This window comes from Triturus cristatus, chromosome 1_2, assembly GCF_964204655.1.
Source record: "Triturus cristatus chromosome 1_2, aTriCri1.1, whole genome shotgun sequence".
NCBI lineage: Eukaryota > Metazoa > Chordata > Amphibia > Caudata > Salamandridae > Triturus > Triturus cristatus.
Genome location: NC_140580.1, coordinates 736,544,363 through 736,688,541, shown reverse-complemented (window position 1 = coordinate 736,688,541; position 144,179 = coordinate 736,544,363). Strand labels below are relative to the sequence as shown.

The window sequence follows — 144,179 nt, the reverse complement described above, 5'->3', positions numbered from 1 at the left end:
GCACCTGAAGCATTCAGCATGTGCGCAGTCAGTGATGATGCGTGGTCAGGACGGGCCGCACTGGTAGCAATGTCTTTTGGCTAATTATTTCTGCCTCAACAAGGCCACATGGCGTGACTTGTGGTGCACAGAGTTAGTGGTACCTGAAGCATTTAGCATGTGCGCAGCCTGCGATGATGCGTGGTCTGGGCAGGCTGCACTGGGAGAAATGTCTTTTGTATAATGAATTCTGCCTTAATAAGGCTATGTGGCGATGACTTGTGGTGCACTGAGTTAGTGGCACATGAAGCACTCAGCGTGTGCGCAGCCTGCGATGATGTGTGGTCCGGGCGGATTGCACTGAGAGAAATGTCTTTTGTCTAATTAATTCTGCCTCAGTAAGGCCACGAAGCGGTGACTTGTGGTGCACTGAGTTAGTGGCATCAGAAGCATTCAGTGTGTGCGCAGCCAGCGATGATACGTGGTCCGGGTGGGCTGCACTAGTAACAATGTCTTTTGCCTAATGAATTCTGCTTTGATAAGCCTACATGGAGATGACTTGTGGTGCACTGAGTTAGTGGCACCTGAAGCACTCAGGATGTGCGCAGTCTGCGATGATGCGTGGTCCGGACAGGCCGCACTGGTAGCAATGTCTCTTGCCTACTGGGCTGCATCATCTGGAATCGCGACTCGATCTGAATTGTGAGCCCTTCTGTCCGCAGACATAACTCTGTGGTGCTGTGCCGCTTGGTTCCAGGGGACCTGTGTCGAGGAGGGCGGTGGTCACGACGGCAGCCTTGTGGCAGGGTGAGGGCCGCCGGTGTGGCAGACACGTTGGCCTTCCCAGAAGTGAACCACACCCAGAGTCCCGGCCTATTTATTCACACTCCTACGCTGGAGTGGCTCACGTTGCACAATCCCATTACGCTTTTGCTTGCAGGGGGAACAACACAGCTACATGACCGAGATCTTTCCCACTGCCTGAGGTAACATAGTTGCGTCCACTGTCCACAACACTACAAACACCAGCAGTATATATACACATGGAGAGGTCTGTGCTCTGCATAGTGAGGTCTGTCTAGCACATTACCGCTACACTTGGCATTGTGTGCATTGTTATTGATGGGTGACTTGTGTCCTTCACACATACTTGGTTGCCACATCTCCCAACATTCAGCTATGTGTGGCTGAGGGGCCATGCCATTTTGGGAAGGTCTGCTGTCCCTGTTCTGCGCTGCCTCGGTGATAGTGGGGGGTGGTTCGGGGGGAGGTCCTTGGGGTGGTGGTGGTGGGTGTTGTGGCCTTCTTGGGTGTCGGAGATGTATGATCAGTAGCTCTATGATATTTGTTGGTCTTCAGATGTGGCTCTGGGCTGGGCTCCCTTTCATAATGTAGGTAGTCGTCCTGCTTAACACCAGTAAATGGCAGGTGTTAAATTCTTACTGCTAACGCGGCGTTTCGCCTGTTTTTGGATCGCATCGCAGATTTAGCTGCTCGTTGAAAATATCGGGAAGTGGTGTTTTCGAGTCATTTTTGCACGGGAATGCCTACTCTGCATATCATTAGCATTAGTTGTCGCTCTCATTTGTGGCGATTTCTTTAGTAGAAGCTATCGCTGGAAAACTGGCGATATCGGCAGTTTTCACCAGGTTGAGAATGGGATGATAATTTAAAATCACAGAAAAAAGCATAGGTTTAATGACCATTAAAATTAGAAATTTGCAATTTATAAACCTTTGAAATTCACTGAAAAAAACATAGGTTTCAGGCACGTTATAGTTAGAAATTAGCATTTAAAAAACCTTAGAAATTCACTGAAGAAACCATCGGTTTCAGGGACGTTATAGTTAGTTGGACATTTCTCTCATAGAAAACCATAGAAATTCCCTCGTTATAGTTAGTTCAGCTAACTATAACTCGCGCCCCCACAGTGCACTGCTGATGACATCACATATTACATCAACCATGACATGGTCAGTGACATCACTGATGACATTACTGATGACATCTCAAATGACATCACTGATGACATCACTGATTACATCATCCACGTGAAAATCTGATGCACCTCTTCACACTCTAATATAATCTTTGATACACTCACTGTAAAATACAGACTACCATTTTTGAAACCATTGACACACCAATACCAGTTACTACATACGTACTCACTGATTCCTAGGTCTACACACACATCCACTCATTCACCCATACAATCACAGATACATGCAGTCACTCATCAATACAACACTATCATAAGCACTCATACACCTATACATGCACTCACACACCACCACACCTAGTCAGTCATGCAAAGAATCAATCACACTTCCATTCACTGACCTATACAGTTATATACACACCACATCACTTATTTAAACAGAAACAAATGCATACTTACTCTCTTCTGCAATCACTTATACAAGTACACACTCATCCATACAGCCACTCTCATAATCACTGACTTCCACGCATAGTCACTTATATACTTCAACTCACACCTACTCTGCCTTTTACATATGTAGTTACTTGGACATGTACCATTGAGACATCCATTCACTCACCACACCCATACACACACTCACCCACCCATACAGCTGTTTTCACATGCACTCTTGAACCCATATACACAGTGAATCAACCACACAAACATCTATCCACAGAGTCACACACCTTCCACCCACCCACACACACACTCAGGCACCGATACAAATACTCAGGTAACCAATCGATAACCCATATAGACACTCATGTAGCTACTGAGCAACCCATGCAGCAGCTTGCACAACAACAGACAGACTAATACAGACATTCACACAGTTTAGTCACTAACCCATACATTCAGTAAGACACATGTAATCACTAACTTAAACAGTCAGTCACGCACCTACGAAATCCTCCATCCAGACACTTATACACCCACTCATTCTTCAATACACCTTGGCATATATATATTACATATTTACACTTTAAAGAAAAACACTGGCACTGGATAATGTCATCAGTGATGTCATTTGAGATGTCATCAGTGATTTCATCAGTGATGTCACTGACCATGTCATGAATGATGTAATATGTGAAGTCATCAGCAGTGCATTGCGGGTGCACAAGTTATAGTTAGCTGAACTAACTATAATGGGGGAATTTCTATGGTTTTGTACGACTGAAATGTCAAACTAACTATAACGTCCCTGAAACCTATGTTTTTTTTAGTGAATATATATATAAATATATATATATATTCACTGAAAAAACCATAGGTTTCAGGAACGGTATAGTTAGGAATTAGCATTTGAAAAACCTTAGAAATTCACTGAAAAAAACATAGGTTTTAGAGGCGTTATAGTTAGCTGGACTTTTCACTCGTACAAAACCATTGAAATTCCCCTGTTATAGTTAGTTCAGCTAACTATAACTCGTGCACCCGCAATGCACTGCTGATGACGTCACATATTACATCACTCATGACATGGTCAGTGACATCACTCATGACATCACTCATGACATCTCAAATGACATCACTGATGACATCACTGATGACATCATCCAGTGAATGTGTGTTTTTCTGAAAATTACATATGTTTTATATATGTACATCTCAAAGTCGATGGAAGAATAAATGGGTATATAAGTGTCTAAATGGATGATTTGTTTTTGAAAAATTGATTGTATAACTGACTGATTAAGTGTATCTTAGTGAATACATGGCTTAGTGAGTAATGTTTAAATATGTAAATATCTGTATCAGTCTCTCACTTTGTGTATAAGTGGCTGCATGGGTTGGTGAGTAGCTACATGAGTGTCTATATAGGTTATTAGTTGTTTTTTTAGTATCAGTATGGGTGTCTGAGTGTCTGTATGGTTCGGTGGGGGTATTACGTAGTGCATAGGTGAATGAATGAGTGACTCACTGTTTATATGTGTTGAAGACAGCATGTGTGCAGGACTGTATGGGTGGATGAGTGTGTGCATGGGTGTGTTAGTGAGTGAATGACTGTCTCAATAGTGTCTTTATGAGTAACTACATATGTTTTAAACTAGTATATGTGGCTATTGGTGTATATAAGTGAGTATATGTGAGAGTGAGAGATTGAAAGAGTTCCTGTATGAATAAGTATGTGTTTCTATAAGTGATTGTTTAAAAGACTAAGTATGTGTAAGTTTCTGTAGAAGTAAGTGTGGTGGTGTGTGTATAACTGTATATGCAAGTAAATGGATGTTTGATTCTTTATTAGCATGAGTGACTGTGTGTGAGTAACTCGATGGATGAGTGGCGTTGTGTAACAGGATGTATAAGTGTATGAGTACATATGATGAGTGAGTACATGTATGAGTGACTGTATAGGACTGTTGGTGAATGAGTGGATGTGTATGTGGATCTTAGAATTACTGAATAGGTTGTAACTGGTATTGGTATGTCCATTGTTTTGAAAATTTTAGTTTCTATTTTTTAATGTGTGTATCAAAGGTATATTAGGGGGAGAGGAGGTCTGGCACTCTATCACAAGGATGATGTCATCAGTGATGTCATCAGTGATGTCATTTGAGATGTCATCAGTGATGTCATGAGTGATGTCACTGACCATGTCATGAGTGATGTAATATGTGACGTCATCAGCAGTGCATTGCGGGCGCGCAAGTTATAGTTAGCTGAACTAACTATAACACGGGAATTTCAATGGTTTTGTACGAGTGAAAAGTCCAGCTAACTATAACGCCCCTGAAACCTATGGTTTTTTCAGTGAATTTCTAAGGTTTTTCAAATGCTAATTTCTAACTATAACGTGCCTGAAACCTATGGTTTTTTCAGTGAATTTCAAAGGTTTTTTAAATGCTAATTTCTAACTGTGCCTACAGAGATAGGACATGTGAAGAAAGACGAAAAAACACACAGAAAGAAAAAAAAGAAATGCAGAATGAAGCAACAGAAGTCCTCAAAGACGAAGAAAAGTGCAGGAAGAAGGATAACGTGCAGAAAGAACAAACAGAAGAGCAGAAAGAAGCCTTGTTGCAAAATCATCCTGTACCCTCAACTTTTTCAGACGGATACTGGTGGTAACTGAGTCTGACTAACCAGTCCTAGAGGCAGTGCTATGTTAAAAGACACTCAGAATACAGTGAAAACACCTACATACACTACGGAACACTATGCGTTGGGGTCCCCCTGTGATTAGCATGACCTCCTCTGTAAGCCCCTAGTATATAATAGGGCAGGGGATTAAAACTACCTCTTAAAACGCGCCACAGGGCTTGTTTACACACGTCACCTAAGGCCCCATCCCCTCCCTTCCCCACTGTGTAAACACGCCCTGTGGGCATTTTAAATTGGGAGATTAAGTCCCCTTGAATCCTGAGGATTCCTAGGGTCCAACTAGACCACTAGGTATCTCCAGTAAGCGCCACAGAGCTGCATTGCAGAGAGGTGTTAAAAGGGGCACGGCCTAGACCACCTCTCTGCAACGCAGCGCAGTGGCACTTACTGGAAGCACCTGGTGGGCTAGTTGGCCCCCAGGGTCCCTCAGGATTGAAGGGGAATTATTTCCCCAACTTAAAACGCACCACAGGGCTTGTTTGCACATGTTAACTCAGGCCCCGCCCCCTCCCTTCACCAGTGTGTAAACACGCCCTGTGGCCGTTTTTAGTTGGGAGATTAAGTTCATTTGAATCCTGAGGGTCCCTAGGGTCCAACTAGTCCATTAGGTACCTCCAGTAAGCGCCACAGAGCTGCGTTGCAGAGAGGTGTAAAAAGTGGCACGGCCTGGACCACCTCTCTGCAACACAGCGCAGTGGCGCTTACTGGAAGCACCTGGTGGGCTAGTTGGCCCCCAGGGTCCCTCAGGATTGAAAGGGAATTATTTCCCCAACTTAAAATGCGCCACAGGGCGTGTTTGCACACGTCACCTTAGGCCCCGTCACCTCCCTTCACCACTGAGTAAACGCGCCCTGTGTCCGTTCTAAGTTGAAAGATTAAGTCCCCTTGAATCCTAAGGGTCCCTAGGGTCAAACTAGCCCACTAGGTACCTCCAGTAAGCGCCACAGAGCTGCGTTGCATAGAGGTGTAAAAAGGGGCGTGGCCTCAGAACACCTGTCTTCAACGCAGCTCCCTGGCGCATACTGGAGATACCTGTTGGGCTAGTTGGACCTCAGGGACCCTCAGTATTGAAGGGGAATTAATTCCCCAACTTGCAACTGGCCAGGGGGTGCCTTTGCAGAGTGCTGCAAGGAGGGGGCGTGGCCTCCGGTGCGATGCCGGTCTTTTATTGATTTTATTTTTTTAAGAAGGAGGGCTGTGTGGCCCCCCTTCTTTTTCTAATTTATTGGCCCTGTGGACCCCTTCCCCCAGGGCCTGCATCCTAATTTTTTTTGTTGCAAAAAATTAATTTGGCCCTCCCAAAGCCTGCTTTTTAAAAAAAAAAAATCTTTAGGAGGGGGGCTGCGTTGCCCCACTCCTCAGGCCACTTATGGCCCCGGGGACCCCATACCTAAGGGCCGGCCTTTGTTTTTTATTATTTAAAAAAAATATATATTTATAGAAACACCTAGGACATGCTGGACAAACCGTATGTACCTATCACCATGACGATTTACGTGATATTCATTAAAAAGCGACTATGCATACAATGAATCCACGTGGAATGTATTTACACCGCTAGTGAAGCTCTGACGTGTCTGACGCCCTACCGTGCCTAATCCCAGCGTGCCCGCCGGTGGGTACTTTCCAAGTAGACACCCTTGTCGTTTATTTATACAAACATGGGTAGCTATTGACGGGCACATTTAATACACACGCACATCAAGCCATTCAAAGGGGATTCGGCAAAAATTCGACCAAACTCTGCAAGAAACCCCCCTCACGGTTAATAAAACACACATCCACCGCCGAATGTGTAATACTTTTTATTTTACTCTCTGGAAAGGAGACACACCTCACTTGAGAGTCACAGTGTGCTCCTGGCTGAGCCCAATGCTGTGTTACACCCACCAGTGCCTGCCTTGTGCCACACACCTCTGTGTTGTATTCCACCAGCTAGTGCGTATGTTATGACACTCTTTAGCCCATGTGCACTGTAACACCACCAGGTGAATATGTCATGCCACACTTGCCTTCGCACGGGTTATATTTCCCCATCTAACGTGCCTTCCTCGATGCCTATATTATAACGCACAGCGCTATGCCATACATATTACAATCTGGGATCCATATCTTTGTCACAGTGCATATGCAACGTTATACTCCCCAGCACATATTTTATATTACAACTTTAGAGACTAGTTAGGTTACACAACACTGCCCTGTGCATATTACACTCCAATGAGCATATCGCATAGCTAGTGCCTGTGCTATCTTGCGCTCTCCAATGATTCTGTCATTGCGCACAATGTATTGCATATTATATTTCACGCCCTGGTTCCTCTTATATCACACTTTTTGGTGCATAGTTTACACCATATACTATATCTAGTTTTCATTTTCAATCGTGCTCTCAGGACTATGTTCTATATAACACTGCGTTCACCTACCCTTTTCACGGGCATTACATTTTGCGATGGGGTGGAGGGTCAGGGGGTGTTTCTGCCAAGTGAACCCGGAGTCACAGTCACAAATGTCCTCTTCTTCCTGAATAAAAGTGAGATTATGCTGCATACTTGTTCATATTTTTTAAGTAGTTTGCACAGACACACATTTTAAAAACAATAAAGTTCCTAATATCCACCTTCTCTGAGCAGTTAGCTTGCTGCCCCATCCACCTCCTCCCTATCCTCTGTTGTCTGAATCCATGGACTAGCCTCCTCCCTCCTGCCATGCATGGTCTGATGTGCTGCCACTGCCCTCCATTTAGCATGATGTACCAGTCCACTCCTCCTGCCCTCCATTGCCCAATTTTATGGCCCATCATTGACCTCCTGCTTAGCCTCTGTGCTTAGCTTGCTGCCCCATTTCTCCTTCCCCCTGCCCTCCGATGTCTTTGTGCATGCCCCTGCTCCATCCTTTTTGCCCACCATGTTCCATGGACCTGCCACTCCTATCTACTCTGAGTGTTCTGTTGAACTGCCACTCCCCTCCCACCTGCCTAGCATTGTCAGATGACTGTAACCTGTCCCTGCCACCTCCACCCTGCCTGTCCACATGCCATGCCCCATCCCCTTCCTCCTGTCCTCCATGGTCCATTTTACTGCCACACCCTTCTGCCCTCCCTGGTCTGTTGTGCTGCAACAGCTCCTCCTGCCTGCCCCGCGCGGTCTGTTGTGAGGCCCCTTCGCCTGAACTCTCTTGTCTGTGCCCAGGTCCTGACCCTCCCTGCTATCCTCCAAGGTCCTTTGTGCATGCCCCTGCACCCTCCTTCTTGCCCATCATAGCCATTGTGCTGCCACAAACCCTCCCGCTTGCCATGCATGGTCGGTCTTCTGTGCTGCCATGGCCCCTCCCACCTTCCCTGTGTGGTCAGCTAGCTGCCCCTGACCCCCTCCCATCTTCCCTCCATGGTCTGTGTGTATGCCATCATGGTCTCATTGTTGCTCTCCATGGTGTCTATACAACAAGTGACCTGTTCCCGAGGTGAAAAAACAGTTTAAACATCTATACCCGTTGTCATATATTTTAAGACAATCTATCCAGCATGTGGTCACACCATCTATGCTACTTATGGGTATGATTTCACCAATTTAAAGAGAAAAAGAATGAAGAAATTCATACGAGGTACAATGGTCTCTGTAGTCCCCAAGTGTCTGTCTCTAAACACCCAAAAGTGGTGAAAAAAGTGTAGGAAAGGGGCGAGGGAGCCTCACGGTAGCAACACCAGGGAGGTTTAAGCAGGAAGGTACTCGCCTGCTACCTCAAGGTCTCATCATCAGCTGCCCTCGTTCCGAAAATAAGATATGTGTAAAGGAGGAAGAATGGGTAACAAACCAAAAAGTGTTTAGGTGTGTATAAAAGAAGAGATAGTGCCAAATTATGTGCACCGAGGAAACCCCACAACTATATACAGATATGAGCTAGAACACACTGGCTTACAATTTTATTCCATGCTGTGTGTCTACTCCTATTAAAATGCCGACATGTTTCATTGCCTTTGGGTACACTCACGGCAATTTCTTCAGGGCGTGGGGTTTTTTTCTAACCCTGCATTTCCGCCTGTCTTTTAGTAAAAACACTTCTGTAAGAGACAAGAGATAAAGAGACAAACAACAACACATAGCAACATTAATTGGCAACAGGCAAAATGGAAAATATGTACTGTTTCCCTTGTAGCGTGTTAGCCGTGTCATTTACCGGGATTCTACCCAACGTGGGTATACCTTTACCCTGGAGCTCTTGCATGCGATAAACTGCACTTCTTCTAGGCTCTTCTGGTTAGCTCCTACTGTGAGTCTGTAACACATAACCAAGAATCACACGCCTGTTTTATGGATTCTAACACTGCGTGATTCACTATGCGTATGTCCTTCCGCTTTTTTCCTCACGCTGCTGGTATCTATGGAATCCCTCAATCTCACAGCTGTCCCGTGATAGCATTGTGTAACCACGAATCAAACTGTAGCTATAATGAGACGCTACTTCTTCACTACTTTAACCCTCGTGGTTTCTTTAAAAAAGGTTGGGAAAAAACCCCCTAGGTATACTGCAAACCATCCCATCTTTCACTCTATAACCCCCGGTCTACTACTCATGTTTCTAGCTACTCAGATAAACCCATTCGTGCAGGGTTCCGAAGAACCCTTTCCTAACGGTCTCACATGTTGCAGGACCCACCTTAGTTGCTTGCGCGTCCGGCGTTAGCTCAGCACCGCATCAACCCGATATGATGTTGCCTGGAAATAAATACGCTCAGGCTCACCTCGTGTGCAGACCCAGAAGGGTACCTCCCTTCTCAGGAAGTGTCTCATGTGGTGTTCATGCCTGTGTCTTACATCGCCGCCATCTTGGAATGGTGTCCGTAACCAGATTTTCACAACCTCCGTTAATGGTTCAAGGGAAAATGGGTTTAAACAATTTCAGTGTCAATCCTAATAGATGACTTATTTTTGTTTGTATCGCCGGAGTTGACATACTGCCCTTGGCTACTTTGCAATTACATCTTGTCCTATATACAGCTATCAGTTGATAAATATACGGACATTGACGGTGCTAATTGTCTGATATGACGTAGCTCCCTATTGCAATGGTGTAATACCTCAGCTCTCTCCTCACTCCATATCAATATGGTACAGGTATAGGCTACACTTGACATTTCTTAATTCAAAACCCCACAACTTTATTGTAAACGAACAAACCCCTAAAGGGATGCTCACATCAATAAGGGTTCTCAGCAGACACTGTATTCTGTTTGTTCCTATGATTGTCGATTTCACATAATGCCCAGATGTGCCGGTAAAGGCCTGTCTCATACAAAAGTTGCTAGATGTACTAATACAGAGATCGCATTAAAAATTTATCAGCTATTAGTTCATTGCTGTTTGTACTACATGGTCAAAATTGGCCCCTGATCTCTGGGTCTGACACCGCAATTGTTTTTTTGTGGGGGAATGGGTAAATGATGAGCTATATATTCACCCTATTCCACTCAATAAGGTCATTTAATCCGGTTTTGTCCACCCCTTCCTGATAGATCCAGCGTGCTTCCCTAGTACTTAATCTGATCTCCATATTGAACTGGTCCCCCATCACCCTTTCAAGGACCACCCAACGTACATCTTTCGGCATATGTTTTTGTGACTGATAGTGTTGCACCAGTCTAGTGCTCAATTTCCCTGCACGTAATGTACTCAGATGTTCTTGTATCCTGATTTTGACCTTCCTGCTGGTAAGTCCGATATAATGGAGGTCACAGGGGCATGTCAGTCTATAGATGACATTGGATGTGTTAAAATTACTAAATTGGTTTAAAAACCAGGTTTTGTTGTTTGCAAGGGTTACACTTTTGGTGACAGATGTAAGCGCACACACAGAGCAACTACCACATGGGTAATGTCCCTGCGGGATGTTGGTTTCACGAGAATCCTGTTTTGGTCTAGTGTGGACCAGGCGGTCACGGATGTTGGATGACCGCTTGAATGCGAAGCGAGGTGGCGGCATTCGCATAGTCGCAGTGCTTAGCAGGTGCCAGTGCCTGCGAATAATCTGTCTAATTTTGGTGGAGAGTGGACCAAAAGTGGTCACTACTGGGATGCAGTCGCTACTTTTCTTGGGAGTTTTTTCTAACAAGGCAGCGTGAGGAGTGTTGTAAGCTCGCTTTCTTGCCTGTTTGATGACCTTAATTGGATATGCACGGTCCTTTAACTTGTTGGCTAACACCTGAGATTGTTCAGAGTAATGTTGTAAAGTAGAACAATTACGGCGATACCTCAGAAACTGCCCTACGGGTAAATTATCCCGAAGTGCTCAAGGAACTACAAGCAACGATCACCCAATTAGTGACGGAAGCCAAGGAAAAGAAGTGGGTTACATATAGAGAAGCCGAATTCTTGATCAATTTGAAACCGAGGGTTCCGGCGTTCTATATAGTTCCCAAGAAAAGTAGCGACTGCATCCCAGTAGTGACCACTTTTGGTCCACTCTCCACCAAAATTAGACAGATTATTCGCAGGCACTGGCACCTGCTAAGCACTGCGACTATGCGAATGCCGCCACCTCGCTTCGCATTCAAGCGGTCATCCAACATCCGTGACCGCCTGGTCCACACTAGACCAAAACAGGATTCTCGTGAAACCAACATCCCGCAGGGACATTACCCATGTGGTAGTTGCTCTGTGTGTGCGCTTACATCTGTCACCAAAAGTGTAACCCTTGCAAACAACAAAACCTGGTTTTTAAACCAATTTAGTAATTGTAACACATCCAATGTCATCTATAGACTGACATGCCCCTGTGACCTCCATTATATCGGACTTACCAGCAGGAAGGTCAAAATCAGGATACAAGAACATCTGAGTACATTACGTGCAGGGAAATTGAGCACTAGACTGGTGCAACACTATCAGTCACAAAAACATATGCCGAAAGATGTACGTTGGGTGGTCCTTGAAAGGGTGATGGGGGACCAGTTCAATATGGAGATCAGATTAAGTACTAGGGAAGCACGCTGGATCTATCAGGAAGGGGTGGACAAAACCGGATTAAATGACCTTATTGAGTGGAATAGGGTGAATATATAGCTCATCATTTACCCATTCCCCCACAAAAAAACAATTGCGGTGTCAGACCCAGAGATCAGGGGCCAATTTTGACCATGTAGTACAAACAGCAATGAACTAATAGCTGATAAATTTTTAATGCGATCTCTGTATTAGTACATCTAGCAACTTTTGTATGAGACAGGCCTTTACCGGCACATCTGGGCATTATGTGAAATCGACAATCATAGGAACAAACAGAATACAGTGTCTGCTGAGAACCCTTATTGATGTGAGCATCCCTTTAGGGGTTTGTTCGTTTACAATAAAGTTGTGGGGTTTTGAATTAAGAAATGTCAAGTGTAGCCTATACCTGTACCATATTGATATGGAGTGAGGAGAGAGCTGAGGTATTACACCATTGCAATAGGGAGCTACGTCATATCAGACAATTAGCACCGTCAATGTCCGTATATTTATCAACTGATAGCTGTATATAGGACAAGATGTAATTGCAAAGTAGCCAAGGGCAGTATGTCAACTCCGGCGATACAAACAAAAATAAGTCATCTATTAGGATTGACACTGAAATAGTTTAAACCCATTTTCCCTTGAACCATTAACGGGGGTTGTGAAAATCTGGTTACGGACACCATTCCAAGATGGCGGCGATGTAAGACACAGGCATGAACACCACATGAGACACTTCCTGAGAAGGGAGGTACCCTTCTGGGTCTGCACATGAGGTGAGCCTGAGCGTATTTATTTCCAGGCAACATCATATCGGGTTGATGCGGTGCTGAGCTAACGCCGGACGCGCAAGCAACTAAGGTGGGTCCTGCAACATGTGAGACCGTTAGGAAAGGGTTCTTCGGAACCCTGCACGAATGGGTTTATCTGAGTAGCTAGAAACATGAGTAGTAGACCGGGGGTTATAGAGTGAAAGATGGGATGGTTTGCAGTATACCTAGGGGGTTTTTTCCCAACCTTTTTTAAAGAAACCACGAGGGTTAAAGTAGTGAAGAAGTAGCGTCTCATTATAGCTACAGTTTGATTCGTGGTTACACAATGCTATCACGGGACAGCTGTGAGATTGAGGGATTCCATAGATACCAGCAGCGTGAGGAAAAAAGCGGAAGGACATACGCATAGTGAATCACGCAGTGTTAGAATCCATAAAACAGGCGTGTGATTCTTGGTTATGTGTTACAGACTCACAGTAGGAGCTAACCAGAAGAGCCTAGAAGAAGTGCAGTTTATCGCATGCAAGAGCTCCAGGGTAAAGGTATACCCACGTTGGGTAGAATCCCGGTAAATGACACGGCTAACACGCTACAAAGGAAACAGTACATATTTTCCATTTTGCCTGTTGCCAATTAATGTTGCTATGTGTTGTTGTTTGTCTCTTTATCTCTTGTCTCTTACAGAAGTGTTTTTACTAAAAGACAGGCGGAAATGCAGGGTTAGAAAAAAAACCCACGCCCTGAAGAAATTGCCGTGAGTGTACCCAAAGGCAATGAAACATGTCGGCATTTTAATAGGAGTAGACACACAGCATGGAATAAAATTGTAAGCCAGTGTGTTCTAGCTCATATCTGTATATAGTTGTGGGGTTTCCTCGGTGCACATAATTTGGCACTATCTCTTCTTTTATACACACCTAAACACTTTTTGGTTTGTTACCCATTCTTCCTCCTTTACACATATCTTATTTTCGGAACGAGGGCAGCTGATGATGAGACCTTGAGGTAGCAGGCGAGTACCTTCCTGCTTAAACCTCCCTGGTGTTGCTACCGTGAGGCTCCCTCGCCCCTTTCCTACACTTTTTTCACCACTTTTGGGTGTTTAGAGACAGACACTTGGGGACTACAGAGACCATTGTACCTCGTATGAATTTCTTCATTCTTTTTCTCTTTAAATTGGTGAAATCATACCCATAAGTAGCATAGATGGTGTGACCACATGCTGGATAGATTGTCTTAAAATATATGACAACGGGTATAGATGTTTAAACTGTTTTTTCACCTCAGGAACAGGTCACTTGTTGTATAGAAACGTATGAGTGGGGGATGACCTGTTCTCTGCCCCTAGAGCTCCATTTTGTGTTGTGCTCTCCATGGTGTGTCTTGTTTCTAGTGCCCATCATGCCTGACCTCCATGGTCATCTTGCTGCTCCTGCCCTGCCCCCTTGCCCCCAGCCCTCTGTTTCCATGTGCAGACCCCTATTCCCTCGCTCCTGGCTTGTCTGTTCCATTGCAATGCCCCTGATCCGTCTCTCCTGCCCTTTATGGTCTGTTATGCTGAAGCTTTCTCTCCTGTCTGTCCATTATGGTCAGCTAGCTATCATTGGCTCTTTCCCCTCTGTTCTCTGTTGTCCATGTGCACGGTCCTGTCCCCTCCCTATTGCTTTCTATGGATTGTTGTTCTGCACTTCCGTCCCGCATGCCCTGTGTGGTGTATTGTGCTGCTGCAAACCCTGATGCCTGCCCTGTAGGGTCAGTTTGGTGCACCTCTTCATGTCCCTGCTGTCCTCTGTTATCCGAGTCCATGTCCCTACCCCAATTCCTCCTGCCTACCATGATCCAATGTACCATACTTGCGAACATTTTGAATTTGGTAAGAGGGAGATTTTGAAAAAAGACTGGGATATTGATTTTACCCTTTGAGTTACATTGAAAAAGAGGAGATTGTAGACAGGAGACAGATCAAATAAAGCCCATTTGAGCTTAAAAACATTGGACGTTTTCTGGCTGAAATGGGTCTGTTGGCATGTATGGTTGTACTACCACTGCCTCTTCCTTCTGCCCACAATGGTCTATCATATTGCCACAGCCTCTCTTGCCAGTCCTGTATTGTTGGTTTGTTGCCCTGCCCCCCTTTCCACTGCCCTCCATAGTATGTTGTGCTGCCACTGCCCTTCCTGCCTGCCCAGTGTGGTCAAATTGTTGCCTCTGCACTCTCCTACCTGCCTTCAATTTTCAGAGTCCGTGCCCCTGGCCTCTACCTCTCAACAGTATCCCAATGAACAACTAGATTGCTGACATTCTATATTTATTACAAAAGTGTGGCACGCCTGACGTCATCTTGATGTAATCAAAACTGTAATACCTAGAGCATTTCCTTCAGAAATTACATATATGAGAGGGTCCTGTTTGCATCAAAATTATGGTTAGTGCTCTAAAAAACTAAAATGAGGACATATTTTCTGAGTTTTCAAATAGCGGTAAAGAACTTTTAAATTATTTGTAATCTTTATGTTTTTTTATCCAGCTGACCACTTGATTAAATGTTGCACCTAGGGGAGAGGATGTGGTGTTACTTCCAGAGCTGCAGACTTTGCAACTGGGGAACCAGGTTGGAGTTTCTGCTTCAGCTCAACATTCTATGATTCTGGTCAAATCACTTAATCTCCCCATGTCTACAACCAAAATGAATTTGATCTTGTTTGATGTAACCACTGCTAATGTAAAGCACTCCAATACCTGAGAAGTCTGCACTATATAAAACTGCAAATACACAAAAAATAAGTGTTTTGCACACTTCTGTCATTGGGCTACATGTCGGCTACATCTGGGTGATATTTGTGCTGCATGTGGGCTCTTTTGTCTCTGGTGGCCATCTTGGGAGATTTATTTGTTATGAAGTTTCCTAATTTCCTCATTTACTGCAGTCTCCTCAGTAGGAAATGCTTTCAGTGTTTTACTTTGATTCCATAAAGAAGGTATTCAGATATGTCTCACATTTGCCATACATTCTGAATGTTAACACTCTAGTTGCTCATTAGATCACTGCAGTAAAGCTACTGCTCACCACGGAAGTCTGCTGCTGGTATTAAAAGTGCATGTTTCAGTCTGCATATCAGAATTGTTTAATGAAATAGAAGAGATTTTGAGAAGTCACTCAAAATGTGCCCTAATTTTTCTTTCTTCAGCACTAATCATAATTGCTATGGCAAAATGAACTGCCTCATTGTGTTCCTTTTTAAATTAAATGTTTTAATGTGTTACCAGTTTATTCCAATCAAGATGGCTTCAGGTGTGCCATACTTTTGTCATAAGTAAGACAGTAAGCGCTCTAGTTGTTCTTAAGAACACTCTGGGACTTTCTGTCATTGGGCTATATTTGGGCTACATCTGGGTGACATTTGGGCTACATTTGGGCTCTTTTGTCTCTGGTGGCCATCTTGGGAGATTTATTTGTTATGAAGTTTCCTAATTTCCTCATTTACTGCTGTCTCCTCAGTAGGAAATACTTTCAGTTTTGTATTTTGGTTCCATCAAGAAGGCATTCAGATGTGTCACACATTTGCCATAAATTCTGAATGTTAGCATTCATTCATATTATCTTTATTTCGACATACATATGTCATAAAAGAATTAAATACAATCTAACGAAAATCACTAACAAATTTGCAATATAAATATACATTAAATAACAAAATTATCCACAATAGTAAAGTCATCGTCATTGCCTGTGAAAGATACTACTCCATCATTTGTTATCATATACAATGAAAATAATATCATTGGGAGATTAAACTTCTTCTAATGTTCCACATTGCAACTAAAAATTTACTGACAGCAAAAACAGTCAATGGAGATAAATCTGATTTTAGAATACGATATGCATCCAAATATTTCCTAAACCCCCATTTTTTGCATATGGGAACAATCCACTTTTTCCTGGGCCTCATATAAAAGGGACAGAAAAACATTACATGGATATCATTCTCCAACTTTTCTGAACAGGCAGGACAATTTAAGGTAGTTGGTGGGTGCCATCTACTCGTAAGAGCTCTGATTGGTAGGGAGTTGTATCTCCATTGGAGGAACAGTTTCCTGAGACCAATGGGGTTAATGTCATCTAACACTATCTCCAACTTGTAGTAATCTTTCATCAATAAGAATGAGCTTGTCATTGAGCCCGCTTTAGCACTTGATAGGTGAGCAGACAGATTACATTCATAATAGATGCTGGCCAGATTTTTACGAGATATATTCATACAAGCCTCTTCCAGATTGGACCATAATAAAGGACAACCCAATCTCTGAAACTCATTCTTTATGTAATTTATCCATGGGAGTTTCTGAATAATTGGATATTTTAAGAATTCCACAAATTCTTGCCTGTAGATGGTGAGTTCTGGGGTTACCCATAGACGCCTCCAGAAAGATAGAGGCTTTAAGCCTAGTTCCTCCTTTATCGATCTAATTCCCAAGTCAAGCCTGAGGGGAAGAAGGGGGGAGATAGTAGGAAGGGACAGTAAATTCCTAAGAAACTTATTTTCCGTTGCAACAATTGCAGGAGCACAATCGTGTCCCCACAGCTCGCCGCCATAGGTTACTGCCCCACGAGCCTGGATTTTATAAATCTCAAGTGGGGGACCGATGGGTTTTATCTGGAATTGATTCCAGAGTTTAATAATTCCCCCGGCCTTTTGAGATAACTTTAAATGAGATTTAATCTGGTGTTGGGTCCAGGCCAAATTTTCATTTAGGGTCAGTCCCAGATACTCAAACATCTGGACTCTTTCCAGGGTTACACCATCTATAGGTGGCTTTGGGCGAGAGGTCTTGGGAGGATTAAAGACCATAAACTTTGTTTTGGCTGCATTTATTTCCAGCCCCCGTTCATGACAGAATGAGAGAAAGCCATCCAAGACTCGCTGTATGCCCATAGGTGACTTAGCAAGTAGCAGGGTATCATCAGCAAACATAATCGCTGAGATCCCTGTACCAGCGAGTCTTGGTGCGTCTCTGTTGGTAACCTTATTCAAGTGGGAGATGACTCCATTTACATAGAGACAAAACAGGGTTGGCGCCAGGACACAACCCTGTCTAACACCTCTTTGAACGGGAAAACTAGATGATAAATTGGCATCTCTTCCACATCTGACCCTTGCAAAGTTATTGGTATGAAGTCGTATTATAATATCCAAGAGTTGTGGTGGGATGCCTAGGTCCCGTAGTACAATCCAGAGCTTCACACGTGGCACCAAGTCAAATGCCGCACGAAGATCTACAAAAACGGTGTATAGGGAACCACCCTCAACCTTAACCACCTTCCTAAAAAGCATCATTAATCTGAAGATTTGATCAGTAGTTGAGACACATTTTCTGAAACCCGCCTGATAGTGGCTGAGAATCTCAAATTCCTCCACCCAATCCAAGAGACGATCTAAAATCAACCTCGCAAACAGCTTCTGGCCAACATCTATTAAACTGATGGGCCTATAATTTGCCGGGAGCAGAGGCGACCCCTTCTTAAAGATAGGGACTACCTCCGCTCCAAGCCAAGTAAAGGGGACCGACATACCCTCAGCAATTGAGTTAAATATTGTTAAAAGATAGGGCGCCCATACCCTGGGCTGATGTTTATAGAGGTCACCAGGGACCCTATCCAGCCCTGGAGCTTTACCAGCAGGAAGCCTAGATACAACGGTCAAAACCTCACCCAGGGTAAAGGTAATCACTGGAGTATTGGCAGCATCACTCGTCAACAATCGTGCCGATAAAACCTCCCCACAGGAACGGTCCCCCCTATAGAGAATGCTAAAGTGGTCTTCCCATACTTCAGGAGCAATATTCGGGTTGATTGCTGGATCGGGTTCAACTGAGCCAGTAGTCATGATCTGCCAAAACCTCCTTGAGTCCCTATCAGCTAAGGCAGTTGTAAGAGCAGCCCAGTTCTCATTACCCCATTCAAGCTTAGCGTGGTGAATTCGATGTCGATATGCACGTCTCTTAAGTTGGATGACATCCTTTTTTGAGTTCTCTTTTAGTGCATCCAACAATTCACTCTTCACTAGTCTGCATGCCTGGTTGTACCAGGAATGCTTTCTTCGTACAATTCTTCTACTGGGAACTATGGGGTTTAAAATATCTATTAGGGTAAGAAATAGTGCCTTATTAAGTTCGCCCAGTTTTCCAAAGGAATCAGACTGGGGTTGTTCCTCCATAAGAGCAACCATATCTTCTAGAGCTAAACTAACCCTAGCATATATTTTTGCCAAGTCATCTCGGTTACCCTCCAATTTTTCCCATCTTACCCTCCGTCTATTGTTAGAGAGAGTAAGGCTGTTGGTTTTATTAGGTTGGAATAGGGCTTCACCCTTGCGCAAGGCTGGTAGTAGAAAGTCAGAGATTAGGGGATTGTGATCACTCTCTCCTCTAGGGAGCACCCTAAAATCCTGGACTCGACTCCACTCCTTACATTGGACGAAGATGTAGTCAAGGCGAGCTTCCCTACCAAATTTATTAAAAGTGGGCCTGGAGGGATTATCAGATTTTGTTTGTCCATTACATGCTCTAATCGAATGAGCCAGTGCTAGAGAGGTAACTTGGATGGCCAAAGGTGCCCAAGCTCGTACTGTGGGGCCTGAGACAGGTGGAATTTTCCATAAATCATCCTCCTCCTGGTTTATGGTGTCCAACAAGCCTTCGAGTGGTTCAAAGTGAGAGTTGAAGTCTCCACCCACTACTATCAGAGTATCGTCCGGAATATTGATCAATACCGTAGATAACTCTTCAATGGTCCTAGATTCAGCAGAAAGACTGACCGGTCTTGAATAAACATTAATCAAGGCCATTCGTAGGCCGGAACGCCAGTCCAAGAGTACACACTGGACGTCCTCAGACCCTGTATTTAGAACAGTAGGACTACAACCCAGATGGGTAGCGACCCAAATTGTTAAACCCCCAGATGGTCGGCCCCTTCCTCCCCACCTGGCTGGGACTGAGAATGAAGCAAACCCCAAACGATGATGCTCTTCCCTGGCCCATTTTCCTGGAAACAGCATATGTCTTGGAGATCAATAAATGAGCCCCAGTCGGGGCAATTAAACTTGTTAGAGAGACCAGCTATATTCCAGGAAAGGATTTTTAGTGAAGGTGGGCAACTGTGAATAGCAGGGGACTTTTCAGAAGAAACTTCAATAGTTGGGTTCGGGGTTGGTCTATAATCCCTCGTATCAAGAGGAGAGGCCACCAGGTGCAATTGTATACCATCAAGGTCAACTCTCCCACTCCCGTTCTCCAACTGAAGTCAATCAACCTCCTCAAGGCAACTAAACCTGTTATAACCAGAGAGGTCATACCAAGTAGGGGCATTGTACCTAATATACCTATGCCTTCTACTTTGGGAAGTGGGTCCCACCCTTGTCCATTCTTCAATATTCCCTGAGTGGGCACCTGTGTTTTGTAGTGGATAAAAGAACGATAGCGGGAGAGGTTGAATAACTGAAGCTCCTGTGTTCCCCACCCAATTAGAAATATATGACACAATCTGTGGATTTCTGAATTTCACCAGGACACAGTCACCCTTAATTTTCTTTGGGGTGTTTCCCAACCAGGTAATCCTTCTAACCATCAGGACATCAGCTCTCATGGTCGGAGGGAGTGGTCTATAAATGTTCAGCCAACTGGTCACTTTATTTTTAAACGAATCATGGGTTTCTAGATCCGGTTTAGCAATCTCAGGAACTCCGCTCAAGACTATTACATAGGGGGCTGCCTCAGGGGGGAGGTTCACAACATTTTTCCAAATTGGTCTACCCAAATCTTGGTTGGTAATGCCACAATTTTCATTAGAGACTTTCCCTGGTTCATTTAAATTTAATTTGGGTAAAGAAATAGAGGACCTTGCAGTAGATATTAATTGTTTATGTGGGAGTGGCGGCATGACAACAGTGGAGGCTGGTTCATTTAAGGAGGTTAGGGGTACATCTATTGGGATCATTTGGGTAGCTATCGTGGATTTTGGCAGCCCTGTAGAGTTGGTAGCAATAGGGAAAAGAGGTTCAGCCATGTTCGCTCGTGGGACGCTATGTATACCATTGTCCCTTAAACAGTTATCAGTAACCCCAAGAGCCATTACAACTTCTTTCAATCTAACCTCGATAGTATCTAATCTAGAGATTAGAGGGTCTAAAAGGAGTTTCAGGGCATTTATGAGAGCGTTAATTATACGGTCCTCAGCTACACCAATTCCTGTTCCTGATAAAAGAGAGGGAGGCTGCAATTGATAAAGGGTTTGCACAGGAGTTGGGGTAGGTGTTACAATTGAATTTTCAGTCAATCTTGTGTCCACTGAAGATGGAATTAGCATTGAAGCGTCAGAAGTACAATCTATTCTAGGCTTTTCCCCCCCTTAAACTTCCTTGCACATTTCCTTTTAGATACAGCTCCCTCCCGAGTCCCTCGTGCAGATACTAAATTAAGTTCACTCTCTACGATTGGAACAACTTCAGGCAAAGGGACAGTTGCACTCTCATGAATCGGTTGAAGTGATTCTCTTCGTGAAGTTGTACTAGTTCTAAGTTCCTGTAGAACTGATTCAATCGTTTGATCGATGCTGTCCATTAACGCAGTATGTGAATCATCCATACCACCCGGGGATCTAACAGTTGCAAGCAAACCCAGGGAGGATCTTCTAGTACTTTCAATGCCCTCAGAAAGACGTCTTTCTAGAATGTTAGCACTCTAGTTGCTCATTAGATCACTGTAGTAAAGCTACTGCTCACCAGGGAAGTCTGCTGCTGGTATTCAAAGTGAATGTTTCAGTCTGCATGTCAGAATTTTTTTATGAAATAGAAGAGGATTTGAGAAGTCAAAATCTGCCCTAATTTTTCTTTCTGCAGCACTAATCATAATTTCTATGGCAAAATGAACCCCCTCATTTTGTTCCTTTGTAAATTAAATGTTTTAAGTGTTACCACTCTATGCCAATCAAGATAGATTCAGGTGTGCCATACTTTTGTCATAAGTAAGACTGTTAGCGCTCTAGTTGTTCGTTAGAACACTCTGGGACATTCTGTCATTGGGCTCTACTTGGGCTACATCTGGGTGATATTTGGGCTACATTTGGGCTCTTTTGTCTCTGGTGGCCATTTTGGGAGACTTATTTGTTATGAAGTTTCCTCATTTCCTCATTTACTGCAGTCTCCTCAGTAGGAAATACTTTCAGTTTTTTACTTTGGTTCCATCAAGAAGGCATTCAGATGTGTCACCCATTTGCCATAAATTCTGAATGTTAGCACTCTAGTTGCTCATTAGATCACAGTGATAAAGCTACAGCTCACCAGGGAAGTCTGCTGTTGGTATTCAAAGTGCATGTTTCAGTCTGCATGTCGGAATATTTTTATGAAATAGAAGAGGATTTGAGAAGTCAAAATGTGCCCTAACGTTTCTTTCTGCAGCACTAATCATACTTTCTATGGTAAAATGAACCCCCTCATGTTGTTCCTTTGTAAATTAAATGTTTTGAGAGTTACCAATTTATTCCAATCAAGATGGCTTCAGGTGTGCAATGCGTTTGTCATAAGTAGGACTGTTAGCACTCTAGATGTTCTTTAGAACACTCTGGGAAGCTGCAGTAGAACACAAAGGAATCAACTGACAGTCTCTGCCCTTGTTGGATGTTCATGTTTTACTGAGAATGTCAGACTTCATTCTCACATGACTGAGAAAGATAATGTGAATTTACAGAAAATATGCTCTCAGTTTAGCTTATAGATCACCTTCCAAACCTCTGTGGGAAAAGCATGAGAAAATAGTTTTCTCTCAAACATGATTCATGATATCACAGCAGAAGGCTTTTTCACATGGTAAAATCACCTTCGAACACACCGCAATTCCTAAAATGAGTATGGTACCATCAACAACTTATTTATAATGTAACTAAAGTCTTAAAACCTTCTATTAACTGCAATGCTTTTTAATGAGGTGCTATCATGTATATTGGTCCCAAGATGGCTGCCAACACTTCTTGGATGAAGTACTGACAGCCAATCAGATCTCACTATGAGATGTGTGGTTAGGCTCCGCCCAGATATATCTATCTTTTTAACTCTAATTTTCTCAGGAACTACTGAACGGATTTACACCATTTAAGCAAAAGGCACGAGTCTGAACTGAGGACTACCTCTTTGTCAAATTTGGTGTAATTCCATTCAGCAGTTTGGGCTGTCGGTGCGTCAACAGGTCCTATGGGAAAATGCATGGGGAAAATGCGTTTTGGGACTCCCCTTTTTTCTTGGCCCCCGCTTGACGAATCACCGTGAAATTTTTAGGATAGGAGCGGACCGGAGCTGGCCAAAAGTTTGAAAAAATTTCACGAACATTCATCAATCGGCACCAACGTTATTCCAAATAGAATGTTGCGGATTTCCTATAGAAAATAGGTCCTAACTGTAAGTACCTACTGGCGACTGCCAGTAGGTAATCACACACTTACTCCTTAGTCTGTCCTTGAGAAGAAGTACACCGGCTCAGGCTGTATGTATTAAACTGGTTTTTATTCCTTGGAGACATGCAGGCAAGAGGCTTTAGCAAGCCTTGGTCACGGGAAAAGTCTCTCTGTATTTGAACATGCCCACATGGTTTTAAAGGCAGCCCGAATTTCCTCTTCAGAGGGCACATGGAGCAGCAGTAAAACAACTTTACAATTAAGGAAAAAAAAGCCTTTTTCACTTCAATGTTCCACACTAAAAACCCTTTTATTTTCAAATTGTTTCCCATTGCGAAAATGTCCTGTTTGCCCCACATGCAATTTCAGCTTGTACATCTCATTTAAACGTTGTTTAAACACAACAGCCAGCAATTTTAAAATCATTACTTTCTGCATTCCTTACTTGCCATCCCATGTTTCTCTTGAAGGAAATCACTTCTTTTATCAGAGGGTGTAAGCAGGTCAGGCTCCCATAAATCAATCTTCACCATCCTTTGCGTGGTTAGGTGCCCCAGACCTCCACAGGGCAGCCAGTGTCTCAGGGACAAAGCTTCCCGTAAAACAGCACACACTTACTCCTTAGTCTGTCCTTGACAAGAAGTATACCGGCTCCTGCTGTGTGTATTAAACTGGTTTTTATTCATTGAAGACATGCAGGCAAGAGGCTCACATCCCTACGCGTTTCAGCTTTAGCAAGCCTTGGTCATGGGAAAAGTCTCTCTGTATTTGAGAATGCCCACTTGGTTTTAAAGTCAGGCCGTATTTCCTCTTCAGAGCGCGCATGGAGAAACAGAAAAGCGACTTTTCAATTAAGGACATATAAGGGTATTTAGCATGGAACATTGATGTGAAAAACATTATTTTTCCTTAACTGAGAAGTTGTTTTACTGTTTACCCATGCGCACTTCGAAGAGGAAATGCGGCCTACCTTTAAAACCACGTGGGCATTTTCAAATACAGAGAGCAAACACTGATTTGCTTCATGGAAGCGAGAGCAGGAAACCTGAAACCATGAAGCAAAGCAGAATTGCTTTTGGGCAAAGGGAGCTGCATGTTAGCAGCTTCCTCTGCCCAAAAGTCATGCTGGTTCCTGCAGGAAACGGGGAGCTGGCTTGGACCGTGGGGGCATTGGGGCTCCGCCGCGGTCGCCAACAGTGAAGCCATACCCCGGGGAATGGCCTGGCCACAGGCGTTGGTGTCCCCGGGGCTAAAATTAGCCTGAGGAGGGGTGCCCCCTCCTTTAAATAATATTAAAAATAAAAAAATGGCCTGGCCCTGGGGGATGCGGTCCCCGGGGCCATTATCGGCATCAGGAGGGGGACCTTGCGCCCCCTCCCTTTTCAATGTAATATTTTTTTTTTTAAAGGACTCATGCCCCGGTGGATGGAGTCTCCGGGGCCCACAAGGCTCAAGGGAAGGGGGGCCAGACAGCTGCCCTTCCTACAATAAAAATGAAGAAAGAAACAGGCAACTCGCCGGAGGCCCCACCCACTCCCTACACTATCTGCAAACACACCTCCTGGTGAGTTCTGGGTTAGAGGATTAAGTCCCCTTGAATCCTAAGGGTGCTTATGGGGCCAACTAGCCCACCGGTACCTCCAGTAAGTCCCACACAGTGGGATTGCTGAGAGGTGGCCCGAAGCCATGCCCCTTTTTACACCACTCTGCAAACAGGCCTCTTGGCTGACTGCTGGTGGGACAGTGAGGTCCCCTTGTGTCCTGAGGACTACAGGAATAAAGTAGACTTCATCCCCCAAGCAGCAGTGCACCAGGAGGAGTGTTTGCAGAGTGGTGTAAAAAAGGGGCATGGCCTCTGACCGCTCTCAGCAATCCCACTGTGTCAGGCTTACTGGAAGTAACCGGAGGGCTAGTTGGCCCCCAGGGACCCTCAGGAGGCAAGGGGACTTCATCCCCCAACCATGAGTGCAATAGGAGGTGCATTTGCAGAGAGGTGGAGAATGGGGGTGTGGCCTGTGTCCACCTCCCAGCAATCCCACTGTGTGGGGCTTACTGGAGGTAACAGATAGACTAGTTGACCTCTAAGGGCCCCCAGCAGTGAAGGGGACTATAATCCCCATTCAAGAGTGCGCTGGGGAGTGTGTTTGCAGAGAAGTGGGCAAAGGGGGCATGGCCTACTATGAGAACTTACCAATCCTGCTGTGTGGGACTTACTGGAGGTAATAGGAGGGGTAGTTGGCCCCCAATTATGCCCTTGGGGTCCAACTACCCCTCCTGTTAACTCTAGTAAGTCACACACAGTGGGATTGCTAAGAAGTCTTAGGAGGCCACACCCCATTTTCTTCACCATTCTGCAAACGCGTCTCCTGGCAAACTACTGGTTGGGGGATGAAGTTGCCTTTACTCCAGAGGGACTTTGGGGGCAAAGAAGCCCTCCTGGTACCTCCTGTAAGTCCTACACAGCGGAATTCCTGAGTGCTGTTCGGAGGCCCACCCTTTTTCTCCACCTCTCTGCAAATAGGACTACTAGTTAAAGAAGCATTTGCAATGTAATAGGTCTTGCATTTGCAAAAGTTAGGGCTATTGGCTTTGTAAATGTAAAAGTTTATTACTAATGTTTTTTGGAGTGCAGTGGATGTACGTTGTGTGTAGTGGAATTATGTGGTAAGTTGAGCAGTGAACTTATGTGGATAGAAAGTATGTGGTATTTAGTGTACAGGAAGTATGTAGAGTGGGATTATGGGTTATGGAGAGTAATTATGTGGTATGGTAGTCTGTGTTGTGGGGTTGTAACCTCAGGTTTAGTCTTCCTCGTTTCCATAGAAGCTAAACTATAAACTCAATGAGACACAAAAAAAGAAGGAACCACTAAGGAATACTTCTGGACCTAGTTAGATGTATGAGCAGGGCCACTGGAATTATGCGACTGTTCTGCAGCTGCGATTTTTGCATAATTATACATTTTCTGCATTTACAACATAATCCATCATCTGCTGCATACTCTGCAGATTTGAAAAAAAAACTTGTTTCCAGCTCAAACGGCTCAAACGGAACCAAAATGCTGCGACAAGCGCAGTCGAAGGTCCTTTGCAAAGCTGGAATGGTCACCTGTTACTTATTGCTAAATGTGGGTGTTAAATTGGTACTAATGGTACGCAAACCACTCTTGCTTCTTTCTGCGCCTTTCTTGCCTCTTTCTGCATTTCTCTTGCTTCTTTCTGCATCTTTCTTCCTCTTTCTGCACTTCTCTTGCCTCTTCCAGCACATCTCTTCTGATTTCTGTACCTCCCTTTTCTCCGCACCTCCTTTGCTTTTTTTGCACCTCTCTTGTTTCTATCTTCAGCACCTTGTTGCTTTTTTCTGTACCCCTCTTGCCTCTTTATGCACCCCTCTTCCCTTTTTCTGCACCTCTTTTGCCTCTTTCTACACCTCTTTTGCCTCATTCTGCACCTCTATTGCTTCTTTCTGCACTTCTCTTGCTTCTTTCTGCACCTCTCTTGCCTGTTTCTGCAACTCTCTTGCATGTTTCTGCACTTCTCCTGCTTCCTTCTACATCTCTGTTGCATCTTTCTGCACTTCTCTTGCCTTTCTCTGCACCCCTCTTGCCTCTTTCTGCACCTCTGTTGCTTCTTTCTGCACTTCTCTTGCTTCTTTCTGTACCACTCTTGCTTCTTTTTGCACCCCTCTTGCCTCTTTCTGCACCCTTCTTCCCTCTTTCTGTACCTCTCTTGCCACTTTCTACACCCCTGTTCCCTTTTTCTGCACCTCTCTTGCCTTTTTCTACAACTGTCTTGCTTCTTTCTGCACCTCTCTTGCCTGTTTCTGCAACTCTCTTGCATGTTTCTGCACTTCTCCTGCTTCCTTCTACATCTCTGTTGCATCTTTCATGCACTTCTCTTGCCTTTCTCTGCACCCCTCTTGCCTCTTTCTGCACCTCTGTTGCTTCTTTCTGCACTTCTCTTGCTTCTTTCTGTACCACTCTTGCTTCTTTTTGCACCCCTCTTGCCTCTTTCTGCACCCTTCTTCCCTCTTTCTGTACCTCTCTTGCCACTTTCTACACCCCTGTTCCCTTTTTCTGTACCTCTCTTGCCTCTTTCTGCACCCCTCTTGCCTCTTTCTGCACCATTTTACCTCCTTTTACACCTCTGTTGGTTCTTTCTACACTGCACTTGCTTCTTTGTGCACCTCTTTTGCCTGTGTCTGTAACTCTCTTGCCTCTTTCTGCACTTCTCTTGCTTCTTTCTGCACCCTTTTTCCTCTTTCCACACCTTTCTTACCTCTTTCTGCACCCCTTTTCCCTTTTTCTGCATCTCTCTTGCCTGTTTCTACAACTGTCTTGCCTCTTTCTGCAGTTCGTTTGCCTCCCTTTGCACCTCTGTTGCTCCTTTCTGCACTTCTCTTGTGTCTTTCTGCACTGCTCTTGCTTCTTTCTGCACCTCTCTTGCAAATTTCTGCACCCCTCTTGCCTCTTTCTGCACCACTCTTGCCTCCTTTTGCACCTCTGTTGGTTCTTTCTGCACTGCTCTTGCTTCTTTGTGCACCTCTTTTGCCTGTTTCTGCAACTCTCTTGCCTCTTTCTGCACTTCTCTTGCCTCCTTCTGCAACTCTGTTGCTTATTTCTGCACTTCTCTTGCCTTTTTGTGCAATCCCTCTTGTCTGTTTCTGCACCTCTGCGGGTTCTTTCTGCACTACTCTTGCTTCTTTCTGGACCTCTCTTGCAAATTTCTGCACCCCTATTGCCTCTTTCTGCACCCCTCTTGCCTCCTTCTGCACCTCTGTTGGTTCTCTTGCTTCTTTCTGCACTTTTCTTGCTTTTTTCTGCACCCCTCTTGCCTCTTTCTGCACCCCTCTTCCTTCTTTCTGCACCTATCTTGCCTCTTTCTGCTCCTCTCTTACCTCTTTCAGTACTTCTCTTGCCTCTTTCTACATTTCTCTTGCCTCTTTCTGCAATTCTCTTGCCTCTTTCTGCACATCATTTCTTACTCTTTCTGCACCTCTCTTAGTTTTTTCTGTAATCCTCTTGCTTCTTTCTGTACTTCTCTCTCCTCTTTCTTTATTGAAATGGGAAGTGCAAGTTGTCAAGTTTAAAGGTCTGCTTGCTCTTGTGACTGAGGTATCTGTCTACTTGTACATGTATTCTCACATGTGTTATGCATCTGAAAATGGTAGCTTAAAAAGTGGGTAGTTTCTCCTATAGGTGGTCAAATCTTCTTAGTACTGATCTGTCATCCGGTTACCCTGGCAGACATGTCTTATGTATATAGGTGATATAGAGCCCCTAAAATATACTATTGAATACCCATGTGCCCTCTATTATGAGTAGAAAGAAATACATACACCCTTTTGTACAAAGATTTACAGAGTATGCTGTTTGAAACACAGGTATTCAAGTATTTTTATGTTTATTTTTATGTAACATGTCACTAGGTAAATGCACACACACACATACCTTCACAAACATGGTGAGACTTACAAAAGTGATATGCTTAGGATTGCTGTTTTACATTTGGTAGGCCTAACATTCTGAGCAGTTGATGAATAGTGAACCTTCAAGAGAAAAGTGAGTTTTAACACATCTTCGGAGAAGGATTAGTGATTAAGCTACTTTGTATGAGTCTGTTGTAAGGCACAGTTAAAATAGGCATCTTTTTGCACCTCTGTTGGTTCTTTCTGCACCTTTCTTCCTCTTTCTGGACTTCTGTTGCCTCTTTCTGCATTTCTCTTGCTTCTTTCTGTGCCTTTCTTCCTCTTTCTGCACATGTTCCACATATGTAGGCATAGTTTTAAATTGGCATTTAAAAAACCTTAAAAATTCACTGAAAAAAACAGAGGTTTCAGGGAAGTTATAGTGAGTATTAGCATTTAAAAAACCATAGAAAATCACTGAAAAAAACAGAGGTTTCAGGGACGATATAGTTAGGAATTAGCATTTAAAAAACCTTAGAGCGGAGGAGCCAAGATGGCGGACGGATAGGACGTCTGAGCTCCCGGCTCCGCAGCCCGTCTGCTGTTTACATGACATCCTGATCTTTAATCCTGCCTACGGCGCTAGTAAATGTAACCACGAATGCGCTGATACTTTCCGCATTCCTCCGATGTCCCCGCCGGCTTTTTTGGTCGAGGATTCATAGAGTTTGCCGACTTTGGACTTTGCCCACGCATTCTGGCCCGACCACCGCCACCGGACACCGCTCACACGTACGGTGAGACGACCTGGGGCTGGACCGGCGCCTGGGGAAATGTGACCGGGCGTGGAGTGGGCGGCCTGGCGGAGCCTTCTTCGCTACGGAGAGAATTCCGGTACGATGGGGTCCGGGCTGGCGAATCTTCCATTGTCCTCCTACCAGCGGCCAGAGCGGTATCCGCTTGAGATCGCCCACCACCCGCATCGCAACACAGCCGAGGGCTCTCCCATTGTGTGAGCCCTGTATAGCGAGCAGCAACTCCTCTTGCCTTAACTACTGTTCCCCCGTCCTATGGCGTCGCCCTCACCCCTCCGAGGTGGGCTAACGGCATAAATGGTACCGGTGCCGGTCTACCTCGCCGGAAAGGCGGAAGCCGCCATATCCCTGACGCAAGCTTCCCTGCCTACCGTCGAGCTGGAGGGTGTCCCGGTGGCGCCTTTACATACTGTCGGCATGCTGAAGCAGGGAGCAGACCTGACCTATGGTGATATCCTTCTAGCCCTGGGGGACTTGCGGGCGACATGGTGCCAACGCACTCGAGAACTGGAGCGGAAGATCGATGCCACTATGCCATCCAGGGAACTACTGCGGTTGTCTGACCCCCCCATGCCTCTTATTCCCTTCGAGGCGGATACAAATTGGCGACAGGGGGATACTGTGGAACGTCCTCTCCCTGGTTACAGTGTCGAGGGTTCTCTTAAGGACAAAGTTGCAGATACAAAGCTCCCTTCCACTTTACAAGCTGAGACTCTGCCTCTGCAAGTGTTGCCATGTCTGCCTCAACATCGCCGGAGTGTGTGCTGTTCTGTGGGGAAAACTGTGTTTGTCACTATCGATGTGGTGATGGTCTACGACTGGGAACTCTCGCTTCTCCTCCCTCTGCGTCTTCTTTGCCGGGAGCGGCCATCTTGCTCCTTTGTTCTGCCTGAGGTACACTCCCAGCGGCGGCCATGTTTGGTGAGGTCTCCGCGTTCAGGCCAGGGTTGATGTTGCCTCCCTTGATGATCCTGCCTGACCGCCTGGCATGACCCGGACTAGAACATTTGTTTATGTATCGGTTGATCCGCATGTTTGTAATTCGCTACTGTTTATTGCGGGGGTGGATCTGTGGGGCCACTTAGGATCGGGCCGGGGCTGGGCGATTCCCTTTAGTTTGCTGTACGTATTGGCGGGCGGGGACTAGGATGAGACTGCCAAGCGTCTGCTTTACTCGCACATTTGTAATGGAGTTTCCCCACCTGCCGCTTTGCTTGCCACTTCAGTTGTGCTGCTGATATTCAGGGTGGGGGATGCGTAAGGGGCTGTGGTGACCGGGAGTATATAAAATTTCCTCCTCCTGTCTTCTCTGGGAGTCGGAGACTGGGAGGTTATTTCCCACTCTCCAGACTCTCTTTCCTACTTGGGGTTCATTTGGGGCGACAGGCATGCCTAATGGGGGGGGGTGGGCCGTGGCCTTCCGCTGGTATGCAGGGTGGGGGGATGGGATGTGTTCTATGTCTTCTTCGTCTCTATGGCCCTCTTTCTCTTTCTTTCTCTCTTCCTCTTTGGTTTCTTTCTCTTTTACGTTTCTTTGTTTCTTCGGGGTTGGGGTTCAGTGTTAGCAGGGAGCTTATTGTGTTCCATCATTCTGTGGTATAGTGTTTGCTTTTAGTCCCTGGATGGTGGCCACCTGTTTCCTTATTAATGCCTTCCTATATGACGCCTCCTTCTGGGTGCTCCGTGAATGGTGCTGTCTCTCCTGGTCAGTGATTAGCTTCGAACCTTTTCGAAGTTCACTACATCGTACTCGACGAAACCATAAAATCAAAACCTTTTCTGATCCTGACATGATTGTTTTATGTTCCCCGATGTCATAGCGGCCGGCCCCGAGGGGTTGTAGGCAGACGCTGTGTATTGTGCAACTACCGAAATAAAGGTTTTTAAAAAAAAAAAAAAAAAAACCTTAGAAATTCAAGGGAGAAAACACAGGTTTCAAGGACATTATAGTTAGGCTGTCATTTTCCTCGTACAGTCCTGGCCAGTGCCCAGCATGACGCGTTTCGACCAAGACAACTCGGTTTTGTTCACATGACGCGCTACTTAGTAAAGTGCATTTAAATAGTGAAAGGGTAGGAAGTCACACCTGCAAACAATTGGGTTCATGTTATGTGACTCATAGAAATGGAAAACAGACTCTAAAATATTTGCCCCCTAAAAGTACATAGTGATGTAAATAAATATCTAAAAAAACATTATAAAAACAAATTATAGATACAATGGAATTTTATATAAATATGGTTAAAAAACATAGTATTGTAAAATCATTGGTCTCAAAATATATACATAGTGTAATATAAGACTTTCATGGTAATTCGATAATAAACTTAGACCAATGCCTTCTAAAAGGAGATGTGCAAATAACAAAATGTAAACTTGTACTCGTGTGCAATTTGGGTCAATGTTGTATATCTAAAGTCACACAAATCACATGAAGTGCTCAATTGTCAGGTATAAAAAGTGCAAAACGTGCTAGTGCAGAACGATTTAAAAAAACTATTTCTATACAACAAAAAATACACCCAGAGCCCCAGGGAAGCCCTCAGTTGTGCAAAAAGTCATAGAAGCAGCATAAGCTCTGGGCAAGTGCTCGACTCACGACAATGAAGGTGGCTTGTGCACAGCTTCCAAATTTAATGTTGGTTCTCGAGATATTCTCTTGTTAAACGTGCTCCTGGGGTATCGCTCTCAGATCTTGAACGTGAGTCATACTACGTACTGGTTCAATCCCAATGCAATGTGGTGAATCCCCCTGGGCACAGTTAGAAAAACCCTGTGTCGGGAGTAATACTTTATGTCTATCTACAATGAAAAATTAGACAATAAACAATTAAACAATAAACGGCAAAAATATTGCACATGTATTACATTTATGTTATAGGATGGTTTCCTCATTAGATGTTTCATTTTTCATTGCAGATATATCCCTGATGAAGGGCGCAGGCCCGAAATGCATTGGATTGTTTTATGAAATGGATTGATTCGAACATGGATACATTGCTAACTGTGCCCAAAGGGGATTCATCCCATTTCATTGGGATTAAACCAGTACGAAGCGCCCGACTCAACATAACTATCATCATGATTCTAAAACAATGATGACAATTAAACACTGGATACATGTATAATGGGTCAGAAAATAAGATGAGATCTAGAGATATTGTGGAAAATGTGCAAGTCATACACGGTGTGGAATAGAAAACTTCATATCTTATTACAGTGAAGGACATAGAGAGACATCATAACTGGGTCATCACAAAAAATTGTGGAGATCTTTCCCCATGTTCAGGCCGTTAGGCATCTCAGTGTTGTGTTGTAATATACATTTGGATTCTAATTGTCTTAACGGTCGTTCTCTATTGCCCCCTCGAATTGACTTAGGAACCACCCCAATTACGTAGTACTGCAAGTCACTTAGGATGTTGTTATGAACTAGTTTGAGATGTCTGGCTACTGGATAATTGGGATCAGAATTGCCTGCGGCTCTAAGATGTTGGAGTATGTGGTTGTGCACCTGGAGCTTGGTGCTCCCTACATACTTCAAGCCGCAAGTACAACTGAGCACATAGATAGCAAAATCTGTGCAACAGGTATAGTAACCTTGTATTTCTACAGGTATATTGCTGAAAGCAGTCATGTACTCTGTTGTGTTAGTCACACATTTGCAAGCCCGCCAAGAGCTACATTTAAAAAAGCCACACCTTGGTAACAACCAAGTGTTAGTGGAAGTAACTTCTGGGCTGCTCTTGACTAAAACATCCCTCATGGATGGTGCCGTTTAAAAGTCAATGAAGGTAGAGTGGGTAAAATCTGGGATAGCGCAAGATCAGTTAGAACAACAGGTCAGTTTTTATATATAATTCTTCATATTTTTGTTGTTGTCTGCAATAAGTAGTGATTACTCTTACTTCTTGCGGGGAGTCTTAGGTAATGTTAGGAGTTGTGACTTCCTCATCGGCCTGACTAGTAGTAGCACCGAGACAATGATCATGTGACAGAGTATTAGCTTTGGTGCAGGCTGAGATCAGATCCTTATTGTTATAGCCGCGGGCTAGGAATCTTAGTGTAGCTTCATTTTGACAGATTTCTAATTCTTTGTAAGTGGTACAAATACGGCGAATCTGCAGAACTTCTCCATACGGAATATTGCGGATAGGATGTCTTGGATGGGAACTCTTAGCATGGAGAACAGAGTTCCACGCCGTATGATTTCTGTGCAGTTTAGTCTGTAATTGTCCTTGCTCAATGTAGACTGATACATCTAAAAATTGGATTCTAATTGTCTTAACGGTCGTTCTCTATTGCCCCCTCGAATTGACTTAGGAACCACCCCAATTACGTAGTACTGCAAGTCACTTAGGATGTTGTTATGAACTAGTTTGAGATGTCTGGCTACTGGATAATTGGGATCAGAATTGCCTGCGGCTCTAAGATGTTGGAGTATGTGGTTGTGCACCTGGAGCTTGGTGCTCCCTACATATTTCAAGCCGCAAGTACAACTGAGCACATAGACAGCAAAATCTGTGCAACAGGTATAGTAACCTTGTATTTTCAAAGGTATATTGCTGAAAGCAGTCATGTACTCTGTTGTGTTGGTCCCAAATGTGCAAGCCCGACAAGAGCTACATTTGAAAAAACCATACCTTGGTGACAACCAAATGTTAGTGGAAGTAACTTCTGGGCTGTTCCTACCTAAAATATCCCTCATTGATGGTGCCCGTTTAAAAGTCAATGAAGGTAGAGGGGGTAAAATCTGGGATAGAGTAAGATCAGTTAGAACAATAGGCCAGTTTTTATATACAATTCTTCTGATCTGTTTTTGTTGTCTGCAATAAGTAGTGATTAGTCTTACTTCTTGCGGGGAGTCTTTGGTAATGCTAGGAGTTGTGACTTCCTCATCTGCCTGACTAGTAGTAGCACTGAGACAATGATCACGTGACAGAGTATTGGATTTGGTGCGGGCTGAGATCAGATCCTTGTTGTTATAGCCTGGTGCTAGAAATCTTAGTGTAGCTTCATTTTGACAGATTTCTAATTCTTTGTCAGTGCTACAAATACGGCGAACCTGCAGAAATTCCCCATACGGAACACTGCGGATAAGATGTCTTGGATGGGAACTCTTAGCATGCAGAACAGTATACCCCGCCCTATGTTTTCTGTGCAGTTTAATCTGTAATTGTCTATGCTCAATATAGACTGATACATCTAAAAATTCCACACTGGTAGTCCTAATGGATGCAGTAAAATGTAAGTTCAGAGTGTTGGTATTGATGGTATCTATAAATTCTATAGCTGATGTTCTAGAATCCTTGCAAATTAGGCACACATCACCTATAAATCTCCGCGAATACTGGACATGCTTCTCACAAATTGCCTTGTGCTGACCCCTGAGGACATGCTCCTCCCACCAGCCCACATGTAAACATACATAGCTGGGTGAGAAACATGCCCTCTTAGCCACTCCACGCAGTTGATGGTAAACCTGTTTATTAAACAGGAAAAAATTGTTTCTGAGGTAGATCTTGATCATGTCGATAATCATTTTGTTATGTTCGTGGAAATGTATGTCACACTGCCCCAAGAAGTGCGTAACTGCATTGATACCATCACTGTGGTGGATACTTGTATATAGAGAAGTTATCCATAACTATCAATAAATATTCATTGTCCCAATATATAGTTTTAAGTGTGTTAAAAAACATCACCAGTGTTTTTGATGAATAAAGGTAGACTCAGAACAAATTCCTGTAAAAAATAATCAACAAATTTAGAGACCGGTTCTAGGAGACTCCTTTATACTGAGATGATTGGTCTACCTGAAGTAGAGCTAATGTTCTTATGCACCTTAGGAATGAAATACAGTATTGGTGTTCATTTTTAAGAAACAAGAATTCATTCTTGCTAATTAGACCTCGTCTTTTCCACTGGAATAGTTCTTTGAAGACCATATCTTTCACCTTTTTGAGATCTATGAAAGATGCCGTCCTATAGCATTCTGTATCATTCAGGTGCAACATAGCTTCATCCATATATCAATTTCTTGGCCACAAGACAATATTTCCTCCTTTGTCCGTTTTATTTATGATGAGATTTTTTATTGTCCCTTTGTTTGTGCATGAGGTTGTGATATTGTAATTCAGAGTTTCTCAAGTGTCGATGTCTAGATTTGGTGGATCAATTTAATGTTTTAAGGTCTTCTGTGACCATGTCATTGAATACATCAATAGCGTCTTTAGGCATAGGCGGCACAAAAGTAGATGTTGGAAAAAACGGACTGCTGGTGGAGCTGCTCTTGGTGATACAAGTCTCTTGAAGAAATTCCTGTGTGGATCTGGAATCGATGTCGGTGTTGATGGTCAAAGAATGGAGACGTTTAAGTGTATCTTTATCCGATACTTGTAAATTAGAACCCCTTGCTCCTAAAAAAGACTCATCACTGTTGTTTTTCAAGGAGTTTTAAGTTGGAAGAATTTGATCAACTTCAATTTCCTAATGAATTTATAAATATCAACTCAAGATTGTGTATAACTAAAGTTGCTCTCGGGGCAAAATGTCAGTCCGAGAGAGAGTAGTTGGGTCTCAACCGTGGTCAAAATGGTATCAGAGAGATTTATAACAGTGTTGTCACTTTGATCTATTGGTTTCCTCACTTCTTCGCTCTTGTTGTCCTGCCTCTGGTGTTGCCTCTGAACCCTGTGCCTCTCCCTCCTCTGTTGGTTTCTCCTTCTCCCTGCTTGTTCTGAGGGTTGCGGGGCCGCAGGTTCCGGCGCATGTCCTGCCTCAAATAATTCAGCTCTTCAGCCGGAGTGTGTTTTGCCATTAAAGCAGTTGAGAGCGTGTCACTTGAGTCCCTGTTATCATCAGATTCACAACTACTTTGTATTGAACTGGCATCAGAACTCAGCGTTGCAGGGTCTACATAGTTGGCGGTTTGCGGATGGGTAATAGAAGTAGTGTCAACCAACGATTGTCTTTTGTAAGTGTCAAATCTCTTGGAAAAAGTAAAAACTCTCCCCGTCTCATAGTCTCTCTTGTCCCGTGCAAATTAAAAAACGTTGCTAGCTTTAATGGTGTCCTCATACTTCTGGAGGCGACCACTGATTTTTTCACGACCTTTGTTGACAACATCTTTTTGTTCAAATCCATCTAACAGCTCATTGGTTTTTTCAATTTCTTTCAAGATAGTTTCTCTATCGATTTCTGCATATTTCATTAATATCAGAACCATATTCATAGATGCCTGTAAATTGTTGGACGCCCATTTGGTGAGCATTGCTGAATGAGGATTTTCAAAGGTTGGGGCTATCATGACTCTCAAGCCTCTAGGAACACAGTTGACATCTCTATATTTTTCAAAGGACTTCTTCTCCCACCATTTTGTTAGTTTGTTTGTTTTGTAGTTTTTCTAAACTTTTTAATAGGGTCTTTATGCTGTGATTTTTATTTTTTTTACTGTTGCTGCTCTTACTGGGTTCGTATAAAACCTCAGGTAAATTAAAACAAAGGGCTTCTGCTGCAGCCTCGGGGTCTCGTAGCACATCTGCTGTGGACCTAGTTGCTATAATCAGTGTAAGTTTGATTTTGCACACAGGCGCTTTGCTGAACTATAGGTGCCAAAGCAATCCGTTCTGATCTCTCCACCCGTCGCCGTATGAGTCAAGATCCCAAGCCCGCTTACCGTAGAAGTCCCGATCAGCTCCCAGGGTGTCCTCCAACTCCTTAGGTGCCGCAGCTTCTCCTCCAGGTACGCTGTTTACTCATTGCTTGTGAGTCAAAGACGGGGGGCAGACACAGCCTGTACTCCTTCCGGGTCAGAGGTATTTGCTGTCTCGATGGCGGCTGCACGCCGGTCCGCCCACGTAGGAGAGAGGTTCCGTAAGCTGGAGGCATCCGTACTCCAGCAGGATTAGATACAAAGCAAATCCTGGTTTATCACCACCTTCCACCAGTGAAGAAAACAGGTACAGACCACTCACTGGAACATTTTGAATGCAGTGCTTTATTTAAATTTCATCTACACAGCAACTAGTCAGTCCTGGCCAGTGCCCAGCATGACGCGTTTCGAGCAAGACAATTCGGTTTTGTTCACATGACGCGCTACTTAGTAAAGTGCATTTAAATAGTGAAAGGGTAGGAAGTCACACCTGCAAACAATTGGGTTCATGTTATGTGACACATAGAAATGGACAACAGACTCTAAAATATTTGCCCCCTAAAAGTACATAGTGATGTAAATACATATCTAAAATACCATTTTAACAACAAATTATAGATACAATGGAATTTTATATAAATATGGTTAAAAAACATAGTATTGTAAATTCATTGGTCTCAAAATACATACATAGTGTAATATAAGACTTTCATGGTAATTCGATAATAAACCTAGACCAATGCCTTCTAAAAGGAGATGTGTAAATAACAAAATGTAAACTTGTACTCATGTACAAATTGGGTCGATGTTGTATGTCTAAAGTCACACAAAGCACATGAAGTGGTCCATTGTCAAGTATCGAAAGTGCAAAACGTGCAAGTGCAGAACGATTTAAAAAAACTATTTCTATACAACTAAAAATTCACCCGGCACCCCGGGGAAGCCTTCAGTTGTGCAAGAAGTCATAGAAGCAGCATAAGTTCTAGGCAACATAACTATCATCATGATTCTAAAACAATGATGACAATTAAACACTGGATACATGTATAATGGGTCAGAAAATAAGATGAGATCTAGAGATATTGTGGAATATGCGCAAGTCATACACGGTGTGGAATAGAAAACTTCATATGTTATTACAGTGAAAGACATAGAGAGACATCATAACAGGGTAATCACAAAAAATTGTGGAGATCTTCCCCCATGTTCAGGCCGTTAGGCATCTTAGTGTCGAGTTGTAATATAAGTTTGGATTCTAATTGTCTCAACTGTCGTTCTCTATTGCCCCCTCGAATTGACTTAGGAACTGCCTCAATTAAATAGTACTGCAAGTCACTTAGGATGTTGTTATGGACTAGTTTGAGATGTCTGGCTACTGGATAATTGGGATCAGAATGGACTGCGGCTCTAAGCTGTTAGAGTATGCGGTTGTGCACCTGGAGCTTGGTGCTCCCTACATACTTCAAGCCGCAAGTACAACTGAGCACATAGATAGCAAAATCTGTGCAACAGGTATAGTAACCTTGTATTTCTACAGGTATATTGCTGAAAGCAGTCATGTACTCTGTTGTGTTAGTCACACATTTGCAAGCCCGCCAAGAGCTACATTTAAAAAAGCCACACCTTGGTAACAACCAAGTGTTAGTGGAAGTAACTTCTGGGCTGCTCTTGACTAAAACATCCCTCATGGATGGTGCCGTTTAAAAGTCAATGAAGGTAGAGTGGGTAAAATCTGGGATAGCGCAAGATCAGTTAGAACAACAGGTCAGTTTTTATATATAATTCTTCATATTTTTGTTGTTGTCTGCAATAAGTAGTGATTACTCTTACTTCTTGCGGGGAGTCTTAGGTAATGTTAGGAGTTGTGACTTCCTCATCGGCCTGACTAGTAGTAGCACCGAGACAATGATCATGTGACAGAGTATTAGCTTTGGTGCAGGCTGAGATCAGATCCTTATTGTTATAGCCGCGGGCTAGGAATCTTAGTGTAGCTTCATTTTGACAGATTTCTAATTCTTTGTAAGTGGTACAAATACGGCGAATCTGCAGAACTTCTCCATACGGAATATTGCGGATAGGATGTCTTGGATGGGAACTCTTAGCATGGAGAACAGAGTTCCACGCCGTATGATTTCTGTGCAGTTTAGTCTGTAATTGTCCTTGCTCAATGTAGACTGATACATCTAAAAATTCCACACTGGTAGTGCTGATGGATGCAGTAAAATTTAAGTTTAGAGTGTTGGTATTGATTGTATCTATGAATTGTATGTTGTCCTAGAACCCTTCCAAATTAGGCACACATCATCTATAAATCTCCACCAATACATACCAAGGTGTATTGAAGAGTGAGTGGGTGTATGAGTGTCTGAATGGATGATTTAGTGGGTGCGTGACTGACTATAAGTGAGTGATTAAACATGTCTTAGTGAATGCATGGGTGAATGATTAATTTGTGTGAGTGTCTGTATCAGTCTGTCAGTTGGTGTGTAAGTGGCTGCATGGGTTGGTGAGTAGGTGCATGAGTGTCTATATGGGTTAATGATTGGTTGTCTGAGTACCTGTATGGGTACCTGAGTGTCTGTGTGGGTGGGAGTGGTTATGACTCCCTGCATGGACATGTGAGTGGGTGATTTACTGGGTGTATGGGCTCATGAGTGCATCTGTAAGAGGTGGTATGGCTTTATTGATGAGTGTATGGATGTCTCAGTGGTATATGGGTGAGTAACTACATATGTGAAAGACAGTATATGTGAGTGTTGGAGCATATAAGTGACTGTATGTATGAGTGAGTTAGTGTGAGAGTGGCTATATGGGTGAGTGTGTGCTTGTTTCAGTGAATATAGAAGAGTAAGTATGGTTTACCATCTGTATGAATAGATGAGGTGGTGTGTGTATAACTGTATAGGTGAGTAAATGGCAGTGTGATTTATTCTTTGGGTGACTGACTAGGTGTGTGAGAAAGTCTATGGGTTAGTGGTGGTGTGTGAGTGTCTGTATGGGTGCATATATCAGTAACTGTATTGATGAGTGACTGTGTGTATGGAGTGAATGTATGGGTGAGTGAGTGCATCTGTGTGTAGATGTATGAATTAGTGAGTGGGTATGTACTAACTGGTATTGGTGTGTCTATTGTTTCAAAAAAGGTAGTCTGTATTTTAAAGTGGGTGTATTAAAGGTGATATTAGGGTGTGAGGAGGTGCATTGGATATTGAGTGGATGATGTCATCACTGATGTCATCAGTGATGTCATTTTAGATGTCATCAGTGATGTCACTGACCATGTCATTAATGATGTAATATGTAATGTAATCAGCTATGCATTACGGGGGCGCGAGTTATAGTTAGCTCAGGTAACTATAATGGACGAATTTCTCTGGTTTTGTACAAGTGAAATGTCAGCCTAACTATAACGTCCCTGAAACCTGTGTTTTTTGTCGCCAGTAGATAGTTATAGTTAGGACCGTGTTTCCATAGGAAATCTGAAAATTCTATTTTGAATAACTTTGGCGCCGGTTGATGAATCCTTGCGAAATTTTCAAAAATAATGGGGCGCTCCGCTCAGCTCCTACCCTGAAAGTCTCGGGTGATTCGTCAAGCGGGGGCCGAGAAAAAGGGGGGTCCCAAAACACGTTTTCCCCATGCTTTTTCCCATAGGACCTTTAGTCGAAGGTACAGCCCGAACGGCTGAACAGAATTACTTGAAATTTGGCAGAGAGGTAGTCCTCAGGTCAGGCATGTGCCTTTTGCATGTATGGAGTCAATCTGTTCAGTATTTCCTGAGAAAATTGCAGTTAAAGCACATAAATAACGTGCGCGAGCGTAATTCTGATTGCTGGTTACATGTCAGTCAACGTTCTAATCGGTCGAAATCAGGAAGTGTCGGCCGCCATTTTGTTTGTTTTGGGTGCAAGAGTGAAAAAGAGAGGTGGTGAATGTGAAAAGGGGGCAGGGTAGAGAGTTCCTGACCCCCTAGCCTTTGTCAGGGGGTCCCTAATGGACCCCGAAGGGTGAAAACATTTTTTTTATTTTTTTTTAAATCGCGGGGTGCGCGCACGGTGAAAAACCTTTTAAAAAAAAGAAAAACATACATAACTTAGCATTTAAAAAAACGTACAAATTCACTTAAAAAACCATAGGTTTCACACACGTTATGGTTAGGAATTAGCATTTAAAAAACCTTGCAAATTCACTTAAAAAACCATAGGTTTCACACATGTTATAGTTAGGTGGACATTTCACTCGTAAAAAACCAATGAAATTCCCCCGTTATAGTTAGTTCAGATAACTATAACTCGCGCGACCACCACTCTATCACAAGGATGATGTCATCAGTGATGTCATGAGTGATGCCACTGACCATGTCATGAGTGATGTAATATGTGATGTCATCAGCAGTGGATTGCGGGCGCATGAGTTATAGTTATCTGAACTAACTATAACGGGGGAATTTCATTGGTTTTTTACGAGTGAAATGTCCACCTAACTATAACATGTGTGAAATCTATGGTTTTTTAAGTGATATATATATATATATATATATATATTACCTACTGGCGGTCGCCAGTAGGTAGTTATAGTTAGGACCACGTTTCCATAGGAAAACCTCAACATTCTATTTTGAATAACTTTGGCGCCGGTCGACGAATCCTCGCGAATTTCTCAAAATAGGTGGGGCGCTACGCTCCGCTCCTACCCTGAAAGTCTCGGGGGGATCCGTCAAGCGGGGGCTGAGATAAAAGGGGGGTCCCAAAACGCGTTTTTCCCATGCATTTTTCCATAGGACCTTTAGAACGAGCTACAGCCCGAACGGCTGAACAGAATTACTCAAAATTTGGCAGAGAGGTAGTCCCTAGGTCAAGGAAGTGCCTTTTGTAGGTTTGGTGTAAATCTGTTCAGTAGATTCTGAGAAAATAGCCTTTAAATCAATATATATATCTGAGCCCGCTTACGGTACGCTTACCGTACGCTTACGGTAAGCGTACGGTGGCGTGCGCGAGCGCGATTCTGATTGGCTCTTAGATCTTAGTAAACATTCGAATCGGCCGAAACCAGGAAGCGGCGTCCGCCATTTTGTGTATTTCACTCTGAAAAAAAAGAGTGAAAACAAGGAAAGGGGGCAATGAGGAGAGTTACAGACCCCCTAACATTTGTAAGGGGGTCAAAGAAGGACAGAAAAGTACAAAAAAAACATTTATTGATTTTAAAAAAAATCACGGGGTACGCGTACGGTAAGCTTACGGTAAGCGTACGGTAAAAAAAATAAAAAAAAAAAAATGAAAAGCAGATTTAAGAGTTTAGAAATTAGGGAGCTCTAAAAAGAGCTGTTGTGTTTATGAAGTCATTTTTTTAGTGGTACCTACAAGTAAGTACCGATGCAGAGTCTAAGGTTCAAGAGGAAGACTCTGTTCCCTTCATCATTGAAGTGCACACCATCTCCTCTATAAATGTCTTGCATGTCATAACGCAAGTTGTTGTGGTAAATGGCACCCATACCATAGTCACGGAGGAAAGCAGAAACAGATTTGTTGACGTGCTTTCTTGCTTTGTCAATCTGTGGACAGAAATGATTGGACCAGTTCCATTTTTGCCTTTGGCATATGTTGGAAAACACGAAGGCAGTTTTAGGGAAAAGTGTAAACAGTTGTGCAAAGGTGTCCTTCATAAGCATTTCCAGACCTACCCCAGTCAAAGTGCCTAGGTCATTGCCACCACAGTGCACTATTATGAGGTCAGGGTGTTGGATTTGAATGAAGGATTTCACCAATGGCATCAATTGGTGCCACTTTAACCCTCTCTGACCAATCCATTTAATGTCTACATTTGGCAAAGCAAGGTCTCTCACCATACCTGTTTTCTCTGCAAACTTTTCACTCCAGAAGACATAGCTGTGCCCTACAATCCACACTGTGAACATCTTCAAAGGAGAACTGGATGCACTCAGGAGGTGTCTTTCAGTAGAATGGCAATATGAAAAGAAAGACAGTTTGGAAATGGAGGCATACATATTTTTTTCAAAACAAAAAGAACTGATTGGCTGTTTCATACCATTCTAGAATAAAAACTAGGCTGTATGTGTAAATTAATAGAAGCATGTTTTGTATTGGTAAAAAAAAATGTGTAACCAAAGAACAGTACTATGGATTTGCTGTTAGGTTTGAAAAGTCAAGCACTCTTGCTCTGTGGAATTGAAACATTGTTGGCGAACTTCTGACCTAACTCAACACAGCAGTGTTCCATGAGCTGTTGCTATGGTAGCAGGCAGAAGTCAAGTTGGGGGAAGGGTACTAGGCAGAAGTCAAGTTGGGGGAAGGGTACTTTTGGAAAAGGGTTGGTTTTCAACCAATAGAAATGTGTGATTACATTTGAAAAAAAGGGGGAAGCACTGAGATTTGAAACTTACAAGTATATGTGTGGAAAAATAGAGGGAAAGTTTGCCATTATCTGGTTCTGCTGAGAGGAGAGAGGTGAACACAACAGAGATCCTGGCTCTGATAATCTGCTGTTTGAGTGTCACATTTCTTTCACAACTAACTAATTTTAAAGGTGAGTTTACAGTTTGAGAGGGGATGTATGTGGTAACTTAAGAAATGAATAATAGAAATGGAAATTGTTTTTGTTGTAGTTACACATGGTGGTTTCATAATGTGTCAGTCTGTAAAAGTGATTTTCACTTGCCCCGAAAAAAAAAAGAGCAGTAAGTGTGCTTTCAAATTGGCAAAGAAATTTCGTTTTGGGACTAATGTGAAAACATGACTCTGTGTGCAGAGAGGAATTATAGGCAGAGATTTATTGCGTATTGCTCTGGTGATTTCACAGTTGCATTAGATGGAAAGGGGGAGCGAATTTTTGGGGGAAGAAGCAGAGTCTTAGCACACACCCATGTGCTTGGCATGTATAGTCATGCACAGTATTTACAAGCGAGTGGGGTTTTCAGGTTTCAGTCTGTAATGCAAATACATTCAGCATCACTAAGGCTGGTTGCCCTTGCTGGAGTGTAGGCAGTCACCGAGAATACACATGGTGGTGGTCTGAAAAAACAGTTTGGACATGTGCATTTAAATAAATCAAAAAAAGTGGTTTCATAATGTGTCAGTCTGTAAAAGTGATTTTCATTTGTAAAAAGTGATTTTCACTTGCCCCGAAAAAAAAAAGAGCAGTAAGTGTGCTTTCAAATTGGCAAAGAAATTTAGTTTTGGGACTAATGTGAAAACATGACTCTGTGTGCAGAGAGGAATTATAGGCAGAGATTTATTGCGTATTGCTCTGGTGATTTCACAGTTGCATTAGATGGAAAGGGGGAGCGAATTTTTGGGGGAAGAAGTAGAGTCTTAGCACACACCCATGTGCTTGGCATGTATAGTCATGCACAGTATTTACAAGCGAGTGGGGTTTTCAGGTTTCAGTCTGTAATGCAAATACATTCAGCATCACTAAGGCTGGTTGCCCTTGCTGGAGTGTAGGCAGTCACCGAGAATACACATGGTGGTGGTCTGAAAAAACAGTTTGGACATGTGCATTTAAATAAATCAAAAAAAGTGGTTTCATAATGTGTCAGTCTGTAAAAGTGATTTTCACTTGCGCCGAAAAAAAAAAGAGCAGTAAGTGTGCTTTCAAATTGGCAAAGAAATTTCGTTTTGGGACTAATGTGAAAACATGACTCTGTGTGCAGAGAGGAATTATAGGCAGAGATTTATTGCGTCTTGCTCTGGTGATTTCACAGTTGCATTAGATGGAAAGGGGGAGCGAATTTTTGGGGGAAGAAGCAGAGTCTTAGCACACACCCATGTGCTTGCCATGTATAGTCATGCACAGTATTTACAAGCGAGTGGGGTTTTCAGGTTTCAGTCTGTAATGCAAATACATTCAGCATCACTAAGGCTGGTTGCCCTTGCTGTAGTGTAGCAGTCTGGACATGGGCTTTTTAAAAAATCTGAAAAGTGGTTTCATAATGTGACAGTTTGTAAAAGTGATTGCCCAAAAAAAAGAGCAGTTAGTGTGCATTCAAATTGGCATAGAAATTTCGTTTTGTGACTATTGTGAAAAGAAATGTAGTAATATATTTAAATACAATAAAGGAATTGTTACAGAGAATCGGTGAGATCTGTACAAATAAAACTTTAGAATTTTATTGGATTACCATTGGAAATTTAATCAAAAAAGAATTTTAAAATTACTATTTGGTCTAAAGGAAATGAAATCAGATGTATTTTGGAGTTATTTGAGATATAATATTGTGATTATACTTCTGAAACAAACATATCAGACGGTATTTTAAAGAAATAAGTATTGGTATTAGATGATATTTTTTTAGAATATTATGCATTTCTATAATGTTAAGTTTAAGTAAAAAAAGAATCAGGGCTTTTTTAATACAATCTTTGTGATTGTTATTTTTTTTTGCCCGCTTTAAAATGATGAATGCAATTGCTTTCACAATTTATAGTGAAATGCAATATATTCTGAAAACAGCAAAAATAAGGCAAAAATATTTTATGGAAAAAAATGTAAATATGTGTACTGTATTATAAAATGTTTTAAAAATATTAATACTTTTTTCTTTTTTTCCAGATAGATATAGAAATTTTTCGAAAACTACAAACATTTTTAAAACTATTTTTAAAAAAAACAAATGAATAAATATTTTTTCAGTGAGTATGGTAAGTCAATAATAATAATTGTAGTCTCTCAAGGACCTTGTAATGTGTTTATTGATTTTTAGTGTTTTTTAAAAAAAAAAAAAAAAAAAAGTACGCGCACCGTACGCGTACGGTAAAAAAAAATAAAAAAAAGTTTTTAAAAACATATGTAAAAAATAGATGAAAGATAAGGTTGGCTCTTAAAAGAACCGTTGTGTTCATGCAGGGACAGAGGAAAGGAAGCATGGGAAAATTATTCAAAGCGACAAATGTGCTGATCTATTTTGTTGTTCACTAGGGAAACACTGGTCTCCCTATAGCAAATTAGATCTTGACAAAATGTGCATCGAATATCAACCTTCCGAAATCGAGGGTTGATTTCCAGAGGGCCAGCAAAAGGAGATTCTCCCCCCACAGATGAAGGGCTCACCTGACCTGCAGAAGAAGGAGTCAGCCCTGCAGATGATGGTTCAGGCTGAGCTGCTGTGGATGTACTGGCTTGTCTTTCTGAAGAGTTACCTCCAAAAAGATGACCATGTGTCCTTCTGTGTACATCCTGGAGGTGTCTCTTCATGGTGTGATTCCCAAAGGAATACTTCCTGTTAGGATTACCTCTAGAAAGTACACGCTTACACAGCTTACAAGTCACTAAGGGTGCATTTACCTTTTGCTGGCCTTCAGGAAAAGTAAAATAATCCCATACATAAGAGGGCTTTTGTTTCCTCGATCTCTGCCTCAAGACAGTGCTGCTAGTGCTAGCCTCACTCTCAGAAGAGCTCTGCTGTTCTGCCATCGTATCCCAAAGACAAACCAGCTCCTTCTCCCAAGGGATCACAAGCAGAAATGAGGGGAATGGGTGTGGTGTAGGAGAGTTCTAGAACTGAAAGTAGTTTCAACCAATCAAAAGTTGTGTTTCATGATCACATGACCTACCGTACGCTTACGGTACGCTTACGGTACGCTTACGGCAAAAGTGCGCATGCGCGTAAAAAAGACACGCGCTTGCGCGCATGCGCATAACAGTCACTCCCGGCACTTCCGCGTAACGTGCGCGTGTAGCGTACACGCGTACGCGTCCCACGCGGAGTACGCGCGGCTACGCAAATTGCGTAACTATACGCAAGCAGCGTAGGAAAATTACGGACGTTGCGTAAACCGTACGCTTACCGTGAGCTTACGGTACGCGTACTAAAAAAATTTAAAAAAAAACTAGAAAAAAAGTACTGCAAATAAATTTTACATGTTTATTTTAAAAAATATATAAAAAAAACATATTAAAGAATTTTAAAAATTTAATCATAGTCTTTATAAAAGGTAAGAAAATTAAAATAAAAATATGTTAGAAAAAATAGAAGAAAAAAAAAAATTAGCATTTAAAAAACCTTGCAAATTCACTGAAAAAACCATGGGTTTCACACACGTTATAGTTAGGAATTAGCATTTAAAAAACCTTGCAAATTCACTGAAAAAACCATGGGTTTCACACACGTTATAGTTAGGAATTAGCATCTAAAAAACCTTAGAAATTCAGTGAAAAAACCATAGGTTTCACACACGTTATAGTTAGGAATTAGCATTTAAAAAACCTTAGAAATTCAGTGAAAAAACCATAGGTTTCACACATGTTATAGTTAGCTGGACATTTTACTCGTAAAAAACCAATGAAATTCCCCCGTTATAGTTAGTTCAGCTAACTATAACTCGCGCGCCCGCAATGAACTGCTGATGACGTCACATATTACATCACTCATGACATGGTCAGTGACATCACTCATGACATCACTGATGACATCTCAAATGACATCACTGATGACCTCACTGATGACATCATCCTTGTGATAGAGTGGCAGACCTCCTCTTCCCCTAATAAAACCTTTGATACACACATTCAAAAATAGAGACTAAAATTTACAAAACAATGGACATACCAATAACAGTTACAACAACCTCTTCAGTAATTCTAAGATCCACATACACATCCACTCATTCACCAACAGTCCAATACAGTCACTCATACATGTACTCACTTATCATATGTACTCATACACCTATACATCCTGTTACACAATGCCACTCATCCATAGAGCTACTCACACACATAGTCACTCATGCTAATAAAGAATCAAACATACATTTACTTGCATATACAGTTATACACACACCACCACACTTACTTCTACGGAAACTTACACATACTTAGTCTTTTAAACAATCACTTATAGAAATACATACTTATTCATACAGGAACTCTTTCAATCTCTCACTCTCACATATACTCACATATATAAACCAATAGTCACATATACTAGTTTTAAACATATGTAGTTACTCATAAAGACACTATTGAGACAGTCATTCACTCACGAACACACCCATACACACACTCATCCACCCATGCAGTCCTGCACACATGCTCTGTTCAACACATACAAACAGTGAGTCACTCATTCATGCACCTATGCACTACGTCATACCCCCCACCGAACCATGCAGACACTCAGACTGATACTCAAAAAACCAACTAATAACCTATATAGACACCCATGTAGCTACTCACCAACCCATGCAGCCACTTATACACAAAGTGAAAAAATGATACAGAAATTTATATATTTAAACATTACTCACTAAGCCATGTATTCACTATGATACACTTAATCAGTCAGTTACATAATCAATTTTTCAAAAAGAAATCATCCATTTAGACAGTAATATACCCATTTATTCTTCCATCAACCTTGAGATATACATATATAAAACATATTTAATTTTCAGAAAAACACACATTCACTGGATGATGTCATCAGTGAGGTCATCAGTGATGTCATTTGAGATGTCATCAGTGATGTCATGAGTGATGTCACTGACCATGTCATGAGTGATGTAATATGTGACGTCATCAGCAGTTCATTGCGGGCGCGCGAGTTATAGTTAGCTGAACTAACTATAACGGGGGAATTTCATTGGTTTTTTACGAGTAAAATGTCCAGCTAACTATAACATGTGTGAAACCTATGGTTTTTTCACTGAATTTCTAAGGTTTTTTAAATGCTAATTCCTAACTATAACGCGTGTGAAACCTATGGTTTTTTCACTGAATATATATATATATATGTATATATATATATATATATATATATATATATATATATATAGAAATATATATAAATATAGATATAGATATTTATATATATAATACACTTAGGGGCCGATTATAATTGTGGTGAACCCGCCACAGGCAGGCTGCCGGTGTCGGTTTCACCGCGATCTTGTGGCCATTTCCCGCCCGTCAGAGTGTGATGGTGGGCAGTGTGCTGTCGGGCCGAAAGCCCGACTGCCAGGGGTCCGACAGAAGCAATCATTTTGATTGCCTGTTGTTCCGCCCCGCATCCCTAGAATGGTGGCGGTGCCTAGCAGTCACTGCCCGCCTGATTGGAATGCAGGATCCCCACCAGCCTTTCAATGGCGTTTTAACCGCCATGGAAGGGTGGCGGGAATGTACTTTGGGGGCCCGTCGTGTGCCCTCCTTGACCAGAGGCAGTTTGTGTATGCACTTGAGGGCTACATTTCCCTGCACCATGTGGCAGGCACCGCATGGTGTCTGCCACATAGTGCAGGGAAATGTTCAAGGCGCATTTTGAACATTGCGTCAGGTGCTGCAGATAGCAGCATCCACCACAATGTTAAATATAACAGATGCGACCACCACAATAGTGGTCGCATCGTAATACCCCCTGTGGGACCGCCGCCCAGTAGGTGGCTGGTCCCACCGTCTGACATGACGGTGGATGGACTGAAGTCTGTCCGCCATTGTGATGACCCCCTTAATTCTTACCTGCAAAATACTTACATTTGCTTGTTAAATGTTTACTACACACATGCCTTTACCATTCATGTCTTTACATCAAAATTTGTTGTAGAAGAATGCCTGGTAAAGTCATATTTGTTGTAAAATGCTGAGTGGGAATTGCATGAGTGATAAAGACTCATGCGTGGTAATGGCTGCTTTGTAATGGTATGTCATGATTTTGACTGCGTTGAAATGGTTGTTTCCTCTGATGATGATATTATAATTAGTGACCAGGTGATGTAAATGAATAACACGCTAAAGTCCTTAACTCACTGCAGATGAATAGCCATGCAATAATTGTAATCTGGATAAATCTATTATTGCAACATGCAGTTGTGTCCTAGGGCAATAGTAGAGCATGATTCGGAGTTTTCAATGTTGAATTGAATTGTAGGTATCGTCTTAGTTATCGAAATTTGATTTACATATATTTATCCATTTTCTTACCTCCATGCCAAGTGAAAACTTTGCCAAGTATTAACTGCTACAATGTCCATAGGAAAGAATCATTGGTGTGCGGTATTAGTGCACACTTCTTGGTGCTGAGTCGCAGTATTTTCAATGTTGGGCCTTGGTAATCATCTGCAAATTCTGAAAACACACAATTGCCATGCCAGCGCATTTATAACGAGATATAATAAGTGGTTATGGAGAAGGTGGGTAGGAAGTGAGTGGCCTGGTGGATGTAATTGTGCGTGTGTGAGTGTGTCTATGTGTGTGTGTCTGTGTATTGATATTCTTGTAAATTTTTAATTCCATCCATCACTTAGGCCTCCAAATTACAAACAAAAGTCACATTTCTTAAACAGTAGCACCATCCTCCAACCCACTCCCAGAACATGGTGGAAGAACGATATACTTGACCTGCAGCTGACACTCCCCCTATCCCCTCCTTGCCCAATGATACCCCCCCCACTCTTCCAATTCCAGTTACCACCTGATCAGAGCAGGTGGTAAATGTGAACAAACAAGTAACTGAAATTGAAATTTGAATGGATGACTCAGTGGTATATGGGTGAGTAACTACATATGTGAAAGACAGTATATGTGAGTGTTGGAGCATGTAAGTGACTGTATGTATGAGTGAGTTAGTGTGAGAGTGGCTATATGGGTGAGTGTGTGCTTGTTTCAGTGAATATAGAAGAGAGTAAGAATGGTTTACCATCTGTATGAATAGATGAGGTGGTGTGTGTATAACTGTATAGGTGAGTAAATGGCAGTGTGATTTATTCTTTGGGTGACTGACTAGGTGTGTGAGAAAGTCTATGGGTTAGTGGTGGTGTGTGAGTGTCTGTATGGGTGCATATATCAGTAACTGTATTGATGAGTGACTGTGTGTATGGAGTGAATGGATGGGTGAGTGAGTGCCTCTGTGTGTAGATGTATGAGTATGTACTAACTGGTATTGGTGTGTCTATTGTTTCAAAAAAGGTCGTCTGTATTTTAAAGTGGGTGTAGTAAAGGTGATATTAGGGTGTGAGGAGGTGCATCGGATATTGAGTGGATGATGTCATCACTGATGTCATCAGTGATGTCATTTGAGATGTCATCAGTGATGTCACTGACCATGTCATTAATTATGTAATATGTGATGTAATCAGCTATGCATTACGGGGCACGAGTTATAGTTAGCTCAGGTAACTATAATGCCTCCAAATTACAAACAAAAGTCAAATTTCTTAAACAGTAGTTTTATATTCAAGAAATGTGATTAAGCCCAACATTTCTACTCTCCGTTGCATAAAAAAAGAATACATCAAGATAGCCATATGTCCATCTTTTATGCCTTGGGGACGTTTCTGGTTCAATATGAGTTGTGTTCCCCCTGGAGGATTCCGGTCTGGCTGATTCCAAGTGGACTTGAGTGCCTGCACCTGGGATTAAAGATCGTGAGAACATCGGGACCCATTTTACTGGGTGCAAATTTGCACTCAGTAAAACATCAAAGAGCACTGGTGCAGCTTGGCACCATCCAACTCACTCCATGAACATGGGGGAAGAACGATATACTTGACCTGCAGCTGACACTCCCCTTACCCCCTCCTTGCCCAATGATACACCCACCCCCACTCTTCCAATTCCAGTTACCACCTGATCAGAGCAGGTGGTAAATGTGAACAAACAAGTAACTGAAATTGGAGTTCACTATTTCCTCTACTTCTGGATCAACATGATCTTTCCCCATTCTGGGGACTTGAACTTGTAATTGCATGGTGGAGGTGTGCAATTACCAGAAAGAATCAGTGATTCCAGCCACAGGAATTTTAGTTCCCTTGCAGCATTCAAATCATAATTGATCCCTTACTCAGACAGCGCAAATGCTTCTCTGCCATGATAGGTTGTAGTGAAAGGAAAAGCTTGTCCCCCACTTTTATAAGAACACTTTTTACATGTGTGAGCTTGTACCCAACTGAAAGAGTACCTATGTTCTGATACATAGCCCCACCTCCAGTGCCTACGATATCTTTAAAAATATTTCACTAGACTCCAGCCAGGCTATACAAATTGTTTTTTGAGGAAGTGACACTTGTTGGAACTGCTGACTTGTTGGAACTGCTATTTGTCAGCATGCTCTCAGGAATATATGTCCTTTAGCTGCCACCTCTTGAAGCCGTATCAGACTCTACTCAACACACCAATCTTCCTAAACTTCCCCATGATTTCCTGGGCCCCAGGGTCTCTCTGACAACTTTAAATCTCAAGCCCAATGACATGGCCTGTTGGACCTTCTGTTAACAATTGTATTGAAAATCATCCTATCAGAATGGAAATCATTTTCCAATATATCGCACCATACATGGTGGGCTGCATGGATTACCCGCAACTCCCAGCATGAATCCCAAACCATTCTAAGATATCGAAGTAAGTCCAGCGGGGAACAACCTTTACAACGCGGTTAGTACAACGCGTGCCGTTACATCGCATTCGTTACAACGAACGCGATGTAACCACGCTATGCCATTACAACGCAAGTCTTTACATCGACTTGCGCTAGATGGCGTGCTAACATTACAAATAGTGTACTTTACTATCCCAACACCTTCCCTACTGTTAAGTGGACTGGAGTTGGAATAGTAAATTACACTTTTCTAATGTTAGCACGCCATCTACTGCAAGTCGATGTAAAGACTTGCGTTGTAATGGCATAGCGTGGTTACATCCGTTCGTTGTAATGAATGCGATGTAACGGCACACGTTGTAAACACTCGTGTTGTAACATCATACATCCAAGTCCAGCCAACGCTAGACAGATAAATGGACCACAATAACAACACCCTGCCCCCCTCCTCCCGGCTACACACTGGAACCACTAACTATGACATTACATTAACACTTACATTCTCGTAATTTCACTGGGCACATCACCCCTCCTCCCCTTCCCCCACTTGTTTAATTTGTTCTAATTGTGATACATGTTTATGATATACCTTCTCTAGAATGACCATAGATGGTGCCCTTACTTAGAAGTATAACCAGTTCCTAACTTACCCACCACAAGACAAATCTTGATGCACTGACAAGGTTTAAAAATTAACTTGCTAAAGGCAGCTAGAGCATAAGGAGCTGTAACTCGATACCTCAAATGGTCCCAGGAATGCTTCATGCATATCATATGGTTTCCTATCATTCTAATCAACCTAGGATTGTGTATCATTGTGTAGCATTTGTTATCTCTCATGATCTCTTTTGACTGTATGTCTCAAAATAACTAATAAAATGTATGGAATTAAAACTATTTCGATGGGTTTAGATGCATCATTTAACATTTCTTGAGGTAGTGTGCCATGTGCAAGGCTGGAGAAAATGTTAGCACTTTTTTCCTTATTCACCAGTCCCTGTCATTAATTCAGAGTCACATTCCACCACTTGAAAGTGAAGGGTTTGCGCCGGACATTGGTTCCACAGTGCACCTCTCCGCAATTCTGATGATAAGGGTAAAAATCATTAATGAAGTTGCATTGCAGTCCCAGGGGCTCCAGCAGATATCGTACTTCCTCTTCTAGGCAGCATTTCCCACCAATAATTGGGCCAAAGGGCTTTGGGATGCCTAGATGTTTTTCCAGCACCAGCATATTCACCTAAACAAATGGTGGGGTAAGAAAAGAAAAGAAAATGAAATAAAACAAAAGAGGATATTAGTGCATATACATTTGAAACAGAAAGACATTTGAACTAGAGTTGTGCACCATGCCCCAAGTTCTTCTGGGAGGGGTTTAGTGTTTGTCTCACAGCTCAACTTGAATTTGTTTTGTCTGCTGCGACACTGTCTTCTAAGTTCATGCATTATTTGAAAGCTGTGTCTATGACCTAATCTCAGTAAAATGATGATTGATTTAACTAGGAACAATTCAGTATCTTTGGTTGCTTTCTGTCTACTGGGGGGAGGCCTTTAACACATACATTAGAGTATGCAGACACAGATTTCATGTGTCACAACATTCGAAAACTTAAAACTTTAAATATTCTTGATCAGAAATAAAGCAATTGCCAATCACTCTGTTAGCTTACACAGTGCCAAGAGGATTTTAAAGAACAAAAATAAATATACAAAGTACCTGGATAGTTCTGGATATGACAGGAAACTTTTTTGTAAAGAGGAAAAGATTAGGGACGTAAAATGATATGATTACTAAAAAGGCATTAACTGATATCTGGGGAAGGATAATGCACTTGCTCGTGCTCTTCAATAATGCCAGCAGTGACGGTGAACACCTGACACTTGTAAGAGGTCTGAGAAGTGATCAATGTATAACTGAAGAGGAAGGTTCTTTAGCTCATCTATGTTCCTACAGGCACTCTTCTCCCTTGGCATCCAACCTTCTAGACCACTCTCCCCCTCTTCAGAATACCGAACCAAACCAATAAGGATGCAGCTAAAAAACTTTCTGTGATGGTGAGGCAACTCTTGATCTCTTACCATGTCTGGGAAGAAGGCACCGGCCATGCCGGAACTATCGAGTTTGAATAAGGCAGGGATATCGATGATGTCCTTCTCTGTCAGGCCCAGCTCCTTCTTCAGGAGATCCCTGCTCTGGTCAATGCAGCTCTGGCAGAAAGAAAAAGGGCACAAGGTCATGATTTGCATATCAAGCCATCAGGGTTGAAATAATGCATAGAGACAGTCTCATATATGGGAAAATATAACAGTAGTGTTATAGTCACCTGCACATGCTCATTGTCTTTCTTCAATTGTTGGTCAGAAAGGATTTCATTAATAGTTTGGCTCTTAACTGTCAATCCTATAGAAAAAGTAATAACATGTATTAAGGGCAGTAGTAGTGCATAGGCAGTTATCCTCTATGGAACGTGTACATTTTCAGTAGACAACAGATTATTTGGTAAAGATTGTGTGTTTTCTGGCGTATGAAAACAAAGAACAAATTACTCAAGTGATCAGGAAATCTGCCAAAATCAATGGTAATAATAGGTAACATCAATAATGGCAAAACTCTCTGTCATATTGTCTAATGTAGTGGAAAGATAAGGATGAGCAGTCAGACGACCCAATCTAGGGCTATGATTAAGTTCTGGGTATCTACGTTTCTACATGTGTCATACAGTGGAATAACATGTATTTTCCTACAGCTCTGTGTTATAACGCTAAATACCTGGTAAAACACACACAGGGTAGTACAGTTGCTTGAGCACAGCCATCTATCTAATGCTATTTTAGTCTGAGTGACATATTTCAGATTGATTGGAGGTTAGTTGGGATCTAAGGAGTCCAGACCATCTAAATGTTGTACACAGGACCAGGGTGTCATGTCAAACTTTAAAAAGCTGCCTTGGTAAATGCTGGAGAATGTTTGGATCACACTGGCCAATCAGAATGCTTAGAATTCCTTCGTAAGCAACCCCCATTTCAGTCACTTTTTTGTAAGCTAGGGAGCTGCAACGATCTTCTCATGTTTACACTCCATCTTTTCACTCCTGCTTTCACTAAATGTCAGCAGCACCAGGGGCAGGCATGGCCAGTTTGTGCTTGAGCTGTCATTCCATGCAACAGGTGCCATAAAAGGATAATTCATGCACATGAGATTTAAATACACCTATTATCAATTGATAATTGCCTCTGACTCATGATCATGTCTTCTGTAACAACCACTGAATCTAGATGGAGGCCTTAGAGCTGGAAAGTTCACTCACCAAATTAGAACTACACTTGACTCCCAGCAACAGGCTGCAGATTCTAGGGTCGAAATCATTCAGTAATTAACCCAGCTGGTGGCCAAACCTCGAAGGATGTCACTGAACCCAGGGGCTCTCAGTATGGACAAGTGGATCATAAAGAGTGTGTGGGACCCAGCAGGGGGCATATTAAGAACTTATTATTAATGGCAACTGAAATCATGGAGGGAATGACCCTGAAGGTCTTTATATAACTATTGATCCTTACAGGACTAAGTAAAAACTGGTGTGAAAAGGAATTAATCCCACATTTTAACGCATTTTATTTTGGAGTCTTAAAGGGACTTAAAGCAGTAAACAGAGCCCATGCTGGCATGGTGCATTTTTTACCTTGAATGCCGGGAAAGTTTTGGGGGAGGGTGGACGGGAGGGGTGGGGCGTTACTTATGTGTTTTATACTGTAAAGATTTTAAGTAATCGTATGGTTGATAATAAAGAAAGATAGTGATTTCATTAGATACTTTCTGACTATCTGAAACATTTAACAAAAAAGAGTGGCCTGTCAGACTGTCTACCTCTAAGTAAGTGTCCGAGGAAGAGTTATGTCAGGTTGTGAAAATCTGCTTAAGAGGTCCAGAGCCCATGACCAAATGGTGCTTTGGGATGGTGAATGCCACAGCTTTAGTGCCTTCTTATCTTGTCCATAATCTGAAATCCTTACTTTATAGAACTCTGAGCCCGGTCATCCCAAACAGGTTTATCTCATAACTGTGAATCTAAACTTTGTTCAATAGATGGGTTCAACAATTCCATTTTAGTATATAATATTTAATGGATTATTATCAAGAAATTTTAGGCTCTCCTCTACCCTACTCCCTCCTCCCTATCCACCATCGCCTTCTGTAAATGTGACTTATGGACCCCATACTTTAAATATTCAATGCAAAGCCAGGTAACACTCCTAGAATACGAGTAAAGCTATTTAAGATACAAAAAGGAAAGGACAATATTTTGGTGCAAATAAGGTTCCAGTGCTAGCATCATATTTTGTAAGAGCAGGTATTACAGTGCTTATAGTTACAAATTAACTTACTTAAACGTCTATGGATACTTAAGTATGTTTATCATCATGTACAACTAGGGCGGTGAGCAAAACATATTCATAATTTTATAAAAGAAAGAAAAAGAGAATGGGATTTGATGGTCATGGAAATTATAGGTTGGGAGGGGGAAAAGGAATGGTGTGGCACTGGTGAGAGTCATCAGAAGGAGAGGCGGAGAGACACAAGGTAGAGGCACAAAGGTTGGGAGAGGAAGTAAGTTTAAGAGACCATCTAAGGGCTGGTTTGGGCTTGCATGCCATCAGCGTGCGCTTACCTTCAAACATAACAGCTTCTCCATGGCCATCTTTCCTCTTCTGCCTAAAGAGCTGGTAGCAGGCAGTGGGACTTGCAAGGATCAGTCTGAACCCCTGGATGAAGATAGAATTTTAGAGGTTAGAACAAGAGGCGTACTTGAGCACTTGGATCCCAGAATGCAAGTGATTTACTTTAGTCAAGAACATCTGGGATTGGAATGGAAACCCTGAGCAAAACATTGGCAACATGATGCTAAATGAAGGATCTGTCCACACTAATTTTGAATAAAACCCCGTTCACATTAAACACCAACTATAGATGCACACCTGCGACCAAACACAGTCCTATACAATCAAAATATTTACCTAACAACTCCCTCCTACTTGTACATGCAAGACCACCTCACCCTCCTCTGTAAAGCAAACTAAGGATTACCAAATGGAACACTCAGTTTACCACTTACTGCATACAGGGCCATGGCACACACATCTCCACCTATTGTGAACTAAAGATCAGTACACACACCTCCACCCCAGCAAAATGATCCTAAAGATCAGAGTACACACGTTCACTTTCGAGGTGCATTGTGTGTTACTCTGGAATAGCTTCTTCCATCTTTTCTCATGGTGAGCCTCAATTGCTATTTTGAGAAGCTAAATTCTAGGTTTGAGTTTGATTGAGTTGAACAGCACACCTTCAACCACATCGTAACACCCTTCTAGCCACTCCACTTCCCCTTTTAATGCCATGGTGGATGACATCAATCAATCAATCAATGACATTTATAGAGCGCACTACATACCCGTAGGGTCTCAAGCCGCTGGGGGTGGGGGGGTGCCGCTACTGCTCGAACAGCCAGGTCTTCAGCTTCTTCCTGAAGGAGAGGTGGTCTTGGGTCAGGCGCAGGTCGGTCGGGAGGGAGTTCCAGGTCTTGGCGGCCAGGTAGGAGAAGGATCTTCCTCCTGTAGTCGCTCTTCGGATGCGGGGGACGGCGGAGAGGGCGTGGTTGGCTGATCGGAGGTGGCGTTTGGGAGCGTAGAAGTTGATTCGGCTGTTGAGGTAGCTCGGGCCTTGGTCGTGTAGGGCTTTGTGTGCGTGGGTGAGGAGGCGGAAGGTGATTCTTTTGTTGACGGGGAGCCAGTGAAGGTCTCTCAGATGTCCGGAGATGTGGCTGGTTCGTGGGATGTCGAGGATGAGTCTGGCTGAGGCGTTCTGGATCCGCTGGAGTCTCTTCTGGAGCTTGGCGGTGGTACCGGCGTAGAGGGCGTTGCCGTAGTCCAGTCGGCTAGTGACGAGGGCCTGGGTGACGGTCTTCCTGGTCTCGGTGGGGATCCACCAGAAGATCTTCCGTAGCATGCGTAGGATGTTGAAGCACGCCGAGGAGACGTTGTTTTTTTTTTTTTTTTTTTTTTTTAAAAACCTTTATTTTGGTAAATGCACAATACACAGCGTCTGCCTACAACCCCTCGGGGCCGGCCGCTATGACATTGTAGAACATAGAACAATAATGTCAGGATAAGAAAAGGTTTAATGTTATGATTTTGTCGAGTACAATGTAGTAAACTACGAAAAGAGTCGAAGCTGATCACTGACCAGGAGAGACATCTCCGTTCACGGAGCACCCAGAAGGAGGCGTTATATAGGAAGGCATTTGTAAGGAAACAGGTGGCCACCATCCAGGAACTGAGAGCAAACGCTATACCACAGAATGATAGAACACAATAAACTCCCTACTAACACTGAACCCCGACCCCGAAGAAACAAAGAAACATAAAAGAAAAAGAAACCGAAGAAGAAGAGAGAAAGAAAGAGAAAGAGGGCCATAGAGACAAAGAAAAGACATAGAACACATCCCATCCCCCCACCCTGCATACCAGCGGAAGGCCACGGCCCACCCCCCCCCAATAGGCATGCCTGTCGCCCCAAATGAACCCCAAGTGGGAAAGAGAGTCTGGAGAGTGGGAAAGAACATCCCAGTCTCCGACTCCCAGAGAAGACAGGAGGAGGAAATTTTACATACTCCCGGTCACCACCAGCCCCATAAGCATCCCCCACCCTGAATATCATCAGCACAACTGAAGTAGCAAGCAAAGCAGCAGGTGGGGAGACTCCATTCCAAATGTGCGAATAAATCAGATAATTAGCAGTCCCATCCTAGTCCCCGCCCGCCAATACGTACAGCAAACTAAAGGAAATCGTCCAGCCCTGGCCCGATCCAAAGTGGCCCCACAGATCCACCCCCGCAATCAACAATAGCAAATTACACACATGCGGCTCATCAGATACATAGACAAATATTCTAGTCCGGGTCATGCCAGGCGGTCAGGCAGGATCATCAAGGGAGGCAACATCAGCCCTGGCCAGAACGCTGAAACCCCACCAAGCATGGCCACCGCTGGGAGTGTACCTCAGGCAGAACAAAGGAGCAAGATGGCCGCTCCCGACATAGAAGACGCAGAGGAAGAGGAAGCGAGAGTTCCCAATCATAGACCATCACCACATCGATAGTGACCAACACAGTTTTCCCCACAGAACGGCACACACTCCGGCGATGTTGAGGAAGCCGTGGCAACCCTTGCAGAGGCAGAGTCTCAGCTTGTAAAGTGGAAGGGAGCTTTGTATCTGCAACTTTGACATTAAAAGAACACTCGACACTGTAGCCAGGGAGAGGACGTTCCACAGTATCCCCTTGTCGCCACATTGTATCCGCCTCGAAGGGAATGAGAGGCATTGGGGGGTCAGACAACCGCAGTAGTTCCCTGGATGGCATAGCGACATCGATCTTCCGCTCCAGTTCTCGAGTGTTTTGCCACCATGTCGCCCTCAAGTCTTCCAGGGCTAGAAGGATATCACCATAGGTCAGGTCTGCTCCCCGCTTCAGCATGTCGGCAGTATGCAAAGGCGCCACCGGGACACCCTCCAGCTCGACAGTAGGCAGGGCAGCCTGCGGCAGGGATATGGAGGCTTCCGTCTTTCCGGCGAGGTAGACCGGCACCGCCACCATTTTTGCAGTCAGCCCACATCGGAGGGGTGAGGGTGACTCCATAGGACTGAGGAATAGCATTTAAGGCAAGAAGAGTTACTGCTCGCTATACAGGGCTCCCACGATGTGAGAGCCCTCGGCTGTATAGCAATGCGGGTGGTGGGCGCTCTAAAACGGATACCGCTCTGACCGCTGGTAGCATGACAAAGGAAGGTTCGCCAGCCCGGACCCAATCATACAGGAATTCTCTCCGTCGTGAAGAAGGCTCCGCCAAGCCGCCCACTCCACAGCCGGTCACATTTCCCCAGGCGCCGGTCCGGCCCCAGGTCGTCTCACCGTACGTGATAAGCGGTGTCCGGTGGCGGTGGTCGGGCCAGAGTGCGTGGGCAAAGTCCAAAGTCGGCAAACTCTATGAATCCTCGACCAAAAAAGCCGGCGGGGACATCGGAGGAATGCGGAAAGTGTCAGCACATTCGTGGTTACATTTGCTCGCGCCGTAGGCAGGATTAAAGATCAGGATGTCATGTAAACAGCAGACGGGCTGCGGAGCCGGGAGCTCAGACGTCCTGTCCGTCCGCCATCTTGGCTCCTCCCCCCCGAGGAGACGTTGTTGACTTGCCTGGTCATGGAGAGGGAGGAGTCCAAGATGAAGCCCAGGTTGCGTGCATGGTCTGTCGGTTTGGGTGCGATGCCCAGGGCGGGAGGCCACCAGGAGTCGTCCTAGGCGGAGGGTTGTGGAAATGTGGATTTTCCTGATCAGTTATGTCCCCTATCTTGGACCCCAACGGTTCTATGTGCATGTCACAAGTACATGTATGTTCCCTCCAGTTCCAGTTTCCAAAACGCAAACATATGTGCGTCCACCGTCAACATGTTCTCTGTCAGATCCGCCATCAATGGGCTGGATATTCGCTTCCTAAGTATGAAAGGCCACCGACTTTATATGGCTCAGTTACTCCATTTTTACAGTTCAGGCGAGTAGGCCCGATTCTGTCCTCAAGCCTTTCCCTGCTCTCTGCCTCTGACAGCTTCAGCTTGAGCTCGCATCTGTATCCATGAACTTTGTCCTACTCCCTGTGCAGCTAACGGTGCCTGCCTCGGCCAGTTTTGCCTGCCTGCCAAGAAGCTGTATTTCACCTTCGAATTATCTACTTTGCTCTTCGGCCGATGCATTCCTGTCCAGTGATTTAGGTAAACATTTCCTCTAAGCTCACAAGCAAAGGACTCGGCCTTTCCGTCCTCCTGCAAGTAATTCATAGCCCTGTTGCCATGGAAAGTTTTCTGCCCCTCGCATCTCATATAGACACTTAGACGCTTGTACACGCACACACAGTCAGTATAGAATAGATTCTGTCCGAGAGTCTTTTCTTGTGGATAACATAGTTCTCTAAACATAGGATGTTAGATATGATTTGGGATTAGGTTGACTTGACCCCCCAGACTTCTCGTCTCCACATGTAGAGCTAAATGTCAAGTCCCCTTCACCCCCTAGTTGCACGTCAATCACACGTCATGCTGCTGCGCGCGCATCTATGTTAAGTATTATCTTATAGATCCACCTATGCATGATAATCAGAGCCAATCATGTTTCTTTCTGCTCCTTATTACGCCTAGTTTCGATTACGTACCACTATGTCATCTCTCTTATCAATTGTTACGCCTCTTGCATTCATTTCATTGTAATGTATGAACTATAAAAGTTACTTCTTGTCAATAAAGTATTGTACTTCACTTCCTGAACCCTCGTGGTGACGGAACCTGAAGGCCGCCACTCGAGTCGGCCATTTTGGAATAAAGCCCATTCAGAAAATCTCTTATACCACGGATTCTGCCTCTTGTTATTCTGAGCTATTTTACTTTATTTTAGATTCCGCATGAAATTCAGTCAAGGTAAAAAAGAATATTTACCACATAATGGCGCCCGAACAGGGACACTTTCTCATCTCACGCGCCGGCGGTGCGTTGCAGGCCCGGTCTCCTGCCACAGCTGGACGGACCATAAACGCGTACCAGCAGGATTTCCTGTAAGCTCCCTCCGGTCAAGCGGGGGCGACTGAGGCTGCGATCAACCCAGACGAGGCGGTGAGAAGTGCGAAGTATCCCGACCAGAGCCTAGCTGAGAGAGCAAGATCCGAGGTATACAGAGGCCCACCAGGTTTTCGAAATCCCGATGTCCAGAGGGTCCGCTGTCCGCAGTCATCGAGTCCCGTTCATTCTCTGAGGCCTTCCGTTTCAAGGAGCTACTCGGTGAGTACCATCGCCGGGGAGGCGTGTTGACAGCACATAGGTTGTGCCGGTCAAGACGGATTTGGGTACACAAATCCGGTCTGCACTGTTTAGCAGTGTATATGTACTGTTTAGCAGTATATCAAGTATTCCGAAGTATTCAGTTATTGTCAAGAATTCAGCGTGGTGATTAGTCATGCAGACTGTCATCATCGTCGGTCATTTTTTTTAAAAAAATGTTTAATGTTTAAATGTTTAAAGTGTTCAAATGTCTTGCATATTGTGGTATGAATGATTGTTCATTGTTCACCGTTCATTATTGTGTTTTCCGTATTAAGTGAATTCAAGAGTAAGTATCAGATCAGTTGTCGAGATGCCGCTCTTCTCGAAGTTAAGACAGATTACTACCAGAAAAGGGGTGCTCGAAGAAGCAGTTCCTATTCCTCCTAGGGACACCCCAGGGCATTTTATGTATCACAAGCATGGCTTAGATGCCATATTGTTTCTTGATCTATGGGTAGATTATACCAAGGGATTGCCGGAAAGTCAAAGGTGGCCCGCAGCGGGAACCTGGGATGCAGAGTGCATCATGAAAGTGGAGGAAGAGTTATGGAAAAGAAAAGTCAGACAGTCACAGAAAGACGCTGTTGAGTTATGGCGTAAAGAATCTCATAGACGTACAGAAAAAGCACGTAGACAGGAAGAGAGGAGTAAAGAGAGTTCAAAGGAAGTTCAAGAAAATATATTAATTGAGGAAGGTATCCGAGTAAAAGCAGAACAAGTAGATAGACAAAGAAACGCTCTTATGAGTGGTATGTATCCCCTCCTAGCCGAAGGACTACCTAAGGCTGTTCCAGAGATGCCAAAAGACTTGCCACCCCCATTATTTCCAATTAAGGTACATCCAAAAGGGCATCCCAGAACCGCAGAAGATGTTTTTCTTTCCTCATATCTAGATGACGCAGCTCCCGAGTATGCTAACCCCACACCACATAGACCGTCTGGCGGAGGGGTTCAACGTCAGGATCAGGTATCTGTCCCCGTGCAACAGCAAGTCCCGACGCGAGCTCCGGCAAGCACGTCTGTTTCCGCATCTGTCCCCGCAGTCGATTCTACAGTGGTATCGACACCTATAGTTGCTGTGTCACGTTCGACGAATCCATTCACACCCGACGCCCCTGAAGGGGCCACGGGAGGTGCAAGCAATACTTTTACGCCACCTAGAATAAATAAACTTATTTTTCAAGAATCAGCGCATTCACGTACACCCAAATTCGTAAGTGAACGTACGCTTAAGGAACTCCTTATAGATTGTAGATATGACCCGGTGGTCGGTAAAGAGGACGAAATGGTCCTGGCATCATTACGTATCAGACGAGCTGCAGAGTATTTAGCGAGGTTACCAGGAATGACTACGCATCTAGATAACATATATCATTTTGTCCAAACAGGGCGAGACCCAGAATGTATTAACAGAGCTATGGAATTCCAGAAAGTAGAGATACAGGGGGAACTGTTACGTTTCCTCATAAACTGCGTGATCAGAAATCAAGACCGTCCGGGGGTAGACCCGAATACAATGCTTATTCTTACAAGATGGAGCCAGAATATATCAGAAGGGAGACACGATAAGAAAAACTGTATAATAGCCATGTGCCGAAAAATCCGTAGAGAAATAGAACGCATTCACGAAGAAAGATTGGAAACAGACGAGTTCGAGCAAGATGAAGTCTCCGAATCAGGGAATTCCGCAAGACAGTCAGAAACCATAGCATACGTAGGCAGAGGAAGATCCTGTGATAATACTAGATGCTTTTCTGATCCCATACACTCTGTATGTCCAAATAATAGCAGAACGTATCAGACGCCTGTAATAAATTTAAAGTCTCCTGAACATCTGTTCCAAGCCGCAGATAAACTACTACGAGAACGAAGGGGTTACCACCTCCTCGATTCCATGGATGAGCAAGAATTGGCCAGATCAGCCGTTCACTGGATTGACAGTCCTGAAAAATACGGTGATGAGACTGTAGCACACACGTTTTTTAACCTTAGTGCAGATGAACAACGTTTAGCTGGAATCTATATGATTCAGCAACTCCTTATATTATATAAGAGCCAACATGCTGACCCTGGTCCTTTACCTGATATATTAACGGAACTACTCACGAACAGATGGAGAGGTTCTAGTAACAAGTTGATTAAAGAAATATTAGTGTCACGTAAACAGTATGTCCTTTTTGTAAATCCGGATTCTTTCCCGCTGCCCCGCAGAGACAGAACGCCGTATTATATGGATAGACAAAATCCCTTACGAGAAGTGCACCCAATAAAAGGCGAAGACAATGAGTTTCACCGTGTATTTGTATACACACCCATATCAAAAATTGAATTGTTAGAAATGAAGAAAATAGTACCAAGTCATGACAAAGACCCAGCGGGTTTCCACCGAGAAATTAAGGACATGTTGCTGATGGGAGAGTATACCTATCCTGATATTATGACGATATTAAAGGTGCTCTTACCTGCTGGTATTTATGAAAAACTGAAAGAAAAAGAGTGGGAAGTGGGAGACCAAAAGATAGATTGGACAGCATTAGAAACGGAAGAAAAGGCCCGAGCTGCAGGTTCAGGGCTCGGGGATAAAGTCAAAGCATTACCAGGTTTACTAGTACAAGTACTGCCACGTTTGTTAACTACGAAAAAGGAAGATTGGGGTGCAATCACGGCCTGTAAACAAAAGCATGATGAAGACACAAGTGACTATTATGCCCGATTTGAAAAATGTTTTGGAATAAATAGTGGTATAAAAACAAGTAGTGAGTCGTATCCACATTTATTTGTGACAAAATTAGTAGAAAATGCATTACCTCCAGTAAAGAATAGAATATTGAAATTCGAGAGTACCTGGCAAAGTAACACTCCGTCACAAATGCTACAAATGTTACAGTATCATCACAATAGAATTAGAGATGAACAAGAACACGAACAAAGACGTATGAAAGATACAAAAATGAAAATGCTAGTGTCTCAGACAGTACCGGCTGAAGGACATAAAAAGGGTATGACACAGTCCGATTCAGCAGGACCGGTAAAAGGGACATGCAATTATTGCAAAAAGCCAGGTCATTACGTACACGATTGTCCAGTTTTAAAACACAATATCGCCATAGGTAAAACCCAAGAAAGATCACGGCCACTCAGACAAGATCAGAATGAACAAGGAGCTATGCCACATTCCCAGGCCATGCCAGCCGCACAACAGCCAATACAGTTTGTGCCAGCTGCACCACCGTTGCCTGTTACTGCCACACAAACCACCACACGACAAATGTATCAGACTGCACAGTATGAATATCCTGAGTATCAGCGTTACGCATGAACCAGCCTAGAGAGGGAAGTTGACTTACCGCTTATCGAGATTCCTGTAGATCAAGAAGGACCTTATGTACATAGTGAATTATTAGGTCAAGATAGAAAATTCTTACTCGATACAGGGGCAAGTCGTACAACTATAAAACGTAGTGAAGTTCCAGGGGCACCCCTCTCAGGCTCTCAAAATGTTTCCCTTGGTTTTTCAGGAAAACCTATTGTTAACGAAGTATCACAGCCTCTTCCACTTACGATAGGACCTTTGACACGAACTACAGATTTATTGCTTACTAAATCATGCCCAGAAAATTTGTTAGGAATTAAAACTCTGAAAGCCCTAGGAGCCATAATATGTTGTTCTCCAGGAGGAATAAGGTTGTTTTTACGTGATTTTAAAGGTCACTATGTGTCTAGAGACATGGATCCCCGACTACAGACTTTACCAGCACATCTATGGGCACAAGGCCCTACTGATGTTGGTTGCATGAACATTACGCCATACCGAGTTACACTCAAGGCAGGAGTGGTATTACCACGAATGCGACAATACAAGTTACCGCAAGATGCTGTAGTGGCTTTGCTGAAAATCATTGATGAGTTAATTGCCCAAGGAGTAGTTGTAGAAACAGACTCCAATGTATGTAATTCACCGATAATTCCGATTCTTAAACGAACTGACCCTACTGCTCCGCCAGTATACCGATTGGTTATTGATTTGCGGGAACTAAACAAGTGCATTGTGCCACAATTTCCTGTGGTCCCCGATATATCATCATTATTGACAGCAATTGATTCCGAAGCAACATTCTTTACTGTAATTGATCTCAAGAATGCCTTTTTTAGCGTCCCAATAGATCCGGAAAGCCAATATTTGTTCGGATTCAGTTTAAATGGGCGCAGCTTTAAATTCTCACGCGCTCCCCAAGGATTCACAGAAAGCCCCAGCATCTACAGCCAAGCACTGAAACGAGAACTTGACAGTATCCACATGCCAGTCAATACTGCACTGCTTCAATATGTCGATGATCTGCTGATCACCGCGAGAAGCGAACCTGAATGTGAAAAGGCTTCTCTGACAGTTTTACATTTTCTAGCCGACAAGGGGCACAAAGTGTCTCCCTCTAAGCTGCAATTCTGTGCCCAGCGAGTTATTTATCTTGGTCACTCGCTGTCCAAGGAGGGAAGGCAGCTTACACCAGATCGCATCCAGTTAATTGCTAACATGTCAATACCCCAGACACAAAAGGAGGTGCGGGCTTTCATAGGCCTCACTTCATATTGTAGGCAGTGGATCCCTCAGTACGCATTTCTAGCAAAACCACTCATTCAGTTAACCACACAGGAGGCAGCCACATCGACTGTTCTCCCTTGGACTCAGGAACATACACAAGCTTTTGAAAGCTTAAAGGAAGCTTTATGTCAAGCACCTGTTTTAGCAACACCATGTTATAGCAAACATTTTACACTCTTTGTCACAGAACGCGAAGGTACTGCTTTGTCAGTACTCACACAGGAACAAGCAGGATCACGCAAGCCATGTGCTTATTTTTCCAGTACATTAGATCCCGTAGCTCAGGCTTTGCCCGCATGCCTGAAATCAGTGGCAGCAACAGCTTTAGCAATCAGACAAAGCGATGCCATAGTGTTAGGACATCCATTGACAGTACAAGTACCACATGCAGTAGAAGTTCTTGTGAACCGAACACAAACACAACACTTGACCATAGCAAGACTTACCGGTTATGAACTGACATTGTTTCAGCCACACATAGAGATCCGACGGTGTAATACATTGAATCCTGCTACACTATTACCTGTAATTGGAACAGACCCACTAGCTCATGATTGTGTTGAAATTATTGAAATAAAGACGAAACCTAGACAAGACTTGACAGACGTTCCATTGTTAGATCCAGACCTGACGTTGTATGTAGATGGATCGTGCATGAGAGCAAGTACAGGAGACTTAGTGGCCGCGTATGCAGTCACAACAGACACTGAAGTTATTGAGACAAATTGTATAGATACTTTGTCAGCCCAAGCAGCAGAACTTATTGCTCTAACACAAGCCTGTATTCAAGCCACAAATAAGAAAGTTAATGTATACACTGTCTCACGTTATGCATTCGGAGTTGTACACGACTTCGGCGTGCTGTGGCGAGAGAGAGGTTATTTAACCTCCCATGGTGCCCACATTCAGCACGGAACCCTCATTCATGCCTTGTTAGACGCAATACATCTACCAACTGCCATATCGATTATGAAATGTAAAGCACACACGAAGGTTACTGATATCATTTCTCAAGGCAATGATTTAGCTGACAGAACAGCTAAACAGACTGCTCAGAATCGCACATTAGACATGACAAAGCCAATAGTTCAGACACCAACACAGTGTATGACAATTAAGGATCCCGCACTTGACGTAATTGACATACAGACACATGCTACTGCAGAGGAATTGAAGAAATGGACTGAACTAGGAGGGATCCAGACAGATCAGGGATGGATGACGAAGGAGAAATCTGTATGGTTTCTTCCTGACTCTATGGTCCAGGCCATTATAGCTACAATTCACAGCCCAGCGCATTTAGGAGAGAAAGCTATGCTAGATAGCATTCAACACATTTGGTTCAACAAACATTTACGAGCAGCAGCTAAACAAAAAGTCCGTACCTGTATGATATGTTGTCAGTTCAACCCAGGAAAAAGTGTTCCCGTAGAACAGGGTGGATTCCAGACTCCTGATCATCCTTTTGAAGTGCTCCAAATGGATTATATCCAGATGGAACGATGTCGAGGATTCAAATATGTTCTGGTAGTTGTCTGCGCTCTCTCCCGATGGACTGAGGCGTACCCAGTATCAGATTACACGGCCCCGACTACTGCCAAACAGTTAGTTCGAGAATTCTTCCCGCGGTACGGTTTACCACGTGTTGTATATTCAGATAACGGCCAGCCTTTCTCATCCGAATTAATGAAACATGTCTCACTTTTGTTGGGATATCAGTGGAAATTCCACTGTGTCCGACACCCCGAGGCAGCAGGTCTCGTGGAACGACATAATCAAATTTTGAAAATCAGATTGTCTAAAATATGTAAGGAAAAAGGTGTTGACTGGATAGTAGCATTACCAGTTGCACTATTTTACATAAGAATGGTAGCACACTCTCGAACAGGGCTATCCCCGTATGAGGTGATCTTCGGAAGACCACCAAATATGTGGGGGACGCCTATACCACGTAAAATAACTGATGTTAATTGTAATATGCTGACAGATTACTTGGCTTCCTTGATGTCTGCACTACAATCTTGTCGTTCACAGGTAACTGCAGCTTTTCCTGACAACACTGAGGTGAAACCCCATGACGTTGCTCCGGGGGATCTGGTGTTTGTGAGAAATTTTGATCGGAAGACCCAGTTGGAGCCCAGGTGGAAAGCACCGAAGCTAGTCCTGCTGACCACAAGAACAGCCGTGAAAGTTGAGGGCCGCAAGGGCTGGATACACTCCAGCCATATTAAGAAATTTCATGGACTATCCTCGGATATAGACACTGTGCCCTGCACTCCCTCACAGACTGATTCAAAACTTCCTTTTGTTGAACAGAATGACTCTCAGTGCTATAAATTAAAGCTTAGGCCCAAGCAGTCGAGCAATTTGATTGTTTAAGTCCTCTCCAAGGTGAAGCGGTTGAATTGTCTCCGACATGTATCCCTTGGACCTGAGTAGAGAAAATACCCGAGAAATGTTGAAACGACAGGCGTATTGTAAATCACTGCGTAGCTACTGTATAAGGACATTATTCATTTTGTTTTTATTGAGTGTTTTAATAATTATTACGAGTGTGATTTTGCACATATATCATCCTATTTCTAGACATGTTTATAATGTTGCTGCTGAACATTCTTTTAGCGACCTACCGCCACATGAATTATCTTATAGACTTGCGCTGCGCAATAACACTTTCATTAGTATGTTACATCATTCCCATCAGACTAGTAATGCCACCAATTGTTGGGTGTGTGGCCGACTCCCTCCCTATCAGAATAACAAAGGAGTTCTGCCTTTCTTTCCACATCCGTTCACACACAATGGCTCCTGTGGAGCATGGTTTAGTTTACTAAATTCCATAGACCCAGACACAGCAGTTTATCAACAACATTGGATATGGGGAAATCTGAATCTAGTTTTATTCAAAGTCTGTCATCCTAATAAGGAGGGTCGCCCCAGTAGAACAGGAACTGATCTAGAAAATGAAGTGTATAAATTAGGTAATTTTACACCTAATCTTATGATTCTGAATGTCAAATCCGAAGTTGAACTAATTCTGCCCACTATGTCAGTATTTTCAGTTAAGGGTGAATTATGTGTAAGAAAAGTTGGTTCCATACATATGGGCCATAGCCAATGCGTTACTACAGTAGAATATAGTGATCAAGGTAAATCTTCATTTAGAGCTTCTCGCCATTCTTACTTTATATGTGGTCAGACGGCATATATGCGTCTGCCTCTAGATTGGGATGGTACCTGTTACATAGCATTCCTTCTGCCACCTGTTTTCCTAGCTCCACCTGATTATTATCGGAATGTTCATTTAGTACACAATAGAGAGCGAAGAGATCTCCCAGTTGTCGATTATACTGAGACGGCATGGGACAAGTATGTAGATTTCAATAAAGGTATCTTTCCCTATATAGGTACAATATCTAATAGTAAGCTGATACGTAAACTAACCAAGACTCTCGAAGCTGTAGTAAACGAGACTATAGCCGCCCTAGGCAATCTGACAGAGGAACAATCAGTAATGAGAATTGTTGTTCTCCAGAATCGTCTTGTCCTTGACGTCATCCTGGCCGATAGGGGCGGAGCTTGCAGGGTCATCGGATCCAGCTGCTGCATATTCATACCAGAAAATTCGCCATCTGTATATAAAGCTATAACACGCCTTCATAAGATTGTGAGCCAGATACACGAAAATCCAGGCACTTGGACGTGGTCCGGGTGGTTTTGGAGTGTGATATCAGCCTGGGGATGGAGAGTTCTATCCTTCCTAGGTATTGGCCTTCTTATGCTCTTCAGTTGTTGTTTATGCCTGCAATGTGGACCAGCGATTTGTGGTCTGTGTGCCACATCATGCATTCCATATCAAGGTTCTCGTTCAAAATGCCGGAAGAAGAAGGAAGAAGAAATGATGCTCCATGAGCAAATCGATGGAATGATGAAGATTGATATCTCTTGAAGGGCAAGTAGGGGACAAGGAGGGAATGTGGAAATGTGGATTTTCCTGATCAGTTATGTCCCCTATCTTGGACCCCAACGGTTCTATGTGCATGTCACAAGTACATGTATGTTCCCTCCAGTTCCAGTTTCCAAAACGCAAACATATGTGCGTCCACCGTCAACATGTTCTCTGTCAGATCCGCCATCAATGGGCTGGATATTCGCTTCCTAAGTATGAAAGGCCACCGACTTTATATGGCTCAGTTACTCCATTTTTACAGTTCAGGCGAGTAGGCCCGATTCTGTCCTCAAGCCTTTCCCTGCTCTCTGCCTCTGACAGCTTCAGCTTGAGCTCGCATCTGTATCCATGAACTTTGTCCTACTCCCTGTGCAGCTAACGGTGCCTGCCTCGGCCAGTTTTGCCTGCCTGCCAAGAAGCTGTATTTCACCTTCGAATTATCTACTTTGCTCTTCGGCCGATGCATTCCTGTCCAGTGATTTAGGTAAACATTTCCTCTAAGCTCACAAGCAAAGGACTCGGCCTTTCCGTCCTCCTGCAAGTAATTCATAGCCCTGTTGCCATGGAAAGTTTTCTGCCCCTCGCATCTCATATAGACACTTAGACGCTTGTACACGCACACACAGTCAGTATAGAATAGATTCTGTCCGAGAGTCTTTTCTTGTGGATAACATAGTTCTCTAAACATAGGATGTTAGATATGATTTGGGATTAGGTTGACTTGACCCCCCAGACTTCTCGTCTCCACATGTAGAGCTAAATGTCAAGTCCCCTTCACCCCCTAGTTGCACGTCAATCACACGTCATGCTGCTGCGCGCGCATCTATGTTAAGTATTATCTTATAGATCCACCTATGCATGATAATCAGAGCCAATCATGTTTCTTTCTGCTCCTTATTACGCCTAGTTTCGATTACGTACCACTATGTCATCTCTCTTATCAATTGTTACGCCTCTTGCATTCATTTCATTGTAATGTATGAACTATAAAAGTTACTTCTTGTCAATAAAGTATTGTACTTCACTTCCTGAACCCTCGTGGTGACGGAACCTGAAGGCCGCCACTCGAGTCGGCCATTTTGGAATAAAGCCCATTCAGAAAATCTCTTATACCACGGATTCTGCCTCTTGTTATTCTGAGCTATTTTACTTTATTTTAGATTCCGCATGAAATTCAGTCAAGGTAAAAAAGAATATTTACCACAGGGTGAAGAGCCCAGGATGAGGACCTCCGTCTTGTCCGAGTTCAGTTTCAGGCGGCTGGTCGTCATCCACTCGGCTACCTCTTTCATCCCTTCGTGCAGGTTAGCTCTGGCGGCGGCGGGGTCGTTGGTCAGGGAGAGGATCAGCTGGGTGTCGTCGGCGTAGGAGATTATGTTGAGGTTGTGTTGGCGTGCGATGGCCGCGAGGGGGCTCATGTAGACGTTGAAGAGGGTGGGGCTCAGTGAGGATCCTTGAGGGACGCCGCAGATGACTTCGGTGGCCTCTGACTTGTACGGTGGTAGGCGGACTCTCTGTGTTCTTCCGTCGAGGAAGGAGATGATCCATTCCAGCGCCTTGTCCAGGATTCCGACGTTGCTGAGGCGCTGTACTAGGGTGCGGTGGCAGACAGTGTCGAATGCCGCGGAGAGGTCTAGGAGGATGAGGGCCGCTGTTTCTCCGTTGTCCATCAGGGCTCGGATGTCATCGGTGGCGGCGATGAGGGCGGTCTCGGTGCTGTGATTGGCTCGGAAGCCGGACTGTGAGGGGTCGAGGGATCCATTCGTCTCGAGGAAGGCGGCCATCTGCTTGTTGACGGTCTTCTCGATGACTTTGGCAGGAAATGGGAGGAGCGAGATGGGGCGGTAATTCTTGAGTTCGGTAGGGTCCGCAGTGGGTTTCTTGAGTAGAGCGCTGAGTTTGGCGTGCTTCCAGCTCTCAGGGAAGGTTGCGGTGTCGAAGGATGTGTTGATGATGTCTCGCAGGTGGGGTGCGATGACAGCGTCGGCCTTGTTGAAGACGTGGTGAGGGCAGGGGTCGGTCGGTGATCCGGAGTGGATGGAGTTCATCGTGCGGATGGTGTCTTCGGTGCTGACCGGGGTCCAGGTGTGGAGGGTGGTGGTGGGGGGTGGTTGTTCGGTCTTGGTGTGCGTTGGTTGGTTGTTGAAGCTGTTGTGTATGTCCGCGATCTTGTTGTGGAAGTATGGAGCGAGGGAGTTGCAGAGGTCTTGCGATGGGGTGATGTCGTTGTTTCCTGCGCTGGGGTTGGATAGCTCTTTCACGATGTTGAAGAGTTCCTTGGAGTTGTGTGCGTTGTTGTCCAGCCGGTCCTTGAATGCAGTTTTCTTGGCGGCGCGGATCAGCTGGTGGTGCTTCCGGGTGGCCAGCTTGAAGGTGGTCCTGTTGTCCGGTGTAGGTTCCCTTCTCCAGACTTTCTGGAGTCACTTAACAAACAGTTGAGTAGCTTGTAAGAGATACCACTTTGATACTGCTTTTTTAGCTGCAGAATCATCTTTATGAGCATTTGCAGTCTGTAGCCACGCTGGAACCTTGGCAGTCACCAACCAGTTTGTCTTTATCACTATGGTAGAGGAAATTATATTCATTTTCATGATGGCAGGTGTGCCCTCTCTGTTGTATTTGTAGGCATGTTTCACACATGTTCCACTGTCTTTATTGGCCTGTATGGGTTATTCTATTGGAAGGTGGAATGTGAAACGTTAGGTCTAGGGCTTGCCAGGGTTGGTAGTACTAATCTACTGCTTATTAATAAAGACGATTTCCCTCTATAAATTGCTTTGGGGATTTCTTTAATGGTGACGAAGGTGGGATGTGTCCCACCGGATCAACCTTAAATTGAAGTTGGAAGGCGAGCAACATTTCACCCAGGAAAGCGTCATGGGTGCAAGACAGGCCAACTAGAAAAGAAACCAGTGTGTTTGGTGATAATGAGGACAGCGAAACTTGCAGTGGGAAGAGCTGACGTCATCATCTCACTATAAGGCGATTTTGGGGAATATTTGCCAAAATCAACAGTGAGAGTGTGCCTGAACACATCGCGAGAGCAGGGAAGCATGTGTTTGGGTTAGAGCAGGGAAGTGCCTGTTCCCTGTGCTTGCTTCTACTCCACACGACCCGCGAGTGCCGGCCTGAGAGTGGGTGACATCATAGTGGGCTGCGGAGGAGTGCATGTGACCATGATCTCAAGCGCACTGCGTGTATAGCAGCTGTGCATGAACTCTGAGCGTTAGCGGCACATGTTACTGCGACCCCGTGTGCGCTGCCTTTTACCAGAGTTTGCGTAGACGAAGGTGAAGTGAGCTGTGAAGAGTGGCTACACCAGTGGCGAGAGCGACTGGTAGCAACAGTGCTGTGTGTATTAAATGATTCCTCAAGGTCACTCACCAACTGCTGTCTCTGTGCTGTCAGGACGAAGTGTGCCTCACATATTGAACAAAGTAATTGGCCAACGGTGTTGAAAGGTACCCATTGTTGCCAATCAGAGGAAGCACAGGTTGAACACTAGTATGTGAACTTGGTGGCTTGTCACCATGAGTATTTTGGGAGCCAGGTTTGATGCATACATAAATACTGGAAGTGAAAAGTAACACAAGTGGTGCGGAAGAAGGACATGTGGACAACAGTGACTACTTTTATTGTATTAGTTTGTTGTGTTGTGAACTGTCTTTGGTTTACATTTTTTTGTTGGGTGTACACATCAATGAAGTCTGTCAGGGCCCCTGTAGTTTTGCTGGCTGTCCCTGGAGATGGGGTCATGACATGGGACTACTCGCCAGAGGCCTTTGAAACTTATCTTGAAGCAGATGGAGGTGTAATTTGTGTCGCAAAGAGAAGGCTAGCCATGTTGAAGCACAGTCTGGGGATTGAGGGAAGGAAGGTTTTAAAGATGGTACAGTGTCGGGAAGACAATGTGGATGATGAGGCGGGGTCAGATGAGGAAGGAGAAGGAAATTATGTGTATTCAATGGCTGTGGGAGCGCTCGAATTGCATTATGAGAAAAAGATTAGTCTAGCGGTAGAGCGCCATAGGTTCTTTTCACGCGTGCAGGTTGCTCAGGAGTCAATTGACCAAAAATATGTAAATGTGTTGCAAACCTTAGCAGTTACGTTAAATTTAGGGAACCACGTGCAATGATCAGCTAATAAATCGCACTGTTAACATGAGGGTACTAGAGAAGTTATTAAGATTGAAAGAACCTGCGTTGGAGAAGGCAATTGTGGTAGTAAAACGTATAGAAGACACATCACGCTATGTAAGGGAACTAGGAAAAAAGCGATCAAATGAAGCTATGGCACAGGTGGTGAATAAGATGGAGAACTCACAGAAGCAAGGAAGTAAATTTAGTAGGCCGAGGGAGGGGAAGAATGTGCTATAGATGCGGCAGTTTTAAGCACATTGCTATGTTTGGGAATTGTTCACCTGTAAAGGCAAGATGTTAAAAATGTAATAGGTTTGGTCATTTTTTTCTAGAATGTGCAACCAAAGGAGAACCGATCAGAAGGAAAGAATCAACTGGGTGCAACAGCAAAGGGAAGGAGACACGGATGAAGAAAGTAGTTCAAAGGAGGAAGTTGAAGCTTTGATGTTGGGCAATGTTGAAATGAAGGTAGTGTGTGAAACTCATACAGGTGTCCCTAAAGATGATCAGTATTGCCCACCTAAATGTAAGGTGTCTGTAATGGGGGGTTGATGTTGAGATGTGGGCGGACTCATGTTCACCATATCTGTTGATCAATCAAGAGATCTGGTGTGATCTGGGTGAAGTGGAGCTGTTAACACCCAATGTGGAGTTGATGGGGTATGGAGGGTCAAGGTTACTTATTATGGGTTGTTTCCAGGCTGATTTGCATTTTAAGGATAGAGTTACTACCTGGTGTGTGTACTTGGTAGAAAAAGGATTTGCTTAGATGGAGAGAGCAGAGGCCACTAAATATGGTGCTGAATCCAAATGCAAAGGAACAGGTGATGTGGATGACACATGATGAAGGGGATGTGTGGCGCAAAGAGTTTCCAAATTTGTTTGGAAATGAATTATAATGCTTAAAGAAATTTGTACTCAAAATTGTTCTAAAAAAAGGAGCTGTTGCTAAGGCTCACAAAGTACGTAATGTGCCAGTTATTTTACAAGATGCCCTTAAGGCTGAATTAGATAGATTGTTGAAAAAGGATATCCTCGAACAAATACAGTCATCAAAGTGATTAAGTCCAATGGTCACTGCTCCTAAGCCCAATTGTAGTATAAGGATATGTGCGGATTTGAGAGATCTGAATAACAATAAATGAGTGGATGACCATCCTATACCCAATATAAATGAGCTGTTTTCTGGTGTGAAAGGAGGGGCATTTTATTCTACACTCGATCTCTTGAGCGCCTATCATCAAGTGTTGCTGCACACAGAGTCAAAGCATTTGACTTCTTTTATAATGCCAGATGGAGGATTCTGTTTTGTTTGTATGCCTTTTGGACTGGCATCCGTTCCGGTGGTGTTACAATCGGTGGTGCAGAATTTATTGGGTGGAGTGGAAAACGTGAGAGTGTTACAAGATGATATTTTGGTATGGGCGTCAAGTAAGGGAGAGCATGATAAGTTGTTGTGGAAGGTGCGTGGGATCTTAGAGGAGGCAGGTCTCACTGTGGAAGCTAGCAAATGTAAGTTTGCTTGTCTGAGTGTGGAGTATTTTAGCCACACCATGTCATATGATGGAATATCACCCAAGATCAAATTAATGGAGGCAATTGAAAGGGGTCCACGCTCAGTTGATAAAGATCAACTGAGATAATTCCTAGGCTTGGTGGAGTATTATCCCAAGTTTGTTAGGAATTTTTCAGATAAAGCACAGCCTCTTAGAGCAGTGACGAAGAAAGGCCAGATGTATGAGTGGACGAGTGAATATCAGCTAACTTTTGATGAGATTAAGAGATGCATTGTGAATATTGTGGAGTTGAAACCATTTGATGCACAGGAGAGTAGCATTGTTTCCACAGATGCTAGCATGAATGGATTGTGAGTGGTGTTGATGCAAGTGTGCAAGGAAGAAGAAAGAGTGGTAGCATTTGTCCAGAACTCTGAGGGGCGCGGACACAAGTTATTCAACTATTAAGAAGAAGGCGCTGGCTTGTTGGTGAGTAGTCCAGCCTTTTCAGAATTTTGTATGGGGAAGGGAGTTTGAATTGCATACGGACCATAAACCTCTGATTGATGTGTCCATTGCAAAAGGAGTGGGACGTGCTTCGCCGAGGATTGGAAAGTGGATTTATAGATTGCAAGAATATATGTTTAAGATCAAATATGTTCCAGGTCTTAGTAATGTGAATGCTGATTGTTTATCGAGGTTGATGTTGCAAATGGATTCTGAAGACAATGAGGAGGAATGGATGGTTGCAGATGTAACATGCACAAGTGGGAAAGCCATTTCTGAAAAGGAGTGGAAAGCAAAGTATGTGAAGGATAAGGAGATGCAAGTGCTCATAAATAATTTACCGAAAGATTGGTCAGTGGTGGAAGATGTGAATGGATTGATGAATTATAAAAATGTTTGGTTGGAACTGTCATGTCAGGATGGGGTTGGGAGGAGAGATAATAAGCTAGTGGCACCATTCAAATTAAGGGAAAGGTTGTTTAAATTTTTACATGAAGGTCATGGGGGTATGTCAAGAATGAAGAGGAAGGTGAGGGAGGATTTTTGGTGACCAGGGGTTGATCGTGATGTAGAAAGGTATGTAAAAAGGTAGGTGTGTGTTGTGTGTGTAGTGATAAGTCTCATGGTGTGACAGAGACACCGGTTGTTCCCACAGCATTTCCACATCACCCGTGGAAGAAATTAGAGTTCGATATCTGTGGTCTGTTCGCGTTGGAAAGTAGTGGAAAGAGATTTGCCATAGTTATGGTAGATTATCATTCTAAGTGGCCAGAGGTGAGTTTGGTGAGTGAGATGAAGTCTAGCACCACAATTGAATTCTGTGTGGAGGTGTGGAGAAGGGTACCCTGAAGAGGTTTGATGGACAATGGGCCCGAGTTTATTTCAGAAGAGTTTGAGGCATATCAAGAACAGTGTGGGATGAAGCCCCTGAGGACAGCATATTAGAGTGTGTCAATAGTTTTATTAATTTTATGCAAAGTATGGGTAATAATTGTGCATGCGCTGTATTTGTTTGTCATGTTTTGTGAAGGGTTTTTTAGGAAGAGAGATATGTTGTGTTTGTAGGCATGTTTCAAGCATATTACACTGTCTTAATTGGCTTGTATGGGTTATTCTATTGGAAGGTGGAATGTAGAACATTAGGTTCAAAGAAGACGAACATGGGAGCTGGAGTCTAAGGCTTGCCAGGGTTGGTCGTAAGAGTGTAATGCTTATTGATAATGAACATTTTCCCCATAAATTGCTTTGGGGATTTTGTTACTCTCCTTGTACCTGTTTGGCAGTGTCAGGAAGGATGCATTGAACTGATGTGAATTGGGACCTCGGCAAACTAAAACACTTTCTTTCAGGCTTGGAGAAGCCTCAGAGACAGAGGTGGCTCAAATGGCACAAGGAATTGGGGTGAGGTAAAGATGGCTGTAATCTAAATATTACAGACAATACTTCAAGCCACCAAAGGATGCATGAGTGAATTAAGATGCCAACAGAAGAAATCAATATAGTAGCAAAGAGCTTAGATTTTCTCTACGGCCTTTCTTATTGGCATGCATGTCATTCAATTTGAAACATACCTTATGGTCAGGGGCCGGCAGAAATGATAAGAACTCGTCAATGTGACCCACTTCCAACCAATCAGACCACAGTTCCAGGGGTGGCTGTACCTTTTGTGCGTTAAGGAAGTCTCTGACAACCTTGGACATCTGTAGTCCACCATTTCTGATAGAAACAAACACAAGAAAAAGAGTCAAAAATGACAATATTAACAAAAGTAAGGGAAAGCGACAAGAATGAGACACAGCAAAGGAGGAGACCGGACATAAGGAAAGAGACAATAATCATATCTGAAAAAGTAACAGTCAGACAAGTAGAACACAAAGGACAAGAGACTTAATCAGGCACTTGGAGGAAACGGAGAGGATAGAGAGAGAGATAGAGAGAATCAGAAAGAGAGAGCAACACAAGGGAAATATCAGATGGAAAAGAGACTTGTTCTGACTCAAGAGAAAAGGGAGCACAAAAGATCACAAAAAGGAAAGGAAGATGCAACATGAGAAAGGAAACATGTAAGTAGTTCTTAAAAAATATTTTTTACTTTGCATTCTGGTAACTGTTGTTTTGCATTTTTAATCGGGAAAACAAATCTACAAACATCAGAATGCAGGGAAACTTGGGACTGGATGGGCTACCACAACTTGGTATGGAGCAGTATTATAGTTGCTGTAAGAAAATATCAGTAAGTACTTTTGCCTGAAAAACATATTGTATCACTCTTTCGAAGAAATACGATCATATAACTCGCAAAGAAATGAGGATAGGAAATTAAAAGGACAGCTTCAGAAAGCAGAACTTGTTTTTTTTCAGGTTTGAGTAGTTCATTCAGTATTTCCTTTGCACGCTCGTCCCTCATTGTTTGAATTCTATTTTAAACTGCGACCTGAATTCAAATAAAAATAGAGCACTGCACCACGTTTATTATTCTACTACTTTTATTACGCACACCAAATTGTCACACAGACTATCACGCACGAGGCACTAAAGCATACCACAGTAACATAATGCAAGTATATGTATTCCATACTCTTTGCTACTACAAGTATTCGAAATGTGCACTGCACATTTCTACAAAAAGTGGGCATTGGAGAAACTATAAGGTAAAAAATACATGAAAACCTTGGAGGATAGATATAAAATCAATTCAAAAGATTGCAAGATCAGAAAAGTAGTTCTAGAGCTTCTTCATAAAATTAATGGGCTTCTTAATGCCAGAACTCCTTTTAGGATTTTATAAGATTACACAAACATGCTGGAAGGAGTATTGCTAACTCAATATTTAAAATCTGATTATCATGCTGCTTGGAGGGCTGGTTCTCTAGCCACTGACCTACTGGGACAGTGTTTCCAGTAGCAGAACTGCTTAATGCTTCGCTGTCGGACACTCACCAGTTTCCTCACCCTCAATGAGGTGGATATACGACGTTACATAGCGGTGTTTACACAGCGATACCTTTACAACGCAGGCATTACAACGCAAGTCGTTGCAATGACTTGTGCTGGAGGGCGCTGGATTTAAGAATAGTATGATTTACTATTCCAACTCCAGCCTACGTTACAATATGGAAGGTGTTGGAATAGTAAATCATACTATTCCTTACCTTAGAGCGCCATCCAGCGCAAGTCATTGTAATGACTTCCGTTGGAATACCCGTGTTGTAAAGGTATGGAGGTGTAAACACCGTGATGTAACCGATGTTTCCCCAATGAGGCTGGGGAACTGAGTGTCCAGGAGGTGGGCAGCAATTTTTAACGTTAGGGCTGTTAACACCTGAGTATAAATGAAGCCCCACGTGTTTTATAGGCAGTTTGGAAATGTCTACAGTGGGTGAGATTCCTAAACAGGCAAGGGCTTTATGGAATATTTTTTATTTAGAAAAAACAAACTGGGTATTTTTTTAAATGTTACAGAGGAAATAAGCTCTACCAACCCTTATGTTTAGGTGGGTCTGGATATACAAAATGTTTTGTAGAGTACTTAGGTGGCGAATGTATTCAATGACATAGATTGAGATATCTTTGGTGAGCTTTGCTGATGAGGAGCTGATTAATGGTTGTTTATGAGAATTAGCATAATCTGAAAGGTGTTTTAATACTGAAGGCTTCAACTATCTATGAACAGTTGTTTTTTGTGACAAAAATCACAGCATAGCTTCAAAAGAACTCAGCAATCTGGAGATAAGAGATCAGCAGAAATGTGTTGCTAGATTCTTGGGGCAGGTATGGTTCTGATGTTCAGATGAATTGGACCAGATTGTAAACTGAGATTGGTGTAACAAATTGTTTTATGTCGGTTATATGCAAAACTTGCTAAATTCGATCTAATGGATTCTAATGCCTGAGGATATGTGGGCAGGTTAGGCTAGTTGGCTTCATCTCTTCTTGTCATACCATATGCAATCTATAAGGGATGATCTCCAAGCCATGGCAAACTGTGTGGTTGTGAACTTCAGATTAACATCAAAATTATTATTTTAATGATGTTTTCTAATGCCAAGAATTTGCATTCTGACAAGATACTCTGGATGATAAAAGAGTTGATGGTTCTTAAGAGGCTCATTGTCTCTATTTGGAATGTAGGTCTTAATATACTATTCTTTGACAGCTTCTTGGGATAATCTAGTTGGTCGCCATAAAGAATATATAAATCTTGTTGTTAAATATTAAACTTCAAAAGTATTGGAGGTAATTTCTTAAGGCTCTGTTCACAAATCTGATTTGTGTCTAGTAGTCATTTTTTGTCCTAATTGCTTGTCTGTCCTATATTGTAATGATATCGTGCTCTACTTGAGCAATTCAATATTGATACTACACATAAAATAAATACTGACACCTATGAAAAAGCAGAAACAATTATCAGACAAAATGAAAGAAAGAAAGGGATTAGAAATTAGAGAAAGTGAGAAGGGGCAGAAGTGGACAGAGAGAAAGTGGGAGGAGGACAGAGAGAGAGAGAGTGAGAGAGACAGAGAGCAATCAGGCACAGCCCACGAGGTACAGATCACATGGGGCAAAAATGAACAGATGGAGGAGGAATAGATAAAGACCTGGATCACATATAAGTGACAATATCAATATTTATCCTAATGGAAAGAAAAAGTTACAACACATGGAAAAGAGACAACAATCTGACACAGTGTACATACATAAGATGTAGTGGCTAAGATACGACATTGGAGTATCTATACATTTGAAAAAGACAATGATCAGGCCTGTTAGAAACAGTGATCAGAGATGCAGAAAAGATGCAGTGAACAAGCATGTGTAAAAGAGGGAAAGGCTGTAGATACAACAAAGAAAGCATAAAGAGATAAACAAAGGTTATCCAGAAGGGAAGTGAAAAAACGGAGACACAGAAAAGAGACAAGGATCAGACAAGCAGAGGAGAAGGGGGCAAATAGCAGACAAAATGGAAAAATACAAAGATAAACACTATGCAAGAGAACAATCTGAGAAATGGGGAAAAGAAAACATCAGACACCAAGATAGTGAAAGATAAAACATAAAGAAAGAGCTATAGATATTTCAGAAATCCAAGATTTTATTTATTGAATTCCTTAAAAATAAAATACATTACAAATTACACTGTAAAGCTTTCTTTGTCTGCTGTGCTATGTAGCATTGTAAAGGACAGGCAACTGAAGTGGGAACATGGCGGCCAGCAGAGAGTGCTGGCCAGGAGTTCTCCTTTCTCTGTGGTGCTATGTAGTGTTGTAACGGGAATGTGCCACATAAGGAAATGAAACCACCTGCCTCTCTGGGATGGACTAAGCTCACGTGTCTTGGGGGTGCAGTTGCAGGGTGTTTAACTTGCTGCGACGAGCTTTCGGCAGAGGTCTAGAGGGGAACTGACCCTTGTGGACCGTAGTGATCTCGGGCTGTGTGCAGAGGCGATGTTGAGACTCCGTAAGCATCAGAGAGCCTCAGTGCAGATTTGTTTTCGGGGCATACCAGGCATCTTCAGCACTGGCTGGGTATCCCCAGCTCAGTTTCCTGCAAAAACTGTGTTTAGTGAGAAGAAGGAGGATAAGAGCCATATGACTCCAGCATGTGAGATCAGGAAAGGTAGCAAGAAGAAACCCTGGGAATCCTTTAAACTCCCCTTTCAAGACGCGAGAGAGAAAGAGGAAAGGTGAGTGCCAGAAGGATCTGGGGAACTGTAGGAGGCTGAATTGGGCGGAGAAAAAACTGATTTGCTTTGAGGAATAGAAACATATGTTTGGAGACAACAACTGGGGAGTTGACTCAGAAGCCAGTCGTGGTGTCTCCTCCCATCCAGGATGTTAGTGGAAAGGATGACCCTAAGTCCAGTTTCTGTTTGGCCCTGGGGTAAATGCAAATCTAAAGAATCTCTGGGTAGAGGGTCTAAATCAGCAGAGTGCATGAAGGTCACCCACCTCCCTAAGATCTTTCTTCAAGGTCCAGTCCCAAAAAAGCATGTGGCAAACAAAATGGTGGTGGCTCCATCAGCACAATGGAGGCGGAGAAGCAGGGAGCAGAGGGTAACAGGATGATCTTTGAAGAAAGTAATAGGTACCAGGTGCTAGCAGGAGAGGAGGTGGATTAACAAGTACAGCCCCATTGAGTACAGTTTCAAAGTTTCAGTCCTGAGATTCAAGACTCTAAAATCCAGCATGGTGTTGGGAGATTAATAGTTACCTTAACAGAAGAGATAAGAGGCAAATTCACAATATCGTAGAAGAATCAAGGAAGAATACAAGCAATTTGAACTGCCATTGAAGTCAAAATGAACACCTTAATGGAGAGAATGTATGTGATGGAGGCTTCATTAGAGGAGCTCCACAGAGAGGTTGAAGTCAATCATGGGGAAATTCAGAGCTTGAAAACAGGAGAGAAAGAACTCAGAGACAAAATAGAATCCTTGGAAAATAATGTGAGATGAAATAATGTCAGAGTATTGAACATCTCAAAAGGTTTAGAAGGACAAAATATTAAGTGTTTGATGACAAATGTATTGAAATATTTTATCCTTGCTGTAGACCCCATAGAGCTTGAGGCAGATATACAAAGGGTTCATTGCAACCCTTTCACAAAGAATTTATAGAGGAAGAACCCAAGGAAACTTATGAACAATTGTAAGACACATTCACTGAAATAGAGAACTGTATAGGAATCCTTTAAAGCTGGAAGCTACACAAAAGGAGAATGATCTTTCGGTATAAGGTCTGATATTTCTAGGGCCATGCAAGACAGACAGTGGGAGTTGGGGAGGTATATCCCAGAAGAACTTGCCCACTGCCCAAATGAGATTCCCCGCCGCTCTAAAATTCATGTGGAAAAATAAAATGCACAGCATAAGGGACCCGAACGAGGTAGAAAATTTAGTGGAGTAGATCAAAGCGCCAATGGAAAATAAGGGCTCAAAGGGAATGGAGAGAATACACAATATGGTTTCAGGGAGGGTTCCCCATGGTGGGCAATCGCGGTCTCAGACACAAAAAGAAGGTGGATTGATAAGTAATCACTGGGTGGGGCCGCATGTGGGAGGAAAAAAATAAAATAATATATAAAGGTCCTTTTTTGCAGGAGATAAGACTAAGGGATAAAGAAGTACGGCGCTTACATCAAGTAAAAACATATCTCCCTAGAATAAAATGTCAGTCTCAGTAGGATATACACCAGTGAAGTTCTTGACATGGAATGTAAATGGTGTTAGAGTAGATAATAGGATAAGAAGATTTCTAAACTATCTAAGGTAATCAGATAATTAATTATATTACAGGAAACCCACTTGGTACAGGATGAGTGGGTTGATCTTCTAAGGAAGCAAAAATGGGTTGAGGATTATGTGTGTACTTGCATTATGTGTGTAGCATTATGTGTGTTCTGATCATCTGTGAAGGCAGTTTTGGGTGAATGCTCAGTAAATCCAGAAGGCAGATGGCTGGTTGCTAAAGTCAAAATATATATTGCATGGTATGCCTTTGTAGGATACCATGGGCCAAACATTGATGATCCAGCATCCCTCTGAGCTTTGTTTTGTCAGTTGCTGGAGGTTATGGTCCCTATAGTAGTAGGAGGGGACTTTAATGTGTTAATGAACTCTGACCCAGATAAATCTACTCAAACAAACGCGACAAGATCCCCTAAGATGAGGAAGCATGTAAGGCTGATAATTAAAGATCTGGGGCTAATTGATGTTTGGAGAGAGAGTGCCTATAGAGATAAACGTTTTACTTCACATAAGAAAAAGTATGGGCATGCCTCCAGAATGGATTTTCTTCTAGTGGACATTAGGTTGGGCAAACAAATTAGAAGAGTGGAGTACTTGCCGGAACATCTCTCAGATCACTCTGCAGTGAGGCTAGAAATACTTCTTGACAAAACACCAGCTCCCTACCCCTAGGTGGTTCCTAAACAGAGCCTTATTGCTGAATCTGGCAGTGGCAGGAAAGCTGAGAAGAGACACAATAGAATTCTTTAAATTAAATAGTATCTTGGTCCCATAATACAATCCTGGACACATATAAAGCAGTCATTAGGAGCAGGATAATAAGCCAGGCAACAAAAAAAACATAAGGACACACAGAATAAATTAATGGACCTAAAAGCTAAGATTAAGAGCCTTCAGGAGGAGGCAGGCTTTCAACACAATGCTCCGGATCAGGTCGATGCACAGGATAAGGTAAACAATGCAAGAGCTGAGATATTTTGATTCTCTGGAAGGGAGGTTACGAAGTAAATTGGAGGCTAGCAAATTGGCTCATTGCAAATATGGGGAGGGATGTGGGAAGCTATTGGCATGGAAGATGAAGGTGGAGCACTCTAGAAACACTATCAAGGAAATTGAAGATAAAGAAACTGGCAAACAATGTACAGAAGATTTCGATATAGAACAGGCCTTTACTAGTTTCTTCCAAGAATTATATAAAAAGGATTTAGTAGTCTCCGAGGCCCAGATAGAGAAATGTCTTGGGAATGATGCTCTGCCAACTTTGAAAACTGAAGCAAAGCAGAGTTTAAATCAGAAGATCAGTATGAAGGAAATGCGGGGTGATAAAGTAGTTAAAAAGAGGGAAAGCGGCAGGTCCGTATGGTCTAGCAAATTAACTATATACTGTTCTAAGAAACAAGCTGATTCAGCCTTTAACTGATTTATTAAACAGTTTTCTTTGAGGGACATTTTTTGCCACAATCTTGGAATGAGGCTACAATCAGCATAATTCTGAATCCAAAAAAAGACCCTACGACTTGCGAATCATATAGGCTGATATAATTATTTAATAGTGATAATAAAATGTACACGCAGGTGTTAGCAAAGAGGTTGGAGAAGGTGATCGGGACCTTAGTGCTTGAAGATCAGAAGATGTTTATCAAGAGACGACAGCTTCACGAATTTACACACAACTTGGGGGCAAATTACTATGTTGGGTGGGACACCGTCTTGGAATGGGGACGACTGACTCGTGGTCGGTGGTTCCGTCCGACCCATTACAACGCGACCGAACACTGTTCGGTCGGAGTTCCATTGTTCCCTATGGGAGCTCGTGTTCCGCCCGCCAATCGGCTGTAACAACAGGCTCCCATGGGGAAAAGGGTGTGTGTGTAAAACCCTGCACCCTGTTGCAGGCACCCCATTGTGCCTGTCACACAGTGCAGGGTTTTACCGAGGGGGTCCCTTAGTTACCCCCTCGACCACCAACCGTAGACCGCAGAGGCATGGGGGCCCTCCTCATGGCCCTCAAAGTTGCTTTCCGACTGCCTTTTTGTGTCGGGCAGGCCGACTCGGAAAGGCTGTTGGGAATCAACATCGTACATGGTCGGTCAGAAACGCTGTCCATAGAGGAGCACAATGCGGTTCTGATCGACACTTCGAGAGCCAGTTGGAACCGATTCGGAATGACCGCGTGGTTTACTTTCTGACCATGAACATCGTAATCGGTCTGTCGGAATGTAAACCGACTGAGTCGATTGAAAGGGTTCCTACATGGTCGAGGAGATTTTGACTGTCGGAAGGAGGCTTTCCACCCGACATTATAATCGGCCGCTTAGTTGGTGTGATAGATATGATTATAGAAACGTGTTCCGCACTAACAATCCTGACCTTCAATAAAGTAAGCTGGCCTTTCCTAGACTATGTTATTTAACAATATAACCTGGCAGAGGAATTTGCAAGAGCAATTATGTCACTCTGTAAAAACCCCGACAGCCAGGATTGTAGCGAAAACGTAACCAAACAGATCAATATAGAGAGTAGGGCGCTACAAGGGTGCCCGCTGTCGCCGTTGCATTTCAATTCATACATCGAACCTTTAGCAAACAAAAACAGGGGCAATAAGGGCATCACGCATTTCAAATGTAATGGTTGGGTGCGAAAGTGTGCTTTATGCAGAGGACTCAATAGTATATACATGGGATTTAGGTGGGCCCTTCTCGATGATATTATGTACCTTGGAAGACTTTAGAAGGGTCTTCGCATATTTGGTCAATCAACAAAAGACTGACATAAGGGAATGGAACACCCACTGCAATCTACCATGGGTGAAAAATGAAAAAGAAACTTGGGGGTTCAGAAGGAACAGGATTTACATAAAATGATAGAATCTAGGAAACTATTGAGATCATAGAGCTGCCTCCCACTTTTGATTATAGGAAGGACCAATGTGATCAGGATGAAAATTTTCCCAAATTTTACTTTTATTTTGAATGTGATTCCGTTATTTCTCAAACCAGAATGGGTTACAAAGTTGCAGGGCGAGCTAAGCAGCTTTATATGGTCCTGCAAAGGGCTGCGTATTACTTGGAGGAAACTTAGTAGAAATGAAATGGAAGGAGGCATAACAGTTCCAGACTTTTGTATGCTGGGCTTTTCAGCTAAAGAATTTAAGAATTCAATTATCTGACGGTCTTGTTTTCCCTACTCTAATCCAAGCGTTTATGAAAAAGCTGCTGCAGGGAGGTGACTACTTTCTTTTTAAATTTGGACACCCAAAATATTTTAAAATGTTTAAGGTGAAGACTCTAGCTGCAGCCTGGAAGCTCTGGTTCCAGTTTAGATGGGAGTTGGGAATACCTTATTATAGCCAGTATGCACCAATATGAGGCTCACCTGGAACACCAGAATGTCTACAGGATGAGTTAGTAGGTCCTTTAATCAAAGCTGGCGTGAACAAGTGGGGACAGATCATCAAATTGTCTGGTCGCCTAGGAATATCTCTGTGGGTTAACGTATAATAGTCTATCTAAATTTAAGTACTACCAACTGGCAAGTTGGGCGCATGGACTGGGAAAAGACGGGGAAGGAAATAGGGAATAGGAAGAAAGACTGCACGGAAGTCCACCTCAGAGAAGAGAAGTATCCAAATGGTACCGAATGCTGGTGAAATGTAGGAAAAGAGCTTATGTCTTGCCAGATGAAACACTGAAAAGGGACCTGTCGTCGCTGGAGCTGAAATACTTATGGCAAGTATCGATGTCTACTTTGTGGATTTCAGAAAAATCTGCTCCCTTAAGAAATAAATCATATATTCACAGTGCACAGGGCATAACGGATGCCGAAGAAGCTATCATGACTACGAGGCTGGGAAAAGAAGGCTTGTAATGGTGAGGGCAGACAATATTCACATGTTTTGGCAGTGTTCAGCAATCCAGGATGTCTGGCAGGAAGTGGGTAAGTATGTATCAAAGAACAGAAGGGACCAGGGGTGCTTGTAGGTTCAGCATACATGCCCATAATACATCTCAAATATGTCAGAAGGTTATGCAGTTCTTTAAAAGAAGTAAGAGAGAGAATATGTGAAGTCGGTCAGATATGTAATTGAACGTACGGGGGTCCGCTCCTTTAGGAACTTGGGCACTCACGCACCCAGTTGGGTGCCATGCTTCATTATTGGGCTTGCTCCTCGTTGGGCCGGGGCTGCAATGCCCAAAGAGCTCCTGTAAAGGGGCTCTTTATTGGAGAGCTTTCATTCCAAAGCCATAATGTGAGGTGGGGGTGTAAGGCCGCGTAGTGTGGATGAGAGTTGTGAGGTGTAGGTGCGTCAAGATAGTGTTAAAATAGACTAGGTAGTTCTCTAAAACACGTTTTAATGGGTGAATCTACTTGTCTGGTTAAATACAGTAATGGCTAACCTTAGAGACAATGATCTCTTGTAGCTCTAATAAGTCATAGGTCAACATTTTTCTTGCATAGTTTGTAAAAAATGCATCAAGTGGTAATTCATCAGGCCTGGAGAAAATTCTATCATCTCCACAGTGGTTGGAATACAGGTTAGTATCAGGGATAATCCAATCACAAATAAACACTAAATGTGGTGGACCTTATAAAATGCAGACCTGTAATAAAAACATCAATACACATAGGTCATATTCTCTTTCTCACTCAGCATGCGACAGATTCATCAACATGCTGTGCACAGTATAGTGCAATTTGCGCAGTGAAAAAGGAAGAAGAAAATATGAGTGACAAGTGAGTGACACATCTAAGGGTAAATGCAGGCAGGTAGATTTCATGCACTTGCTGGAGGGAATTGGTACCACCCAAGTTGGGTGACTCTCAGGCCTCCTCAGGTGAAATCAGAGAGAACTCTCATTTAGTAAAATGACAGTAAAGAATTAAACATGACATAATTGTCCTGCAGTTTTAACATCAATGTATGACCTGTGAATAAATTCATTTATCAAGTACTCACTGCATCGTAGTGATGGTTGCGGCAAACAACCTACCCACTCTCTGCCACCTCGGGAGAGTGGGGAAGAAGTGATTCATAAGTGCTCATGCATGCTTCCTTTGCACGTGTTCATAATCACTGTGCCACTGCTAATGCTCTGAGAAGGTGCGAAAACGGAGCGCCATGTTGGACGTCCTTAAAGGTAGTCTACCATCAGAAGCACCCTTGTCTGCAGACCTCCAGGACCTCACCCTGGCTTCTGCGACACCATCCACGAATTCCTCGCCTTGCTGGTCATTGACTCCAGACACTACAGGCATATTTACAAGCCCCTATCGCCAGGGGAACATCATTTTTTATGACGTTCCTGGGGCAATAAACCCTTTGTCTTATTTACAAGGCGGCATTAAGCCACGTTAAGTAAGTAAATAAGGCCCCCTTTCACGCAACATTTTGAGTGAAAGGGCCTTGCAATGGGTGTTGTGGTGGGCGTTCCACCGCAACACCCACCGAGTTTGACGCTGCTCCCTATTTACAAGGGAGACGTAAATAGGAGGCAGTGTCAAAATTAAGACCAGAGAAAACATGGTATTATCCCTTATCGCTAATTTCTCCTAGTTTTTGCTGTTTCAATGTGTGCTGCATTTCGCAGCACACATAGAAACAGCAAATCGCCATGACTGATTGTGTATGTGCAGGAAGGTGTCCCTTCCTGCACATAAACAACCATTAAAAATATTACCATTTGCAACTTCTATGTGCGCTGGAATCTGGATTGTTTATGTGGTTAGTTAAGAAATCCTTTATTTTGGGGGAAGATTGTCCCTTATTGCCCACCTATAAATTAGGCCATAGATGTCCCAAAATTAAGATGTCCTTTTCATATTACATGTGCTGATTTAACCAATAAATAATTACCCATAAAAGGTACATATCCCTATATTCCATGTGCTTTGTAGAGACTGTATTTTCCAATTTTATTAAAAGATATGAAATAAGGAAACTGCTGTGCTAGTAAACAGTAACAGTTTTTCTATGAAAAAAGTCAGTACTTTGAACAGGCTAAATTAAATAAAAGGATTTGCAGCACATAAATACCTTGACTAGGCTACCTATAATGTTTGTCGGCACCAAGTTGTCATCTCAGACCTTACATTTTCTCTCTGGAAGGTGGATTATTCTCTTTGGACTGTCCACTTCGGAGTGTCCATGTTTCTCCTTGTGCACATGTAGAATGGAACGAGACCTGAGATAGGATTAGTGGTCATTTGAGAGCGTGTATTTAGACAGGCATAATGGTTGTGTAGAAAATGTACGAATGAATGAAAGTCTGGGGTTAGTTGAGGCTATTATGTGTTTCCAGATCAGATCTCCAAAAGCCCCACTCCACTAAGGTGACATTATGGTGGTCATGCAAAAGAGACTGAGCAGACACATCCTTTCATGCTCAGTCTTATTGAGGTCTTATTTCAGGAGTCAACTCTATGGTGAGCATACTCAGTGGTACTTGACAGATGACTTGTTCTGTGAGGTAGGGCTGCCTGAGCGGAAGGTGTAAATCATTTTTGGCTTTGTAGTCCCAAGTATGTTTTACGGATATACTATTCACTGATATGGGTCATTTACTAGTGCTGGGTTTCAAATTATAGGCCCTCATTTACAGAGAATTGATGTAGGGCAGCACCGCAAACCTTCTTGCTGTGCTGCCCTACACCAGCGTGAAAGGGCAGGAATGCACTGTATTTATGAAATAGGGTGCATTCCTTTTCCCCTGAGATAGTGCACAATTTGCTGCCTAGCGCCAATGCAAGCACCCTAGCACCAGGGTGCAAGAGTGTCTGGTTTGAATGCAAGATTGTTTTTGTGAAGTAAGGGTCACCTTTGAGCACAAAAACAATACCGAGAGGCGTTTTCCTCTTTCCATGTCTGTTGCAGAATGCAGGACACATGGAAAGAGGGAAAAAGGAGGAGAAATATAAAAATATTTCTCCTCGTTACAACTGCTCTGGGGAGGCCTAAGGTTTTAGAGCTGCCCCAGGTTTACTTGATTAAATAAATCTGGGGCGGCCTCAAAGTCGATGGGTGTTACACGAGAAAACCTACTGCAACACCCATGGAATGCCTCCCTGGCGCAGATTAGGGCAACAGCAGCGGCTTGTGCTGCTTTGTCTCACTCCGTATCTCTGAGGCCATGCAAAGCCACACAAAGTTACTTTGCGTGACTTCATAGATATGATTGAGAAGAGCTTTTGCCGCAGAAGTGTAAACAAAAGTGACGCGGCGCAAGCCTCTCATACGTTAGCCCCATATAATTTATTGTTCCAGAGACTGGTTGTTTGTGCTTCTGTTATGGTGGTCAATTTATGCTTCCTAACTCAGTTAACGGGGACCGCTCTTGCAGGTCGGGTGCCCAGTGACCTCAGGGAGGGTTGTGCAGCGCACATATAAATTGCTTGGGGAGTTTACATCACACAAGCCATTATCTTGATCAAGCTGGGTTGCAACAACATTAGCAAGGTAATACTTTGAACAGGCTAACTAATATGTCTATTAGCATGTTATAATCACGTACCTTTTCTGCAGGCTAATGAAGTTGGAAAATGTTTACACTAGAAATCATTGATCTTTTCGCACAATTCCGTATAAATTAGTTTGAGAATATCATCTAAATGCCATTCCTGAACAAGTTCTTTTTCTTTATGTACGATTTCTTTCCCTCTCTACATTTTGCATATTATTTCTTCTCCCTATCCTCACTATCATTTTCACGTTTGCATTATCCCTCTTCCATACATGTGTTCTCTTCCTCATCGCTCTTTAAATCTTTAACCCTGAATTGCTTTCTACTCTCTGCCATGTTCCGCCCCATAGCCCTCACTTCTCTCATCTATGTGATTTTCCTCTTCCAATTTCCTCTCATTCCTCTGTTAAGAATCTCTCCATATATATGTGTCCATTCCTCTCATCGCTTTCTCTCTGCCTACCTTATATCCATCTTTTTTCATAACATGAAAGTTTCTTTCCCACCCTATCTGTCCTTTCTCTTCCTGTCTGATTCCTCATCTTATCCCTTTGGTAACTCTGAGTCACTCAGGCCTCTTATGGTAGAACCATTTGCCTTCATTCACTCACACACTTACGTGGGATTTTTGCCACCAATCAGGATCCTACCCAATGGGTACTCCTTTCCGTTCACTGTCACTGGAGGGCACACCTCAAGATTGCCAAAGGAGTCCAGGCTGTTGATTTCTTTGGGGTTTTCTGGTTCTCTTGTCACATAGCCAAAATCTGGCCCCTTGAGAATGGTATAGGATAGATGTTTTTGTACAGAATTAGAAAAATCCTCTTAGATTCTAAGAGAAATAGAAGTATCTTAAAAACTGTTATCAAAGCACACATTTGTATTACATCCAACGAGGAGTCTTACAATGAGTCTGTGTACAGTCATCACCTCTGCAGGTCATGTCAGAGATTTAGAACACGCCATGATGGAGGCAAGAAGAGGTCTGTTTGGAACGTCACAAGGTCTTTTGTAAAGTTGGGAGGTGCAGAGGTTTCTGCTGAGGTTTAATAGCCTCTTACAAGATAAAAACTGTTTAATTTGAATGTCCAGTCTGTTTTAGGCCGTCATGGTCTCATGGAAAGATGAAGGGCCTAATTTAGAGTTTTGCGGATTAAATACTCTATCACAAACATGATGGATATCTTGTCTGCAATATTACAAGCGCATTATATAATTTGCCACTTGTTACATTTGTACTGAGTATCAGATCTGCCAAACACTAAATCAGGCCTGATGTCTATTGTGAGACTGAGAAGGAACTGGGGATCTTGAGGCCATAGAGAGGCCTGCACAAATATTGTGTGAGGGCAATGAGGTATATATGGAGGATGAAGAGATCTTTTATAATGATGCCAAGGGAGGGACTGGGTCCACAGTGAAGGGTGAAATGGTTTTGGATCGGAGTGAAAGTTTTGAATGTAACAAGACAAGTTCCCTAGTTGTGTTGAGATGATCACTTTTAGATGATGATGCAGTCTTTTGTGGGTGGAAGGAGATCTTGTGAGGCAGAGGAGGTGTTCTCTTTATGGTTTCTTGTGAGGGTGACAAAGATTGTGTTGGGATTTAGCAGTCCTTTGTGAGAAAAAAGGAACTCAATGTGGAAGGTGAGTTTACATTTCAAGAAAGACACATTTTGAAGAATTCGCCTTACCAAGATATTTTTGAATGGAAAGTATTGCAGGGGCCCATTCCTGGGTGAATCGAAGACCACTGGAAAGGATTTCTGAGGAGCCTCTACATAACCAAATTCCATTTCATCCTAGTGAAAATAGCAAAAGAAAAGTACTGAGAATTAGATCTGGACAATTAGGGCATAACGTCCCTGAATATAGCTATAGGAGTAAAGAAATAATAGAAGTTAGTATTTTGATGAAGCGTCAGTTGGAACCTACTGCATTTATGCTTTTTGAGTTTGGGAACAAAATGGAAATCTAGCTGCCCCTGGAATTTGTAAGAGTCCCAAGAGGTTGAGGGAATAAAATTAGAAATTCAGGGAGATATCAAAAAGAAACAAATTGGACTTTAGTAAATGGATTGGGAGATGTTATATTTTAAACACAATGGAATCTATAGATGTCTTTCACTTACCGGCTTATATTTTCAGAACACGTTTTTTTGACTGTTTTGGACTTTAGAGCACTAATGGCATAACTAACTATCTTAGCTTAGAAACTATGGAAACATTTACTTGTGTAGCCTGAATGTATTTAACATGCCACACTTTCATAAATTATTAGGTCATCGCCAAGTGAGATGGAACAATAAAACCCTCACCCACCCTGGTTACCCTTTCGTGGCATGCTTTATCATCAGGTCCATCCCGTTCCGCTGCAGATCGAGGCGTGCTACGACCTATGACCTACGTGGGAGCACTTGTTGTTATATACAATGATAAAGAAGTTGTTCTAAAAAGGAGGGGAGTGGGGTTGTTGGTTATAGTTAAAACACCTAGTAGGTGTCCCTTAATTTATTTTAACCTCTAGTCGGTATGGTTAAATAATAGGGGGAGTTTTAGTGAAAGAGTTTTATAATAGATCTATTCTCCTAAAAGGTCGACATGTTCGAGCCGTGCCCCTAGATGGCTCCTCTTCAGGACCTCAGGAAGCTAGTTACCTGTTACCACTCCTGTCAATTCACACTGGACGCACACTATTTGCATGCAGAAAATAATAAAATATATACAGTTACCACCTATTAGCTGTTCATTGTTTGGTATAATATATGATGCTGTAATGTTGCTTCATGGTACCTCCAGGAGAAAGGGTGATCTGTTGTCACACATGCATCATGGCGACATCTCTTCCTTTCCACCTACTTGGATATGCTTTCGGGGACTGCAGGTTCCATGATGCAGCATTACAGTATCACACCTGGTGGGTGAGGGTTTTATGTGAAAAACCTTAGTTTTTCTTCAGTGATGTGTTAATTTGACTGACTTGGGAATGTGTCAACATGTTATGCCTTCCCAGGAGAGGTGCAATGAGGAGAACTTTTGTTTATTTCTCCTCTTTCTATGTATGCTGCATTCCGCAGCACACACAGAACGAGGAAAAAGTCTCAATGGATTGTGAGTATGCAGGAAGGTGTCCCTTTCTGCACAAAAACAATTCTGCCTACAAATCAGGCACCTTTATACCATGGTATAATGGGGCCTGCAACATGGTGCTAGGCGGCAAGAGTGCCTGCATTGGTGCTAGGCAACAGATTGTGCGCCAGCGCAGGCAGAGAGTAGGAATGTGCTGTATAATGTTAAATACAGAGTATTCCTACCTTCTCCCTTTTATGCAGTCCAGCAAGGTGGCTTGCATCATTGTGTTGTGTGAATAGTTGATAAATCTGACCCTCAAGGAATAGATGACAAAGGACCTGAGTCACAAAGGTAACTTACAATTTTGAGTAATTTACATTCAAGGAAACTTACTACTTTTTGGATTTTCACAAAATCCAAGTGTAAATTTACTACAAAATATGACTTACATGTCTCCACTAAAATTAAGGGCCTCAGGGCTATTCACAAACTTACACTTTTAAGTTTTGTACACATGCAATTTACTCTTACACATTTGAATAACTTTACACTTTGATTTTGTGAATAGCCAAAAGTAGTGAAGTTACTCAAAACTGTAAGAGTAAATTACACATTCAAGTTACTGAAAACTGTAAGTTATCCTTGTGAATCAGGCCTCAAATGTTTTGAAGCCCATCTTTCACTAAAGAAGAGTCCTTCTATGCACCTGTGTTCTAAGGCAGCGGGGCTGTAGTCTTTCTAGAACAGTAGGACACGTGTATACTCCAGAGAATAGGTATGCCTCCTTTTTGGGAAACAGCAGAATACCTATTGAGAGGGTTTTTTTTCCCAAAGGAGAAGAGTTACCGATTGGGAGAAACATTGTACTCATTCGTGAATGGTTCACGTTATAAGTACCCCAATTTGTTATGCACTCTGTTGTTACCTGAATCCAGCGGTCTCCTCGATGATCCGCCTCAGTGCAGATGGTCAGCTTGCAGTTTGCTTTTTTTAGCAAATCGATCAGCTGCCCTAAAAACTCGGTGTTCTCAGGTATGCTACAATTGAGAGAAGGAAACATGATAGGCAATTGTGTAGTTGTAAACAGAGAATGTATGCAGTGGCCTCTCAATCCATCACTCATTTACCTGCAGACGAAGACATCCAGGGGTTTGAGGGTGTTAGGGGTCATGATCCACGGGGCGATCCGGAACACCACCTCATCAGTAAATATTGCTGAATCTGGATTGCCCTAAAGAGATGACAAACAGGTAAGCTGCCCTAGAATGTATGGAGTATGGGCCTAATATACAAGCGCCCGGTGGAGTCCAGTGAGAACATGGACATTATTTCCTGGCACACATGAAATATTGCCCACTATTCCATGCCTACAAAGGGATTTTATAGTGCACAATAATCAACCCATTATCCCATAGCTCAGAGAGAACAACACTAAAGTCCTAAAGTCCAGTGATCATCTACCAACAAAGAGCAAAGTCAGTAGTCCGTACACAGGACCAAATGCCACTAATCCCTGATCTGCAGAGAGTAAGGCAAGTATGCAGTGGACAGAGTTGAGGCAAGTCTTAAGTAAGAGGTAGAGAGCAACTTCCATAGAATAAGGCCAGTGTCCAAGATCCTAGAGAAAGTCTATACAAAACACCCTTGGCCACAAGATACAGCTCCATTACCCTCCAGTCGTCGTGAAGCAAAGTAAGTCGGCAAATGTCACATAAGCCAGGACCAAATTTAAACTGAATTAAGAAGCTATTTTCTTTAGGCAAAAAAGAGAAAGGGCTACACTCTGCACCCTACAGGGGTCATGTATTATATGCACATTTTGTGCTATGAACTGATATATTTAATGGCGCTTAGTACAATGTGATTTTACTTTGCTCCGAAATTCAGCCCACTCCAATTTTATGTTTCACAATTATTGAGTGCACTGTCATTGTCTTTTTCATTGAAGCCACCTGTTGAATGACTTTTTGTTGCTGGATTGCCGATGTTGAACTCTTTTCTTTCACATACCTTGTTGCGCTTATCCTGGAGAGTGAGTTTGATGGAAACCAATCCCGAAAAGTCAACATCGGGGAAGCTAAGCCCTTCCACGTAGAATTTTGTCTCCTCTTGACCACTGCATGAAACCTCATAGTAGACTGTAGACCCACCTAGAATGTGATGGTGCTGTGAACCTACGCCAGCCACAACACAAGGAGAGAGCAGGAGGCACAGGTATCAACTCATTGCAATGGGCTTTACAGTAAAACACCACACATATAATACACAAGTACAGTATCATATACATCCACCCACAAGGTGTACAGAAGCAGTGCTAGGTAGGAGGTAGAGCCCACAAGAGTGATGCGCATTGAGGAGAGTCATTGGCTTGTGCTTAGTGAGTGGCGAAGGTTTGGATTGTGCATCATGGCTCTAGTAGATCATAAGACCTCGGTAAGAAGTATCACCAGCAAGGAAAAAAACTGTTACCCTCATGGAAGGCATAAACCCAGAAGAAGGTGAGATCTGACGGTACCTTTAACAGAAAACTCGTAAGGCTCAGAGACGGCCAGCAATCTAAAAACAACAGCACCATCTCTAGAGTCAAATAATTAATTGTCCTCAGGCAGGGTGACACACAAGGCAGAATGGAGCCCGAGTTGGCACTCCAAATCCATTCTCTCTTGCAGCCTTACATTTGATGTGACAGCAAGAAGGAAAAGAGCATCTTAAAATAAAAGGCAAGAGTGATCTCTGAATGTACTAAAGGAGGGTGTCATTAGAGTACAAGATATCTGCCATAATTTCAGATGGCCATGAAACATATTAAAGAAATGTATCTGAGAAAGTAACAATAGCACAAAAATGAATAAAGGATCAGTAATTTCTTTTCTTTGTCTCTTTTTTCTCCCCTCTCCACAAGTAAAAAATGATGCTGAGACATCCTCAGTACTCACCAACCACCATGAACACTCCGACTTTATCCACTATATCCTTTGAAATGTTGAGAGCTACAGTATACTTCTCAAAGATGGCCCCAGGGCCGCGGCTTCTCAGGATCATGGGGGACATGTCCTTCACATCTGGGGAAGGGAAAGGTCAATCAACAAAGCAGAAAACTCAGAACAAAAGCCTTTCAAAACTAGCAAGAGGCACAAAATAGAGACTAATAGGTGGCCTGGGTTCCTCCAACCTCAGGTTTTCCCAAGCACCACGAGAAAAAAGGAGAGGATTGTCCATGGAAGGATATTTCCAGGCCTTTCACAAGTACCGACATACAGTAGAATAATGACCAGAGAGTACGTGAGATGTCTTGAAAAATATGCAAACATCAGAAGGGTCTCCATTGAATTCTCTGGTCTATTTTGGGAAGGTGCACTGGACATGTGCATTGATTATTCTAAAATCTTGTTAGCTGCACTAGTTATCATTAGTGTAAAGAATCTTGGATGCTTTGTCAGATAAGAAAGGAAGCATAGTGCTTATGCAGTTGTCTCACATTTGTTTATGAATCCATTATTCAATGGCCCAGTCTTTTGAGTCAATAAATAATCAGAAGCGTTTCGGAAAACTAAGTGCTGCTACTTTTGGCCATTCTTAACGGAGCTCTAAATAAGGGTTCTATCTCATCTTGTGTGAACATAAATATTCTATAAATTGTGGTAGCTTGATCTTGGGTTGAGTGGGAATGGAAAATCCTTGGAAAATCCTCCAGAATTTGAAAGACATTCCATTACCACAAAATGCTAAATCACACCAAATGTTCTATCTCAGCCCCCAGGAACCTCGGTTTAAATAGTCCAGACTTTTACCCCTGTACAACCCATACTGATAACTTGAAAGAAGCTTGGCCTGAGTCAAGCCAGTTTGCGTGTATATGGGGACAATGTACTCCCCAGAAAGTGTTTCTGCACTTCAGGGTTAGTGTCCATGTAGCGATTAGAAGAAATCTGAGGATAAATCTTATCTTCATTTCCCCTATACCTTGTTCTTCCACTTGGCCTGGCCTTTTCAACTCATGTACATATAGATCCTGAGTTCAAAGGAGCTGGATGGGAAGAGATATTTACAACATCCAGTAAATACTTATAATCCAAGATGGGGTATTTACCAGGTACAGCAAATACTTCCTATTGCAAGTTTTTCATTTGAAAATGAAGCAGAACATGCTATCTCAATCTTTAAAGAATAAAACCTGCATGTTTTCTGGCCTTTTCCAACAATACATTTTTGCAGGATTAACCAGCCTTATTCTGCCAGCAACATATATCCGAGTGTGATATTAATCACATGACTTTGAATTTAACCCCCAGGTTATGATCAGGGCCATAGATGTTTACAAGACTTTTGCCCTGGAAGATTTGTTTTGGAATAAAAGTTATACATTCCCATCCCTCTCGTGGGTAGTGAAATTTGTAAGAGATTAGTTTGATTCAATGTTGTTTCCAAATTATCTTTTTGTAAAAAATGAAAACATTTTACTAAAGTGAAATAATATGCATATCATTGACTGGGACTGCCTGGAGGGAGACTATCCAAATGTAAATAGACCTTCTTGGGAAGCCCTGCCTTGAATGCCCCGCCAGGTGCAGCTCTGAAGGGTCCTTTGCTTTGTTAATTTGCCCAAGTGCCAGGACTGTTGTTCTCACAGAGCACATTGCAGACAACTGGCTCAAAGCTCCGAGGGTTGGGACCCTTTGCTGCTCTTACTCAGAGGCTACTGTTCTTTAGAAGTTGAAGTGGTAGGGAACAAAAAAAAATGAGAGAGGTTTTGCCCATAGCTTAGGTGTGCACCCTAAATATCAACACCAGAATATCGATGGGGCACAATATTGAGGGCAAACTATCCAAAATAATATATCGACAGGTAAGTGTTAATTTTCTACAACTAACTCCACGCATATATACATTGGCAAACTATATATCATCAAGACATGTAGATGTGGGGTTAGGAATAGTAAATATATACTTCCCTATATGCACTTACCTTTTGATATTTTGTCCCTCAATATTCTGTCATAGATAGTCTTGTACAACAATATTCTGAAGGTTGATATTCAGTAGAACAATCTAAAGCTTCTGATTTGTATTTGGTGGTTTGAGGTTTTTACAAATAAAGTTAAGGCTTTCCCCTATAAGGTGCCGAGCAGTGCTCAAAATCCATATGGACGTTGGGATCAAGACAAGAAGACACCACAAACAAAGTACTTAAAAACTGTTCTTCGTTACACCCTTGTCCTCTGATAGAGAAACCGGTCTTCTGATCTACTCCCAGTAATGAAGAAGTACTCTACTTGGGGCTGACGCCCTCCCTGCCTATATGTCTTTTGAGCCCCAAGTGCCATGACACCTGACTGCCAGGTAACTGCCGTGTCCGGTAACCGCAGATCCAGAGATTTCCAGAGGACACTCTTTGAAGGTCCAAGTCTGCCTTCTCCATGTGTTTTGCCTGGCTGTACACCTGAGGGCTGAGAGGCATTGACACTGACACCCACTAGTCCTCTAGTCTCCAAGGGCTCAGTCATAACTCGATCACCCTTAAAGATTTTGCCTGATTTATGAGACTCGAAGTAAACAAGATGTCGGCAGAGTCATGTCAATGTACCAAAAAATGGAAACACACAAAAATATGAACCTTTTACAGCATATATGTGAAAACTAGAGGATAAATGTCTTAGTCCTGGTCAGGGAAAGATTTAAAATCCCTGGCTTCTGCCAACCGCTCATCTCTGCCAGACCTTTTTCTATCCCTCAACGGATAATCACAGCAAGCTGGAAGAGAGCACCATGAGCCCTGTTCAGCCTCGCCTACTGCACCTTCCTGCTACTGGAAGGAAAGCTCGGTACGCTCCACACAGGAAGAAGCGTTGAAGAGATGCTGCCCATGTCATCAGACAACATGTCATCCAGATTCAACCACAAACCAACACCTCTGTTACCTGCAGCTTCAGGTTCTTTTAAAGCTGCATTTATGCTGCGATCCTATCAATGTACCAATCTTTGTCAAATCAGGCTTCAAGAGTCTTTCCACTGCTGAAGTTTAAGCTTCTGAAAAATGACTATGTGAAGGTAACTTTTTTCAACAGAGAAAAAACACACAAGACATTGACTTCGATAAATTTTGATGTTAATGACTGGCTTTACTGTTTTGCAATGAAATGGTTACATCATTTGTCACGAGTTTTTTTCCTTCAACTTGTTGTTGTAGTTAACTCATAAAATTGTAGTATTCATAAACATAGTTTGGTCCCTACACTCTTTAACCTTGTAATGCGTTTTTATTGTTAATCCTTGCAGCCAACAAATAGCCTCCCTCTACTAAGTTGTGAGTTTACCCAATATAAGCAAGATGTGAGACATTTTTAGGTCTCGCGTGTGGCAGCGCATGCGCTGCATGCGCTGTCTCAGCGAGACTTAAAGTAATTTATATATTGGCTTCACCTCCGTGTAATTTCTCCTGCCCCTCGTGATTGGTTTAAATTTAGCATTGCTGTTGTTTTCTTGATTTCTGTTGGCTGTTGGCCCTATTGTCACTTCCGTGTAGTCCCGAGGCAGCGGCGCCTAACTACAGTTTTCTTCCGCTTCTGCTCGCACTTAATTGCCTGCAGTGTGCCATCTGGTTGGGGGAGGGGTGCCTACTCTCCCTCGTTCCGGCCGCTTGTCTTTGCAGCCTACTGTTTCTTTGTATCAGAAGATACTTCACTTCCATTCAGCCTGCCTAAGATTCTTACCTCGTGGATGCGCATTTCCTTTCACTTTGTCCTACCTTTTAACTTATATTGGGCAAACTGCAGGTTTGTTCTTTGCTTCCTGCCGCAATTACATATTCACTGCTGAAGCCACACAGGAGGCTGCTCAGAGGATTTACAGTGCAAAACCTTTCGTATTATTCAAAATAGCCAGCTATTTACATTGCAAATGCAAATTTTTATTTCATTTCAAAGTATGCCAGTATTAGCATAAACAAAGAAATTATTTTCACGAAGAAAAGGGTGCAGTACCACAGGCTGTCCCTAGGTGTCCCTGGTCCTGCACCCTTTCCTTCGTGAAAGACATTTCTTTGCGTACTGGTGGCATACTTTGAAATGGAAACCAGCTATTGACATTGCAAATGCTAATTTTTATTTCATTTCAAAGTATGCCAGGATTAGCATAAACAAAGAAATTATTTTCACGAAGAAAAGGGTGCCATACCACAGGCTGTCCCTAGGTGTCCCTGGTCCTGCACCCTTTCCTTCGCCAGAGAAATTTCATTGCGTACTGCTGGCATACTTTGAAATGGAAACCAGCTATTGACATTGCAAATGCTAATTTTTATTTCATTTCAAAGTATACCAGTATTAGCATAAACAAAGAAATTATTTTCACGAAGAAAAGGGTGCAGTACCACAGGCTGTCCCTAGGTGTCCCTGGTCCTGCACCCTTTCCTTCGTGAAAGAAATTTCTTTGCGTACTGCTGGCATACTTTGAAATGGAAAACAACTAATTAGCATCTGCAACGCCAATCGCTCACATTTACACAATGCTTCATTTAGGATTCATCTCCACCGAGGGAGCATGTCTTTCTCTCCACTAATTAACCTCTGGAGTTCCATTATTTTACGATTATTTCCCGTTGTCTGCATGTTGGGATCTCTGATCACACAAGCCATCCATCTGCTCCCTATGTTTGCGGTTTCCTTTTCTTCCCTGGATTATCTAAATGTATTTGATCATAACCGCTAATCCTAAAGAAAAAAATAATGATACGCAAAGAAATTCCTTTCACGAAGAAATGGGCGCAGTACCACAGGTTGTCCCTAGGTGTCCCTGGTCCCGCACCCTTCCTTCGCCAAAGAAATTTCATTGCGTACTGCTGGCATACTTTGAAATGGAAACCAGCTATTGACATTGCAAATGCTAATTTTTATTTCATTTCAAAGTATGCCAGTATTAGCATAAACAAAGAAATTATTTTCACGAAGAAAAGGGTGCAGTACCACAGGCTGTCCCTAGGTGTCCCTGGTCCTGCACCCTTTCCTTCGTGAAAGAAATTTCTTTGCGTACTGCTGGCATACTTTGAAATGGAAAACAACTAATTAGCATCTGCAACGCCAATCGCTCACATTTACACAATGCTTCATTTAGGATTCATCTCCACTGAGGGAGCATGTCTTTCTCTCCGCTAATTAACCTCTGGAGTTCCATTATTTTACGATTATTTCCCGTTGTCTGCATGTTGGGATCTCTGATCACACAAGCCATCCATCTGCTCCCTATGTTTGCGGTTTCCTTTTCCTCCCTGGATTATCTAAACGTATTTGATCATAACCGCTAATCCTAAAAAAAAAAAATAATAATACGCAAAGAAATTCCTTTCACGAAGAAATGGGCGCAGTACCACAGGCTGTTACTAGGTGTCCCTGGTCCTGCACCCTTCCTTCGTGAAAGAAATATCTTTGTGTATTATGCTACTGCTGGCATAATTTGAAACGGAAACAAGCATTTGCAATGCAAAAGGTCTCGCAATTACCCTAGTTTGAGCAATTGGCATTGTAAATCACAATGCCTTTTATTTATGTTTTGGTTTTTGAAACATAAATGAAACACAAAGCCATTTACAATACCAATAGCTTAAACTTGCATAAATGCGAGACCTATTGCATTGCAAATGCTTGTTGTTATTTTCTGTCTGTTGTGAAAGCTCCTCAGTAGTAAGCCTTAAGTTATTAGCTACAGTTTTGTTGTAATGGTTGCACTGCCGCTTGCCACGAACATGGCACGTGACAGTGAATGACGTTAGCTCACCTGCACGTGATGGCACGCTCTGCCAATCAAGCCTTTCCCATTGGTTCCCGTACGTTCTACATTCCATGTATTACCGTTATTCCTTCATGTTATCCGTTGTAAGATGCTGATACTGAGAGTTGCCCCAGAGCTGCGGTGCCTTTCACATGTGTAGGGGCTGTATCAATTAAAGCTTCTTCCACGAACCACTTTGACGAGTATTCTTCATTACCACAAGTTCTGCCTCAGCCACTCAGGTAGCTTCCTTTCAATCTATCTTTTGCACAGTCCTGCACTAGTGTCTCCAAGATGGCTGGTGGCTACCACTGTTTTTGTATCAAAGCTGCCTGTGCTGAACTGGGACCTTTGAAATAAAGTACGAGGTTCAGTCAGAGTTCTACAAGTAGCCATTTTTTATTGCCCCTCATTTGCCGCAAAGAAGCACCGCACAAAAATGAGTGAAAATGCCTTGAGTTATTAACAACATGGTTCCCATCTCCTTTTAGGTTTGCGAAGCTGGACCAAAGTCACAAACTACATCGTTTTATGCTGTAACCAACGTTGCTAGGTTCATGTTGCATCTCCATTTTAAGGTTCAGAGCTATATATTAATGAATAGGGGTTTAGGTAATAGAGGGTACACAACATGTGGTGTTAGATACCAATGTTTTGCACCAGTGGTTTTATTGCATGAAGCAATGCAAAGCCTCACTTTGAACTATTACAAGACTCCCAGGCACAGTGCAAAATTGTGGTGTGCCACGTGAAAACTAGTGCAGCCCTTAGTAAGTATAAGCAATAGTCTGCACACCAGGTTGGGTTTGGGCAATGGTATGCTTATCTGGTTGAGGAGCACTGCACACAGACTCAAATCACAGCACAAGAATGTGCACAACGACAGAGGACATCTTGGCTTTTATGAACACGCGTTAAGGTGCCATGGAATTTTTTTTGCTCCTTTGGTTCTTCATCTTTTAAAATTCTCCAAAATCCACCTCCATCTTCCAAATTCCATACTAATCAAGCTGAAAACTCTCCCGTTAGAACAACTGAAAAAGCCCTAGAACATTCCCATCCAGATGGTGGATTTTTTTTGTTACTCACTGAAATCCTAAAAAAGACAACATCCAAGCTGCTGCTGATTTTTAATTTTTGTATCAGCTTTGTGTTGGCTTTCAGTTTTTTTATGCAAGAAATCTAATTAAGGCATCTTCTTTCGGTTCCTTTCTTTGCTTACCCCTGCAGGTACATTATTATTGAGGGAAAGATGCATTCAATGCCGTTTTGTAACTTCTATGTGTGCTGCTTAATGCAGCACACATAGAAGTTGCAAAATGGCATTTTTTTTTAAATGATTGTTTATGTGCAGGACGGGGGACCTTCTGCACATAAACAATCATTGGCGTTTTGCTGTTTCTATGTGTGCTGCACAACGCAGCACACATGGAAACAGCAAAAATGAGGAGAAATAAAGCATTTCTCCTCGTATTACCTTTTCTCTGGTCTTAATTGTTTGCCTATTCCCTGGTCTTAATTTTGGCGCTGCCTCCTATTTAAGCTGCTCTTGTAAATAGGGGGCAGTGCCAAATCAATGGGTGTTGCGGTGGAGCATTCACCAAAACACCCATTGCCCGTCCCTTTCACGCTAAGTGTAGCGTGAAAGGGGGCTTTATTTACATGGCAGTGGTAGGCCATGTTTAGTGGCTTCACGCTGTCTTGTGAATAAGTCGAAGCCCCTATCGCCATCACCGCGTCACTGAAAGTGCATTTATGGTGGCGATAGGGGCTTGTAAATATGCCCCATTAGTATGATCACCATCTTTCAAATTGAGAGCATGCCTAAAGAAGATGGGGAACATCCCCTATATTTGTTGTGGGCTCTACGGGTGTGGGGCAGTGTATTTTTGGAGTGGATAGGTGGTGAGTCATCTTCTGTCACACATCAAGCATTTTAGTCCTAGCCCTATTGAGGTCCTCTTGACATTTGACCTCTATGACCCTCCTATGATCCCTCTGGTGTGCTGTTTGACAACTGTGTGAGCTGCCTCTATACTTCATGCTTCATAAAGTTGTATCTTTATCTCTCACGCTCTGGTTCCCCTCTATTTTCTTCAGTTTACAAATCTCCAAGCCATTTTTGATGAGACGAACTGTATTGTGAGCTGCAGATAGACACATATTACTTTTCCTTAGAGCCTACAGTTGCACAGTATGTGTTGTGTGAGACTGTCAGATTCTTTCATTTGAGTTCCGGCTTTAGTGGGCCTCTGTAGCTTTTACCAGTCGTTTCGATGTTCTTCCAGGTGACTCATGCATGATTGGGAGATGGGAAAGAGACTGTGCTCACCATGGGGCCCATGAGCCGTACAATACATCTTCCAGAACAGACTACAGGAGTGGCATTAGTTAATCATGGCTAAACGTATGATGCCTCCTGCTCCACAACCAGAGAAGGCTGCAGCAACACACCCTGGCCCAGATTTATCAAGCCCCTCTGTCACACAAGATGATGCAAGGGCAACACAATCCTTAAATCAGATTTACCAAGCCACGCAAGGCCACCTTGCATCACCTTGCATTGCTTGGTAAATCTGGAGTAACTCAAGGCAGCGCAGGTCTCTCCCATGCAATATTCTACACCGTAAAGGCGTTACATTGATGGTGCGTTGGTATTCCCACGCGTCTACCCATGCTTTTTGGCTCATTCCCAGATTAATGAAGACTAGTAAACCTAAGAATGCATCAAAACTATACGCCTTCCCGATAGAGGCACAACGGGGAGAAATATCATTATTTCTCTTCGTTGTTTCCTCTTTCTATGTGTGTGTTGCATTCTACAGCCCACTTAGAAATATGAACACACCTCTAAGGATTGTTTTTGTGCAGGAAGGTGGGCCTTCCTGCACATAAACAATCCTACTTACAACACAGGCACTGTTGCACCATGGTTCAAGGGTGCCTGCATTGGCGTTAGGAAGCATCTACTACACCATCGCAAGGAGACAGCAGGAATTACCCACATCTTGGTAAATATGGTGCTATCCTGCCCTCTCCAAGTTGTCTTGCTGCATGGCATTGCATCAAATAATGATAAATATAGCCCTAGATCTTCTTTACAGTGTTGCAAATCTGTTGTCTGGCACAAGGTCAACTACAGTAGTGGTTTGTCATATCTGGTGGGAGAAATCTCTGGACATTGATAAATCATATTTAAAACTAACAGGTTCCTTATAGAGAATAAGTGCTATGTCTGCTGCCTACCTGTGGAACAAGGATGGCTCTTGTCCACGCAGTCCATGTTCTTGGAGCTCTTGTTATCTCTATCACAGTTCACCAACAGTACTGCTCCGTGTCCTTCTGGGCCCCAGGTCCAGGAAGCCTACAGGCGTTGGGAGAAAGGAAACATTTTTAATATTGGCATGTGTGTGAGGGGGCAGGGGTAGCAGATGCATGATGGGAATTCGTATGGAGTGGAAAGCAGTAAGGAGTCGAAGAATGTGGAGAAATGTGGGATTAGGAAGCATATAAGTAAGTACATTTTATTATTTCTAGTTATTTAAAACCATGCAAATTTAGCAAAGGTGATTAAAATAATTAAACAGAACAGAGTCAATAATATAAGTTATTTAAAGCATACAACTGTCAATTCAGAGAGCCATAAAAGTGCTTAAGCATTGCATTTTTTTAAAATCAGTAATAAAATCATGATATATAAAGTAAACTTTCAATTAAATAAAACACTATTCTGCCCACTCGCTCCCTTGACAACATTCAGTCCGAATAATAAAATGCAATATACTTTGAAATAATTGCAAAGATTGGCGAGGTTGCTAGATTAAAAAAATTAAGACAATTAGACAAAGTGGTACCATGGAGTGGTTCATACAAATGCACTTTTAGTGAGCCTATGATTCTAAGGACTAAAATTGCTAATTCTGACGTCAAGGAAAAATTAACATTCATGCTGTGTCCAATCAGGATCATAAAACGTAGGATAGCATATCCACTAGTCCAAAAACCAGGAGTGAAGGGCTTGAGGGTACATAATTCTTACCCACCAGCCTGGATGGGAGAGGTCAAACCAACTACTAAATTGCGTTGTGCAATGCCAGAAGGCCAAGTGGGCTCCGTCCGGGTTCATAAAGTGCATTTTACAATTTCAATGGACCTACCAGCCCTGTCTCACACTAGTCCCACCCAACCTAGGAGAACAATGCATAAAACAGTTAATAACGCGCACTGGACAATTTCGTCAGACTACAGAACCCAGGGATTCCCTTCAGATTCATTAAGTTCTTTTTGCAATGGCAGAGGGGATACCACCCCTAGATCGCACTAGTCCTAACCAGGATGGAAGAATCAGGCTGAAGGCAGGTAACAAAGTGCACTGTGTGGATTAAACAGAATTAAAAAGCAAGCCAGGTTCATGAAAAGCATATAGAGTGTGGGGATTCATTAATGAAGAGAATTCGAATGGGGAGATTCAGTGTGTGCCAGCAGCGGCTGGCACGGATCGGAGGCGGGAGAGGCGGATGATGAGGAAGGGAAAAAAAAAAATTAAAAACCACTTTACCGTATCCCGCATTTCTGCTCTGTCTCTTTTCCGTGTCGGAACAGGAACCAGGAAACACACCCAGGCTCCACTGACCAATCACAACCCTGCAATGCAGCATTTTGATTGGTCTGTTCAGTGCTCAGACGGGGACTGGGGGCCTGGGCATGTTCTCTACCCAGGCTGTAATGCAGCCTGGATGGAAAACATGGAAAGTGTGCATGACTGTTTGGCCGGCCCCAAAGGGCAGGCTAAAGCGGCATGCGCACCTAAGTGCGCTCACCATTCCTCCCCTGCTGTGCTCTGAGAGCAGAGCAGCCCGATCGCATAGCAGCTGGAACAAATAAAATGATAATAAAATTCAGTTATTATCATTTTATTTTTCCTTTAGTCACACTACTTAAAAGCAGTGGGCAACGCTCCTCCACCTTAGCGGAGGAGCGGCCACTGGTGTGCCCTGTGATGTTTAGGGTGCCAAAGTCCAATGTTTAGTTTAGTTCTGTTCATTTTAGTTTGATTTAGTTAAATAAACACTGTCAGTAGATCTTTGTGAATAATAAACACATAAAAAAAAACATATGAAATAAAACTAGGAAATCATGTGTGTGAGCGGAGGCCGAGCAAAGGAGGGCACACAAGTCTGTGCATCTTTTTCTTATCAATGCAAGTATGCCTGCTCTCTTTCCACACTCTGTCCTTCAACTGGACAAATGTCAGGTTCTGAGTCTTAGAAGCCTTCCCATACTCTGTAGAGCTAGGCTCATCTACAGAACTTCCATTGATTGCATTACTATGTCCTTTTCTTGGTTGCTTCTTATGTCCTTTTTTATTGCTTTTCTTATTTGTTACTACAGAACCCATCTTGCAAATCAAGACCCGCATTGCATCCTTGTCATTGTGGGTCAGTCTGATGCAGGTATGAAGATAGTCAGCAGCCCCCTGTGACCGCTTACAAAAGGCACTGGTATATAAAATGGGTATGATCTTTGGTATAACTGTGTGCCATGGTATCTTCAAGATTCTCTTTGTGGAACAAAGACCACAGGGCAGGGTGTGGTTCCTTGGTCAGCTAGGAAAGGACTCTGAGTAGCCTAGCTTCTGATGAGGAGCAGAAGTGTGTCATTAGTCCCAAACATGAGTGTGTATGTGCAGTGCAGTGTGCTGCATGTAATGTCCTTCCTGCCATCAGGAACAAACAAAATTATTCCACCGGCTATTTTAGCAGTTCATTAACTGCATAACACAACCACCTTTTGTAAGGGGCATCAGACACTAAATCAACTTGGCAGAAACCTTTTTTATTTGGGAAGTTACAAATGATAAAATGCTTCAGGTACCTTAATTGAGGAGCAATTTTGCCACATAGACGTTCCTACTGAAGTTATAGGTTGACTAGACCTTTGTAGTAGTCATTATGGCATGCACACTGCCCTGGGGGCGCCAGTTCATAAGGAGGTATAGTGTATTTGAGTTAGAATGAAACCTGGGCCCAGATTATAAATAGTGCAACCTAACTCAGAACAGCAACCAAACTTGCTGCGTTGCATGGCAGGGAGGGAACAGGGAGCGCCATATCTACAGAACTATGGCTCTCTCCTCCTCTCTCCCTTGCACCGGTGCACATTCAGGCTGCACAGCACCAACCACACGCCTTTGCACCATAGTGCAAAGGTGTCTGCATGGGTCTAGCATAGGTTTCGTTCTGGGAGGGTCAGACACATTTCAAGGCATGGGCAAAGTGGGCTCTGGCCCAGGGACTTACCTTTCAAGGGCCCCCTTCACTTAAGCTTTTGGGAAAGTTCCAGACTGTCTAGAGTTTTGAAGTAAGCTCTTTGTTTACTTATTTTTTTTTATTTTTGAGACAGCTCAGGCTGTCCAGGCAGCTTCCCCCTGCCTGAGAGATAGAGATGGTTAAAGAAGAATACCTGTGTGATCTGATCAGATTCAGCAAGCGCTCTCAACTTTTAAAGTGCATAGACCTAGCGCAACTGTTACAGGGCTTTGACTTTATTCAGTATGTGTCAATTATGTAAAGATAGGCATTGTGTGAGGCCTCTGTGATTGCATCGTCCTTGTTGAGCTGCTGCCAGCAGCTTCAATCACAGCCTGCTGAATTCTGAGTCCAAATACCTGTCTGCTACAGCACAGGCAGTGCAATAAACAAAAACACCCATCAGCACCGTATGTCAAAATGGTGATTACAGAGAAGCTACAACACACACATTGTGGGAACCTAACTTAGTCAGACCACAAGTCTTTCTGTTTTTCAGCAGGTAGGCCACGTTCTATTGTGCAGTTAGAGCAACATTATTTGCTCTCTCCATGACTGCACTGTCGACGTGAATAAACTGATGGCTGGTGTGATCGCAGCATAGTGCCACCCACAGTGGATGCGCACAGCGCGCGCCCCGCTAGAGAGCTACTGGCGCGCCAAAGGCAAGCCCGTCTGTGCCTTTCCGCGCCTGGCCATCGTCAGACGCCAGACACCCTGATGGTTTCAACAGAGGTATGGTCACCTATTCTGTAGCGGATCTCTTCGGAGAGGTTTATGCCCCTGTAGACATCCTCCATATACCACTCTGGAGAGGCCCTTTTGCTGTCTACACTGTGGTTTCATCTCCTGGGTGTCCCCTGTCCCTGGTCCCGTCCTTAGCACTAGCCCCAAAATAAAACTTCTCATTCTCAAATACCATTCCCTAGTTAAACACCACACAGATGTTTACGACCTGATACAGGATGAAGCCCCGGATGCCCTCTTCCCAACCGAGATATGGCTGTCTGATGATAACGTGGCTGAACCGGGTCTGGCGCTCCCCCCGGGTTTTAGTATTAAGACACTCAACAGAGGGTCCAGAGGGGGTGGCATTGCAGTTATTGTTAAATCGTCCTATTTGTGCAACTTTGTGAGGGAGCCCCTTGCGGGGTGCGAAGCTGCGCACTTTAGGATCTCATTTAATTCCAACTACACCCTGTTGGACCTATTGATCTACCGCCCGCCTGGGCCTTCCAAAGAGTTTAGAACTGCTCTTATCGATGCTGTAGGACCTTTAGCCATGAGAGCGGCAAATTTCAGTATCTTTGGGGATTTCAATTTGCATCTGGACAATCCTCAGGCTGCTGACATGGGTAACTTTCTGGCTGATCTTGCTGCATGTCAGCTATTCCAACTAGTGCAAGGTCCTACACACTCCGCTGGTCATCTATTGGACCCAGTCTTTACTAATCTTGCCCTCCTGACTGTTCATCCTCCCTCCCCGATGTGCTTGTCAGATCAGTATCTCATAATGATGACACTCCCTGGGGTTGTGCCCATGAGCAGGGTGTCTCAGAAGCACACACTTAGGCGCCCTTGGCATAAACTTAATTTCGCGCAATTCCAAGACCTTCTTTCTTCATCTATGCCCAGTTTTGCAGCTGACCCAGACTCTGCCGATAAATTGTTGTCGGACTGGATTTTTAGTGCCCTCGACTCTCTTATCCAGCAAAATGGTCTAGAAGGCGCAGTACCAAATCTAGCTCCTGGTACAATGCCAAGCTAACTTCTATGCACAAGGAGTGTAAAAGGCTGGAGAGCATGGAGAAAGAACTATGACCCCAACCTGAAGAGGTCCTATCAAACAGCGATCAAGCAATATCATATGTCTTTTCAGTTGGAACGGGCTACCTATTATGCAGAGGAGATTAAGAGCAGTGCAAACTGATCTAAAAGTATCTTCTCGATACTGAAAGAGCTGAAATCATCGACAGCCCTGACAGCTACTTTGATATCATTACACGAGCTATGCTACGCTCTAGCCTCCTTCTTTGTTGAGAAGATCTATAAATCCTTCCCTCAGGTTGCGTCTGGTTCCGACCCTGTGCCTCGTCCTCCTACTTCATGCACTCTGACCACTCTCCCTGCCATCTCCTAAGAGAAACTGTTCGTGCTATGTAGCAAAGTCAAGTCTGGTTCCCCAACTGATCCTCTTAAGCTGGCTTATTCGGTGAAAATTTTACCTGCGCTCATACCTCCGTTGAGTTATCTCTCTCTACGGCTGCTGTTCCGAGCACCTGGAAACATGCTAGGGTGGTCCCCCTGTTAAAAAAAACTAACCTGGACGCTGGTAAACCTGAGAATTTCTGTCCCATCTCCCTCCTGCCCTGGGTCTCTAAGATCTCCGAGGCCTATGTCAATACTGTCTTGACGGGGTATCTGGAGGAAAATAACTTACTAGACCCCTCTCAGAATGGTTTGTGTCCTGGGCACAGCACGGAATCCGCTCTTCTTGCTGTTACTGAACATCTGAGATGGGCTCTGGATGAGGGTCGTACTTTGGCACTGATTCTGCTCGATCTCAGTGCCGCGCTCGACACGGTCTCCCACCAGATTCTGAAGAGGCGTCGGAAGGAGGTGGGTATAGTGGGCTCTGCCCTGGATTGGTTTGCCTCCTTTCTTTCTTAGAGGTCCTTCCAGGTAGCTGCCCCGCCCTTTGTCTCCAGAGTTTATGCCACCAAGCAGGGGGTGCCGCAGGGCTCAGCTTTGAGCCCTACCATCTTTAACCTGTATGTTCAACCACTGGCGACGGTGGCTGAGAACAGAGGGCTCACTGTAGTACCGTATGCAGATGATACTCAGTTGGTAGTCACACTCTCCGACGACATCACTCGGGATGCTTGTAAGTTCTGGAGCGATCTTGAGGCCGTCACAGAGTGGATGACTTCCAACTGTCTCCAGTTCAACACCAGCAAGTCTGAGATACTGCTGGTGGGGAGAGACTCGGAGCTGTGGAGTGAGCTCTGGTGGCCGCCACGCTAGGGCTGGCACCTGCCCCTAAACAGGTGGTAAAAAACCTGGGGGTTTGGATTGACACCGCCCTTAGGTTTCGTACCCAAACCAAGAAGGTGGCAAGGACTAGTTTTGAGCTATTGCGGGGGCTCAAACCACTGTTGGGTTTCTTCAATCCCCCAATGAGGCAGGTTATCATCCAGGCTTTGATCATGTCAAAACTAGACTATGCCAGTTCACTTTATTTGGGGGCCAACCAGTCTGAAATTATCAGACTACAAAGGGTTCAGAATGCGGCAACTCGAGCTCTCCTGGGCCTGCTTAGGAGGTGTACTACTCCTAATGCCATTCTTCACCTCCATTGGATACCTGTGGCCAAGCGCATAGAGTTCAAGGCCCTCTGCATTACGTTCAATATCCTGAATTTTTCATCTCCATGTATCCTGGCCAATCTGCATACTTTTTACATCCCCTCCCGCCAACTTTGTTCTATGGGACAGAATCTTATGGCTGTTTCTAGGGTGAGGAGGGTCCGTGTGCTGGCCTTGAAACTCTGCGAACGTGCTCCCCACTCCCATCCTCAGTATAAAGACCTATCTGCCTTTCCGTAAAACTGTCAAAACATTCTTCTTCCCTCCGTTGTAAGTTGTCTTCTGGCCACTAGCTGTGCAGTTTTCTGCCTTCAGCGACGTGACGCCCCTTTGCTAGGGCAGCCATGCGCTTTATAAGCTGTTATAACATAACATAACATAACATAACACCTGACTCAGGGTCCCTGTTCCTCATGGAGCAGGGACTAAAGTGCAGAAAACGAAAAAGCACCCTCCATATGCACAGGCTCAAAGGGCGAAACACCAATCCACTGCACCTCGCACCACTTGCAGCAGTCTTATTTACGCCACTAGTCTTTCTGTTTCTCTAGTGCTGAGAAACACTGTTTGCTCCAAGGTTGGGCCCAGATCTAGGCTGGCCAAGCAAGAGAGTTGTCGATAATCTGACCATAGACACTGACAGTGTGAATGAGACTAAAATAGATAATACATTCAGAGTTGTTGCAAGCAAGGGGGCCCCAAATTATGTTTGGCCTGGGGCCCTCAAAATCATTAAGATGTCCCTTGGGAGACTACTCTTCCAGTTCAAAATATTATGCCTAGCCAAACTAAAACTTTGCCAAATTCGGATGTGTGCTGTACAGTGCAGCACACATGCAAAGTGGGAAGCGTTAGGAGAAATAAAAGCATTTATCCTTCCTAATGCCAGCTTCAGAGTGGCATTATTTTTTTTTAGAAAAAACCCTGTCTGCCATTTTTAATAGATAGGGTTTTGCACCAAAAACCATAGGTGGTAGCATGGGGATGCCCATGTACTACTAATGGAACACCCCTTTGATGCAGACTACGTAAAGATGCACTAGGTGCTGCTTTGCGTTTACTTTGGGGTAACTTTCCATTGCAAAACAAGCTTTGCACTCGAAAGGAAATTTAAAAAAAAATTGCACAGGTTTGCATCTCTTTCATGACTCAAACCCAGTGCAAAATGTTTGTAAATCCGGGTACTGGACGTTTCAGGATGGGTTCTCTAGCAGGGCTCACGAAGAAACCCCGACAGCAGACAGAGAAGAATGCTACAAACTTCCTTTCATTTTGAAAAACAATACAAACCAGAACATATCAAAACAAAGAAACAGGAAATTAAACACCTCAAAAACCAATCCACTCTAAAAACACTGAAATTAAAACTCTTCCTGCTAATCCTCCAAAAAGCACTTCGATGCAGAACTCCTAAGCCAATGAAATGAAGAATGTCGGGTGTATTCACGAAGGTAAATTGCACTTGTGAGTAATTTCAATATTCTTACACTAAATTCGGCTATTCAAACAATCTGAGTGTAAAATGACTCAAAAGTATAGCCTTACACATCTCCACTCCCTGATAAAGGGTGTGGAACCTAACTAACAAGTCTAAGTTTCTGCTAAAAAAAACAAACAGCAATAAGTCTAGAACCACACATGGTCAACCCCTGACTGTGCAACACTCCCCAATAGAGCAAAATGGAGGCAAGAACTTTAAATTGAAACCCTCATAAGAATTTGTGTTAATTTAAATGACAATATTTGAAATAGATAAAAATAAAAATAAATAGGATTTAACGTTAAAAATATCAATAAAAACATTAGATATTTGAAATAAATGTTTGCATTTAAACGTGAATGTAACAATAAATTGTAAAAAATATGATGAAATTACTTTTAATTAATTACATTTCTCACCTTTAATAACAATTAATGCATAATATTACAAATTCTTGTTTTACTTTAGGTTGGAATTTATTTTTAAATTTGACCTTGAAAAAAATAAGTTTAATGCAATTTAATATATTTTAAATAATATTTTTTCATTCAATCTGAAGTTAATTGTGCTGTAGCATTTATGCTTTACTTCTAAATTTAATATATATCTATATATCCAAGTTGAAAAAACCTTTTACTTTTTCTCTATGGTAATACAGAGAACTTTTGCCTATATTTTACCATACAGTGATCTCCGGCCCAGAGTCCATGGTGTTTTTGCCACTCAGTCTGTCACAAGGACCAACAACATACAAATGGTAAGATGCAGTTTGAGTCCCTTGGCATTGTTGTAGCATTCCACCCTTCGTCCTTGTGTTTTAGGTTTATGCTCTATGAGCAACATATATGGCCAGATGTGGGATCTGTGTTTACTGTGCCACAGGAATCAAACAGTACCCCATGAGGAGGCCCAGTGTGGTTGATATTTGTTTGAGATTATTTGTGGTCCCTCTTAGAGTCAACCTGGCCAAGCAGTGCAGGCTAGACTGTTTCTATGGGAGCAGATTGAAGTTTTATTTGGATAAGACTTGACCCTGCTGAAGTGATACAATGGGCTAAAAAGATGGACTAGAAGGTGAGTTGATCGATTGGTGGTGGATGAGCCTTGTGCAAGCATTTCACCGTCGCCTTTTTATTTGTTTGTGGCTCACTCAGTATGATGGCTAAGCCAAGGCCCATACTCTATGTGCTACAAGAATTAAGCTGCACCTCACTGATGAAGCTCAATAAGTTTGAAACTGACTAGGGATTTCATATGTTCCTGTCTAGAAAGGATCTGTGTAGCAGAGCGGAATGGACTCCTCCCATTCGAGTAGGATGATGTCTGATATACATATGGCTGCTCCTTGTCTAGGTTGAAATTAGAGGCAGGTAAAAGAGGGACTGCAATGCCACCCAAACGATCGCCTGAGGCTGACTTTTGCAGGCATTTCAGCCATCACCTTTGTGCTTCATCATTAAGACCTTTCTCCATAGCTGGCACACCCAGAACGAGCAAAATGCTATGGACTTTCTTTATATTGACAGGGAATGAAATAAAGAAAACCTCCTGTTAAATTTGTCTCTAGAAGCAAGCTGTGTGCCACAGACGTAATCTGACTGTACCGTGAGTATCAAGCCTTGGGGCATATTATCAAGCCAGGCGATAAAATTATCGCCGCTTTGGCGGCAGAAAACTGCCGCTAAAACGGCGATAATGGGCTTGATAATATGCTCTATGGAATTCCAATTGGAGCCCAGGTTAGATGTCCTTCACATCTAACATGATAATAAGCCCCTAGTCTATTAGCACAACCATTAAGCATTTGACCTACATTTTCCAAACAGAAATGCAAAACCTGAGGCAGACAGTACACATTTGCAACTTTGTTTCCAAAGAGAGATCCCACCACTATCAAATGAAGCCTTGAATAGTCACTAACCACATCAGTTACCCAAAATTTCCAAGAAATAGCGCCTGCAGGCCTTTCCTGAAATTCCCAATGATAAAAAGATATATGAATTAAATCATGTCAATCTGAGGCCCACACTTATCTCAACCCTTTAAAGCCAAAAAGACAGAGTCCATCGACTATTTTATTGAAAACACCCAAAATGAGGCTTGAAACAGAAAAAATAGTGTTGATACATTGAATATTCATTTTGAGGGAGCTAATACGATTCACCATGACACCCAGTTTAGCCAGCTCATGACTGACAGCTCCCCGCTCCATCTAGCGTCTAGCCAGAAATCATAGGCTGAGACACTGGGATAGGCCCAGTGATGCAAACAAAGCCTGCGGTCGGCATGTGCTGAATTCCCGATGTGTGTCCTCACCAGTTCTGAGTACTCAACTAACAAGGTGAGTCTGTCTCATCAGAAAAGGGAATAGAATGGAGAAAAACCTCATTTTTTGCCAGAGAAGACACCAAATAACACTTCTATATTCCAAACTGCCTTCTACAGTTGAAGTTGCGCGTGCTCTGCCCAGTATTCCTCAACGTCAGCAACCTAGTTGGCCTACACCGACAGAACTAAAACCTGAAGTATACAACATCTAAAAGTAACCCTGGGGACCACAGTTTTGTTTCCATACACGGTATCTGGAAGTTAGAGAGGCACTGATCTGCTCACTAACTTTCAGACAGCAGCAAGAGACATCTGTGGGATCTTGGGCGTATAGGGAGATAGAACTCAGCACAGCAGCACAATTGCTTGAACTTCCAACTCCAGGCATTTTCCTGTTTGCCTGAGCCCAACTAACACCTCCTCACTACGCTGCACTATACAAGCTTTGCATTCAGTCTCCTCTGTCTCTGCACTACAGGTTTCCTCCCAGTACTCCTGTCCTGCCTTTTCTCTCAGCATCTTGTCATTCTGCGGCCTCTCCTCAATGCTGGTCTACAAGGCTGTCACTATTCTCAGACTACGGTGAGATCTCTTCTTGTGACTTCCTTATTTTGTTTTTACTGTTATTTCTTTATTTTTCTTCAAGTTATGCCTTGTCACCATTGAACCAAAGTGTCGCAGTATATGAAAATGCAGACATTGTATAACATAGTCATAGAGTTGTTAAAACAATTTTGCTTATGTGTAAGTTACAAGTTAGTAGATAATAAACCACACCAGGAGCAACTTGCAATACCTTCCAAAATGTAAGACATATCGGTCATACGGTACGAACATAGCATGTCGCCAGATATCATAAAGTAATACATGTGCATTCTTTGAAAATGATCAGTCATGGAGGTCTAGGTATGCCATACTAGTGAATAACATCAGCCTACAGCCGCAATGTCATGAAACAGGGAGTAGGCTAAAAACTGTGGTGGGAGTATGGTGTGTAGAGGAGCTGGCAGCGGCAGGCCCTGTCATTTGGAAGAGAGATGTGCAGACATTGGCTAGTGGACATGTGTAACTGTAGACGCACAGTGAGAGATGGTAGAATCAGTGGGTAAGTGTGAGTGTGGAGTGTGGGGGAGTTGGAGGGGAAGAGGAGGGGTCCTCTAGGAATACCACTATCCACTCAGTGCAGGCAGGACAGGAGTCAAAATGGCAGACCGAGGCACCAGATGAGGGACCCCATGGCCCGTGCATCAAACAATAATCACAAAGGAAACTTGTATAGATCATGGGGGATCAACCTAATAAGCACAGTAGCACAACAGAATGAAGTCATACAATGCGTAATCCTGATTCATATAGCGATCTTCCACTTGATAAAATTATGTCCATTCAACTGTGCGAAATAACACAGAAAATTACAAATAATGATCCAATTCCATGTCGAGATGTCAATGATTGAACTTTTATTGCAAAATCACGTAGATCATGGGGGATGGTCATTATTCCCTGCCACCTATAGATAGTGTGCGAGGAGGGTAGGCCATTGAGGGGAAACTAGACGTTTGTGTAGGAGGCCGACCTCCTCATAGCAGAGATCCTCTTCCTCCGCCCCTGCCCCATTTGTACACCGCCCTATGCCAAGCCACCACTGGTGGAGGAATATGTGACGTTACAACACGATCAAAATGATCGCGGAACGTTACATCGCAGTTTTTACAATGCAAGTCGTTACAACGACTTGCGCTGGAGGGCGCTGGACTTAGAAATAGTATGATTTACTATTCCAACACCAGTCTACGTACAGTAGGGAAGGTGTTGGAATAGTAAATCATACTATTCCTTAGGTTAGAGCGCCATCCAGCACAAGTCGTTGTAATGACTTGCGGTGTGATACCCATGATGTAAAGGCATTGCGATGAAATGCCCTTGTGGTAATGGATGTTTACCCAGGTGGAGCCGTTGGAGATTGCCACTGGAGTGTGAGCGCATGCTTGGTGAGGAGGAGTTCCAGAGCCGCGAAACGGAGGTGCACCTTTTGTTGCTTCCTACTCTTAAAATGTCCAGTGCACATGCCTCCCACATGCAGATGTTAGGTAATTCCATGACCTCCCACTCTGCAAAGTCGAGCAGGACCATAGCATATGTGCGAGGTCCACATAAGAGATATGGCATGGCGGACAGTGACATATATGTACCCTGATGATATGTATATATCTCCAAGGTTTGCAGATGTGGAGTTAATACGTATCTCTGTGGTATATGGTAGTTGATATACTAGCCACAATAGTCTGACTGGTTGAAATTTTTGTCCGCTGTATTCTGACATACAAACGTTGTATGTTCATCAGCTGTGCCAAAGGCTATCACCTTGGATGACCCACACCCTTTGATGCATCTGTCGAAATGCATGACTATGTATCTAGAAGAATCCCATAAACATAACACAAGTGAAGAGTCACAGGTGTCAATTACTTCAGTTCTTGAGTGGATGGATCGATTTATTTCGCAGAGTGCTTGAATTTTACGCGCTTTCTCTCTATTCCGCCAATCCTTATATCCTCTCCTTTTGCATGCCTTTTTTCAGCACTTTATGAGTGTGCATCAGGGCATTGATTTATTTTATTTCCTCTGAAGTCGGTTTACTGTGCCTTTGATATATGATCATGCTTACAACATTGTTTCTGATTTTCTTGCATCCAGTCCAGGTCTGCATCTTTACGTTAAAGAATAGGCTTTTGTAAACCAGTGTCTGTATTTGGAAAATGGTCAGCCTGCTTTCTGTCACCATCCCTCTTAGATCTCTGTTTATGTGCCTCCAATATCTTTTCCCACTCCCGGAACGCCACTTCCAGTTTTTGTCCGGTTGTTCCTCTCTTGTTATTTTCAATGAACGCCTTGAGTTGTCAAAATGCTTTCTGTCTCTTTTCTACCTTCTGTGGTACATTCTTGATGACCTAAATGAAGGGCGCGGTGTGAGGCATAAAGGGGTATGGTGCCATGCAAGATGTGAGTTGTGCATGGACATTGAAAGGCAAAATACTAGGAAGGGGGAAGGTGAGACAGAGGAAACTTTTCTCTTTGAACCATAAACTGAGGGGCATATTTACAAGAAACTAGCAGAGCGCTGTGTTATGCCAAAATTAGTAATTTCGAGTTCCGACAGTTTCAAAATGCAAGGATGCGCCATATAAACAAGAATGTGGCGCACCCCTATGTTAGCCCTAGCGCTGGCGATAAAAAATCTGCGTAGTGCCAGTGCAGGCACCCATGCGCCATTTTGCTAGGGTGCCTGCACTGCAGGGGCAATTGTTTATGTGCGGGAAGGGCATCCTTCCTGCACATTAACAATCTTTACAGACGATTTGTTCTATCTATGTGTGCTGCAGAAATCAGCACGTGTGGAAAGAGCAAAATAAGAGGAAGAAATAAAATACTTCTCCTTGTATCACCAACTTAAGACCATGTATTTCCTGGCGGTATTTTTGGCTCTGCCCCATACCTTGCAAATATGGGGCAGTGTCAAAAAGCAATGGGTGTTGCGGCAGAACACCCACTACAACACTCCTTGCTTTTTGATGCTGCCCCATATTTGCAAGGTATGGGCAGCGTGAAAAGTTCATTATTCACAAGGCTACTTTAAGCCACGTTACGTGGCTTAACGCCGCCTTGTAATTATAAGCAAAGGAGTTAATGCCACCAAAACATTGGAAAAAATGACGTTCTGGTGGTGTTAACTCCCTTTAAATATGCCCCTAAGTGTCCCTCTGAAACGTCTGCATAGCCGCACCGAGTGTCCGGTAGTGTTGAAAGCAATGACAACAGAGGATCTCACTGGTGAGGGGCCTGTCAATAAACTTGTGGGCCAACTTTTCCAGTAGAGACTCTCCCTCGACCACGAGGACTGCTATCTTACAGTTCTTGTATGTGGGTGTGCTGGGTGGAAGGTTCCTTACCTTGTTGGTCTTATCATTGCTGACCGTCCCGTTGCGGTGTACATCAACGTTCAGTGACAGTTCTGAAAAAGAAATGATTGATACCCAGGTTTGTGTAAACACACTCATCACACCAGGTCAATTGACATTTTAGCTTAGTCCCTCATCCCTTCCAAACTTCCTCCCTTACACTTTCCTCACTAGCCTCCTCCTCTCGGGCAGCCAGCCCCTTCATAATGACAGATATTCACTATCCAGCAAGAGATGGAGGAGCAGGTTGGTGGCTGTCATGAAAACTGTTTTACTTAAGAGCCAAATAAAAAAGAGCCAATTGAAAGATTACTTGATTAGTGTGATTAGGGGAAAGATGTGGCGTCGCGGCCAGGGCGACTGACTCCGGAATCTGGGGATCGCGGTTCGATCCATGGCGTCGGAGGCAGATTAGCCCAGCACCATGTGACTCTAGGCAATAGCTTGCTTAATCTTCCTGACGGCGCCTAGAGACCCTTACGGGTGATTGTTCGTGCTTTACAAATGTGGATTATTATTATTATTATGGTGCACATTGGTTGGCACTTCCGCCCATATTCTTGTAGGTTAGGCTAGTCCATGCCATTAAAGCCTGAAACTACCATGTGACACCCAGTGGTTTGTGAGCAGCCAGTCACAGGAGGCTACAAAATATTTAGGCCCTCATTAGGGTGCCCTAGTAGATCAGCCCCCTGGATTTACTCTTACCGGTTGTCCCAGTAATTCTGCGGCGGGCAGATTAAAAGGAATTCTGAGCTTTAGGGGAATCAGTCTTATCTTTTCTTTGGTATTTCCGGTGAAAAACCATGGAACTGTGGTATTCCTCCTAAACGTATACTTCATGACTCTTGCAATGAGACCTTAAGTACAGCCCTTCTTTTCTCTTGACGAAATTAAATATCTTTTCACGAAGTTTAGCCACTTAAGCTGCTCTGGCTAGAACCCGGGGACCTTAGAAAGGCAAATCTTGATGTCAAATATAGCGCATCAGGTCCAGCTGATCCATATATTACGGTGCCTACTCTCAACACTGCTGTCTCTGTCGAAAGTCAGTGTTACCTATGCTTTCTGTTTCCTGTATTTTGATAAAATTGTAACAAATTATTTGACCTACAAAATCTTTTATGTTTTTCTGCACAATTTTACTTCCCCAGTCACCCTCGGTTCATTCTGTACAAATCTTTTTATGTTCGTATCTCTAGCTCATTACATTACCTTGTCTAGCTATTTTTTCAAATCATTTGCATAGGAAAGGCTTACATTAATTTTATAGTGTCTTACTTGCCCGAGACGAGTGTCTTAAAACTATGGGAAGCCCACAAGAACTAGTCCAGGTGTTAGTAATGAAAATGAATGAACGAATAAATGTATATTCAAGATAAACACAATGGGCCCCATTCCCAAAGGTAAAGTTAGACAGAAGTCTAACTTTACGACTTTCTGTATTTACAAAGGCCATTTACGAGTAGTAAAAGCCCTTTGTGAATATCGAAAGTCGTAAAGATAGACTTTCGTCCCACTATACCTTTGTGAATTGGGCCCAACGCCTATGTCTTAAAGAGACAAAAGCGGTTCTTAACATTTTAACTTCTGAGGACTCTCACTTAATCATTGCTGGAAATGGAATCCGGGGACCCGTGCTGAGTGATTATTGGAATCCGGGAGCCGGCCTAAGCAATTTTGATAACTGAACCATAAAATAATATGGAACTGACCATTCATCAAACAGATACACACATGCTGAAATATTCCATTTGAGTCACTAACAAATATAAAATAAATCTGTATCTAATTTTAATGGGAATGATGGAGCTTTTCTAAATGTAGCTAAGGCCACCCATTGTCCATACTATATTCTGTTTAATACACTGGCACTGCTCCCAAGAATCAATATGAGGATTCCAACTTAGGGGCAGATTTACACTCCCCTTGCACCACTTTTGCATCAGTTTTAACATGGGAAAAGTGACGCAAAAGTGGTGAAAGGGCTTGTAAATCTGCCCCTTAATTTTTAGACTCCAATTTCGATTTCCTTCACCAATACAGAACGTTAGAAAACTTTAAGTTTTTATTTTGCTTCTTTATTTATATACTCATTAATAATTTGTTAATATTAATTAATTTTCTAAGCAGTCACTAACTCCCTGAGTGGGTGTCGGGAACCCCCAAGGGTCCCCCGACCACAGGTTAAGAACAATTGGCATACGTTTTACAGCCATGTGGTTAAATCTCTCTGCTAGCCAATGGGTAAGTGAGTATTGGCCTGATTATGATGGTGGTTGGACGAGCGTCTGCTCGCCATCCTGTCGGGAACGGGACTGGCCTACGGAGAGTCGGCGGTCCTGCCATGCAAATTACGATACGACCACCGTGGAGGAGGTCGAAAACATGCCTTCGTATCATTGAGGCTTGAGCTGCGGCCCAAAAAAGGGCCACAGCACAAGCACTTGGGGGGTACCCATGGTAACCCCCAACATTGGCATGCACAAGGTGGCAGGCACTGCGTGGTGCATATATTGCATTGTGGCGGGTGCTACTTACAGCACTGCCCGCCACAATGTAATATAAATGGGATGCCACCGCCACCGTGGCGGTGGCATCCTAATTGTCATGGCGGGACCGCCGCACCACTGGCGGCCGGTCCCAGCACCGCTAGGATGGCAGGCGGACTGAAGTCCACCCGCCATCCTAATAGACCCCTAAATGTTTTCAATATGTTTGCATGAAAGCTCTTTCAGAGGCAGGATAGTAATTATTTATTCTGAACCTACAAATGAAGATGGTACCAAAACCATCCCTTTTTATCAATAATATTTCATGTTTTTAGAACATATCATCAGTTTTTAAAGGTATTTTCTCTTTTTTGCAACACATGAAGACATTTTATGAGCAATGCATGACAAAGTGTGGTTGGACCCTGATACAGCATTCTATATTCTGAACATTTTTTTGTTGTAAAGGCTACCCACAAGAACAGGGACGCCAGAGTTTGTCCCACACAGGGAGCTCCTTGCACTCCACTCAAGAGAGAACAAGTGTTTTGTGTCTGGTTGGTAGGTGGGGATCTTCCTGCCATCATTTTTGGGAACATTAGTTGTTTAAGCACACTTTGCCAGGTATTGCTCTTCCAGGCACAGTATAGCAGAAGGCAACTTTCTCCTGACATAGAATGCTTATGGCACTGTCCTACCTGGTACACAATTTGTGATATGTAATATTCCTCCTAACTCCATGTTCTGTGTAAACTGTCTTCAGTGTACTGTATTCTGAGGACAGATTAATATTTGTGTGATGTTATCTAGAATTATTATTTCTAAAACAGTATTTAAGAGCATTACGTTTCCTGACACACTTATAAGTATTTTTTTTAACTCTCCTGTAGAATTTGCTGGCTAGTGTTCATTTTTAGTCAATTAGTTCCTTGTTTTTGAGTGTTAATCTTCCTGGCACAATATGACCTTGACGACTTTCTTCATGCTCTAGGTTTCTCGTGTCACATTATTAGGTCGAGCATTCTAGACCTCTTGTAGATACTTTAGTGTATACTTATTATATACTTATTTATGCATGTACTTTGTGGGCTCTGGAGATCAGCCCTAGGACTTGTCTGCTTCCGCTTAGGGACTTTTTTTCTGTTCAAGTGCCTCTATTTAACTGTCTTGATTTACTTATTATATACTTGTAGGTGTATGCAGTTTGTGGGCTCTGGAGATCAGCTCTAGGACTTGTCTGCTTCCTCTTAGGGTTTTTTTTTTCTGTTCAACTGCCTCTATTTAACTCTCTTGATAGAAAACGACCAGCAGAGGTCAGTAAAATACCAGAATTGCTTTCTGCTGAGGGACCTTCTTTTTTAAATTTTTCTGGCAACTGCCTTCATTTAACTTTCTTGATAGAAAACGACCAGCAGAGGTCAATAAAATACTTTAGCATTCTCTATATTCCAGTCCATAGAACTTGTCTTCCATGAGCACCCGTAGACAATATTTTTTCAAATCTTTTATTATCAGTGATATGACCACTGAAGGCCCTGTTTTTATATTAAAAACAGAGCTTTGGACTATACCATTTCTCGCTAAAAGGCATTATTTAGCTCCATGTATTCCCATACTTGGCGTGTCATGCAGTTTGGTGCTTACTTTCCCTCCATGTTAAAGAACAGTAGATGTTTCAGCCCCCAGGCTAATGTGCTGCATAGCTAAATACATATAAGGTCCCAAAGGCGAGACCGATTGCATTGCAAATGCTTGTTAAATATATTATACACATGTCGTCGTGCTCTTGTGTATTCTCCCACCCAACAAAGTTGTAATTAACATTTACATTCTTGGTTCAATTTGATGATGTTTATTCTACTTTCTGTTGAGCATTAAAATTATTGGGGCATTGGGCTGGAAATGATCTCTTTCGCAAATATACTTTGGGCAATATACTTGGCCTCAACAACATTCCCTGAGGTAAAATAACTCCTGGCACTCTATTCCTAGCAGACGTACTCGCCCGTGCACAACATACTTGAGGTCATTATGTTTCTTGGAACCAGATCAAGGATATTATGTTCAATACATAGGATTCTGTCGCAAATTGTCTTATGAATGGTATTTTATGTAAGCCTGGGCGGTGAACTCCGCTCTGTTCGCGGAGATTGGGGAGTTTTTTGCACTCAGCGCTCTGAGAATCTTGCTACGCAGAGCAGAGATTTTTCCTCGCTTGCCACTGGTAAGTTGGTGAGCGTGAGCGAGGAAAATCCAAGGCTAGAACACTTCCCTGCGAGATTTATCAACGCGGGCGATTGCGTATGGTCTCTACTGCTCGTGTTGAGAAACCTTCCATTCATGTTGAGGAAGCTGGCCCTCGAGTAGAACTTCTACTTGAGTGGCAGAAAGAAGCAGTGCCCTCTTGCCCTGTGCAAGATGCTGTACGTGCTGATTTTACAGTGCAGAACAAACACCCGGCACTAAAAATCAGTGCGAATGGCGCAAGGTAACCCACTCTGCCGCTCGTGGAGGTCCGCGTAGCTTGGCACAGTTTTTTTTGTCACTTTGTGGAGTTCCACGTGGCGGAACTCTGCAAACTCCACCCAGGCTTAATTTTAGGAAGCGGTTTCATTCATCAAAGTAGACTGGGGACATAATTGATTTGACACACTACGCTTGAGATAGAGGGTGCATAACTCGTATTTGGCGTCTATTTACATAATAGACACACCAGGGCTTATGTTTGGTGCCTGTTTGGTGACAGAGGCTATACTCGTTATATTTCCACTCAATGTATCCTGGTTTGCACTTACCAATACTAGTGAGGTGGAGCATGGCACTGCTCGGGGCACTTTTCTCGTTCCTTCCATAATATATCACATTCACCTGTGGAAGCAGTCAGAAACATCACACTTGTAATGAAAAGAGAACGAGTCAGAATTCAACTATATTTATATGCAGTAACAGAGATTTAAGGATCATTTGATCAATGTGCTGCAGAATGGTTCACACAATATCACTTTTGCACTGTCATTGCTAACGGTTACATTTGCACTACTCCCCGTTTTCTCATTAGGCCTACATTTGGTAAAATAAGTGTACGTATGTGTGTGTGTGTGTGTGTGTGTGTGTGTGCATGCATGCGTGTGTGTGTGTGTGTGTGTGAAATGTAATGTGCAAATGTATGTGTGATGTGAGTTGTTGAATATGAAACAGTTGGGTTTCGAATTGGAATGAGACGTACTTACACTAAGCATGTAATCAAAATGTACAGCATCAGATACAACATTTGGCAATGGCAGCCATACCACGTTTCCTAGGTTCCTGCATGATGTGCTGTTCCAGTCCAGGATTTTTTGTTTAAATCTGGGACTTATGGTCTTGCTTTCTACATTATATAGCAGGACCACATGTCCATTACATGTCCATTACATATGCAACTAAGGTGGGCCTGATGTGTTGAACGACTTCTGTGGTTTGGGGCATTCTACCCCACAGCCAGGTGGAAAGCACAGTCTGAGAATATGGGTGCTCTGTTCTGCTAGCAATGTCTAAAGATGGACAGGCCACCAACTTGAGAAGGAGAGCTGAGCCAGGGATGAGTCTTGACCCTATGAACCAAAGCACAAACCACAACACTAAAAGACCCACTATGTAATCACCTACTAGATGATAATTTAAAATAACCTGGAAGTTTGGTGGGAGTATGTTGAACATGGCCCTTTCTGCAGGGTGTCCCAAACCTTTTGCCTTTGCCTTCCACTTTTTGCTGAATTCGTTTTTGTTGGCCTTAGAACTCGGTGCAGTTTACCACTGCGAACCAGTGCTTAAGTGCTTGTGCTCTTTGCTTAAAAAATGTTAACATTGGCTCATACCCAATTTAAATATTTAATTTACTTGTAAGTCCCTTGTAAAGTGGCATTACGTGTGCCTCGGGCCTGTAAATTTAATGCTGTAGCACTCATTGTGCCAACCACTTAAGTAGCAGTTTAAAAATGTCTCAGGCCTGTCATTGCAGAGCTTGTGGGTGCAGTTTTAAACTACTGTGTTGACCTGGCAAAGAAAACCTTTTACGAGTCCCAAACATTCCATTCTAATACATATACGTCACCTATAGTATAGGCCTTGAATAGCCCAGAGGGCAGGGGCCATGTATTTAAAAAGTTGGACATGCACTTTTAAGTAGACCTGGCCAACGAACTTCGCTCTGTTTGCGGAGTTTGCGGAGTTTTCTGCACTCAGCACTCCGCGGAGCTTGCAGAGTGCAGAAAACTCCGCTTCGGGATGTGCAGCAGAGTTTTTTTCCTGCTCGCGACTGCAAAGGGTAAGTTCACTGTTCGCGAGCATGAGCTGCCACTCAGGTAGAACTTCTACCTGAGCGGTAGGAATACCAGCACAAACTGCAGTTCGCACTGCACTCTGCCACTCGCGGAACTTCGCGGAGTTTTTTTGTAACTTCGCGGAGTTCCGCGTAGCAAAACTCCACGACTACGCCCATGCCTGCTTTTACGTTTTACATGTCCTGGTAGTAAAAAACTCTTAAATTCATTTTTCATTACTGCAGGGCCTATGGTTCACATAGGATAACATTGGAGTTGCTTTATAACATTTTGTAAGTGTAATTTCCAAATGGGTGCAGGTAAATCCTTCATTGTCTACTAGGGGGAGATCAAGGGAATTAGGCACTTGAGACACAGTACAATAGAAGCTGTAACGTGATGTATTAGTATGGTGCTAAAATAGAAGGGATGTCATACCTGCATCCTGATACAGAGGTAAGATACTTAAACGTAAGTCTTCTAGCACACACAATGTCATGTAAACACAAATAAGAATCATCCCATAATCCTTATGTTCTTCAATGTATTCTTTAATTGAATTCAGATTCTTCCGCCCGCTGGCAGCCTCATTAGCTCTCACTAGCATGCAGACTCACATTAGTGAGAGCTAATGGGGACCGCTGACTGTGGCTGCGGCACCGATACTTAAAATAACGTTACTGGATTGAACTGAGTACTTTACGGGATGCCTCTCTTTTGGCGTAAATATTCTGCAATTTACCTGCAAGAACTTCCTATTTAGAATCTCTTTGACTGAATTTTTTTGCCCTAAAGCGGTCTTGGATCTTCATATGAAACATCTTGTCCTAATGATGTTCTCATAGATTCACCTCACAAGAGATCAAAACATCGACGCTCTAACACATTTTCTTTTAGTCTCTGTTAATTTTAAAATCTCAGGATTTTGTTCCTATGTCTAGGACACTCTCCAAACTTGGGGCCATATGTAGGTAGGGACACATTTACCACTTCATAAATACCGAATTTTACCGATTCGGTATTTATGAAGTGGTATATGATATGTAGGTAATTGGTCGGTAAATATTACCAATTCGGAATAATTCGGTAATTACCGAATCGGTATTTACCGATTCGGTAATGAGGCATACCTTCCCATTGATGGGAAGGTATGCCTCATTACCGAATCGGTAAATACCGATTCGGTAATGGGGGGAACACATGCAAGGGTGGCAGGGTGTCACATTGACACCCTATTGCACCCCTGAAACGGCCATGTGTGCACATGTGGCACACATACATGCCCGAAGGGCATGTATGTCTGCCACATTGCACACTTGTAGGCGCTATGAAATGCGTTTCACCATCCATACTTTATTTACCACCAACTATTAGTTGGTGGTAAATACCGACTCCAAACATCACCCACACACTCCCCCTACATCTCATTTCTGTATTCGGAATTTACCGAATCGGTAAAATTACCGAATCGGTAATTTTACCGATTCGGTAAATTCCGAATACAGAAATTGTCCCCCTACATACCAAAAGCCAAAATACCGGTCGGTAACGGTATAATTACCGAAAATCGGCCGTTACCGACCGGTATTTGGCTTCCTACATGAGGCCCTAAATGTCCTTAGGAATGAGCTATTTAACATTGATAATTAGTGAAATCTAAAGAATTTCTTTCTTGTTCAGTTATCAAAGTTGTTGAAGTTTTTTGTCATGCTGAACCCCTAATGAAACCACTTGCCTATGATTGAAACACAAAATGTTTTAAGAGTTATGCCCAGTTGTGTCGATTTATTTCTCTATTTAAATAATATAGATCATTCTGCTTTGAATTTGTTTCCTTATGTACTGAGTAGACGCTCAACAAGTAATTAGAGATTTTTTACTTAAATTTTCTTTAAGTACCCCTTGTAGGCATCATTACCTGACTCTTATTCACCGAAGCCCTCAAGGGTATACTGGGCTGCCTATGTTTGTGTTAATACTTTTAGAAAGTTTGGATTTACCTGCCGTTAGCCCTTTTAGTCCCAGTAGCCTGTCTTGGGGCACATGACTGGGTATAACTGACAGCTAGACTTTGTGAATTCTTCCCAGACAGTCACAAAATAGAGAGATTAGGTGTTTCTGAATGGGCCATCTGCTGGGAGGATTGGGGGCGGAGCTCAGCACAGCCCCGCTTGCCACTGAATCGCCTGTGCTCTGCCTTCACACAAAGGGCTTAATCTAGCTCTCTCCGTAGATTATAGTTTTCCCCCCAAAAAACATACATAATATTTATACAAAGAGTTTTGGTCAGCGGGCTTTATCCACTGATCTGTTTAATAATGCAATTTGCTTCCACCCACCAATTTATAGGGCATGGGGCAGTGGGCCAGCCTCCTATGCCCAATGGCTTCCTTCACTTTGAGTGACCGCGGTAAGCCTGGGCTCATTGTTCCCATATGCCTAAAAACACACCTTTCTCTTCAGCGACACGTTTGCCTCAAAGTGCTTTTATTTTATTCATAGTTTATATTAACTTTAAATATCATTTATATATTTTTCCTGCACTTTTGGTCAGATTGTGAGTAATATTCTGTCTCTTTTTGAAAGCTGCTGTAATAAAGCGTTTAAATGACACTGTAAAAGTGTAGGTGTCTGCAATTTGAGTGCTCGATTAGGTGGTGATTTTTTTCTCATCTCCTTCACAAATAATAAAATGCAGGCACAGCTGAAAGGCTTGGTATTCAAAAATATCTCTAGTAAAATATGAATTAAATATTAATATTTTTATTCTAAGCATATGCCAGCCATGTTTAGATAGCTCAACGTTTTTTTCTTCTTTTTGTGGCATATGCTTGCATTAAAAAAAAAAAACTGTTACTCCAGTATCAATACCTGGTCTTTCCAGAAGAACTAAATCCAGCTACTTTAACAAACCCCAAAGTCACACCATAAATTCATCCACGAATCCCTCCCTCATGACTTGCTTTCTCATTCACCCATTAACTTCCTGGGGCATTTGTGCCCTCAACGTACGAGAACAACTTACTTTGATGTCATTGGGTTCAGTGCTGGGTTTAGCGGTAGTAACTGAGACCTCCAGATTTTTGTCCAGGGGCCACTTCCCCGCTTCTTTTTGGATAGTTTTATTTGAAAGACGATTAACAACCTTCACTTCTACTCCAGGACTCCCTTCTATGTCAAAAGTGGTGGCATCAAGTGGGGCTGATCTGGAACAGAGATGAGTGTTAGAAAATTGTCCTTTAATTACACTAGCATCATCACCAGCTCTGTTGTTGGGACACTTGCTCAATTCCAGCTTTGTTGGGCTAACAACTCTCTTGGCAGCCCCAGAATCACTGCAATGGTATAGCTCGTGCCAGTGGCCCAAGAAAGAGGGGTGTAGTTATTATTAGCATAGCTCGTGTAGTGACCCACTAGTCCCCAAATATAGTTCTTTTTCACCTAGGGAAGGCGGCCTATTTTCTTGCTTGAAATAGGGTCCATGGCTCCCTTGCCACTACAAGGCTAAGAAAATATGGTTTAAACCCATGGTCTACATTGAATGGCACAGGGTCCAAATATCACATGTAAAATATTGCACAATAAAATACTACATCAAATACATCCATCAAACCACACGTACAAAGTAAGAAAAGCATACGCGGATGTGGTTTCAAGAATATAAGAATATAAATATATAATTATGTTGACAATGTTGATATTAACAACTGTGATATTGCGTTCTAGTATTTTGAGAAATGTGGTTGTAGGTTGACTGGGGTATGAGACCTAGTCAAGCAGCAACCACAATCCTAGTCAGGGCAAAAAGTAGGCAAACGCTAAATTAACCTGTGCTCACCTTCTGGTAGCTCGGCACAGAGCAGTCAGGGTTAACTTAGAGGCAATGTCTAAAGTATTTGTGCATCACTTCAAACAGTAAAACAGTGAAAACACCATACAAAAAGATTCCACACCAGGTTAGAAAAATAGCTCTTAATTTAATAAATAAAACAAGACCAAAATGACAAAAGACAAAAATCCAATAAGTAGAACTTGAGATATGCATTTTTAAAGAATAAACTGTAAAATAGTGCTTAGAAGCAATAGATGTTTACTTAGGCTATCTGGTGAAGTAAAAAATTCAGGCTGACCACAATGGAGCATGGGCCGGATAATGGGACCCGGTGATGCCCACGGAATAAAAATACCTTAATCCTGAATGCATTGACATAGAAGATGTGGGGTGTAGCCGAAGTGATGTGTCGTCCTGATCCACTCAGCAACGGTAATGTGTTGGCTTCGTTGAACAAAAAAGCTGCGATGTGGAAATTCGTCATCATCCTCTTTGAGGATGCCGCCGACGTGTATGCGAAGACATTGTGGTGGTTCCGAAGGCGATGCATTGGGGCTGATCCGCACAGCAGAGGCAATGTGATAGTTCTGGTCCACACAACGGTAGCGATGCGCCGGTTCTGATCCATGTACCAGGAGCGATGCTCCGGTTCTGATCCATGCAACAGGGACGATGCGCTGGTTATAATCCACGCAAAGGCAGTGATGCGCATGTTTGACAGATGATGTGTGGATTTTGAGGCATCAAACACCTTAGGCCCACTTCCAAAGCTCCAGGACTGGGGTGGCACCACTTGGCAGTGCAGAGTCACAGATGGCAGAGTCCAGGTGCAGAAGTGGGTAGGTTGGCAGTCTTTTATGTCAGTGAGACTTCAGATTAGGAGGCCAGCCATCTAGCCTTTGGAGTCACTCTGGCTTCAAGTGGTGCAGGTCCAGTCCTTCTAAGCCAGGAAGGGGAACAACAGGCAACAGGGCAGCACAGCAACGGAGGTGTCCAGCAAAGGAGCACTCCAGCGATTGCCAATCCTTCAGCAGCAAAGCAGTCATTCTTCATGGTAGAGTCCTCACAGGCTCAGAAGTGTACAAAAGTCATGGAGTCAGAGGTGCAGTTGGGCCTTTAAGGGGGGGGGACTTCAAAGACAGGTCATTGAAGTACATAGAGGTTCTCCTTTCCTGTACTGACTCCAGACTCACTGGGGGGGGGTATGCAGCTCTATGCGTGGGGACAGGACAAAGCCTATTCAGGTGTAAGTGAGGCTGGGTGCAGCGCCTCCCCCCATCCTCCCAGGATAAACCATCAAGTCACACCTAAGCTTCCATTGTGTGTGGCAATCTAGTGGGGATACACAAAGCCCAGTTGTCACCCACCCCAGACTGATCAGAGACAGGCAGCAGGCACCAAATGGCTAAAGTAAGAAAATGCCAACTTTCTAAAAGTGTTCCAGCAAACAAATGATGGACGGAATGCTGACAATGCAAACATGCTCTCCCAGTCAAAAGATCTGGGTTAAATCCATTGTTCTTTTGCCCACTACGCCACCCCAGTTTGGATCTAGCCATATGCAAATCAGTCTTGACCCTGTGCCCCATGGGAACAGTCCAGACCGAACTGCCAGGCCAGGTCCTCCCTGGACCGGAAACAAACATCCTGGGACCGGTTTCAGGGTATGTCACCCTTCTTCAGCCGGGCTATCTTGAATCCAGTGGCGCAAAACAATAATTTTTTTCTCTGCTACCAAATGTGGGGCTTTAGTTATTGGCTCTACCGGATCCAGCTGTGTTTGCTAGCCAGGCTTGTACATGACTCACTTGAGCTTGCTTTTTCTCTCACACTTTAGTGTAATATCAGAAGTAGTTTTTCCTCTCATCCACACAGGGTTGTAACAAGAGTGGTCTGTGTTCCCTGGAGCTTTTCTGATGATTTTTCCTATCCAAATATGGTCATGTCCTTTAATTCAATGCTGGCTTTTCTGCATTCCATCATGGATTCAGTGTGGTGTATAGATAACAGCTACGGCATAATAATGACTTATGAACCAATAGTCTTCCAGACCTGGTGGCATGTGGAGTGTCTTTTGACTGGCAGTAAGAGTTACTTAATTTACTGATCAGGTTGGTTGTGTCCAGGGCACAAGTCCTAAAAAAAGAAGTGGGGGGACGCTGACGTCACGACAGGAAGTGACGTCACGAAAGGTGGCTTGCACCATCAGATCCATTGCCTCCCATCGCTCACCCCTTAGATGCGATTGCATCAGAGAAGCCTGTGCATGAGCAGCGTTCTCAATGAGCTCCGATCTCACCCGAGAGGCCAAAGAGTGAATATGTTGCTCCATTTTCTCCAGTTATCGAGCTCCTGGTAAAATAAGTGGGGGGACGCCGTCCACCCGCGTGGTACCCCGACTCGAGCCCTAGTTGTGTCTGTGTACCGGATTTGCATTATAGCCTAACATGCAGGCCGTGATAACCCCTTTAGTTCTTTGCAGCATTTCACTGCACCCAAGTATATTATTGACTTTCGCCCACCCTTTGCGGTGCTTGTGTATTTTGGACAGGTAATGATAATCATAATATGGCCGTATTCTCACTATTTGCAAGTGCTCATAGTTTGTACCATAGGCTGGAGCACTGTTCGGATTATATATATCCCTTCCTTTCTTACGCCTTAAGTCTTTTTGCTGGTCCCTTTTTCTTTGCATGGGTCTGTCACTTCCTGTTGTGTCATTCAGCATGTAAGTGCCCTCATGTCAGAATCATCTTCTTCCTCCCTTTCTCTCACTCCAGAGTGGCAGGTGTTTTCACAGTTATCTTTTCTCTCGTCTCACGGAATCTTGTGGATGATTCTTCAAAAGCTAGCACTCCTCATCTCCAGTTTACAGCGTTCTTTGACTACCTCTTATAAAAGATTGTGGTAGCAACATTTGTCTTCACACTGACTTCAGCACACCTTTAGCTTGTTTAAATAACCTCTCACCCCTCTCTAACCAAGCCACATTTAATGTGACCATGACCTTCTTTCAGAGTTGAGTTCTGGCAGTCATCTCCTCCATGTTTTGCAATATCTGTTTTGGGAAAATGCCTTCTTCTGTTCTGCTGCCTTGTTGGCTTCTGTTCTTCTGCCACAGTCCCTTTGAGGACATTCTATCAGCCTCCTCCAGGGGTACAGGTGCTGTGGTTTTGTTTGTGTGTAGGATGGACGAAAGAAATACAGCAGAAACAATTACTTTCCTTCTTTTTCATAAGGTATGATCAGGTGGGCATTTACGTCATGTCTATTACAACCACCATAATAGTTGAAAAGGGTCATGTATTATATTTCAATGCAAAGGCAGACTGGGCATGAACAAAGAAGGGGGTCCAATGATGAACCGTTTTTAAAGTAACTAAAGTGGATGCGAGTTTGTCGTCGTGGATAGATTTCTACATAGAATCAGATAGGTGATAAACTCTAGTCTGTCTCTGTCTGTCATAACTAATCCCAAATACTGGGATTGGTTATTGTGGTCCTCTCTTATTATTCATGAATGGCCAGAGCCTGTTTTAGGGACAGATATCGACCAGGGTCCCTGCACGTGGTTGGCTGGCCTCAACCTGAATTCAGTGATAAAATCCTCTCTAAAGGACCCCTCTGCCAGACCCATCTGGGGATGACCTCTCCGGCAGGCTCCTTATGGACAGACCACTGTATTCTCAACTCTGTCTAGGCCTTCTCCTCAGTTCATGAGTTAAAAAAATGCATATTTAAACATAGTAACCACATCAAAGCAATGCTTTTAAGTTCCTGGCTCTAGAAATAAATTAAGACCTGACTCACAGTCTAACATTTCACGATCCAATTATATCTAATTATATGTAAACAACGGTTTCATTGAAATGCATGATGTGTAATGAGAGCTGACCCCACCCTGAAAAGCAAGCGTGGCATCTATGGTTCTGTTTCTGCAAATACAAACCTCCCCCTCCTAATGGAACCAGAGAATAAATCCGCTCATGATGCGACAAAACAATTTTTCTGGATCCAGACAAAATGTGTGCTAGAAGAATTTCCTAGGATAAAACCTATCTCCTCATCCTGCGTGTGGACACGCCACATTATTCCGGATATGTCTCCCCTTGACTATTTAAAAAAACATCACTCCACAGTCCCATCGCATTGCCCTCCGTGGTAAAACCTTCTTTTATAAGAAGATTCCTTGAAAAGACCCTCTTCCCACAGCCCTAGCAGGTTCCGTGAAAGTGCAATCTATGCTAAAATACACGGAAGTCGGAAATCCCCTTCTATAGCTCGTCGTCGATTTCCATATTAGAGTCTGGTTCCCACATCACTCCTCACCTGTAATAAGATACTGACATTACTACTGGACTGTAATGATTCCTTGCAGTTTAGTTGTGACATTGCAGTGCCTGCTCCCAGAGCTAGCAGTGAGCATCACAATGAGCTTCCAGGGCAAAATGCCGACTGGCACTTATATTATTGAAGGGAGGGGTAGCCTGACTACTAGAAAGAAACACAGTGGTCGGCTTACAAGGAGACATTCCAATGAAACTAATGTAATTGTTGAAAACTATTTTTTAATAGCATCTGAAGAAAAGAACTTGCTTAGTTTGAAAGCTAATGTATTATGCCACACTCTCATTTTATATTCAGCTGTTCAGTAAAATTTATCAAAAACCTGAAGAGTCCAGATTTAAAGTGACATTTTTGGAAGAATACTAAGGTATTGCACTGCTCGACTTCACTACAGGAGAACAGAAACCTATGATCATGCCCCACACTTTCTAAAACATCAAGCTGGCTTTCAGAGTGGCATGCATCAAAGCTCTTAATATGTGTGAAATAAATTACAAACTGCATATAGGTGCCTCTACTCCCACAGTATACATTCCACATTTACTCTGTATATCTCCAAATACAAGAACGTCTTCATCATAAGGATCAAGAGAAAAAAGAATGGGGTTGAGCAACAGTAATTATGCTACTGATCTATATCATATGGAAACAATGCAGTATGTACACTAAAAGAAAACTGCACTTCGCTTTTGAGTTCCAAGACCTTACAAAGTAACTCAATCATTGGCCTTATTCCTCATGAGGGTCAAGGGGCTCTACTTTGACTCGAATAGCCTGATCACTTTTGGGGTATCTTGCCCCACACATTACTACATTTCCCGATAGAAACATATGTTCCCAATCTGTCCCTTCCTTTGGAAGCAATTCGTATTATGACAAATTGAAGTAATTCCTCTGACAACAATGTTCCCTAAAACAAGCATTTCTCCACAGTTCCAGGCTATTTCCATTATATGAAAGATTCCAGGTTTTTATAGTATCTGAGAAATTGGTGAACGTGGTCTGAAATGACCTTTTCCAGCAGCTGTTCCCACCAGTTCTGTGCAATTTCGACTTTGGACAGCCGAAAAGGGAAATGAGATGCACAATCCTGAAAACTGAACCCTTTTGCACATGTTTAATCCTTATCCTGGTCGTAGGAGGAATTTGTGTGGTAAATCCCAGGGAAGATGCCCGATGCAAATACTAAGTTCAGAATCAGGTTAGTGATAGTATTTCCAAAGAAGACATTATTCTTTCCGAAAGCTCCACTAGGCATCACATTCCACGTTTCCACAGCATCAAAGAGTAATGTCTTGCAAAAGCCATTGTAACTATAACAACATTCCTGTCAAATGCCCATGCTTTCAATACAACATGGTGATGGGCTAAAGCTGTGGTAGATGATGGGGTATCACTGCTCATCAAAGATACAAAACATATCCTGCTTACCCGCAGATGTCCACAGTGGCCGGTGTCCCCACCACGCACACCGACTGCGTAGGTAAGTTGAGGGAGACAGGGATCGCTCTTCGCTGAGACATGGCTGTCCGGCTGTCCTGCAGTCGCTTGGGCTGGAGATGGCCAACTGTGCTGTTTACTCTATGGCGAGCTGTGTTCAGTATTCCATGACAACCGGACTAAAAAGGGAAACATATTAAGTCCCTCCCCTTTCCTAATTAGTGAGAGTCTTTTGATGAATACATCTGCATCCATAGGGCCTCACAGAGGAATGACGCAAGCTGCTGTTTCCTGTTTAATTGGCAGTGACTCTTGGCATTAGGTAGCAGGTGACTTCTGACACGCTTCGAGAAGATGATGGGTTACTTCTTCGAACCTGCTCAACCAGCGGTAGGAGGACAATAGAGGTGAAGACGAAACTATTGTGTACATTTTCTAACTGTTTTGTTTTAGGTTTTTACAGGCATCACAGGCATTGTCCCCTTTTGCAAATTGTGAACTGTCATAAACAACTTCCTGATGTTGAGTAGTCATTTGATATGTTTCCTTGAAAGGTTTTATGGTTGTCTCTTGAAATGGGAAGATGATGGGATTTGGTGGACTCCTAGCTGTGCTTTCTACCGTGAAAGAGGGCCTGTATCACACATTGCTGGAATGTGACTGTGAAGTAGTAGCCTTGTCAGGGCACAGCTGATAAAAAGGAACACTCTCTTCTAGTAAAATGTCCAGAAGGCTGTTGGACACAATGTGTGACCGCAGACCACGGCAAGAGTGAAAAGATTTAGCCCAGACACTAAAGGCCTCATTAGAGCTAGCAAGCACTTCCCAGTAAATGCTGATACCATCAGATGTGGAATTTACTGTGTGCTCATTTGCCACATCATTCTGAGTGTTCCTGCTTCGAGTGAGTCATAACATGCATCGAGCACCAACAAACCCCAGAACATTAATAAGGCATGATGTGAATCATGTAAATTAATTAAGTTTGGAATAAGATGAATATGGCAATAGTTTGTGACATACACTATTTGCCGCAGTCCTTTGGGCTAACACCAGTAATTTCTCTTCCCACGTGTAAACTGGATTAAGTACACAAATAGAACCAGAAACCCTTCTGATAAAGGGTAATAGCTGTTCTGAATGTGCTAGATCTGAGAAACTACCTTTAGACATTTGCAAGATTGCATTCCTCCCGATTTCCATTGTAGTGCCCTGTTTATTTGAGACTTTCAGTGGGACCCTCAAGGAAGTTCTTACAATGTTGTAAATATGTTATCTATGCCTGTACGGTCCGAATCCTTTTGTGTTTTTGATTTTTGTGTGACTGCCATCTATTGTTTTATTTTACTTTTTCATCTATCTCATTTGTATTGTAACGTGTAAGTATGTCAATTTCCTCATGTAACGATCTTGGTTCTATCGTAAAGCGCTTTGAGACCTTTGGGTTAACTCTGCGCTATATAAAATTGCATTAAATAAATAAATAAAATATCAGCAGCGTAACACAGGCCCTGCAGCCCCCGCGGTGCAGGGGGGGGGGGTCAAGCTCCAGGGGGCACCCTCAGCACAGTACTCTGGCCGGGGAGCTCCTGACTGAGTCTGGAGGGGGTCACTCCACGAACCTTGCAGGGTGGCCCTCTCAAGTTTTGTTACATCAGTGTTCAGAAAGGGAACTGTGGGCGATACCAGGACTAGTTCCACAACCATCTGTCCTTTTTCACCTCTAGACATTTCTTGGAAAATTGTACTGTGGAACATTCTCCCAAAATTAATGGCTGTCTTTTGTCCTTGTTCCGCCCACTGATCAGGGCGTTGTATTCAATTTCCTCCCAGAGACATCAAGTTAATTATAAAGTGTCAAATGATGTGTCTCTTTTCTTGTCTGAGGAGTGCAACAATTGACACCTACCGAAGGTAACACACTAGAGAATGCAGCCAGAGTTTGGGATTAGCAGAGGTCTTTGTAGGATTGGGACGAAGGACGGCAGATCCCGTGTGCTCTGCATGGGGTGGCACTGATTTAAAAAAAATTCACTTTGGATTCATTCACAAACCTGCCCATTGAAAAAAATGATCTTCCATTTTGTTTCTCTTTTTCAACTAATTCAAGGGTCTGTGTTTTTCTGCCATTCATTCCTGGGTTTTATGTTGTGTTCTTATGTACATGGTAAGTGCTGTGTTTTTGGAAATACAACTTTTGATGGATGTGCGTGGTTATTTCTTAATAGCACTGTAAACCAGGGATTGTTACCCTCGGTAAATGTAAATCAGATTAATTCAGGAAAATACAAAGCAGAGTATGAGAAACAGCAACATTGTACTGCTAGCTCACTACTGGGGATTCCAAATGTTTGTGGTTCAACATTGGCCATTAAAAAGTATGGTTAGCTCCAATGCAGGTTAGAGAATAATACAGTATTTATGTTTCATATTTTAACCATATGCTTAAAATAAAGATTTGGTGGGAGCTAGCAAAAGATTTTGTAGTAAATTTGATTGTAAGACTCAGAACTCGTACATAAAGATTTAAACTTTAAGATTTTGGTGCTCATTATGGGTGACATGGGACAGCGGTGGGGGGGTAGAGGGGAAGTTGTCCGGCCTATTACAAGTAGACGTGTGAGTCCACTAAGACTTAAGTAATTAGACATTCCTGGGGGAATCGCTAAATCTAGTCCGGATTTCCCCATTTATGTTTCACTTTCACACACAGATTTTGGCTGCCTAACTTGGGGTGAAAGTTAAAATCTTAAAATGGCTATGGGCCCAGTAGCTTCTTTTTATCTATCCCATTAGAATTAAGTGGCCATTGGTAAAGAGGATATTTAAAGGGAAAGACGCTGTTTGAACCTTTTTCGGCTGCCTCATACATCTAGAACTGACTGGGGCCAATAAAAGGGGAGGGAATGTGGCCTAACATCCGGAGCATCCTACTTTGGTCCTTTGGGACGGAGGAAGCAGGTTCGAGGCCCACCATCGACTCATCATCTTGTGTTTTAGACGAATACCTCAATCTTTCCAGCCCTAAAAAATGTGATGTAGTCTGTTTTCATATAAACCTTTCTAATGCCATTTGGCTAAGTTCACCCTCTACACAAAACTATTTTTTAACAATTTGGACGGTGAAGTTAAAACAGATAATTTCTGATTGGAGTCTCAATTTTGTAAAAAAAATCAAAAAACTTTATTCATAGGCACTAACTCGACCGAGAAAGGCCTACTTTTCCAGATTCATCTGGTGAAAATTGCACTCTACTCATAATCTGAAGGTTTCAGAGGGTTCTGAAACTCTTACAGTGTAAATACATTGATACTACTAGTTTTAGAAAGCGACCCCTTCCACTCTAATTCCGCCTAAAAACAGCTGGAATTTTGCACTAGGTTTGACGCATGATTTGTTTCTTTTTTAAATCTAGTAGGATTTTGCTGTCTGTTCATACAAAATGATTTGCTCAAAGCTGATTGCACCTGCAATTACTTCCATGAATCATGAGAAGGCAGCCTACATTACCGCCTGATCCAGTCATGTAAAGAGGCTGACTCAAGCGGCCAACATGCGGCAAAGTTGATGAGCTTTTTGCTTTGCTTCTCTGTTCCCAAATTCTTTTTGTGAAGAGACACTTCAAAAACATTCTGCAATTAAACTTGAATACTGCTATGCAGCTCATTACCCTACTGTAAAGCCGTAGGGAATGACGCATCTCTTACATCCATCGATACAGGTCTGTCTGTAGTGTATACATTATCTGAAACAAAAAAGTCCCTAAACACAGTTCAGTACTGTTATGGTGTGACACAGTCTATTCAAAATTGCTGGTGGTCAAATATGCAGAAACAAACGGAACCAACAATGCTAACAATGTCAAGAAAATACATTACACATGAGGATTAACAAAATTTAAAAAAAATTAGCAATAACAAATCATATATAAAAAGGCAACATTTATTCAATGCAATACCATTGTATACATATATCATAAAAACATTTCATTAAAAAATATATGTAGTTATGGAAAAACAGTTGTCGATGCAGCGTTTCGGTTTTTGGTTAACACCTTCTTCAGGACAGTTTTTCTAGATACGTCAAAGGTGAGGTTTAGAATGCCCTATGTCTCACCCTTCTGATGCATAAAATCATAGGAATTTAAAAACACGAACTGAGGGGCAAATGATGACCTTCTCAATGGAACCAACCTTATCATGCAAGGTATTCACAGTGCATGTATGTACACTGGAGCCACCGTGGAGATATATATGTTTGGTGTACTATTAAATTTATTTGATGTAGCCAGCACTGCTGGCGTGATTGGATGGCTGAGCTTTAAGCTGATGTGTAATCATAGGAGTACGTTAAGCCCAGTTGTAGGGTCATACACTTCCTCCTGGTTTGGCCTTTCAATTAACCACCTGCTTGATTCTGTGCGGCCTCCCTGCTTTCAGTGTACAGCTTCCGGGTCAGGATACCTGACCCGGAAGCTGTACACTGAGAGCAGGGAGGCTCTCCTGTCCCTGATTGGACCAAAAGGGGACCTCCCTCTCTTTCTCTCTGTACATTATCATCATAAGGCAGGTTAGCAGACTAGTTTCCTGCAAGTTGGAAATTTGAGCACTTCAAGAAACCACTTAGCCACAAGTGGCCAGATGTTGGGACTCATATAGGAGAATATTTAAAGGCAGGCAGGTGTAATATGAAAATGCTGTGTAACATGGTAAAGGTGAGTGAAAGACTTGTTGTGCCACCCAAACATTGAAATTGGCATTTTTGGGGAAGGAGTAATGGTCCTGATTATTATAAAAGGTTGCTTTATGTCCTTCACATTTACTTTAAATGTTGGGTAGATATTAAATATTACCTGTTGGATAAAGGCAAACATGCCACTACTGTCCGAAGAGATGCATAACAAATTGGTAAGACCCCTTCAGTCGTCCCACAACATCAAAATTAAACACATAGATCTCATTAATCAGGGTATGTTATATGTTATTGGTACAGTGCATAATTGACACTCGTTTGATTTTGTGAAATTCTAACTGTCCAGCTCGAATCCAGGTGGACCTACATGTTGGGTTGCAGAGGTGTGTGGTTGTAGTATGAGCTATGTGGAAGAGTAAGCTGCGGTGCGTGATGTCCTCACGTGGTCTGGTAACATCACGGTGAACATGGCGCTGCTCATAATTGTGATGAAATTTAAAGGGGATGTGAGAGAGACAAGCACCTTTATTTTTAACTGTAAAAAGTTGTTGAGTTCTTGCCTCGAAGAATAAATTGTCATGTTTTGCACTATAGGTCACTGATTTTGTGGTGGTTGGACATTTCTTAAAGTAGCTTAGATTTCACTTGGGGCACAAGAATTAAAAGAACCGTATTTTTGCAACCTTCCTAAATGCACAATGATTTTCTTGTTTCTAGGGAAGGAAGTTCCACAGTTTTCTGGCTTGGACTGAGAAAGTGCACCCTTGATCGCAGACACACCTATGACAGTGGACCTGGAATTCTTCACTTAGAAATGTCAGTCTGTTTCCGTACAGCAATCAATGTGTTATGCATAGTTCTTTGAATGTGATATGGTGGGACCCCATGGGCCAGTACAAAGTTACAAGAGCTGGGTTGATGTAGTTCCAGGGTTTCAGGTGTAAAATAAAACCTGGTCATTGAATTTTGCACCCGTTGAAATTTATTTAGGAGTAATGTCTGGGCTCCTAGGTATAGATCACTTTAGTGTAGTCTAAGAAAGAGAGCACAAGTACGGCTGTGGCTTGAGCTCTCATGGGAAAGTCTAAGTAGGTGCAATTCTGTCTTAAGATTCTGATCATATTTATCCAGGATTTCACTGCATCATCTTTTTGCAGTTCCAGAGTAAGTCAGCAACTTGGATGACTACTACACTTTTTGTTGTATTTGTTTGTGGGGGCACTTCTCCTAAGACTGGAGGCCATGTGAAGTCTACTGTGAAAGTGTATTCCCAGTTTCCGCATCTAAAGAATTCACTTTTGTCTAGGTTGAGTTTAAGACAGTTGGCGGCCATACACTCTTTTGCTGCAGTCAGGCATGGTGCCAGATTAGCTGTGGTGTCATTGATGTTCTGGAGTTGAATATAATCTCTGTGTCATGACCATAGTTATAGCAAGACTGATTGAAGGATTAGATCAGTCTATGCAATGGACTGCTGAAACGCTTAAAATGAAGGGAATAAATGGTTGCACCCTGGGGTCTGTATCCAAGTGGTTAAGGTTGGAGGCTTTGAAGGTGAAAGGGGGTTTGCGATGATGTGGCTCCATTTGAATAGAAAGCAGGCATTCCAATGCAATGCTTTCCTTGGTCCCACAGATTCCATAGTCTGGACAATAATTCAATAGTTGGGTGGTGGACAGTGTCAAAAGCAACAGGGATGTCTAGAAGGGTGACGGCGGCTACTCCATTATTATAGACTAGATAAATTCCTCCATTTGTGTGTAAGCTGCCTTTTCAAAATAAAATGTTTAGCTAGTTTACATCTATTTACTATTTGTCTTTAGTTTGCCTGATTAATTTGTATTCAAACCCTTTTTTTTAAAAGTGGTGTGATAGATTACATTTTAGCTTTTTTTGTATGATGCCTGTAGCAAAAGAGAGGTACGTACTGGTAATCATTAGTGCAGCTACTGCAATAGATTTGATAAATAGGGTTTAATTGATATAGCTGGTCGACGTGGATTATCTGATGATCCA

At 43.0% G+C, this 144,179-nt stretch overlaps 1 protein-coding gene across 1 annotated transcript; it reads right to left on the bottom strand.

Moving 5' to 3' along the window:
- Nucleotides 1–52,797: 52,797 nt before the first annotated feature.
- LOC146867923 (protein-arginine deiminase type-3-like) lies at nucleotides 52,798–137,607 on the bottom strand. The gene is made up of 16 exons (XM_085608650.1): nucleotides 137,462–137,607; nucleotides 130,877–131,057; nucleotides 126,346–126,418; nucleotides 121,050–121,111; nucleotides 106,865–106,982; nucleotides 97,795–97,920; nucleotides 96,869–97,032; nucleotides 95,986–96,089; nucleotides 95,784–95,895; nucleotides 93,482–93,589; nucleotides 92,408–92,562; nucleotides 78,657–78,801; nucleotides 57,142–57,235; nucleotides 54,799–54,875; nucleotides 54,554–54,682; nucleotides 52,798–53,714 (listed from the first exon to the last, which is right to left on the bottom strand). Exons 1-16 carry the CDS (start codon nucleotides 137,551–137,553, stop codon nucleotides 53,478–53,480), a joined length of 1,977 nt encoding a protein of 658 aa, XP_085464776.1. The 5' UTR covers nucleotides 137,554–137,607; the 3' UTR covers nucleotides 52,798–53,477.
- Between the last annotated feature and the right edge of the window lie 6,572 nt (nucleotides 137,608–144,179).

Coding starts and splice junctions, on each gene's coding strand:
- LOC146867923 (XM_085608650.1), bottom strand. CDS start 137,553: ATGTCTCAGCGAAGAGCGATCCCTGTCTCCCTCAACTTACCTACGCAG. Junction 95,896..95,985: donor CTGGATGTCTTCGTCTGCAG/GTAAATGAGTGA, acceptor TCTCAATTGTAG/CATACCTGAGAACACCGAGT. Junction 92,563..93,481: donor TTCCATTCAAAAATATCTTG/GTAAGGCGAATT, acceptor ACCATTCTCAAG/GGGCCAGATTTTGGCTATGT.